Source organism: Rhinatrema bivittatum, chromosome 10 (genome assembly GCF_901001135.1).
Source record: "Rhinatrema bivittatum chromosome 10, aRhiBiv1.1, whole genome shotgun sequence".
NCBI lineage: Eukaryota > Metazoa > Chordata > Amphibia > Gymnophiona > Rhinatrematidae > Rhinatrema > Rhinatrema bivittatum.
The window spans coordinates 110281228-110403123 of record NC_042624.1 but is presented as its reverse complement, the minus strand read 5'-3'; the positions used below and the strand labels follow the sequence as shown (position 1 = coordinate 110403123).

The 121896-nt window shown below is 44.7% G+C and overlaps 2 protein-coding genes across 8 annotated transcripts in view; one reads left to right on the top strand and one right to left on the bottom strand.

Moving 5' to 3' along the window:
* Positions 1–1291: 1291 nt before the first annotated feature.
* On the bottom strand, positions 1292–107782 carry TUT4 (terminal uridylyl transferase 4). 7 transcript variants are annotated; one of them, XM_029618822.1, is made up of 32 exons: positions 107525–107777; positions 105987–106615; positions 104784–104950; positions 103065–103181; positions 102524–102701; positions 100538–100626; positions 99578–99629; positions 90270–90339; positions 88747–88873; positions 82004–82123; positions 75052–75270; positions 74715–74889; positions 71216–71925; positions 69495–69645; positions 68983–69069; positions 67984–68087; positions 65043–65100; positions 64849–64952; positions 63571–63660; positions 62305–62418; positions 56151–56228; positions 55868–56045; positions 54628–54675; positions 54248–54330; positions 43104–43219; positions 41515–41560; positions 35963–36069; positions 22471–22625; positions 22000–22100; positions 18498–19026; positions 4190–4375; positions 1292–3683 (listed from the first exon to the last, which is right to left on the bottom strand). In XM_029618822.1, the coding sequence occupies exons 2-32, from the start codon at positions 106507–106509 to the stop codon at positions 3598–3600; spliced, it is 4968 nt and encodes a 1655-aa protein (XP_029474682.1). In that variant the 5' UTR covers positions 106510–106615; positions 107525–107777; the 3' UTR covers positions 1292–3597. The 7 variants fall into 7 exon arrangements, 6 of the variants coding, with proteins under 6 accessions (XP_029474682.1, XP_029474683.1, XP_029474684.1 ...); XM_029618823.1 differs by having other exon boundaries at positions 68983–69066; XM_029618824.1 differs by lacking the exon at positions 103065–103181.
* Positions 107783–113175: 5393 nt separating this feature from the next.
* Positions 113176–121896, top strand: part of GPX7 (glutathione peroxidase 7) — a 31231-nt gene continuing 22510 nt past the window's right edge. The window contains 1 exon segment of the mRNA XM_029618354.1: positions 113176–113414. Within this exon segment, the coding sequence (XP_029474214.1) occupies positions 113283–113414 (132 nt within the window). The 5' untranslated portion in view covers positions 113176–113282.

Sequence of the window (121896 nt, the reverse complement as noted above, 5' to 3'; positions counted from 1 at the left end):
GCCTGCTGTCTCTTTAAGGTCCCCCCCCCCCCCCCCGCGTGAGGGGCTGCATAGAGAGGAGAGGCAGGCTCTAGGTCAGCCGGTTGCACAGGGCTTAAATTAGGTGTAATAAAAGTACAACATCAGTAGTAAAATGAGAATTCCCTTCTCCCTTCAGGCAAAGAAGCAGGTGCAGCAGGCTGGCTCTCCACATGTGGATACAAAATGGCAATCGAGGCATCTGGAGGGAGGGGGGTGAGGAGTTGCCACAGGAACAGCAAAGTCCTTCTGTGCCTGGCTGCTGCGAGCGGGAGAGAAAACTGCTTTCTGCTACTTCCCCCCATAAGCTGCCGGTCCTTGTACAGGGTACTGATTAATAAAAAGTAAAAACCTTTCCTTTTTCGCTTTTCGTTTCCCCTCCAGACAGCCTAAAGTGACAGGAATTTTACTTCTCTGACAAGAGACCTGAGGTATGAGACTTCTCAGGGGTCTCCACGAGGAAGGGACTGGACCACCCCTTCTTCCCCTGCACCCAGCTCCTCACAGGAACAAGAAATTCAGTGCTGCTACCTGACAGAAACGACCCGCTCTCCCGTTCAGTCAGGGGAATGGCGCATCTCTGCAACTGTTAGGCTGCCCAGAGGAAGAAATGGCATCTCAGGGCAGCAGGGGTCGTGGGGGGAAGAGGTTGGACCACCAACATTCACCCCTAAGGCAGCTGAAATACTGGCTGTAAGAAACAAGTAACACTTACCCCAAAAACAACAGAACATCATAAGACGGAATGTACAAGACAGATCTGTCACTGAAAACAAAGTGCTGCCTGCAAGTCTCCAGGGAAGCTGAACACTGAGGCTTTTTTTTTTCCCTAAACTTTATAACTATGATCCATTCAAGGAAAGAATTAGAGAAAAACAAAGAATAAAGAAATTCTGTAAACTATCCTCTAAATGAACTAGGGAACCGAAGGTGCAACTGCCATCTGCTGGAGTCAGAGAAATACTGAAGGTTTACAGAGGGCGCACCAGTTATGAGGGACCACCCTCTCAGTTTTTGCTCTGATTCCATCTGCTGGAAGGGGGACATAACCCACGGGCTGGACTGATCCTGGTACGTACAGGGAACATGTAATATCCTAGTTAGATGTGCGTTTTGGTTCAGTTATGGGCATGACACACAAAAGGTAGAAAGGTCCAGATTGTTTGTAATAAACAAGATTGACCAATAGTTGCATAGTAGAGAGTAAGCTAAAGGCAAGTAACATCTCCCCCACTGGTGAGAGGAACAAAACAAATTGTAGGCTGAGGCTAAATACCATTTTACATTTGTACAGTTTATCCAACAATAAATGGCAAGCTTCAGATTTTTGTATGGGTGCAGGTAATTCAAAACATATTACACAGGAAGGGCAAATCAAATTCAACTTGTTCTTACAACAGATAAAGCTCACCTCTATGCCAAAGAAACCACATTTAAAAGTAGATTTAGCCCAAGAAACAAATGATACAACAGTGAGCAACTGGTGGCATACTGCTTCCCTGAACCTCAGTGCTGCCCTCTTCTTTATCGCAGGCTCAGCTCCACCACCATGACTGCAACTAACTCAGGCAGAGACTAGACCCACCCCAGAGAAGTAGAACAGTATTTTTTTTTTTTTAAGTCTGGGAGCACTAAACTATACAAATTAGTGAGGTTGTTAGGCTGAAAGGCCATTCTGCAAACTGAACGTTTTGGGTGGGTGTTGAGAATAAAAGAAATATGGTAGACTAAGTGGCTAACAGCATGCAGGCCCAGACTTGAACTTGAAATAAAAGTACAGGCATCCCAAACCCTTCCACAAGTGAGGTGTCCAGCTGGTACCTGGAGCTCGGGTAGTGTGACCTTTTGTTTCTATTACTTCTGGCCAGCCACCTACCATCAGCATAGCACCCAGGCCGCCAAATCGATCAGCACAGTCAGAAATCTCCACCGAGTACCACAGCGGCAGCTCCATGTGCTAGATGAGCTGGAGCTGACCAAGCAGCTGAACTGAGTTTTGCTTTTTCAACTTCCCAGCATGGGCTTGGGCCCACCAGCTTGGTTCAACATCTTTTTATGCTTGGGGGGGGGGGGGGGGCGGCAAAGGGAAAAAAAACCACCCCAACCATAGAAACAGTGATATCCAAAACTGTTTGTAGTCTGTTCTTATACAGAAAATAAATATTTAATATATTCTGAAGGCAGGATTCTTGTCTTTGCAATCTTTACATAAATATCACTGCACTAGACTACCCAATACCAGCTTGCTTTTTTTTTTTGTTTTTTTTAAACATCTCATAATAATAGTATTGAAATTAATCTATGTAAAAGAGACATGACAGGTTTATTCATTTGTTCTGTGCACATAATAAAAGTTCTTTTGTACAAAAGATCCCAGAAACCCATCAAACGAGCTGGATAAAAACTCTCGTCACCATTTCACGTTGGTAGTATCACAGCTCAGGATAAGAATCGGCCTCCGTGTGGTGAGAGCTCCTGGTAAGGCATTGGTATTCCACAGCTTGGGAAGAAATCACTACAGATAAGCTACAGCAGCCAGACAGTAAGAACAATCTACAAACAATGGTGTACAGTGCAGCTTTATTTGAAGAAACTACACTTGTCCCAGGCTTCCGTTTAAAATTTGTCTCTTCCAAAAATGAAGGAGGAAGTGGCTTGCCCTGACCAACAGCACCCCCCTGTGGATAAAGTGGACTTTGCTTTAGTGCATGAAGGAGAGATACTTTGAAAAAGCTAGGAGAGGCTGTAATGTTACTTTCAGGGCTTCACCATTGGAGCAGGAGACAATAATGCAGTATGGTGGGGTGCAACTTTCCTTGTTCTGGCTCACGGGCGCTCTACCACAGCAATCCCCCCCCCCCCCCCCCCAAAAAAAAACCCAGCAAACCGTTCAGCCCCCAAATTGGAAAAAAATCATTTTCTCCTGAGCGCATACAATTCTTTATTTTGAATTGAAACAAGTGGATAGCTTTATCAATCTTCTCTTCTAGTGTCCATGAGGCTGCCTCTTAATGCTGAAAAGTACATGGTTGGGTGGTTTCCTTTTCTGTAATAAAGGCAACTGGACAACATGGAGAACAAGAGCTGCATTCAAATTTCAGTATTTAAAAAAAAACAAAAAAAAAAATCTTCAAATCTTGGTTAAATTTTGTTGGTTTTAAAAAGTTTTTGGCACAGTATAATTCAGTAAAGAATAAAAGTGGCCTTTTTTTTTTTTTTTTAAATCACGTCCCTTTCTAAATCATATTTTTCTTTGTCTTTAGAATATATATAATATATAAAATCTGAAGCGACCAAAGTATGAATACAGCTAATAGAAAATAAAGAACTTAATTTTTAAATTCTCTCTTTACAGTTTATCAAGATAAAACACAAGATTACCCTTAAAAATCGGGTAATAAAATAGATGGTCTGTATCATTTAGAATTATGATACCAATAAAAACTATAGGTCATCTATATACAAATGGTACAGTTTAAAAACAGTCTTAAATAATCTAGTACCTAAACACAGATTAAAATCCAAAACTAAGACCTGATTGAAGGTTTGTTTAGTTTTTTTCCCCCCCTCAAGAAATGTTCACTTCTTTTGCTGAACATAGTTCACATGTGGGTGCGCTTGCGACAGCACTGAGAACCGCTGGTTGTTTTGCATCAGAGGACCAGCTGGAAGAAGAAACGAGTTACAGTTATTGCAGGCATCCGTTGGGAAAGGAAAAAAAAAAAAAGCATCTCTAGAAATATTTACCAAGTGCTATTTCAGAGGTGTAAAAACACCATCGTGTGGTACTGGCTGCTAAGAAGGTTTTATCGTGTGACATCACACAACAAAATCACAAATCACTGAAAATGGTTCCCGTTTAAAAGGTTACATGTAGCCATGTGCATTCATTTTTCACGAATTAGACCATTTCAACAAAATGGTCTAATTCGTCATGGTTCGGGGGGGGGGGGGGGGGGGGGCACCTCATAATCTATTCCTTCCTCATAATCTGGATCCTCCCCTGAAGCTTCCATTCTATTAAAATCATCAGTGAAAGAATAAAAACATTACATTGACTGCAAATGTTCTGCCAGGCCCACATATTAAAGATGTTTTGAAATGGGGGACATAGCACAAAATGACCTACTGCTGCCTTTTAGTAAAGTGATTAAAGCATCAGCAATGGTACCTTGAGGGTAGAAAGCTTTGTTGGCCTGATAGCTGGTATTTCCCTGCTGCATGTAGTTCTGAGGCAAGTTGTAAGGCCACGATGCTGAGAGAAGAGGGAAAGGGGCTGGAGGGTTCAATTTTCCAAACTGATCCCAGGGAATGGAAGAAGGGTTCAGTTTTCCAAACTGTCCTTGAAGTCTCTGATCTATTTTCCAGTTTAAAAAAAAAAAAAAGGGAGAAAGCACAGATAAGCATGTCAGTAAAAGAAATAAGAGTAAATCACAAGATACAACTTAGGAAAACAAAATGCTACCCGCTAGGAATTAAGAGTTTCTGTCGGATAAAGCAAAGTTGCTCACCTGTAACAGGTGCTCTCCGTAGGCGACAGGACAAATCAGCCACACAAGTGGGCGATGCCATCCAATAATGCTGAGATAGATAGCTCTGAGTTCAGAAAGATCAAGCCAATCCTTCTGAGCCTACACACAGCTTCCAACGAGTCTCTTTAGCAAGCTGACCTTCAACTCTAAGGGGAAGAGGGTGGGATTGTATAGCCTGATTAGTCCACAACTTTGCTTTTCCTGTGGACAAGCAGGACAGATTTTAGCCACATAAGTGGTTATTATGCTCTTACTGTTGTGTTCATAATTTCGCATTACTCTGGCAGAATTTGTAAGATGTGTAGCATTTTAAGAAAACATGAGTGATCAGACAAAACATCTTATTTTTAATGTGTTTCAAATAAAACTATTATGCATCACAGAATAGCACAATCATTAAACAAACCATAGCAATAAAGGAAACAAAATGGTCCTGGTCAAAAGTTTGCACACCCTTAGTTCTTAATATCGTGTATTGCCCCCTTTTGTATCAATGACAGCTTGCAGTCTTGTGATAGTTGTGAACGAGGCCCTTTATTTTCTCATGTGGTAAAGCTGCCCATTCCTCTCGGCTAAAAACCTCCAGATCCAGTAAATTATTTGATGGTCCTAGTATGAACTGCATATTTGAGTTCTCCCCAAAGTGGCTCAATGATGCTGAGGTCAGGAGACTGTGATGACCACTCCAGAACCTTCACTTTCTTCTGCTGCAGCCGCTGAAGGGTCGACTTGGCCTTTATATTTCAGATCATCGTCATGTTGGAAAGTCCAAGTGCGCCCTATGTGCAGCTTCCTGAATGATGAATGCAAATTCTCCTCCAATATTTTCTGATAAGATACTTCATTCATTCTTCCATCAATTTTGACTAAATTCCCTCTGCCACTGTAGCTCACACACACCCAAAACAGCAGACACTCAACTCCATGCATCATGGTAGGATGGTGCCCTTCTCTTCATAGCGTTTATGGTTGTGACCATTAAGTTCAGTTTTGGTCTCATTACTCCAAATTATTTTGTTCCAGAAGTTTTGAGGCTTCTCTAGGTGCTGTTTTGCAGATTGTAAGCAGGCTTTTAGTGGCATTGGTGCAGCAATGGCTTTTTTCTGGCAACTCTACCATGTAGCCCATTTTTATTCAAGAATCTCCTTATTATGTATGCTGAGATACACACACTACTGTTTCAGAGAAGCCTATATTTCAGTAGAAGTTGCTTGTGGGTTTTTCTTTGCATCTCAACAAACTTTCCTGGCAGTTATGTCTGAAATCCTTCTTGGTCTATTTGACCATGGCTTGCTTGGTATATTAACAGAAACCATAATTTTCACTTCTTGATCTGAGTTTGAACAATACTAATTGGTATTTTCAAATCTTTGGATATCATTTTATATCCTTTTCCTGATTTATAAAGTTGAACAACTTTTGCTTGCAGATCCTTTGACAGTTTTTTTTGCTTTCCCCATGCTTCCAAACCACCAGTGTCAGTGCAGCCCTGGATGAAATGCACAAGGGTTTCTCAAGAGCTAAAACTATTTATACACAGACACTAATTACAATAAAACAAGGCACAATTGCCATCTCAACTTGTATGTGTCAATTTGAGTGTATATTATCAACCCAAACATTCAAGGGTATGCAAACTTTTGACCAGGACCATTTAATTATTTCCTTTATTGCTATGGTTTGTTTAATGATTGTGCTATTCTGTGATTCATAATAGTTTAATTTGAAACATTAAAAATAAGGGATGTGTTTTGTCTGATCACTCATGTTTTTTTAAAATGCTACATACCTTACAAATTCTGCCAGGCGTTATGTAAACTTATGAGCACAACTGTAGTTAAGAGAAACATGCAACCATAGAGTGCCAGAAGTTGGAGGAAAAAGCTAAAGGAATCAAATAAGTTCTAGCTGCCTATCCAAGACTGCTGTCTTGACGTCAAAAATTTTTTAGGTAGTAAAGAGCAGTAAAAGTACAGAAGGAAGAATATATAGCAGCCTTGCATGTGTCTTATATGGAGGCAGAGCGAAGATAGTCTAACGAAGCTGCTGTAGTCCTGATTTTATGGGTCTTCACTTTACCTTGGAGATTCTGTCTTGATTCATTATTACAGCTGGAGATGCAATCAGAAAAAGAGTTGAAAGAATTATCTTTGTAATTATTTGACTGGGTTGAAAAGTACAAACAATTATGAAGACTTTTTTGTAGGACTTTTTGTTCTTTCTAAATAGAACAAAGCTTTTCTGCAGTCCAATGTATGAAGAGCATGCTCAGCTCTATTGGTGTGAGGTCTTGGAAAACATATTGGCAAGACGATGGATCTATTTAAATACAATACAGAACTTGTAGAAATTTAGGATGGGTTTTCGAAACTACTCATGCTATGGAAAATCTGAGTATAGGAAGAGTATGATACTAAGGCTTGTAACTTGCTTACTCTCTGGACAGATGTAACTGCTATTAGAAATAACTCTCCCTCCCCCCAAAAAAAGTGTTTGAGTTCAGCCATAACAACATTAAGATCCCAAGGGATAGGAGAATCTTTAATCAAAGGTTTAAGATGGTGTAAGGCTTTCATGAATCTGACAACTGTAGATTAATAAGAAATAGGAAAACTCGAAATTTTCATGGTATGCTGCTATAGCACTGAGATGAATCTCAGAGTCTTCAAATCCTGATTTAGAAAGGTTTTGAAGTAACAAAGGAACAGGACTCAAATGGGTCTTGCTGAATAGTAGAGCACTAGATTGGTAAGCTTTTCCATTTGAAGCTAGAAGATCTTCTTGTTGATAAGTGTCTAGATGCTAGGAGAACTTTAGACTATTTCAGAAGACAATCGAAGAGATACTAGTTTGCTTTCAACATCCATGCAGTCAGACACGACAACTAAGGTAAAGATTCCCATTGTTCTGTATAAAGAGGGATGGCAATATGCGTAACCTTACTGGATATTGAACAGCTAAGCACTGCAGATAAGGAACCAAACTTGGCAATGCTAAAACAGGGCTATCAAAATCATTTGAGCCCTCTCTCTTAGCTTCTGAAGTACTTTGATTACAAGCAGAATTGGGGAAAATGAATAGTCAACTGAGAAAGCATCTGTCAGACTGCTCCACTGGTACCCTGGAGCAGTAGGTGGGAACTATGTTTAATGGTCTTGTAAATATAGTGGCTACAGAAAGCTTACATCCTCTTGAACATTTTTCACATTATGTTGTGTCAATGCATCAGACTTTCAAGCATTAAAGAGAGGAGGTTTTTCCACTCAACCCACTACACTCCATACCTTTCAGGTCAAAAATGATTTACAAACATAGAAACGAAGGCAGAAAAAGACCACATGGCCCATCCAGTCTGCCTATCCATCCATCCATTTCATTTATTATAATTCTCATCACCTTCCTTGGATATCCCCTATATTTATCCCATGTTTTCTTGAATTCAGATAAGCCACTGGGAGGCTGTTCCACACATCTACCATCCCTTCTGTAAAGAAATATTTCCTAAGGATTACTCCTTTTCAACCTTATCTCATGACCCCTTGTTCTAGAGCCTCTTTTTCATTGAAAAAGGGTTACCTTCTGTGCATGGAAACCTTTGAGATATTCAAATGCTTATCATATCTCGCCTTTCCTCTAGGAAATACACGTTTAGATCTTTAAGTCTATCCCATATGCTTTAGAAAGAAGACCACTGACCATTTTAGTAGCCACACTCTGGAGCGACTCCATCCTGTTTATATCCTTCTGAAAGTGCAGTCTCCAGAATTGTACACAGTATTCCAAGTTGAGGTTTCACCAGGGACCTAGACAGTGACAATATCACTTCCCTTTTTCTGCTGACCATTCCTCTATGCAGCCAAGCACCTCTCTGGCTTTTACCAATTTATCCACCTGTTTGGCCACCAGACACAATTATCCTCAGATCCCGCTCTTCCTTTGTGTTTAGAAGATTAGGGGACAAAACATACATATTCAAACAAAAATAGAATCCAACAACCAAATAAGTCTCCCCCCTCCCTCAGTAGCTGGTGGAAACACCTTTGGTAGAGCAATTACCGCTATGAGTCTTTTGGATAGATCTCCATCAAATTTGCACACAGATTTGCCAGTTATTCGACCATTCTTCTTTATAAAACTTGCTCTGGCAAGTTCCTTGGGGAGCATTAACTAACAGCAATTCTTCAAGTCATGCAACAGATTTTCAATTGGGTTGAGGATGGAGCTATGACTGGGCCACTCCAGAACATTTACCTTATTGTTCCTTAGCCACTCCAATGTAGCTCTGGCTCATTGTAATGTTGAAAGCTGAACTTCAGTCCCAGTTTCAACTTTGTCAGGGGCAGAAGATTTTCCTCAAGGACTCTTCTGTAGTTTTCTCCATTGATTGTTATTTTTATCCTGACAAATGATTCAGACCCTGCCAATGAGAAACATCCCCATAACAAAATGCTACCACCACCAAGCTACACAGTAAGGATGGTGGTCATGGGCTGACATGCTGTGTTGGGTTTGTGCCAAACATAATGCTTGGCATTCAAGCAAAAAAGTTCAAAAAGCTTTTGGCACATAGCTACAGCATCTCACATGTTCCTTTGCATACATCAACAGGATTCATGGTAGGCTTTCTTGAGTAATGGCTTCCTTCTTGCCACCCTAAAACATAGGCCAATTATGTCTGAGATATCGCTGTCACATGTACTCTCTAACTATTCTTGGCCTGTAGCTCTTTCAAAGCTGCCAATGGCCTCTTGGTTGCCTCCCTAATCAATTTCCTTCCTGCTCAGTCATCCAGTTTAGAGGGATGGCCTGAGCTAGTAAAGGTCATGATGGTACCATGAACCTTCCACTTACAAACTTAAGTTCTCTGGGGATCGGGAAATACATATAAGTAGCTGAAAAGCAGAATATAAATAAATACATAAAAAATAATCATCTTGACCATGCTCCAAGAGATATCCAATGACTTTGCAATTCTTTTATTCTTATCCCCAAATCTTCCTTTCCACAATTTTGTCCTGGAGTTCTTTTAACATCGTTGTGGTGCTCATTGCTTTGAAGTATGGATTCATGGAATAAATGCTGTTTTAATGCATTTTACTTCCAGGCTGCAAGGCAACAAAAGGTGAAGATTTTGAACAGATATGTACACTTTTTTTAGCCACTGAAGATCTATGATCAGAGTGCTCAAGAGTTGGAATAGTTCCTGTGCTAGTGAATCTGATGACCATTTGTGTGGCTGAAACTGGTGACAATCTACCTATCTGATTTTCTCACCTCAGGCGACAGCTTGAAGTAGTAATATTTTGGAAATTGCCCATTTCCTAATCTTGAAGACTTACTGGCAAAGAATGAAAGAGCCTGTCCCTCCTCCTTAGATGATACAAACAGTACTACTTGACTGTCTATCTGGATTAAGACTACCTTATTCTTTAAACCAGGGACCCAATGCCTGCAAGGGAACTAACTTCTGATGCCCGGAAATCTTCTGCAAGACTACTCAGAGGCCACAGAGGGAACCATGAACTTGCCAGTCTTGAAATCAGAGCATTCAAACCAGATGAACAACTTACCTTTCTTTGGCCTTTCTGCTAACCACCAACAAATCCATCAAATAGTTCTCCCCATTTGGGCACAAGCTGGGAGAACACTTCCTGGGCAGACATCCTCCATGATCCAGCCTGTTGCGATTAAGGAAGTCTGCTTGTACATTCTCTACTCCTGCTATAAGAGGCAGAGAGCCCTTTTACATGCTTCTCTGTTCAGACTAACCATAGACCTACCTCTTCTGCCACAGACTGACACCTGATCCAGCCGTAGCATTGGCTATCAAGATCCTAACAGCCTGACAATGAAGAAAGGAAACTAAAAGGAGTGCCTTCCCTATTGCTCTGGTTTCCAACCAACTGATGGACCTCTTGGCTTCATCTGGATTCCAAGTGCATTGAGCCACTATACAGAGAGTGCCCCAGCCCTAGAAACTGGTATTCAACATCTCCATTATTCAAACAGGAGATTTAAGACCAAAGATCCACTCCCACTGTCAGGTTCTTACGTATTAGCTACCAAAGCAAAACTTTCTCTGGCTTACATCAGAGGAAGTCTCATGAAATACACCTGGGACTGAGATCACCACTTCAACAGCAAGTCTCTCTGTAATGGTTTCATGTGCAACTTTGCCCAATGGACTAAATCCAAGGCGGCCACCATGGAACCCAAAACCTGAAGATAAATCCACACCATAGATCTCTGGATCCTCAATAAACCATGCACTTGTTTCTGGAACTTCCAGATGCTTATGTTTGTCAACCGAACCCAGCCTTCCCTGGTGTCGAACTGAACTCCCAGGAACTCCAGGGGTCAAGAGGGAAGCAAGATGCTCGTGTCAAAATTAGAAACCTAGCCCAGATCCTGCATCACTCTAGCTGCTGTTGATTCACTTTCCTAGACCAACTTCGGTCAGATCCACTAATCGTCCAGAGAAGGATGCACCAAAATACTTTCTCTGCGCAAGGCCACTACCACTATCACCACCTTGGAAAAAGATCTTTGAGCCATAGCAAACCCAAAATGGAGAGCCTGAATGTGCACCTCCCCCATTGCTGCAATGCAAAGATATTTGATGCCCTTCTTTTAATCGGGATACACAGATACACCTCTGCTATCTAATGACATTAAGAATTTTCCTTGATATGCTGCTATATAGCCAACTTCAAAGTCTTCATCCTGAAGAATAAACCTTTAGAGCTTTGTTGAGCTCCTTCAGGTCCAGAATCGGGTGAAAGATGACCCTCTTTGTTCGTGTCACTAAGTAAACAGAATACTAACCCTGACTCCATTGAGAGTATGGCACTGGAACCAATGTCCCTATATGCAGCAGCCACAAAATCATCCTCCATATAGCTTCCTCTTATGAACAGATCAACAAGAAGCCAGAAAGCCTCTGAAAAAAGGATGGGAGAACTCCAGAGTGTAGCCATCCCTGACGACGCCTAAATCCCAAGGATCTGAAGTAACGTAGACCTATGTTTGGTAAAAGGCTAACAATCACCCGCCTAGCTATTGTACCAGAGAGTGGCCTCCCCACCTTCATTGGTAGATTCAAGAACTTCTGGACCACCTCCAGACTCCATTATTACCTCCCTTCTTGGAGTTCCAAAAAAAAAAACCCCACAAAAAAAAAACAAAAAACTAGAATATACTCAAGGGTCTAGACTGCTGACCACACATCTTGCTCCTCAGCTTCACGTTTGGAACTCCTAAAACGGATCCAAGCTGAAATTTGTCACATCCTCTTAAGCTTGCCTTTGGGCAATATGGGGACTTTCAATTCCCCCATGCTTTCACCAGCTTTACTAAATCTTCTCCATAAAGAAGATTTCCCTAGAAGGAAATTTTGGTCTACCTTGCCTTGGAATTGCTTATTGAACTTTCTGAGCACGGAGAGAGCTTCCTGCTAAGCACCATTTGACGAAGTAACCCTACTTGTTTGGCTGAAACTTGTCCTGCTTATCCATGGGGAAAATAAATGTAATTTAACAAATTACCAACTGCACTCCCAATAGCTCAGGCCACAGCACCGTAAGCTGCGACATGACAGATTTGTGTTAGGATGATGATTGCCACAGCTATGGTGGATCCTGATGGCAATGAAAAGGCCCTGAGGAGTAGTCTTCCATCCACTCCTCAGAACTGGAGAGGAAACCTGAGATGCTTGGGTTAAATCATCTAGGGCAGATGGAAGAAGGTAATTAAAAAAAAAAAAAAAAAGTGAAAAATGGGAAGAAAACGAAACAAAACTATAGAAATGTTAATCTGATGATGAGTTTTGGTAGGGATACAGAGGAAAAAAAAGTGTCCACAGGTTAGCACCGTTTACACAGATCTACTAAAATATTTAAGCAAAAAAAAAAAAAAGTAAACAAGACTTATTTATAACTCTGGTCTGTTGTACAATGGAGAAATTACTTACCTGATAATTTTGTTTCACTTAGAGTAAAACAGATGGACTCAGGACCAATGGGTTATGCTCCCCTGCCAGCAGATGGAGACCAAGTCTGGTTGCAAAGCTGACATCACAGTACATATAGCCCTGCAGTGACCTCAGCTCTCCAGTATTCTCTTCAAAAGCCACCGTGGACATACTAGTGACAAGTCTTGACTAAAAATATGATTAAAAATCAAAACAGATAACCGTAATTGTACTCAACCAACCGTAAACAGTGAACCTCAGTAAGAATATTGGTACCCCAATCTAGGGACTGGATGAACACTTACACATGATCTCTTAGATTCGAGGCCCATTCCAAGGGAGGGCCATGGCGCAGTTCTTGGGTAGCTAAGGGTGGGATGCTGAGTCCATTTTCTACACTATGGAAAACGAAATTATCAGGTAACTAATTTCTCCATTTCCTAGCGTGAGGCAAGATGGACTCAGGCCCAATGGGATGTACAAAAGTTACTCTCGATCGGGGCAAGGCTGCCTGCGGTCCTGTCAACACTGCCCGAGCAAAGGCTGCGTCCTCTCGGGCCTATATGTCTAGGCAATAAAACCTGGAGAATGTGTGCAAGGAGGACCATGTTGCAGATAACAACAGGAAACAGCAGTCTAACTTCTGCCCATGAGACAGCCTGAGCCCTAGTGGAATGAGCTCTCATCTGGGAAAGTAATGGCTTTTCAGCCTCCACATAAGCCCTCCTGACCACCTCCTTAATCCAGCGAGCTACGGTAGCTCGCAAAGCTTGTTCGCCCTGTTACCTTCCGCTGTGAAGGACAAACAGACGGTCCGTCTTTCGGACCTGTTCTGAGACTTCCAGATACCGCACTAAGTTTCATGACATCCAAAAGACGGAGGAGACAATATTCCTCTGCACCCTTGAATTTATCTAGGCATGGCAATGAAATGGACTAATTCAAATGAAACTCCAAGACTACTTTGGGCACGAAGGATGGGACAGTACGTAGTTGTAACGCCCCTGGAGTCATCTGGAGGAACGGCTCCTGGCTCGACAACACCTGCAGTTCCGAGATGCAATGTGCCAAGCATATAGCCACCAGGAACACAGTCTTCAAGGTCAATAAGCGCAAGGAAAGATTCCGCAGCAGTGAGAATGAAGGATCTGCCAAGAATTCCAGTACTAAATTGAGATTCCACAAGGGAACTAGTAACCGTAAGGGAGGTCGAAGGTGCTTCACTCCCTTCAGAAAACAAGACGAACAAATGATCGTACATCCGAAAGGGGTTAGTGACCTCCAAACGACGCAACAGTGTCCTCCTAACATCTAGACGCCTCAACTCTTTAGCATGAGGAGTATCTGAAAAGGCTGGGAGCTCTACCGACTGATTGACATAAGACAAGACCACCTTTGGTAAAAAGGAAGGTACTGTTCTGAGAGAAACTCCCAAGTCAGAAATCCACAAGGGGGGCTCTCTGCAAGACAGGGCTTGGATCTCAGATATCTGACGGGCCGAGCAGACAGCCACCAAAAATACTGTTTTTAAGGTGAGGTCCTTTAACGTGGCCTTTTTGAGAGGTTCAAAAGGTGGGTCACACAAAACTCTCAGTACCAAATTAAGATTCCACGAAGGACACACTGGTCGGACTGGGGGGTTTAGGCGCTTTACACCCCTAAGAAAATGAACCACATCTGGATGCGAAGCGAGAGACTTGCCATGAACTTTACCTACAAGAGAACCCAAGGCAGCTACTTGAACCTGGAGGGAATTAAAAGACAACCTTTGGCTAAGCCCTTCTACAAAAACGCCAAAATATACACAACCGACGAAAGATGGGGAAGAACACCCTGCTTACGACACCAGGACTCAAACATTTTCCAAACCCTGACATAGGAGAGGGAAGTAGAGGTTTTCCTAGCTTGAAGCAGAGTAGTAATTATGTCCTCCGAATATCCTTTCTTCCTTAATCGCCGCCTCTCAAAAGCCAGGCCGCTAGACAAAAGCGATCTGCCTGGTCGAAAAATATAGGGCCTTGAAGAAGTAAATGTGGTAGATGGCCAAGCCTCAGGGGACCTTCCAACAAGAGACTGATGAGACTGGTGAACCATGGATGGCTGAGCCACTCCGATGCCACCAGAATCACCCTCCCTAAGTGTACCTCTATCTGGCAAAGAATCTTGCTGACTAGAGGCCAAGGAGGGAAGACAAAGAAGCACCGAAGTCAGCCAGGGAGCACCAGTGCATCGACTCCTTCTGCCCCATGCTCTCTTCTGTGACTGAAGAAGCGAGGAGCCTTGGTATTTTGAAGCATAGCCATCAGGTCTAAGTGAGGAAGACCTCACCTGCACGAGATGAGGTCCATCGCTTGGTCGGAGAGCTCCCATTCTCCTGGATCTATCCTTTGCGACTTGGGTAATCCGCTTGTACGTTGTCTGTTCCGGCAATGGGAGATGCTGCTAGTAGAGCAAGATGTTTCTCCGCCCAGTCCATGAGTAGCTCTGTTTCTGCTGCTACTGCTTGACTTTTGGTACCGCCTTGGTGATTGATGTAGGTCACTGTTGTCGCATTGTTGGATAGGACCGACAACTCGGTTGTGTAGGAGAGGACAAAAGTGCCTCAGCGCCAACCGAACAGCCCTGGTCTCCAAGCGATTGATGGACCAACTTGCTTCTTCTGCTGACAATAGGCTCTGGACAGACTAGGACTGACATACTGCTCCCCAGCAACAACTTGTCGATCCTCTCTGGATAATAGCGACCACATATGCCAGTCTCTCAGGTTGGTGGGAGGAATACCTTCCCCTGACTGGTGTCAAACAGAGCTCCCAAAAAATCCATGGTTTGAGAAGGAAGAAGTTTGCTCTTGGCCAGATTGAGGACCCAACCAAGAGATTCGAGAAGACCCAGGACTTTGGACACTGCTTCTTCGCAGAGTTCTCTGGACTTCGCTCGAATAAGCCAGTCGTCCAGGTACAAGTGTACCAGGACTCCTTGTCTTTAAAGGGCTGCCGCTACGACTACCATCATCACCATTCCAATAGGACCCATGGGATTAAAGGATCCAATTCCTCCCTGTGAAAGACGAACTACTTTAGGATTGTCGCCTTCAAGGTGGGACGGCTTTCCCAGTTCCTCAGGTTCAGTCCCTGAAGGAGGAGCCAGGACCAGAGAAGGGTCCGGAGATCCTGCAGCCGCCCCATCCGGAGGAGTAGAACCATCCGCAAGGGAGGAGCTCCGAAGCTTCGCCACGCGAAGGGAGGTTTGAGAGCCCTGGCGCTTAGGCAGCTTCTGGGGGGGGGGGGCCTACAGGGCATCTCAAAAGAGGAGGTTCAGGTAGCTGAGCCTGAGTGGTCAGAAAAGCTTTGTACATCAAAAGCACAAAATCCAGCGAAAATGAGTTAAACTCCGCTCCCTTCCCCCGCCAGGGGATCAGGCTGTGGATCCAAAATGTCACGGTCCTGCTCAGAAGGATCAGTCTGGACTGCCTGGCCCGGGAGATAAATGGGGGGGGGGGGGGGGGGGGGGGGGGGGAGGGGAATATCCCCTCCGCTCACGGCACTGGCCCGTGCTACCAAGGAATCTAAAATGGCCGCTGTTCCTGCGCTAAGCTGGAACAGAGCAGCCAGAGACTCACAAGGAGTAGGACGTTTAGGTGCCGCATGGGTCTTAGCTGCAAACTCTGGTCCTTGATCCGAGCTGCCTTTGTTCCCGCTGCCTCTCCGGGGGTAAAGACCTGCACGGGAGACGCATGAAGCAGACTCCCCGCAGGCAATACAGCGAGTAGGACGTGGCATGGGGGAAGCCTAGAGCGCCAAAAGCCGCATGAAGAAGCCAGCAGCGAAAAATAAAAATATCCTGCTGCAAAGGAACCCCGTCAGTAAGCAAAAAAACAGCCGGATTGCATAAAACTAAAACGAAGGCTGACAAGCTGTTTCTTGCTTGGTTGTTTATTTTTTAAAAACGGACCAGGAGCACAAGAAGTGGGGACAGGGACCGGACCACCTTACCTGTAGGAGCCCCGCGGGGTCACCAACCCCAGCTCCTGAATCCTACCACCAGAGAGGATAGCCCAGCTAGGACCTGCCTATCCTCTGGGATGATTATGGTAGCTTGCTTGATCTTGTTTGCTTCCTAAATCTTATTTTTTTATTTTGAAGAGATTAACTTAACCAGAAAGATCAAAAGCCTGCAGGGATTGCCACCTTCATCTGCTGGAGACAGAGAAATACTGAAGAGATGCAGGTGACGCTCCAAGTTAAGAGGGGCGCTCAAGTTTTTCTCTGTCTCCATCTGTTGGAAGGGAGGCATAACCCACAGTCTGGACTGATCCAGGTACGTACAGGGAACAAGATGCTTAGCTTTCTTGGTTGGTAGTGCTATTGGTGGCAGAAATTGTGTGTCCTATCGGCGCACGCTTAAAAATATATGCGCACAGATTTCGAGCGCCTAAGAGGGACGCGGCAAGGCACATGCAGCCTGTGCGCCTGGTTTTTCCTGTGTTCTGTGCTTAGTAAGTTGTGTGCGTATGTATGGCGTGGCGCGTATGCAGACTCACTGCGTATACTGACACTCTATGAAGGGCAATACGGCATGCAAAAAGACGTGTGCAAGATGGTGCCACCAGAGTTTACCACGCGGTGTGCCGAGTCTAAAGCAGGACTTAGCCCACGGGGGGGGGGGGGGGGGGGGGGGGGGGGGGGGGGCTGCTCAACCCACTCAGAAGCCCATTTCCCCTTACTCCAACGGAGGCCAGAGGAAATCTTACCGAAACCCCTCCAAACGTCTCTAAATCAGGAGGTAATCGTGTTTTTTTTTTTTAAAACTTACCTGGGGTCAACGCTTATCAGCTGAGTACAGAGACTGTCTCCGGCTACGGGAGTAGATGGTTTGGCCATCACCGCCACACTCTGCTTCCTGTAACCGCTGCTTTTTAGCTGCTTCAGCAGCAAAGTCCACGCCGGGAACCGGTTACCAGACCAAGGCACATCTCTGAGGGATCTCGGAAATCGCCTCAGGAATTCTCAACTGGGGGAGGGACCTTTAGGTATCATCACAGGACAGCAGGGCTCAATTTTCCTTCAATTTAGAAAGTAGAATTTCTCCTTTCAAAAAGTGCAACAAACCCTGTAGGGAGAGGTAAGTCCACCATCTGATGGAGACTGAGAATACTGGAGAGCTTAGGTCACTGCAGGGCTATTTGTACTGTGACATCAGCTTTGCAACCTGACACCATCTCCATCTCTGGCAGGGAAGCATAACCCATTGGTCCTGAGTCCTTCTGGCCATATGCTAGGAAATTCAAGGTTTAACACCACAAGAATTCAGCACTGCTCCTATAAGAGACTAAACAGACTGAAATCGTATGCAAATTTTCTACTGTAATTTGAAAAGCCCTGAAAACTTCATTCACCATCTGCACTGAGCGATGTTTGCTAAAAATGCCACATCAAATAATAGTTAAAACAGCAGTACCTCCTGACATGTAACAAACATTAACATTAAACGTGAGTGGAATGACAATCCTTTACAGCAGTAATGTGGGGGCTGTTTTTTGTAAAGTGGTCCCTTTAAAAAATAAAAAACCCAAATAGTTAAAACTGTGTCCACTCCTGCTAAAATATAGCACTATACATCAGCCAAAGGAGAGAAAGCATGCAACGTTCTTATTTCAGTTGTTCAAGTCCATGTGTGCACCAGAGAACTTCTGCTGGTCAAAACAGCAAACAACACACAAAGGATGACCTGGCCCAGAAGTCAACGGAGGAATATGGGGGCATGAGAAACACCACAACTGACTGCCAGGTAATGTCTAAAATCCTATATTCTCAGTTTTGCGAAGATTTGTTTTTTTACATTTTGGGTTTTCTCTCCCAAACCTCTTACTGGCTGAAAACCACATCTTTGTAGCTGTAAGGGGACACTGCTGCTTTAAACTCAAAAGAAGTCTACCCACATCATGAAACTGAAAACCATATGAAGATAAGAGGAGTTACCTGAGTTCCCCACAGTGCCATTACTCAGCAGTGAGGTAGGAGTCATAGGACTGTGCCAGTGGCCCTCGTGAGACGTGCTGGGTATTCCCATGGACCTGGCAGCAGGCTGTGCGAAGATGATACTAGGATCATTCAAGCTCACATTGTTCTGATTATTGGTGGTAGTGGTGGTGATGCTGCTGCTGCCAGGCCGCACAGAAAACGTGACACCTGAAGAGTGAGGGTTACCCGGTGAAGGATGAACAACAGGGCCATGAACAGGCCACGCGCTGTTTGGAAGCTGAATTTGGTGGTGTACTGGAAGTAAACCCAGGCTGTGCAAAGTGGAAAACTGACCAGGGGGAGAATGAGGGTAGTTAAACAAAGGCAGCTGGACCTGATGGGGCGGCTGTGGAGCAGACTGCTGCTGGACATGCTTAGGCTGAGATGTACTTTGTGGTGGCTGAGTCTGGTTTATGGAGGCTGGCTGTGGAGAATTCTGTGGAAACTGTTGAGGCTGTGGAGAATAAGACGTCTGATGTGATTCAGACTGGAGAAAGAAAAAAAAGTATGAAATGTCAAATTAGTTCACATGCTGCGTTATTGTATGAGTTGTGTGTCTTGTTATCTGTAAAACCTTGATCTATAAATTTTAGAGAGCTGCACACATTTATAAAATTCTTATAACCCACAATAGTTCACAGCGGCTTACAAAGCATGCATACATATGTTGTTAAAAATAAATAAATAAATAAAAACAAACTTAACATACAAGGGCAATAGCAAAGAACAAGAGAAGAGCCAAAGCAAAGAGGAGGAAACCTCTACTCACTGAAGGCTAGCTCAGAAAAATACATTTTTAATGCGTTTTTTTTTAAATGCAAACATTAAAAGTACTGTACGAATGGCTTCAGGTAAGTTGATCCATAGGGTCACCAGACACCGCAAAGGACACTTCTTTCAGAAAACAGCCACATCAGGATGAGCCGACAAGGATCCACCATTTACCTGATCCCTGAAATAGGCGAAAGCTGCTACTTGTACCTTCAAGGAATTGAGAAGCAAGCCTTTATTCAAGCCAGACTGCAAAATTCCAAAATGAGCAGAATCCTGACCAAGGAAAGAGAGTACCTCAATCTTTATACCAGGCCTCAAACGTTCTCCAAACCCACACATAGGCCAAGGAAGTGGAGAACTTTCTAGCTCTTAGGAAGGTGGAAATCACTGCTGCAGTGTATCCATGTTTCTTCAAGTGAGCCCTTTCAAGGACCATATCATAATAATAAATAGAGTTCTATCTTCACGAAGAGGAGGTCCCTGCTGCAACAGGTTCCTGTGCGCTGAAGTTGAAGAGTCAAATCCACCAGGAGTCTCTGCAGATTTGCATACCATGGTCTCCTGGGCCAATCTGGGGCAACCAAGAGCACCATCCTTCTGTGGTGTTCGATCCTTTGAATCAGACTACCCAACATGGTCCATGGAGGAAAGGCATACAGCAACTTGCCTTCCGGCCACTCCTGCTCTAGGGCATCGATCTCCAATGACTTCCTCCTGTGGCTGAAGATACATGGAACTTTCGCATGGCGCAAAGTCACCAACAGGTCCAGGAACAAGAGACCCCAGAGATTCCAAATCAGCTGAAACGCATCTGACAACGCCCACTCTCCTGGGTCCAGGCTCTCCTTGCTGAGAAAGTCTGCCCTTACTTTGTCTTTGCCTGCAATGTGCGAGGCTGAGATCATCTGAAGATGCACCTTTGACCATTCCATAAGTCAATCTATTTCCTGCAACACTTGTTGGCTCTTGGTACCTCCCTGCCAACTGATGTAAGCCACAGTCGTTTCAGTGTCTAACATTATCAGACCAATTGATCCTGCAGCCTGTCGCCGAACTATAAACATGCCAACTGGACCACCCCGGCTTCCAGCCGATTGATGTTCCAGAGAGACGCTGAACTCCAGCGCCCATGTGCTGTCAACTCTTGTTAATGAGCTCCCCAACCAAGAAGACTCGCATCCGTGGTCAGTACTAGCCGGTCCAGTGGTATTAGGGAAACTCCCTTTCATAGATCTGCCTGAAGCCACCACTGCAGTTGGGAGGAGACCTCCATTGGCAGGCGGAGGAAATCGAATAGTTCTGAGGCTGCGGATTCCACCAAGACAGCAGGGAGCGCTGAAGAAGACACATGCGCCCCCGCCCACGATACCACTTCCAGGGTTGCTGCCATTAAGCCAAGTACCTGCAGGTAAGACCACACAGTCGGGCACAGAGAGTTCAACAACAGACGGAGGTGAGCTAGCAACTTCTGAATTTGAGCTTGTGGCAGGAACAACTTGCCCAGCTTTGTGTCAAACTGAACCCTGAGGTATTTCAGCGACTGAGTAGGCTGATGACTGCTCTTGGCTGGGTTCACCACCCATCTTTGATAAAAGAAAGAGGTGTCCCTCTATCTCCTTTTCCCAGGGATGAGTCAGCAAACCTTCATTGGGAGACTTAGGAGGTGCTACTACCCGAGCTCGCGTCCCTTCTTGGTTGTCTGGGACAAAAGGACTAAGACATGCTGAAAGGTTGAGTCCTCTGAAAGGTCACCCCTCTACAGGGTTGAAAAATGCCTAGATCCTCAAGCATGACCTCATGTTAAAGGAGCACTGCATCTGCTTCTTATCCTCCGACAAACAAGGAACCAGAGATTCGCCCCACTTACTGGCCAGTTCCTCCAACTTGCTCCCAAATAAAAGTGAGCCTTTAAAGGGCAATTTGGTGAGGTTAGCCTTAGAGGTTGCATCAGCCAACTAATTTCTCAACCAGAACTGATGCCTGTCCGCTACTATAGAAGCCACCTCTCTGGCTGAAGGGTGGACCAAGTCACAGCCCAAATCTAACAAGAAGGCAGTGACTGGTTCCAGAACTGCCCTGGAGCTTACCCAAGAGTCATCACCCTCCTGGGAGAGAAGCAAACAAGAGCAAGCCACCAAGGAACAAGCAGCAATCTGCAAGGTCATTGCCACTGCTTCAAATGCTTGCTTAAGGATAGACAATCTTTCTATTATGAGCATCCTTCAAAGCTGCTCCTCCTTCCACGGGAACAGTGGTCCGCTTGGAGACTGCACACACAAGTGCATCTACCTGTGGAAAAAACATAAGCGCTCTCTTATCACTGGATCCAGAGGGTACAGGCCTTCCAGAACCAGACCCCCTTTGAAATTAGCCTCTGGGGCACCCCACTCAAGATCAATCAATTCTCGAATGGTCTCCATCACGGGGAAGAAACGTTTGCGAACTGCATCAACCATGATCTTATTGTACTCCTGGTTCTCCCAAGCACTGATCATAACATATGACTGCTTTCTGACAGCAGTTAAACAATAGCACTATCAGCCTGGAAAATCTGCTAATTTCCTGTTTTTTTCCTCTCTAATTTTGATTTAGTTTTACAGTATGGGAGGGGATTGCATGCTCCTACGTGTACCGGAACCATCACCAAGAAATAAAAAATAAAACATTTTGAGGGCAGTAAACTCACACATTCTGAACTCTGTCTGCTCCGTGCAGGCCGCTCCAGCTGCTGTGGGACCGGGACAAGCACCGGCTGGGATCCCATCAGGCTTCGTAGGAACTGGGAGGCTGGAAAATTATGAACAGAGTCATTTTCACTTTCAATCAAGCACATCTGGAAGATACATCATTTCAAGAGGCATGGTAACAGCTGGCTCAAGAAGCTGGCAGGGCTGAAATGTTACCTACTCAAGAAGAGATGAGTATTTTACATTATGCAATTTTCTCCTCTTGAAGGTGAACTAATGTCTCCCTTGAAATACCTGTTTTGAATCAAAAGCATACAATTGTACATTCTGGAAACAAAATAATCTTTCTTCCTTTATTCAAGCCAATCGAACAGAAAATAAGACTCTGCATACAATAGAGTGAAATTCTGTTCCTCGCTACATCACTAAAATTAAGAGAAAAAGAACATTTCTTGCCAGGCTGTACTTACTCAGAACATTATTTCTCTGTCGGACTCTGTTCTCTGGACAGTCTCGCCGCACATGGCCAGCATCTCCACAGGTGAAACATCTCTTCTCTCTGGATTCTCTCTCCTCCTCCCTGACATCTTTGTCATCGTCTTTCTCATTTTCTTTCTTCTTGATTCTGCACATAAAGTAATTTAATGCACATTCTAACAAATCTGTTCTGTGATGGTGAATTTCAGTTTTCTGTCTGCTTTGGGGGAAACACAACAAACTAATTAAAAATAAATTCCCAAGAGTGATTCTAGAAGCAACCAAAAGTTTGGCCATTAAAACAAAGGTAAAATGTAAACTTACCTGTAATTTTCTTTCCTTTAGTCCTGCCAAACCACTCCAGACAAGTGGGTTATATCCCCCTGCCAGCAGATTGAGACAGAAAAAAAAGTCCAACGCCGACTTCACTTCCCCTATAGAGGTCTGGTGCAGACATCCGCTCTTCAGTATCCTATGTCAAAATTAAGATAACTAAAGGTAATTGTTGAGGTTTGGTTTCCAAATCACCACCACAACTAAACATGATGCAGCCAAAAAACTTCACTCCTTGGCCATTAACCTAGGAGTAAGATAATCCCTACACCAAGGGCACAATTAGGGCAGCTACCTTCAAAGTGGGCAACATACATGCTGTTAGTTTTCTGATCTTGTTAGATTAAGACCCCTTGATTGCCACGGCTTCCCTGGCTAAGATCTGGACTGCTCTAGCAGGACTAAAGGAAAGGAAATTAAACAGGTAAGTTTAAATTTCACCTTCCTCATTGTCCATGCCAGATCAGTCTCTACGAGTGGAACATACCCAAGCTCCATCCAGACTGGGCAGGAAGAAGCTACAATAGCTCTCAGGACTCCAGCTTCAAAGGTATAGCCTCTCCCAGCCTGCACACCCACACTGACGAGCTTACAGCAGGGATGCAATGGAAGCCATGGTGCTGCCCTGACATTATCCTCTAGGAAGACAGATTCTGAATCTACATACAAGAAATCCTGCACCCTCACTGAGCAGGCTCGCTGGCCCTCTGGACCTGCAAACTCTTGTTGAAGTAAATTAAAGTGCTCATTGCCTCAGTTCCTCCTGAAATCAATGCCTTATTAAACATTTATTTATTTTATTTAAAAAACTTTTATATACCGGCATTAGTATGCAAACATCATGCCGGTTTACATCGTAACTAACAGACTGAAAATACAATTAACAGGGCAGGGTAAATACAAGCGCAGAAAGTATGGAGGAAGAGAGAAAACATCAACTTTGAACCGTGACAGGAAGGCTAGACAAGAGTCTATATACAATTTAAGTACCACTTATAGGATTAAAGGAGAGGTAGAAGATGGAGACAGTTATTCTGGGTAGGCCTGTCGGAAGACAGGCTTTATCAGGACACATCAACAGACCAAAGACCTATCCAAAACTCAAAAGAAACTGGTCACCTAAAACATCTCAAAGGTGACCTACAATGGACGAGAATGGCCATCCCTGCCCTATATCACCCAATTCTGACAGAAGTGAAACACTACCCTCAGAAATATCCTTTCCTTTAAAATTACCAAAGAACACCAAGGAACCTGACTTCAGCAACGAGACTTAGAGACATTAACCTACAAGGCTAGAGAGATGGGGAGGTCAGATCCCTTCAACACTAAAACAGACCTCCTGCAGCTTTGAAACCTGACTCAGTCTCCATCTGCTGACAGGGGAGCATAACCCATTGGTCCTGAGTCCATCTGGCTACACATTAGGAAAGCCAGTTTATGCCCTCTCTAAGAATTGTGGGTTATGCCTTCATCCCAAACTCCTCCAAGGAAGAACAAGATTAAAGAATGAATTCCTACAAACAAAATGTCTCCTCCGTAAAATGAACTTGCAGAGAGTTGTAAACCCTAACACTAAGTTTCCTCACTAAGTGGCCTGATTATCTCAACAGCCAAGGTTGTAAAAAAGAATGAAAAGGATCTTCTAGATAAGAATGCTCTGACTGGGGAAAAAGGTGAAGGAGCACTCGTTTGCACTCTTCAGAACTCAAACAGGAAATGTCCAGACTCCTGGCAGGAACACATGCAAGAGACTGAATGCTGGTCATGGTTCTATCAGGATATCCAAGCCCCCTGCTTCCCCTTTTCCTTTTTCAGCCAAAGGACTTGCTCATCTTGTAGCTTCGTTGGGCTGATCTGAAATCTATTCACGGAAGTGCTCCACCCAACCCTTAGGTAAGGAAAGGCCACTTCCACCAGTCCTTACGCTTCGGGGTCTCAAAGCGTCAGCTCAAAAATCGTGTCTGCGCAATGACCAATTCGGCCATGAGAGCAGTTGTTAGATCCTGCAAAGGAACTCCATCCCAGATGAAATCTGATTCACTTATCTGAGAACTACTAGATTCCCCCTCAGCTTACTGACATCACCTAATGGAGTTACATTCTCTGCAGCCACTTGGGCTGCCTTTTCCAGAGCTAGAGGCCAAGATTTCTGGAATGCTAGATGACTGGCTCTGGTCTTCAGCTTAGATCCTGGACCTGCTGGATCTCCACTAGGAGTCCTGCCCCTGTTTCAGCGGCCCCAATTATAACTCCCCTCCCAGCCTATAAGGCTCACATTTATGGTGCAAAATAACCAAATAGGAGACTCCAAATCTATTCCCTGTAGGAAATAACTGAAAAACCACCTGCTCAGGCTCCTTCTAACTTCCCTGGAGAGAGGGAAAGTAGCCTTATATTGAGTTACTGGATATCACCCTGGGAGGAATGCAAATTGAGTGAGATGCATTTGGGTCTGTGCCCAAGGTACTACATTCACGTCCATTGTTCTGGAGCTTAGGACCTGTAGAATGGACTATGCTCATGGCAGATGTGGAAATGGGAAATCCGGACATTGGAAGTGAAGTTCTTGGAGGAGAAGTCCATTACCTGCTATTAATCAAGTTGACTTAGAAAATAGCCACTGCTATTACTGGCATCAGTAGCGTAGGATATACTTAGTTTTTGGGTACTTGCCAGGTTCTTGTAGCCTGGATTGGCCACCGTTGGAAACAGGATGCTGGGCTTGATGGACCCTTGGTCTGACCCAGTATGGCAATTTCTTATGTTCTTATGAGCCCATGACGTCAAGGCCACTTTCTTCTTTGGAGATGAGAGGCTTTCCCTATATTCCAGAGGCTGGGCAGGACTAATTATTGTTCAAGATAATCAGTCAGCCTAGGAGTTCCACCCTGCATAATCCTGGCTGCAGACAAACAGCTTCACTTCTCTGACTCAGTCCTGAATAATCAGATATCTCAATAAAGAAGGAACAAGATTTCCTCCCTGCATAGGAAGGGCTTCACTACCCTTGACAGACTGGTATCCAGAAGCAAGGTTTGCACATGGGGAGAGCCCAAAACCTGATAGATACAGGATTATGCGTCTGAGAAATATCTAGTAATCAACCCTGGAGATTAAAGTTAATGCCCTGTACATCCATATGGGGAACAACCTAAGAGGTCTGCCATTCTGAATGTGGAACATAATAGGAGAACTTACAGCCTTTTCCTAGAGACCTGAAATATAGTATTATGCCCCTGACCTCTTTTCAAGGGGAGAGATGGAGCCCCAAAACCTGTGTCTAACCAAACCAGTCTAATACCATCACCCCTAATGCCAATTCTGAGGGCAACAGAGCAGTCCACCTGAGCAATGCCCAACCATCCTATACAGAAGACTCCAAGTGTTGCTGTGAAGCAGCATGCCAAGAACACAGCAGCGTACAATAAGGAGGGGCCACAGTCCTGGACCATCTACCCAAGGAAAGAAGAGAGCTGCCTGAACAGACTGATTTTATCTTCTAAACAGTCCCGACTGGTATTGGTATTTGTAAAGGGGGGAAATTTGGGGAGGATCCCTTTTGATAAACACCCCTAGCTGATCTCTGAACTTTGGTCCCTAAATTTCCAGGACTACTCCAAAAAACTGTTACCTCTTATAGATGGTAAAACTGTACAACAGGGCCAATATTTCAATAGCCATTGCTCTATGTAGGAGCACTCAAGAAGCCCATCCCTAAGCACTGTGGCCCCATCTTGAACTAGCCTGGACCAGACTGTATGGGAAATCTGACTGAAGAGGCTCCTAGCATCACTTATGTCCACTGTAAGAGACTCACCAGATATGAATCCATTGGGAGCTGTTGGTCCCCTACATAAGGAGGTTCAAGACCTCCCTGCTATGCACAGTTACCTGCATGGAAGACCACCATGACTACCTCCAAGGGATGTTGGACCCAAGACAGGAGGACTTGAGTCACAAAGCCATTGCACATGGCTGCTTGAGGAGAGAGACTATTAGAAAAAAAGAAAAAAAAATGATCATTGAAGCGAGACAAATTTTTCACTCATGGGAGTTCATAAATGTTGTGCTTCCCTCACTGATTGTGGTCTTAAGACGAGGACAACTCTTCTAGGTGATCTAATACCATATCCTCTTCACTTCCCTGGGAAGAGAATATAGATCCCTTATAGTCTTGGCTACCTTAAGGTTGAAATCATTTCTCACACGGAGGAGATTCAATCGCCAAAAGTTAAATGTCATACATATTACTCTCTCTCATTGCTCATCCAAAAACAGCATGTGGTGCTCCTCTCTCCTGAAGAGCCTCCCTACTGAAGCATTCTCTCCTTCAAAGGAAACAATCTCCCCTCAGACCTGATCAGGTGTGCCAAGTAAAATTCACCACTGCCCTGATGCTCAGGGCAGACCTTGGGCTCTGCTCTCGGCACCTCACAGAAACAACAGATACCAGTGGTGGCTCTTAAACTTGTAGGAATTCCTTTCAGAGAACATGTATAATGCATGCCTCTTCTTCCTACCTAAAAGCATGAGCCCAAGAATGTGGTAAATTAATGGGCAGCATGCCAGGCATGGAAAAGAAAATTGGTTCTTACCTGTTAATTTTCGTTCCTGTAGTACCACGGATCAGTCCAGACTCCTGGGTTTTGCCTCCCCACCAGCAGATGGAGACAGAAGTTTGACTGACTCTGCCCTATATCCTGAGGTGCCACCTACAGTCAGTCAGTATTTATATGTATCAAAGCAGAACTAAATCAAAACAATTTTAACAACCCTATAACTGCAGGGAAGAAAACTGGCAGATAACCCACTCACAGATCTCAAGACAAACAGAACCCGTGAGCATAGACAAAAAAAAGTCTAAGTAATTCTGCAGAATTCATTCCTTTAAAGCAGACGAGCGGACTCGCCAACAAGTACTGTAATGAAAATGGGTGGGGCTCTGGACTGATCCGTGGTACTACCGGAACAAAAATTATCAGGTAAGAACCAATTTTCTTTTCCCTGTACGTACCCGATCAGTCCAGACTCCTGGGATGTACCAGAGCTCTCCTAGTTAGGGTGGGACCCTGAGAGTCCCGCTCGGATCACAGCTGCACTAAAACCCCCAGAGTCTGGGGCTTGGACATCCAACCGATAATGCTTCGTAAAGGTGTGTAATGACTTCCATGTAGCCACCCTACAAATCTCCTGTGGCAACACCTGTTGACATTCCGCCCACGAAGTTGCCTGCGAACGGGTAGAATGTGCTCGCAGTCCAACCGGGAGTGTCTCTTTCAACCAGCAAGCCACTGTAGCCCTGGATGCCTTATGCCCCCAGTTGCGTCCACTGCACAATACAAATAGCTTCCGGATGTTGGATCATCTATTAGTAACCTCCAAATAACGCAAGAGAATGTGAAGCACATCCAGCTTCTTCAGATCTTTCGACTTGGGATCGGAACGATCCAAGACCGGAAAGGACGGGAACTCCACCAACTGATTCAAATGAAAAGAAGATACCACTTTCAGGAGAAAGGATGGAACCGTTTGTAATGAAACTCCCGTATCTGAAATCCTCAAGAAGGGTTCCCTGCAGGACAAAGCTTGAAGCACTGACACTTGACGAACAAAGGAAACAGCCACGAGAAACACAGTCTTTAACGTAAGGTCCTTTAGCGTAGCCCTTTTCATCGGTTCAAAGGGTGCCCCACACAAAGCCTTGAGCACCAGGTTCAAACTCCATGACGGACAAGGGGGCCTGACTGGGGGATGTAAATGCTTAGTGCCTCGGAGAAAACTAGCGATATCCAGATGCGCAGCCAACGGTGATCCACCCACCTTACCGCGGAAACAACCGAGAGCCGCCACTTACACCCGTAACGAACTGCATGAAAGGCCCTTCGCATGTCCCGCCTGAAAGAAGGACAAAATATGTGGGACAGAGGCAGTCACAGGAGTCACCCCTTGATCCAGGCACCACGATTCAAAAATGTAGAGGGCTTCCTAGACCGCAAGAGGGTAGCCACCACTGCGTCTGAGTAACCCTCGCTCTTTAAATGCTGCCTTTCAAAAGCCATACTGCTAGACAAAAGCGATCTGCCTCTTCTAAACAGACGGGCCCTGCCGAAGAAGGTTAAGAGATCTCGCAGCCTGAGAGGTCATTCCACCATGAGGTTGACTAAGTCCACAAACCATGGACACCGTGGCCACTCCAGAGCTACCAAAATCACCTCCGACGGATGGGACTCTATGCGCCGCAGCACTTTGCCGATTAGAGGCCATGGCAGAAACACGTACAGAAGCACATTTTGTGGCCAGGCTAGAACTAGGGTGTCCACTCCTTTCTCGCGGTGATGACTGAAGAAACGAGGAGCCTTGGCATTGGGAAACATCGCCATGAGGTCCATACTGGGTGTGGACCACCTTTTGCAGATCAGATTGAATGCCTCTGGAGAGAGTTCCCACTCCCCGGGATCGAGCTTGTTGCGACTGAGGAAGTCTGCCTGAACACTGTTGACCTGCGTGATGTGAGAGGCCACCAGGCTGACTAAATGTTGTTCTGACCAGAGCATCAACTGCTGTGCTTAGGTCACCACCGGACTCGTCCTGGTTCCCCCTTGCCGGTTGATATAGGCTACTGTGGTTGCATTGTCGGACAAAATTCTGACCGACCTCCCTTGCAGTCTTGACTGCAAGGCTTGCAGAGCTAATCTGACCACTCTTGTCTCCAAACGACTGATCGACCACTGAGATTCCTCCCTCAACCACTGGCCCTGTATAGACTTGTCCTGACACACTGTTCCCCTGCCTGAGAGGCTGGCGTCCGTAGTGACCACTGTCCACTCTGGAACTTCCAAGGACACTCTGCGGCTCAAATGGACCAAGTTGAGCCACCAGTCTAGACTGGAACAAGCAGAATCTGTAAGCGGCAGCGGGAGATGAAATTGCTCTGATACCAGACTCCAACGGGAAAGCAACGCTAACTGCAGAGGCCTCAAATGAGCAAAGGCCCAGGGGACCAACTCGAGGGTGAACTCCATTGATCCAAGGACCCGTAAATAATCCCGGACTTTGGGAGGATGCTTGTCCAATAAGTTCCGAACCTGCTCCTGCAGTTTGGCAATGCATTCCTCCGTCAGAAAAATCTGGCCAAGCTGTGTTATTGAACCGGGCCCCTAGAAATTCCAAGGACTGAGAAGGAATCAGGTGACTCTTGGTAAAGTTCATCACCCATCCGAGCGACTCCAGTAGTTGAACAACTTGATGGATCGCCGCGTGGCATAACACCTCCGACTTCGCCCGAAGCAACCAATCGTCTAGATACGGGAGAACAAAGAAACCTTCCTTTCGAAGTTGCGCCGCTACAATGACCAGTATCTTGGAAAAAGTCCTGGGCGCCGTGGTGAAGCCGAACGGCAGGGCACGAAACTGGAAATGCTGTCCCAGGATGGTGAACCGGAGGAATTTCTGGTGATCTGACCGGATGCTGATGTGCAGGTACGCTTCCATGAAATCTAGAGACGCCAAGAACTCTCCCTTTTGCACCGATGCGATGACCGATCTCAAAGTTTCCATGTGAACCCGTGGTATCCGGAGGCGCTTGTTCACTCTTTTTAAGTCGAGAATGGGCCAGAAGGTTCCCTCTTTCTTGGGCACCAGGAAGTAAATGGAGTAATGGCCCCTGCGCTGCTCCACTAGCAGAACCGATACAATTGCCCCGAGGTCTAGTAGGCACTGTAAGGTGTCCTTTACTACTCGGCACTTCTTGATGTATGAGCATGGGGAGACGAGAAACCGATCTGGAAGGCGCTATGCAAAATCTAACGCGTAACCTTGCTTATCACAGTGAGTACTCACTGATCAGAAGTCAGAGTGGCTCATTCCTCGTAAAATTGAGACAGTCTGCCTCCCACCACTGAAGCAGAGGGAAGGACCGGCCTCACATCATTGGGAAGATTTGAGTCCACCGGAAGACTGTTGAGTGCCTGGTCTGGTGAAGCTCCAGCCTGGAAAGGACTGGGACCAGGACTGTTGTCTTCCCGTTGACTGTCGAAAGGAAGATCCAGAAGACCAGGACGAACGGAACCTCCGATTCCTCCGGAAGCGAGAGCGAGCCGAAGCCGCACCCCTCGACTTTGGCCGATCCTCCGGTAGCCGGTGTATCTTGTTCTCACCCAAGGATTGAATCATATCCTCCAGGTCTTTTCCAAAGAGGAGTTTCCCCTTGAAAGGCAAGGAGCCCAATTGAGCCTTGGAGGACACATCCGCAGACCAATTCCTCAGCCAGAGAAACCTCCGGGCCGAAACCATAGACCTGGCTGAAGTACACAAAAGGTCATAAAGAGCATCTGTACTATAAGCAATCACCGCTTCGAGACGTCGTACTTGCATCACCTCCTGCTGTTAGGGCTGTGCCACTTTGTAGGTGCTGAACCCAGTGCAGGCCTGCTCTCAAGGAAAAACTACTGCACATCGCAGCTCAGACCCCCAGAGCAGACACCTCAAAAATCTTTTTGAGCTGCACCTCCAATTTTCGGTCCTGGAAATCCTTGAGAGTCGTTGCTCCCGTAACAGGGATCGTGGTCTTCTATGTGTCAGCCGAAACGGCTGCATCTACCTTGGGAACTCTGAGCAGGTCCAATGCCTCCTCTGGTAAGGGATACAACTTGTCCATAGCCTTAATGACTTTCAAACCCAGGTCAGGAGTATCCCATTCTCAGAACAAGTCCGTAACAGAGATGAAAAGGGAACGACTTAGTTGGACCACGCAGGCCCAACATGACCGGATCCACTGAACCCATCCGAGAATCTTCTGGAGGGGTCTCAATACCCAGCTTCTCCAGAATGGCTGGGAATTAAGGGACCCAAATCATCTCTGCGAAAAAGGCGGACCATCTTAGGGTCATCTCCTTCCACGACTTGTGGACCTGTGGATCGGAAGGCAGATCCTGGTCATTGTCCGGGTGTTTCTCTTGAGAAGCCCCGCTAGGTTCCGGGGTATCCTGTTCCGAATCCTGGGATGATGAATCTTCCCGTGGACAAGACCATAGCCCTCTCTTTGCTTTGGGATCCAGTGCTGCCTTTGTTGCCCAAGCCTTCTTGTTCCTATGGCTATCTGGGGCACTGGGCTCCTGGACCATATGCCCCCCAGAGCGCTTGCGAGCTGCCCTCCTGGCCTTAAAGGCTTTATGCAGCAATAATACAAATTCAGAGGAAAAAGAATCTGAGGAGTCCGAGGACCCCTCGGGGCCCTCCTCTGCCAGATCCAGAGATTTGATGGGATTAAAACCTCCCCTGGGGACTGCAGGCTGCGGTGAAAGAGGGGGCAATTCCCTCCCCCCTCAGCAATCAGCTCCAGCGCGTAAAACGTGGTCAAAATGGCCTCCATTTCTGCGCTCAGCTGGAATGGGTCTGGCATGCAACTGCCTGGAATGCTCCGATACTGAAGAGCCCCCTCAGGGCCATGAAGCGGCTCTTCCGGCCAACCCTAATGTTCCTTCCCCTCTGGGAAGGCAGCTGGCACACAAACCATCACAGGAAAGCCGCACACGCGTCTTCACACGACCTACAGGATGCGCCATGAGGCATCACAAAACGGCTCCAAGAAATGCTTTTCCTCTTTTTCTTTTTTTTTAAATGTCCCGGGCAGCAGCGGCGGTAAAAAAACGGCAGCAGTGGTGAAAATCAGCGGCCGTGGCAGCAAACAAACGCACTGAACACTGCAACAACTGTCTGACCTGATCCCGAGAGCAAACGGGTCCTGATTGCCCCAGGGTAAGTGAGCTGGGCTCCCTGGTATCACCCCCAACAAAGGAGCACGCTGTAAAGCAGGGTTCTCAACCCTGAACAGCAAAGCCTCGATACCAGGGAGGATGGCCCCCTCAGGACCTGTCAACACCCTGGGAGGCTAATGAGAAAGCACTTGCTTTTTTTTTTTTTTTTTTTTTTAAAACAGGACCTCAATGTTTACTCCATCAAATACAACCAAAAAATCCCTGTCCACATTTTTTTTTTTTTTTTTTTAAACACACTGTAGGATTTTGCACCTCCACCATCTGCTGGAGACAGAGAAATACTAATGGACTGTAGGTGGCACCTCAGGATATAGGGCAGAGTTAATCAAACTTCTGTCTCCATCTGCTGGTGGGGAGGCAAAACCCAGGAGTCTGAACTGATCTGGGTACGTACAGGGAACCTACTTTATGCACACAGCATCTCATCTTCCCTTTCTCTTATCCCCCAGGCTGAATGATACAAAGCAAGTGGGCACTGAACACTGGATACGTCTTATTTGAGTGATAAGTGCAGTAATAGTGAAGGAGTTCTAGCAGCCACATGTGGCAGCCAAGGTAACTGAATCAACCTGTCTACAGCACACCAACTTCTCCCTTCTCCTGCACTTGCACATAAAAGTTACTAGTCCATCAAGATGGGTTTCATGGGTGTCTTTGCCCCCTCTCTCCCTTTGCGTTCAAATTTGGAAGACACACGTGTGGGGCTCTCAGTGCTCCCCTAGTGCTTCTTTTGGCCACACGAGTCCTCTCCATGCCCACACTACCTGCTCTGCGAAGTTGGTGTGCCACACAACATTTTTATAATGTAGCTGTGCCTGGCTGTGAAAAGGCTGGGAAACATTAGAATACAGGGAGTATGTGCTTCAGTAACTCCCAATGCTAGTTCCACCAAGGGAACAAAGTCACTGGGAGCCACTTGTTGCTTGCCTCATCTGTGCACAAACTCAAACCCCAATTAAATTGATTCTAAAGGGAACCTGAGCCTATAACCTTCTTGGGAGCAGCCTGGCTCCTAGCTGCTACACCAGTCTACATGTCTGCACCACCTGCTGGAGACAGAGAAATACTGGCCTTACCAGACTCTATAAGGGAAGTGAAATCAGCTTTGAGCTTTTCTCCCCCTCTGTATACATCTGCTGGCAGGCAGACATAGCACCTACCTTGTCTGGACTGGTTTGGCATGGATGATAATTTTTAAAATGTATTTATATTTTGTCTTTCGTGACAATAAAAACTGTATTGCATTTAGGTACTTATAGGCATTTCCATATCCCCAAAGGTCTTTCAATGTTAACAATTCATCTGTTACAAAGAATGAGATAATGTGGAGGTGAGATATTCAGAAGCCATTCTAAAAGGGCAAAACAGTAATATTTGAAGCGGTATGTGGCTAGAATTTATCCACCTAATTAGAGGGCAGTCCAGGGTAGGCCAGAATTAGCCGCATAACCTATGCAGCTAAGTCTGGTCATGCCGTAGGACTTTCCTAAAGTTAACCAGATATACTTATCCGGCCAACTTTAAGATAGCAGAGTATATTCAGAGGCGCATCACGCTTAAATTAGCCAGATAGGTATATTCAGACTAACTTAACTAGCTACTCTGCAGCTGAATATGGACCCCGAATGGTTTAATTTCTGGGTATAGTTATTAAATATTGTCAGTTTACATTGAAACCTGGAGTGCACTTATGTTTCGGTTATGACGACTACAGACAGCAGCCTGTAAAGCCATGCCAGAAGCTTTGAAGGGTCTCTTGAGTAGAGCTTTGATCTTCCAAGCCTGGTCATCCTTCAGAGCTGTACGCCCTGCCCCTGAGAAAGTAATTTTTCTAGTTACCTCACATACTAGGTCATCTATCCATGGAGTCTTCAGCTTTTCCCTTTCTTCTCCTTAAAGAGGGCAAATTTGTCCATCGCTTTTCCGACTTGCAGTTTTATTGAAGGAGAATCCCATTCAGCCACAATTAATTTTCTGATTGCTTGATGCATGGCAACAGCTTGTGCAGGCTTCTTCATGCCTGCCATTAATAGGATCCCCTTCGACTGTTCTCCTCAGCATGATCCTCTGTGATGCCCAAGGCTCTCAGAGCACTATAATCAGGGAGTGCAACTCCTTCCTTCTAAACAAGCGTATTGCTGTAGCTTCATCCTTTTCTTTAGAAGAGTTCTCACCTTCTTCCATGGTCATTCACAAATCACCCTGTTGTCCCTCCTTGATGAACAGCAATGATTTGCCCAAGTGGGGGATCTTTATTCCTCAAAATCCCAAATCGATGTCCCACTGGGGGCATTTTAATGGCACTGGGTTCACTTGTCCCTGGAAAGGACCAACAGTTGAAAGGGCACCTGCATCAGTGCCCTGCTTTAAGCATAAGGCCTGGAGTAATAAAAGCACGAAGTCATGGGAAAAGGAAACAGAGAAGAAGAACCAGAAGATTACCCCCGAAGGTACAAAAATAGACCTCAGCAGAGACCTCTGTCCCTATCCCGTAACAGTAGTGGTTAAAACAGGAGGCCCCATCTCAACTGCTTTTGCAGAGCCACACAGCTCTAAAATGTCTATCGCTCTTACCGCGGGAGAAAACCCACCTTGACTGGGGCCTGCAATTGTTTGTGGTTCCAACACAGCTGGACCTAAGCCTCTGGCTTCCCCTCCATCCTCAACACGAATGCAGCATTAGCTGCTAGAATTAGAGGCTGCAGGACCAAAGGCTGCCACATTTCCCACACTTGATCGGTTCAGGCATGGCTCTCCCTGCTTCTGTTCTCACCCTCGACCCTCTTCCCTACAAAGACTGGCCAATCCGATCCCCAGCACGACTGCGCTGCTCAGTTTCTTTTCTTTTTTAAACTTTTTTAGTAGGCTATGCTTTAAAGCAGCCTCTAATGCCAGAGGGAGGGAGGAGAAGCAAGGGGAGATATTGAGGCGAAGAAGAGCCAAGCAAAAAAAAACCCAAACAAAAAAAAAAAACCAACACAATAGCAGTCCTCAGTCCAAGGGGTACTGTTGATTTCTCCTGGAAACCCTCTGGTGAAAGGCTACTCCACTAGGAGAGGATCAGATCAATGAACTGTCACCCCAGGAGTTCCAAATTTCTTCTTCGTCAGGCCCTAAACACCAGACTACAAAAACACAGGTATGCAAACCTACCGTCTGCTGGAGACGGAGAATACAGGCAGGCTGAGGTCAGCACGGGACCCAATATAAGGTAACAGCAGCAAGCCATTTGCTCTCTGCCTCCATCTGCTGGTAGGGAGCATAACCCACTTATCTGGACTGGTCTGGCAGGATGATAAGGAAACAATGATTAAATATCCCTGGAAACAAATTTATGTTTTTCGGTTATAACCGATATACCCTTGAAACTAACCTGCTATTGATGATGTCATCAACTGCGTCATGCAGCATGTTCTCTGCTGCATGGGACTTGCCCCTCGCCACTCGGGGCAAATGTACTGGTACCTCTTCCCCTGCCTCCTTTGGAGAAATGAGCAGTAAGTGTGGGTATTTTTTTTTTTTTTTTTTTTTAAATAGCTAATGCTGCTTCTATTCACCCTCTCCATGTCTCTCCAGCTGTAATCAGGACCAAGAGAGCAGAGAAGGAAGTGGGAGAGACAAACATTGTCTTCTAATTGTATTGAAAGCTGCTGCCACCATAACTGCAAAGTAACCACTCCCTCCCCCAGAAAACTGGGATCAGAACGAGCAGCAACAGATCAAAGAGGGACAGAAATCACCACCACCACCACCACCACAGAGAGTGAAACCAGAAAGAGTGAAATCAAACTGCTCTCTTAGCATTTAAACAAAAATCTGGAAGTGAAAGGCAAAGTCCAAGCTTTTCTTTTTAAAGCTGTTCATGCACTAATTTGAAGGCAAAAGCAGTAGGAGGGACCTGCAGAGAAAGCTTTTTTTTTTTAGACCTCATTCTCTATGGGGAACAGAGACAGAGGTATCAAGAGGCAATTCCTTCCACAGCTGCTGCTGTTCCTGATTCTCTGGTCCAGAAGCAGTCAAAGTGAAAACCCACCAGTACTGGAAAGTTATTAAGCAAATGCGAATGGTTGGTAACTGGTTTTTGTGAAATTTGCATGCGACACAATTTTTGCACTTCACACAAGTACAGCTCAAATAGATAAAAACTTTTGAGGATCTAACAAAAGATGTCTGTCTGTCTGTCTAGGGGCTTGAAAAAGTCCAGAAGATTATGCTCTGGAACACAAAGAACCGGTGATTGAAGAAATAAAAAGGGGAAAATATGCTAGTGTGCAAGTACTGCAGGATAACCCTACATACTGTGCAAGGAATAGCCTTCACTTGAATAGAACATCTACAAGCTAAAATGCACCCAAATCTCAAAAAACCTGCAAGCATGCTCTCCATCTACCGCAAAAACATCATTTATTGAAAGCTTAACGAGTGTCACTCAGAGACATCAGTGTTGTTACTCAGGCAGTAAATGTTCTAATCAAAGTCTGGCATCCATTTCTCAACAACACTGATGATAAAAGTAAGAAATGTGAGCCTCTGAGAAAGGAAAATTGGTTCTTACCTGCTAAGTTTTGTTCCTGAAGTACCCACAGGCCAGTCCAGACAAGTGGGTTTTGCATCTCTAGCTACAGATGGAGGCAGAGGACAAAAACTTTGAGGCACTGCTACATAATAGAGAATGCCACCTGCAGTCCCTCAGTATTGACCTGTACCCAAGTCAAACCAGAGTGAAACCAAATTCAACTATCCCCTGTCTCACAGGGCGAACATGAAAGCGTGAAACCTAGGGTTGGAGCCCCTCTGAACTGGAGCCAGACATTGGCTCCAAAGAACCAACCAAACCTGGTCATCCTATAGGCTCTGAAACTATATACACGGAATATCTCATCAGATCTTAATCATAATCAGTATGGTGTTTCGCTCACAATGGGCTGGGACTCTGGACTGATCTGGGGTACTTCAGAAACAAAAATTAGCATGTAAGAACCAAATTTTCCTTTCCTGTTCATACCTCAAATCAGTCCAGACAAATGGGATGTATCAAAGCACCGCTGCACTGGGTGGGCACCAAAAGGCCTCCTCTCAAAACACTCTTGCCAAAACTCGGCTCCCCCAGTACATGAACATCCAGATCGGTAATGCCGGGAGAAAGTGTGCAGTGACAACCACTTGCTGCCCTACAGATCTCCTGTGGTGACACCAACTGACACTCTCTCGCAACCCCTCTGGAATCCTGTGACCCATGCAAATATAAGCCAAAAAAATAGTTTCCTTCAACCAGCTGGGAATCGTGCCCTTCGAAGCTTTGTTTCCCTTCCTTGGTCCCCCAAACAATACAAAAAGATGATCCGACAGCCTAAAGTTGTTGGTGACCTTCAGGTATCACAACAGCACCCAAACGTCCAGCAAATAAAGCTCTCTCCCCCTCTAGAGATTCAGAAAACCAATTCGTAAACGCAGGGAGCTCCATAGTCTGGTTAAGGTGGAAAGAGGAAACAACCTTGTGCAAAAATGAGGATACCTTATGCAACGATATCCCATCATCCGAAATTCTCAGAAATTCGCCTGGGTGAACAAACTGCCATCAGAAACACTGTTTTCAAGGTGAGGTCTTTTAGTTACTCCCGCTGTAATGGTTCAAATGGAGGTCCGCATAGGACCTTGAGCACCAAATTCAAGCTCCATGCCAAACACATTCTGCGAACCAGCGATCGCAAATGCTTGGCCGCCTTGAAAAATCGGACTACATCTGGATTTGATGCCAAAGTTCTCCCTGCAGCTTACCTCTGAGACACCCCAAAGCCACCACATGTACACGCAGGGAATTATATGCCAGACCCTTAGACAAGCTCTTCTGTAAAAAGGCTAAAACGAGGGATACCTACCCTCAACAAGTCTAAGCCTTCCTTCCACACCATGCCTCAAACACCTTCCATTCTCTGATGGAAGAGGACGGTCTCCTGGCCAAAGTAAAATAGTGATTATCATCTCAGAGTACTCTTTCAACCTTTTACGCCTCCTCTCAAAAGCCAATCCGCGAAACAAAAGTTGATCCGCCCAATACGAGAAGATAGGACCTTGCCTCAACTGCCCTGACAGATAAGAGCCTGGAGTCCGTCCACAGTGAGCTGGGTCAGATCTGTGAACCAAGGCCATCATGGCACCACAAGAATCACCCTTCCTGGATGTCTCTCAATGTGCTGCAACACATGGCCTATTAACAGCCACGGAGGAAACACGTGCAGCAGAGTCCCTGCCAGCCACGGAAAAACCAAGGAGTCTATGCCCTCAGCACTTTGGCATTACATTGCGACACCATTAGATCCAGCTGTGAGTTGCCCGAGCGAGCTTGGATGAGGCCAAAAGTCTCCCCTGACAATTCCCATTCTCCTGGATCCAATTGTTGCTGAGATAGTCCGCCTGCACACTGTCCAGTTCAGCCACATGTGATGCTGTGATCCCTTACAGATGCTCTTCTGCCCAAAGAAAAAGCTCTTCGTCCCACCCTGGCAATTGATATAGGCCACCGTCATTGCATTGGCCGAGAATACTCGTACCACTTGACTTTGGACCTGAGGAAGGAAAACCATCAGTGCACTGCATACCATCCTTGTTTCCAAGTGAATGATTGTCCAGGTCGCTTCTATTGGGTGACCACCAGCCCTGGGTCATCCGCCCTTACAGACCACCCCCCAATCAGTAAGGTTGGCCTCCATGGTACCATCCAGTCAGGAGTCTCCAGGTCCACTCCTTTCTCCAAATTGTGACAAGAAAAACACAAGGATAGACTGGACCTGGATTCCTCCTGCTGATACTCCTCCTATAACTGACTCCACCGGGGCAGCAGGTCCCGCTGAAGAGGCCTCAGGTGGGCAGACACCCATGGTACCAAATCTAGTGTAGACGCCATAGAACCCAGAACTGTAAATAATCCCAGGCCTTGTGGAACTGGCAGATGTAAAAACCACAGTACCTGCGACTGAATCTTTTCCACTCTCTCCGGAGGTAGTCCAAAGAATGAGTTGGCACCAGGTGACTCTTGCCCAGGTTTATCACCCAGCTGAGTGACTAACATTTCCATCACCCAGCGTATTACCTGTGAACACTCCTCTTCGGACTTTGACCGAATGAGCCAATCGTTCAAATACGGGTGAACCAGAATCCCCTCCCCCAATTTGCGGTCCTGCACATCCTACAAAGCAGCAAAACCTGCCACCGGAATAGTGATCTTCTTGGTAACAGATTAGACAGTCGCATCTACCTTAGGAAGCCTCAGTAACTCCAAGGTCTCTTCTGTTAGCAGATACAACTTTGCCATCGCTCTTGCTGATCTTCAAGCCAGCCTCTAGAGTATCCCATTCCCGGTTTACCAGCTTCTTAACTTTCTTGGGCAAAGGAAATGCTTTTGGCAGTCCCTGTAGGTCATCCAGTACTGGATCCACCCCCTTTATCCGAATCTTCCTGGGTACTTCCCCCAAAACCTGGGGAATGAGGGGTCCTAATTCCTCTTTCCGGAACAGCTGCACAACCCTAGGGTCATCCCTTGCCATCACCGATACTTCATCCAGGTCAACACCATTCTTTAATGCCCATGGGTCATTAGCTAGGTCACCAGCTGCAAGGTCATTCCCCAGATCATCCGTCTGATCACCTCCAACCACAAATGAGCCATCTAGATCTTGACCAACTGTATCATCGTCCTCTCCATTCTCTCCCTCCCCTGAGGGAGATGCCAAGACAAGGCCCTGAAGGACCCCGAACCTCCAGCTGGGGCCCCCCTTGGACCTTTTTAAAGAACACTGAGGCTTCCCCTCCAGGAGCCCCTTCTCCCCCAGCTCCCTGTCTGGCCAAGTAGGCAATGTGGAGGAGCAGCACAAAATCTGTGGAGAAATCCCCCACCTCCAAATCCCCCTTGCCCCCACCCTTCCTCACCCAGGGGCACTTCCATCAGGGAAGAGGAGGGGGGAAATCCCTGGGCCCTGCAGCAGCCACTGTTTGTCTGCCAAGTGCTTCCCTGGCCGGAGCTGCATCTTCAGCCCCCATGGGAGTAACTAGTGCTGGTCCCGACGAACGAGTGAACTTCGGGCACCCACAGCCTCCGCAAAGGTTCCTTCACCTCCTGAGGCACAATCCCCGCATAGTGCTGCTGATTTAAGCTATTGCCACCACGCACCACAGGCCTTGCATGCTTTCGCGCGCTGCGATGCCATCAGGCCTACCATGTGGCCACCACGTTTCAGGTGCGCCTGAGGAGATCCCCACAATGGCCTCGACGGGCTTCCCCGACTCACTCTGGAACCACCAGCAACTTCAGGCAAGCAGCACAATGCTTTCCCCACACAATAGGAGCCCAGCAGCTACCCTGCTCGCAAAGGCTCGGCCAGCTCCAGCTCTCAATCTCTTTATTCTTTTTTTTAAAGAAGCCACCGACAAAGAAAGGAAAAGTAAAACCAAATACTATCCCTGTTGCTGGCCACCAAAAGGGGAAGAAGCTCTTCGAGAGAAAGAGGGAGCCAAGACACCTGGCTATCATGCCCTTGGGATGATGCAGGCAACACCAGTCCAGGGATCACCAATCCCCTGCTCGCCTGACTCCACCTGAGGGATGATCCACAAAGGCACCTAACACCTCAGGGAGCTCCAGAGGATGAAAGTCTAACTTTTTTTTTTTTTTAAACTACTCTAACCAGACTGCAGATTTGCATCTCTACCATATGCTGGAGACAGAGAAATACTGAGGGACTGCAGGTGGCACTCTCTGTTGTGTAGCAGTGCCTCAAAGTTTTTGTTCTCTGCCTCCAACTGCTGGTAGGGATGCAAAACCCACTTGTCTGGACTGATCTGGGCTACGAACAGGAGAAAGTCTGTAGATAGATACTTAAAAAAAAAAAAAAAAAAAAAAAAAATTAGAAAGATGTTTTGTTTCCTTACATTTCTCATTGAAAATGTGAAGCCAGTGATTTCCATCATGAAGTTCCTGGAAGATGAAAGTACTTATGTACATCAAGTTTTTAACTGTCTAAGGGTTAAAGCAAAAATCCTATTTCACAGCAAAATCACTGAAGGGTGTACAGAATTTGAACCTGCAACTGGTGCCTTGCTGAACTGCTTGCCATTTCAAGAGCTACAAGGAATTCATAGTCAGCCATTGTGCGGCTCATCTAGTTAGCTAGTAATATATAGGCTATCCTATTGGAGTTATCTGGCTAACTCAGCACCTTCCAGTTACGCCCCTAGAACGCCCAACTTACCAGGCCAAATTTTAGCCAAATAATAAGTTATCTGACTAGAATTTAACCAGATAAGTGCCCAAATATTCATTTGGCTGGATAACTTCTGAGTTATCTAGCTAATTGCTTCTGAATATTAACCTCCCATTTATTTTACAAACATATATGCAACAAGTGGCATTCATCCATGGCCAGAAAAATTTCAAGTCCACAGGTGAACTTTGAAGCCAGCAGTTCAACACTGCAGTCCACTGCTCGGGAAACTGAGCCATTTTGAAATTTTCAGCAAATTTTGAAAAGAAGTTTTTATTCCATCACTTTTCCCAAGAATGGGAAAAAAAAAAAACCCAACCCACTCAGAAGCATACCTTGAGGAGTACCACTTAGAAGTCTGCAATAATTTAAAAATAACGAGTACCTGTGAAGTATGACAAGTGGGGAGCAATTTTCAAAACTAGGCAGGTAGTTGTAAAGTCCGTGGGGGTACTTTTTCTTGTGGAATTTGCACCAATTCTGAAAGGAAAACTATGAATACACTATCCCGTTGGAAACTGCCAAGGGAAAATGTACTCAGAGATATGCACCTGCTTTTTCCAAATACCCCATGTGCAGTTTTTGAAAATGCAGAAACTAGGTGGGTGTAGTTGCCTCCCCCGACCTAACCCCGCCTATAAGCCCACCTACTTTTCCTGTGGTTAAAATACAGGCATTGATGTTCTCCTGCCTGTACTTTTACCTAGGAAATGGGTGGGCAATTTGCAGACAATTTACCAGAGTAAATGGCTTTTGAAAACTGTCCTTGTGGTGTACTATTAAAGATACAAATACACCAGTTGAGGCTGCCCTGGGAGGCAAGATTGAAGGTGATAATAGCTGGATGACCGGATGACCTGTATTATTTTATTCTAGCTACCAAATGGGTATCCTGATTAACACATTTGATTAATATAGTCACAAAATATTTAAAAGCAGACGTTTAAATTAGAGCAGTCCAGGGGGTTATTAACAGCATCACAAGCTTGTCAAAAACTTGAAACACTAGAGAAGCATCTAGGAAAACTGTGAAAAATGGTGTTACATTTTTGACATACAAAATTTAGTCAACTGTGTCAATATATCTTCAAGTGTTATATTTTTGACTATTACCCAAAGTTAAGCATAATCTCTAGTTGGAAGATTGCTCTTATACCTCTATACCCTATAGAGTTGTTATCAACACTGCAAACTGGACGATATGGCTCACTCCGACAGTGACCTTTTGTACCCTGCTGACATCAGACACTCCCTCACCTCCTCCTCTTCGGACAGTCCTTCATATAATGGCCAATCTTTCCACAGACACGGCAGCATCTATCGTTGGGTGCCAGTTCTCCATCTGTTAATACTTTTGAGTCAAAAAAGTATTCCTAAATAAGAAATACATATTGTAAAAGTGCAAGTTAATATTTAAGAACTTTAAGGTTTTTCCATTCAAAAGAAGTCCAGGCCTATCTCACAGTTGAATGAGCATCTGGACCACAAAAAGGAGAACATCTTACCTGTTAATTTCCTTTCCTTGAATCCTGCTACACCAGTCCAGATGTGTGGCTTTATCTCCTCCTATCAGCTGATGGAGAAAGAGAACCTAAAACTCTTCAGTGACATCACTGATATAAAGGAGTGGTGCGGAAAAGTCACTTTTGTCAGTATCCTTATGTTAAAGCAATGAAGTAGAGGGGAAAAAAAACCTTACGAAAATAATTTTTCAGCAGAAGAAAACCCCTCAAAACAGTTCCCTCTCAGAACTCTACTGGAAGGAGGGGGAAGGGAAGAATTAGAGAAAATAAGCCTAAACAGGAGAAATAGAAAAAGCTCTGATTCAGTCCCTAGAGGAAGACTGTTTACATCTGAAAAACTCCACACGAATTCATCCAGAACAAGGAGAAATTACTATTTACCTGATAATTTCCTTTCCTCTAAGGAAGGCAAGCCAATCCACACCAGTAGGTTATGCACTCCTACAGCAGATGGACAGGGAATAAAGCTGACGCCGACATATAGCCCTGCCCTGACATCAGCCCACCAATATTCTCTGGAAAAGCCAAACTGTGGACAAACTAATTATACTTGAACATGACTATTAACAATCAATTGTTCATGCTTCCAACCAACTGAGAAACTTAAGCTCAGCAAAAAAAAAAAAAAAAAAAAAGTTAACTGATCTTAGGAGCTGGTTATGATCTACGAACTGGTTACCAGTGACATAACCAGTTCTGCGAACTGAAAAACCGTGGTACCTTCACGTTGTTGGAGCTTGCTAGTAAATCCCAGTACAGATGACCCCAGCACATCACTGAGTTGAAAGGCCTCGTCTGCCAACTCTCACTCTCTTGGATCCAAGACCTACCTGCTGAGCAAGTCTGCCCTTTCATTGTCGTTTTTGGTAATGTGGGAAGCGGGATGTTTCCTAGAGACGTTCTGCCCACATCATGAGCGCATCTACCTCCACAGACACCTGTTGGCTTCTGGTTCTGCCTTGATGATTAGTGTAGGCCACAGTCATGGCACTATCTAACATTATCCTTACTGCTCGTGCTTCCAGGTGCTCAGCAAACTGCAAGCATGCCAGTCGAACTGCACAACCTTCCAACCAATTGATGGTCCACCTCTGCATTCGCCGACCTTCTGTCACCAACTCTTGACAGTGAGCACACCGTTCCCCCCCCCCCCACCCCCCGAAGGCTTGCATCTGTCATGAGTACTAACCAGTCAGTGTTTCCAAGGAAACCCCCTTCCTGAGATGATTGCTTGTAACCACCACTGCAACTGGACGCTCACCTCCAATGGCAAGTGGAATCTTATTGTGTACTCCCTGCAACTGTGGATTCCACTGGGAGAGCAACACGTGAACAGGCCATATGTGCGCCCTCACCCAGGGTAGTACGTCCAATGTGGCTGCCATCAATCCCAGGACCTGCAGGTAAGACCACACCATCAGGCAAATAGTTCCTCTCAGTCCCTGAATTTGAGTAACTAACTTCTGAATGTGACACTCTGGTAGAAACACTCTGCCCTGCTCCATATTGAATCACACGTCGAGATATTCTGCATCTGAGATGGCTGCAAACTGCTCTTAGCCAAGTTTACCACCCAGACTAGTTCCTGAAGCAAGGAGATCACCTTGTGAGATGCCAAGAGACTCTTGTCTGCACTTTTGGCCTGAATCAACCAATCTTCCAGATACGAATGGACCAGAATGCCTTCCTTGTGCAGAGATGCAGCTACCACCACTATGACCTTGGAGAAGGTCTTGTACGCAGTAGCCAGCCTGAAATTGATAATAATGTCCCAGAACAGCGAAGCATAAGAAACGATGTTCCTGGTGAATGGAAATATGTAGATAGGCCTCCATCAGGTTGAGAGACGTGAGAAATTCCTGTTTGTACTGCCATTAAGGAACATAGAGTTTTCATTCTGAAACAAGTCGCACGCAGTCATCGATTGACTCCCTTCAGATCCAGGATGGGCCGAAAGGACCCTCTTCCTTCTTGAGAATGACAAAATAAATGGAATAGCCCCCACATTTTCATGTGATCTGGGAACAGAATTATGGCCTTCAAATCCAACAGCCTCCTTAACATAGTCTCCAGTGCCACTCTTCTATAGAGTTGCATGGAGAGACCATAAATGCATCCAGAGGAAGTCTGAGAAGTTCCAGAACACAGCTGTCCCTTACCATTTCCAGGACCCATTGATCCATCATAATCTGGGCCCTCCTATGATAAAAGCAAGATAGATGCCCGCATATTTCCTGATCTAGTAGGTGAGCCCCCGTACCTTCATTGTGAAAAATAGAGGTGCTCCAGCCCCAGAGCCAACATCCTAATGAGGCTTCTTAGGCTGAACTGACAGATCTTCCGAAGGGATGAGACCTTTGAATAGTTACTCCTCTGTACGGTCGAAATGAACAGGAATCCCTGGAGTGGCCCTTCGTCCCAAAAAGACATGCTGCCACCTTCTTGTACTCTATCAATTGAGGAACCTTGGATTCACCTCAGCTATTTGCCTTCTTCTCCAACTCACTTCTGAATAAAAGAGAACCCTTAAAGGGTAACCTTATGAGATTGGACTTGGAAATAGTATCTGCTGACCAATTTCGCAGTCACAACTGGTGCCTAGTCGCTATCAAGGAAGCCACCCCTCTAGCGGCTATCTGCACCAAGTCACAGCTTGCAACGGCCAAGAATGCTGCTCTAGATAGATGCAATCCAGCCCAAGCCACCAGGCAGCAGTAAGAAGCAATTTGTAAATTCATTGCCATGGCCTCAAAAGCTTGTTTAAGAATAGCCTCAATCCTCCTATCCTGATCATCTTTTAGAGCTGCCCCTCCTTCCACCGGGATGGGGGTTTGCTTGGTAACAGCACATACCAAGGCATCTACCTATGGGAATCGCAACTATGTCCTTGCCTTTGGATCAAAGGGCAAGAAACCCACTAAAGTGCGCACCCTCCCCCTTTAAAACTTGCCTCTAGGGCGTTCCACAGAAAGTCAATTAACTCTTAAATTGGATCTAGGAGGAGAAAGAATCAGGACGCTTTGTGCAAGGTGACCAATATGGGATCTTTCTTTTGTAAGCCTATAGCATCATCCCCGTCCACACCAAGCATCTTCAAGGTCCGAGTCAACAGACTTGGCAACTCATCTTTGTGGGGGGAAAAAAAACCCCAGAGTAGAGTCCAATGTGGTTTCAAATAAAGTAGAATTCCTCCCTTTTCTAGAGGGGAGAAAACCAAACCCCCATTGGAGTCATCTGACGTACCATGATCCACATCCCCCTGAACATCTCCAGGGATAGCATCCCTGGGGCATTTGGCTGCAGTGGCTGACAAGTGGCAAATCCAAGTACATGACCCCTTCTTAGTAGGTTGCTTCACCTCCGTTGGGCAGCCCTGCAGAAAAGCCTGCAAGCCCTGGAAAAATTCCACCCAGGAGAAGGCAGATAGATCCATACTGGGGCCCATAGGCCCAAACCTGGCACTCTCCGACCCCTCTCTCAAGGATGCTTCTGCCATCGATAACAAGGAAGGTGGGGAACTGTCCACTGTGTCACCGGCCCATTCCCCTCTGGAACCACCATAGGCTGACAAGATGTCCCAACGTCAGCAAAATATGTAGTAGCCACATTGCCTTGAGCATCTTAACAGCACTGACACAGGCGAGGAGAGCGCAATGGCTGGATTGCCCTTATATGGCAAGTCTCAAAAATAGCAAGGCACTTAGACTTTGTCTCTGTCACCACGGTTTTCCTGCACACAGATCTAGGTGGCCTCCTGCACTCGCCCCAACAGTACCCGGGTGTACTTGTGCAAATAAATACACGCTTAAATTTAGGCTGCAGCCTTACGCGCACAAATATTCACAGGTGCATACCCGCATCCGGACACCATTGTGCAACAAGCAGGCAGGGGAAAAAAAAACGCCGCCAAGGCCTACCATGCAGCTGACTGAACCAAGCTTGATAAGCAGGACCTAGCTAAAAGCTGCCCAACCTGCCGAGCTGCCTCCACTATACACTAACTCCCCAGAGAAGTGAGAGGGAAAAGGATGTATGAGACGCAAAGGAAAAATGCCAAGGAAAGGAGGATCTGGTAAGAAAAAAAAATATAAGAAGGAGGGGGCCTAAAACTTCCCTACTCTTTTTTTTTTTTTTTTTTTTAACCTGAGTTCAGCCCTTCCTGGCTGATAGCACAGTTGGGTCTCCGGCCGTGGTGGGAGAGGGCAGAAGCCTTCACTGCCGAGCACTCCGTCTTTTTTTTTTTTTTTACGTTTATGCCTGGTCAAACTTCCAGACTTAGGGACCAAACGGGTGTCACCTTGGGAGCTCAAGTGGTGCATCTGAATCTTCTCCTAGTCTTCTCTGTTTTTTGTTTTTTTTTTTTAAACCACAAGCATTCCCTACAAGGGAGATACATATCCACCGTTTGCTGGAGACAGAGAATACTGGCAGGTTGATGTCGAGGCAGGGCTATATGCCAGTGACATCATGAGTCAGCTTTATTACATCTCCATCTGCTGGTAGGAGTGCATAACCCACTGTTGTGGTCTGGTCTGCCTGAATGCAGAGGAAACAAAAAATGCAGCTGCTGACTTTCTGAAAGGGTTCTAGACTGGTCTAGCAAGATTAAAGGAAAGGAAATTATCAGGCAAGATTCAATTTCTCCTTCCTGCTAGACTAGTCCAGATGCAAAGGAAGTACCCAAGCCCATTCTAACTCAGGGGGGGAGAAGACAAGGTTGCCTTGAGAATGACTTCCCCAAATGCTGCATCTCCTATGGCTTGCACATTTAACCTGTAATGTTTAGCAAAAGAATGTAAGGAAAACCAACATCCATCATGCCCGAGTCCTGATAGAATGAGCACAAGGACTCTCTAGAGCCTGTAGGCCTTTCAGCAAATATGCTGAGGATATAGTCTCTTTGATCACCTGGACAATGATTCTGAAGCTGCCTCTCCCTTGCAAGGTCCACAGAACAAAACAGAACAGTCATCAGATATCCGGGGAGAATTTGATGAACATCCAAGAAGCAGAGAGACCATTCCTTACCATGACCTTTTTGGAATGCTGGGAGAAAGACTGTCTGGCTCAAATGAAAGAGAAACACCACCTTCAATTAAAAAATGGCATGCCATCTTTAAGTTATGCTGTTGGAGCTACTATAAGAAAGTTTATCACGTTGCTGCCCCTGAAGAAGGATTTATTCCGAAACTTGGCCATGTTGGAATAAAGAATAAAGAAGCTATATGGACTATTCTAATTGCAGCTATCGGCGACATAAGAATTTAAACAGGATTTCAATATAAAAAAATAAATCTGAAATATTTTTGTGGCACTGCGAATATATATTATAGGGTGGGCCAGTGGTGTGTTTATGATTATACGGTAATTGGTATGCTATTTTAAGGTGCCTGGATGGCACCTTAAAATAGTGAATATATGAAACTACCACCACTCACCTATTAGATATTTGAATATATAAAACAGTTTTTTCCACATTAATAGAAGAGATTGAGGTGGGGGTTTTTTTTCTTATTTTTTGGAACTAGATGAAAAGTGACTGCAGAAAAACACTAAGTAGGGATCTCTGCCAAATAAAGCCTGAAATTCTGAAGTACATCTGGCAGAACATCTGCCGACAGAAAGTCCAACGTTAAGAAGAGATCCCTCAAAGATGCAAGACTAAAAAGATTAAAGGGGAAACCCACCATGGCATTAAGAAACAATAAAAAATCCCATTGGGGAACTAGGACTCTAAAAGGGGAATGAATATGTCGAGACATATCTGAGTGAGAAGCCACAGAGACCCCATGAACTTGACCTCTGCAATTAAGGGCTAACCCCATGACCAAATTCTCCTTCAGGAAGGTTAGAATGGTAAGCGTATGCAAGATTCACTTAATAATTTGCTGACACAAAGAAACATATCAAAAAGGTGATGAATGTGACCATCATATACCAAGCACAGATTGCACATGTCATGTGTCTATTATCTTAGTGCATACTCAGGTATAATCATTGGTCAACGCTTCTGAATTTTTCAAGATTTTTTTTTTTTTTTTTTTTTTTTTTTAAATAAAAAAAAAAAATAGAAAAAATTTTGAGAGCCTTAGTTTTGAATTGTCTTGGTTTAAGAAAGGTCTCCCTTGTGAACCAAAACCGGCTCAGTGTTTAAGTACATCTGCATCAGGGACACAAAATAAACCATTAGAGACAGATTTAAAGACCATTGAAACATCTGAAAAGAGTATCCCTGATACTACACAGCATCCAGGAGGAAATATTCAAGCCGCAAGCACTTATACTGTTTGGTATTAACATTCACAATTGTTGCATACCAGACAGACACTTCTTTCTCTGTAATGGCTTCCGCTAGGGCACACTAGAAAAACCTATTGAGCTTTAACTGCTGCGAAAGCCACAAGAAATCCCTTTTCCCAATCATCTGCATTGATGATGCAATACATGACGACAGACTCATGAGAATCCAGGCAATCAGCTGTAGAGGAATCTGTCAGTTTTTGGTTCTCTTATCTCCATTTGATGGTAGGTGGATATAAATCCACACATCTGGATTGGTCTAGCAGGATCATAAGGAAGGGTCAATTCCATCTCAGTACATTATCTTAATATTTAGCTACATAAAAATCAGTTATTAAGACTCATCTGCTTACAGTTCATTGTATTTGTACTGTATTACCATAAAAGCTGAATTAAAATGACAAATGCACAAGTATTCTAAAAGGTAGATGAGCTCATCAGAAAAGGCAAGGTGCAATATTGCAGTGCCCTGCGCTGAAGTTTTACATTGCACGTTTCTCCTTAATATTGAACACATTACTTACCTGATAATTTTTTCCTTAGCGTAGACAGATAAACTCAGGACCAATGGGTTATGCTCCCCTGCCAGCTGATGGAGACGGAGTCAGGTCACAAAGCTGGCGTCACTGTACATATACCCCTGCAGTGACCTCAGCTTTCCAGTGTACTCTACAAAAGCCCCTGTGGACATACTAGTGAAAGGACTTAATTGAAAATAAGTGTTATATACTTAAGATTAAAACATGATTTAAAAAAAAAAAACGTATAACCGTAGCTGAACTCAACTAACCATAAAACACTGAGCTCCAGTAAGGATACAGGTAACTTATTTCTAGGGACTAGGTGCACACTTATCAGTGATCCCTTGGATTCGAGGCCCATTCCACGGGAGGACCCGTGGTGCAGGTCTTGAGCAGCCGAGGGTAGGATGTTGAGTACATCTGTCTAATCTAAGGAAAATGAAATTATCAGGTAAGTAATTTTTCCAATTCCTAGCGTGCAGCCAGATGGACTCAGGACCAATGGGATATACAAAAGCTACTCCCGATTGGGGCGAGAGGCTGCCCATGGTCCAGTCAACACCGCCCGTGCAAAGGCAGTGTCCTCTTGAGCCTGTACATCCAGCTCATTCCACTAGGGCTCAAGCGGTCTCATGAGCGGAGGTCAGACTAATGTCTCCCGTCGATATCTTGCAGGCAGCGATGAGGTGGTCACTGCACCTTTTATTGGAAAAGACCGTTTGAGCCCTAATGGAATGAGCTCTAATCTGAAAGGGTAATAGCTTTCCAGCCTCCACACAGGCTCCTGTGATCACCTCTTTAATCCAGCGAGTTATGGTAGCCCACAAAGCTGGTTCGCCCTGTTTCCTTCCACCGTGAAGGACAAACAGGTGGGTCTGTCTTTTGGATCGGTTCTGAGACTTCCAGCTACTGCACTAAAAGCCTCTTGACATCCAAATGATAGAGGAGCCAATATTCCTCAGAGTCCTTGAGTTTATCTAGGGATGGCAACAAAATAGACTGATTCAAATGATACTCAAGACTACCTTGGGCAAGAAGGACGGAACAGTAAACAGATGCAACACCCCTGGAGTCATCTGGAGGAAAGGCTCCTGGCATGACAGTGCTTGCAGTTCAGAGATGCGACGAGCCAAGCATATAGCTATCAGAACACCGTTTTTAAAGTCAATAAATGCAAGGAAAGACTGCACAGCAGCCGAAAGAAAGGACCTGCCAAAAATTCCAGTACAAATTAAGATTCCACAAGGGAACAGACAACCGCACGCAAGGCTAAAGGTGCTTCACTCCCTTCAGAAAACGAGCAGAAAGGGACATCCCATTCCCCTCACCGCTTTAACAGGAGAAAGCTGCTACCTGAACCTTCAAAGAGTTAAGGGCCAAACCTTTATTCAAGTTGTCCTGCAAAAATTCCAGAATAAGTGAGATTTTGACCGCCCAAGGGGACCCACCACATTCCTTGCACCAGGCCTCAAATTCTCTCCAGACCTGTACATATAGTAGGGACGCAGAGAACTTCTGAACACGGAGTAAGGTGATAATTACCGCCGCAGAATATCCCCACTTCTTCAGGCAAGACCTCTCAAGGGCCAAACCGTAAGACAGAATCGAATTAGATTCTCGTGAAGGACCAAGTCCCTGCTATAACAGGTCCCTGTGCGGTGGAAGGCGCAGGGGATTCTCTACCAGGAGCCTCCACGTTTCCATACCATGGATGCCTGGGCCAATCTGGAGCTACTAGCAGGATTAGTCCCTTGTGGTGCTCGATTCTGCGAATGACCCTGCCCAGCAGGAGCCATGGAGGGAAGGCATATAGCAACTTGTCTTCCAGCCAGATCTGAACGAGAGTATCGACTCCCAGGGACCACAGATCTCTTCTGCGACTGAAGAATCAAGGAACCTTCACATTTCGAGAAGTTGCCAGCTGGTTTAGGAACAGAAGGCCCCTGCGATCCACAATCAGCTGAAATGCCTCGACCAATACCACCCACTCTCCTGGGTCCAGACTCTCCCTGCTGAGAAAGTCCACTCTTACGTTGTCTTTTCCTGCAGTGTGAGAGGCCGAGATCATCTGCAGGTGATCTTCTGCCCATTCCATCAGCTGGTCTATTTCCTGCAACACCTTCTGGCTCTTGGTTCCTCTCTGGCAATTGACATAGGCTACTGTCATCGCATTGTCAGACATCAAGCGAACCGCTTGATTCCACAGCCTGTGGCTGAACTGCAAGCATGCCAGCTGTACCGCCCGGGCCTCCAGGGGAATGATGTTCCAAGAGAGACTCCAGCATTCCGGCGCCCCTGGGCAGTTTATTCCAGACAGTTAGCCCCCCAACCGTGGAGACTCGCATCTGCCTAGGGTACCAACCAGGCTGGAGAGGGAACTCCCTTTCTCAGATGATCCTCCTGCAACCACCACTGGAGGTGGGAGCAGATTTCCATGGGCAAGTGGAGTTGAACCGCATAATCCTGAGACTGTGGGTTCCAACAAGATAGCAGACAGGGCTGAAGAGGACGTATATGCGCCCTTGCCCACAGCACTACTTTCAGCGTAGCTGCCATCAAACTGAGTACCTGAAGGTAGGACCACACTGTCAGACATATGGTGTTCATCAACTGACACACCTGAGACATCAATCTCTGGATCCAAACTTCTAGTAGGAAAACTCTGTCCTGTCCCATGTCGAACCAGACCTCCCCGATACGCCAATGCATGGGATGGTTGAAGATTGCTCTTGGTCAGGTTCACAAACCAACCAAGCTCCTGCAATAAGGAGATCACCCTGTGTGTCATCAGGCATCTCTCTTCCTGAGACTTGGCTTGAATCAGCCAGTCGTCCAAATACGGGTGCACCAGCATTCCTTTTTTTCACAAGGCTGCCGCTACCACCATAATCTTGGAAAATGTTCTGGGAGTGGTGGCGAGACCAAAGGGCAGTGCCCAAAACTGATATTGGCACCCCAACACCGCAAAGCATAGAAAGTGTTTGTGTTCCAACTGGATGGGAATATGAAGGTAAACCTGTGATGTCAGCTTGCTCCGTCTCCAGCTGTTGGGCAGGAGAAAATAAGCCACTGGTCCTGAATCCATCTGTCTACATGCTAGGAAAAAATACAGTTATACATTTAGGGTCAAAAACCAAAGGGAGATGTAAAGGAAAAGAAAGGAAATTATTCTAAAGCATAAAAGAGCGGGATCTGGGGGTAATTGTATCTGATGATCTTAAAGTGGACAACAGGTGGATAAAGTGATGGTAAAATCCAGAAAGATGCTTGGATGCGTAGGGAAAGGAATGGCCAGCAAAAAAAAAAAAGGGAGGTAATACTGGCCCTGTACAAGTCCCTGTTGAGACCTCACTAGGAATAATACTGTGTACAATTCTTGCAACCGTAACTTCAAAAGGATATAAACAGGATGGAGTTGGTCCAGAGGGTGGCTACTAAAAATGATCAGTGGTCTTTGTCTAAAGCATATAGGTACAGACTTAAAGATCTATATATACATACCCTAGAAGATAGGGGAGAATTGATAGAGGCATTTAAATAATTCCAAGGTTTCCATGCACAAGCAGCAGGCTTTTTTCAAAGGAAAGGAGGCTCTAGAATGAGGGGGGTCATGGGATGAAGTTGAAAGGAGGTAGATTTAGGAGTTAACCTTAGGAAATGTTTCTTCAGAGAGATTATAGTGGATGCATGGAGCAGCCTTCCTGTGGTGGTAATGGGAGAGACAAGGAAAGTATCTGAATTCGAGAAAGCATGGGATAAGCACAGATCTGAAGGAATAGGAGTAAAGCTGAACATTTGGTATGGATAGGCAAACTAGATAGGACATATGGTCTTTTCCTGCCATGTTTCTATATATACACACACACACACATGCATCCGGATTCAATCAAAGCACATTTATAAACAAGTTTATTTCCTAGGATGGAGCCAGAACTCTCAAATGAATTTCCAATTGTACATTTGTAATAAAGATGATAGTAAATATTTTGTACTATACTACTTAGGCTTATATAGAATATTAACTTAATGATCTGGTACAGAAAGGAAGAGAACTTACAACTTCCCTTCCAGGCTGTGGATAGAATGGTGTTCCAAATAGCTTTCTCCCATTGATAAAAGCCTTCATAATGAAATTGGTCACTAGTGAAGAAAGCACAGAACAAATATAAGGGGAGAAAGTCAGAAGTCTTAAGAACTAAAGCCTATGGAAGGGGTGGTCAATTCTGGTCTTCAATAGCCACAAACAGTCCTGGTTTTCAAGATATCCATAATGAATTTGCTTGAGATATATTTGCATACAATGGAAGACAGTGCCTGCAAATCTCTTTCATGTATATTCATTGTGTATATCCTGAAAACCAGACCTGTTTGTGTCTCTTGAAGACTGGAGTTAACCACTCCTGGCCTATCGTAATGCTATATTCATAAAACCCTTACTTCGTCTTGAGACTCCAGCACCAAGATTGTGATTCAAGTCAAAAGGATCTGTGAAATACAAAACAAGATCTCATACTCTTGAAACAAGAAAATGCTACTGCAAACACAAAATTCAGTGCCACGATTAAAGACATGCTCTGTAGGCACTTACAACTCAATGGATTGAGATGAAATATACTATATTTAAAGATGATTACAACACAATGAAAGTTGTCAGGTCTTGATTTTTCCAGAGAAGAGAATGTTAAAACAATCAATGTGGCTGGCACAGTGCTTCTATGGCTAATATTGTTTGCTTATGTGTGAAAGATCTGCTTTGGGACAATGCATGAGAAGGACCCTATGCAGTTTCAAAACCTCATCCACAACAGTATTTTTTTTAATAATTCTTATGGTGGGTCAATCAAAAGGTATCACAAACTTAATGAAACCAGTTTTTTCCAGCATGGCTACTAGACTGCTGTACTACTGACTGAGGTCAAAGCACAGAAAGGTTATGTTGTCAATCACTCAAAGACAGTGTACACTGTGGCCTAGGGGTATTGATATGCAGCCATTAGTGAAAAAAAAAAAAACACAGGACTGCTTCGACGGCCAAGTTCAAAAGCAAAGCATGTTCAAGCAGCAGCATTGTATGAATCATCAGGAAGGCCGCTCACCCATAAAAATGTTGCTAGCAGTAATTTTATTATGGGTTTAACAATTGCGTGGTTTTGAAATATTACTACCCTTAACAAAGCTTGGGTGTAACCGGTCACAGAGCAGCAGTTACTACCCTTAACAGAAACATGGGGTAATCTGCATGGAGTGGCAATTACTGCCATAAGAAACTTGCTGGGCAAACGGCACAGACCATTTGGTCTTTTTCTGCTGTCAATACTATGTTACTATGCAACGTTTTCAAAGGCTGCTTTTGTAGGGTCTGGATCTCAGGCTTATTGCCACTTTCAGATATCTGAAAGGAGAGGGAATGGAAATCTAAGAATTCTCAGAATTAAGTGAAAGATCTGACCTTGACTGTGACTTTCAAACCTGTGTGAAGCTCACTGGAATAGCTCAGCTCTGGCAAGTACGCTACAGAAGAATTAACAGTAATGCTGTAATGAGGCAGCCTCAAAACGAGTTCAAAAACAGGAACACAAATGAAATAACACACAAAAATAGCACAAGGAGGGGAAGTGTCTCCTTTCTTAAATTAATAGGACTCTTTTTCAATCAGTTGTTAGCAGTCTGCCAATACCTTCAATGGCAATACATTTCGAAGTCCATTGTTTTTCAAATGTCGTCAACAGCTTTTTCTGTCGAATGCTGATCACATATTCCTTAAAGTCAAATTCTTCGGTGTAGAATCGTAGTAACCCCAACCACAGTTCACCAACCGATTCCACATTCTTTCCAAACGAGGGCAAGCGCTTCCTCTGCATGCAAGGGAAGACAGTTTCCTCATGAAGAAACCTACTGAACGGCAATGCTGCAAGCACAGCGCAAAAATTTCACATTGTGCAAAACGAGGACACCATTACCAGTTCCTCCACGTTATCAAAGAAAAAGGCATTCCACCCATCAACTATTCTTACTGGAATCTGTTTCCCATCGAATATCTGCAAAATAAATAATACAAAAAAAACCGACAAGTTATTTTTAACCATGTTAAACAGCTATTTATTAGCCAGACAGACTAAGAAAAGTTATGGCTATCCCTGTGAACGAACAATAGTAATTAAACTTTTGCCTGCTGAGAAAAATCTGTCTACATGTTTTCCACCCCAGCTATATGAGACGTTGCCAGAACTGCCAGGTACTGCGCCACACAGTGAATCAAGTCCTGAGCCTTCTGAGAAACCATTCAACTTTTGGCCCCTCCATTGCATTGTCCTAGAGAACTTGCACTGGCCAACCTTGTAACCATGGCAGAAAGGAAAGCAAGGCAAAGCGTACCGCTTTCATCTCTAACCAACTGATAAACCATGATGCCTCCTCCTTCAAATAATCGGCCTTGCACAGTCTGCCCCTGACACACTGCCCCCCCAACCGGACAGGCTGGCGTCAGTGATCACTATCACTCAATCTGGGATTTCCAATTCCATCCCTCTGCAGATTGACCCAACCAAGCCACCATGAAAGACTGGACCTAGACTCCCCCCTGAGGGGGAGAGGAACTTGAAATTCCTCCAATAATGGATTCCAGCGGGAGAGGAGAATTTTCTGAAGGAGGCCACATATGTGCGAACACCCAGGGAACCAGTTCTGACTTATGCGCGAATGCCTAGGGCACTGATGTGGTTCTCATAGGCCCTTAGTCTCAGTGAAACACTTCTGACATGTCACACAAGTCATTACTCCTGTTCTCTTAAGCAGCTTTTATAATTATTTCGAAGTATAACATTGTAACAGGACATTTGTATTGCAGTGTTGTAGTTGTTTGTATAGACAGTCAGACACTATAAACAGATAAAGATAAACTGCAAGGCTGTAGAACATTTTGAATTGAAGAGGTCAGTTTGCATTCCATCTAAGATTATAGAAGCATATCTAGAACTAGAACAAAGAGGAGGCCAACTGGCATCCATCTAAGATTATAGAGAATATTCTTAGAAGAAGCACAAGGCTGCTAATGCTGGCAAATTCCAAGAAAACATTTACATATGAGACTAGGATTAGTTAACTTGGAGAATGAAAGAAAATCATCATACAGCCATTCAGAGTATTTGTTTATAATAGAAAGCCAATCATAGAAGTTTTGACAATTATGTAACCTATTTTAGTGGTTGGAAATATACAACTGAGATTCTATATAATGCTTTGTCATCAGTAAAATCATTTTAGAGGGAATTTATGCTAGAGTCTTGCATGGCACTCTGCCTCTCCATAAGGTATCTTATTTTAATGTCTAAGATTTATATTATTTAATAGCATTTTAATAAACTTTTTTCCACAACTAGGGCTTTAAGCATTCTTATTTTCAATTCTCGTGTATGCACAAATACCCAGGGATCTAGTTCTAGTGTCGATGCCATAAAACTTAGGACCTGCAAATAATCCCAAATTCTGGGCACCTTGAGTCATAACAGGCATCACACCTGACTCTGCAGCTTCACCAACCTCTCCTCTGTGAGGAACACCATGTCAATTCAGGTGTCGATTCTAGTCTTCCCCCCCAGATACTTCGAGATCCAAGATGGCTTCAGATGGCTCTTCACTAGGCTTACCACCCAGCCCAAACCCCTCCACCTCTCCAGGACCCACTGTATTACCATCTGACAGAGGTCCACCATCTTTGCACGAATGAGCCAGTCGTGCAGATATGGGTGTACCAGTACTCTTTCCTTCCAAAGGGATGCAGACATCACCGCCATGACTTTGGCGAATATGCGCAGTGCTGTTGCTAACCCGAAAGGAAGGGTGCAAAACTGTAAATGATCTCCCGGAATCATAAACCTCAGGAACTTCTGGTGCTCCTGCCCGAGTGGAATATGTAGTACACACCTCTGTGAGGTCTAACGACACCAGGAACTCTCCCTTGGGAACTGACCCAATGACCGAACGCGTTTCCATATGAAACCATAGCTCTGAGGACCGCATTCACCATCTTTAAATCCAAAATAGGTCCCTTCCTTTTTTGAGTCTATGAAATAAATGGAATACCGACCTTCCCCCCCCCCCCCCCCCCCCCCGGAAACCGGCCCTATCGCCTCTAACTGCTGCAAGCAGTCCAACGTGTCACAAACCACCACCTGCTTGGCACAGGGAGCACAAGGACAGACAACGTAAGCTTCCCTCACCATACAAGCAAATTCTAATGCGTGGCCATCTTTTATTACTTCTAAGACCCACTGGTCCATTGTGATTCTGGTCCATTTTTCGTAAAAATGGGCTAATAGCCCCCCCCCCCACCCAACAGCCAGCTGTGGCTCATTGAGATGTGGCCTCCCCCCTCCGGTTTATTGACAGGGTTATCTCAGATCAGTTTCCACCCACCTCGAAAGGACTGGGTCCTGCCCGAGCTTTACCTCTGTACTGCCGATATCTCCTATAGTCTCTAAAATGCGAATGGGCCAAAAAGGATTTCTTTCCTTTCAGTTTGTCCTCCGGCAACTTATGTCCTTTGGACTCTCCCAGATGCTTCATCAGCTGCTCTAAATCCTCTGCGAACAACAGTCTGCCCTTGAAAGGGAGGGCCCCTAACAGACTGAGCAAACGTCCGTAGATCAGTTTCTTAACCATAGCAGCTGCCGAGTCAAAACTGCTATCATAATTCTGAACGACATCCTAATCAATCCATACAAAGCATCTGCCACATAGGCTACTGCTGCCTCCAAGCATGCCGCTTGCTTGTGGAGGACAATGAAGATGTCTCCTTTGTCTGCAACTGCTGAACTCAGTGCAAACAAGCGCTATGCAAAAAAATGTATACCCAAGGCAGAAACTTCAAAAATCCTCACGGTCAACTTCCAGCTTTCAGACTTGCACATCTTTCAGTGCAAAAGATTACCATCGGAATGTTGGGTTTTTTGGTCATTGTTGAGAACAAAGCATCAACCTGCAGAATCAAAGAAGCTCGAGTGTATCCCCCGGCAACAGGTACAACCTCACCATTGCCTTTCCAATTTTCAAACTGGTCTCCAAGAGATCCCACTCCCTGACGACCAACTTTACGACTTGTGGAAGGGAAAAGCCTTAGCTGGACCTCTCAAGCCATCCACGATGGGATCTACACCACCCTGATCAGACTCTTCCCGAGTAAGTTTTATGCTTAACTCTTTAAGCACATGTGGAATCAAAGGCCACAACTCTTCCCTGTGAAACATACTGACCACCTTAGGGTCATCCTCCAGATACGGATCTGACAGGTCCTGCCCCCAGAGACCCATCCAGCAGACCAGTCTCATCTTCGGAGTCCTCAGACTCCTCGATGGGGCCACTGTGCTGCCTAGCCAAGCATCCTCTGGATGCCAGCCGATACCTTCTTGCTGGTCACCTTGGGTCATTTAATAGGCCGTGAGCCACTTTGCAGCTGACCCTGGGTATGAGAATGCTTCTCCCCCTGCTGTCTTTCTAGCCAGATTGGCTCTGTGGAGAAGTTAACACAAAATTTGAGGGAAAAGCCTGAGAATCCTCAGAATCCTCCTGCATCAAGGCCACCTCATCTTCAGAGGCTTCCTGCCTCTCCGTGGGACTCTGCATGAGAGAGGAGGGGAATCCCTTGCCTCTCCAGGATCCTTACGTGCTGCTGTGAATACACCCAAGATGGCCACCATTCCCACGCTCACTGGAAAAGGTTCTGCAGCAGCTGATGGTCTTTTAAACACCAAATCTGAGTGTGCACTATTAAACCCAGAAACTGTATGAGCCGAAATAAAGCACACACTATCTGAGCTGCAGCATGTGTGTACCCCTGCACAAGCAGCAGGCCTTACCTCCATCCTTGGCAGGCGTCATGTGCATCCCACACATGCTGCCTCCGCACCGCAGTGATTTCCTCAACACCGGGACCCCTGCTACCACTGGCTCTCACCTGTGTCTGGTGTGAGCACCGATCACTCACAGGGCACACCCGAGTTGAGAATCCCTCTCCAAGCTGCTTGTCAAATTTTTATTTTTTTTTTTAAACTAGAGTACTTTCCTGAATGCTGTAGAGCAGCTGTTGGTTTCCAAGGATTCTCCGGGGGATCGCTGGAACTAGACCACCAGCTAATCGAAACCCGCTCAATAACCAGAGACAACACATACCAAGGGTCACCAGCCTCCTGCTTATTCCCCTCAACCAGGGATCTATCAACCCCCTAGGAGGCTCCTGTTGATCTCTTTATTCCTTTTTTTTTTTTTTCACTCCAGACTGCGGGTTCTACTCCTCTACCATCTGCAGGTTACAGAGAAATACTGAGGGACTGCAGGTGGCACACGGGGTTAAGTAGCAATTTCAGTAAAGCTTTTCTTCTGTCGCCATCTGCTGGCAGGCAGGGAGGCAAAACTTAGGAGTCTAGACTGATCTGGGGTTGGAACAGGAATTCTATGTTCTCAATGTCAATCTTTAGAGAGATAGACTTAGAAATGACCTCGCATTGTCGCATCAAAACCATTTCAGTTTTCTCTACATTTAGCGCATGTTTGTGCAGGATCATCCAGGTGTTAAAGAAACGTTCTCAAAGGTTTCATTCCAGGAACTACCAATAGGTAAGTAAAACTGGATATCGTTTGCATAAATTCAGAAACCTTCGTAGATGCCAGCTAAAAGTTGACACACGTGCCAAATAGATATTAAATAGTAAAAACAGACAGAGCCAACCCCCGCGGCACGCCCAACATCTCCTCATGCCATTCTGAACACTGTCATTCAGCCAAGCTTGTTGTTTTCTTCCGTGAAGATATGAATGGAACCAATTACAAACTTGCCCAGATATACTGAGCTCTTGTAGATGATTATGCAAGACAGAATGGTCTACAGTATTGAAAGCTGTGCTGACATCTATCATCATCAAAATAAAACTCTGACCCTTCTGATTGAATCAGTGAGAGAAATCAAAAGCATCTCCATATTCCCAACTTACTTTGATATAAATCATGGCAATGACAGTTCTTCAGTGGGGGGGGGGGGGGGAGGCTTTTGAAATTTGCTACAATATATGCCAGCGAATTATCAATAGGTTTTACCCACATTAAGTGTGCTTAACACGGGTAAATGGCTTTTGAAAATTGCTACAATAGTGTTACATGCATAACTCCTTTGCTTAAGAGTATTATTAATTTTGAGTAATTTGACAAAGAAAAAAAAAAGCAAGAGGGAAACCTCCTAACAAAATGAAGACGCCAGCACCACTTTCTGTCTGTGCATGCAAGGCAGTGCTGATCTAAATCAATTTAGAGAGCCAATTAGGGAACATGGATTTTATCAAAGTCCATAAAGTACGGCACCTTTTATCTGGAAGTCCATTATCCAGAAACTCCCATTATTAAGAAAAACATCCAGTCGGGCTGTTCTCTTACTCTCCTACCACTGCCTCTCTGCTTCCCCTAATCTGTGAGATACCTTGTGATTCAAAACAGCTGATGTGACGCACAGGAGGGAGAGGAGCCACAGCAGCATGAGGAGCGGAGAGAAAAGCTGTGCTGGGTCAGGGGGGCCAGCTCAGGTTGCAAGGGTGGCCACAGCTTCCATTACCTGGAGAATTCTATATTACCCGGAACGGTCATGGTTCTGATCGTCCCAGATCAAAGATGCCCTAACTTTAATCCCTTGGAGCCCAAAAGGCATTCAAGTAGGCAGTGCAATTCAGAGCACAGGGGGGTGGCGGCGGTGTCAATGTCCCTTTTATAGATGCCACGCTAGATAAAACGATCTTAAACTGAAGGTAATCATACCTCCAAATGCCAAAACGTCAACTGAGAGAAAGAAAAAAGGGGGTACCTAACCCATGGGACATGCAGAGTTTAGACACTAGGTGACAATGACACAGCTGCTGATTCTGCTATATCTTGTTACACATTTTTTTCAATCAAGGACACACACACACACAGGCTAAAATGCCTATAATCTTTCACCTCATATACTTTACTGGGGTTACACACTCTACCTCCTCAGTAAAATTTCGGCTCTTCCAATTTCATTGTGAAATGAAAGACCGTGATGGCTGTCGCTGCATCGTTAACATCAATACCAAACCTTTGCTGAATACGGACCTCTTGCAGGACGGGGATGACGGGCGGCTTTCTCTGCTGCAGAAAATACAGAACCATAAGGATATATGCATAGGAAGATAAACTTCCTCTGGAGGCATCTCCAATATCACAGCGCTGTCAGAAAGAAAGGGAAAACCAAATTAACTGTCTTCACCAGTCAAATTATTCAAAAGAGTCTACTACTGTAAAAGCCAGGTTTACGTGACTAGCCGACACACTGTGCCAGTAGCAGTGGCAGACTTTGCTTTTCATGGCTGCATTTATACTGTGTTCTATCCAACCCCCTATTTTATATCTTCTCCCAGCTTACATAAATCCAGTGACATTCCTCGACCAGGGGCCATGCACCTGGGCTCTTTCTGGATCCCTGTAATCATGAGCCTGAAATCAAGCCACTGGGTGTCGTCATTGCATAGCCCAGGGAGCAGAAGACCTGAGCCAGCTTCCTCCTCTTGGCAATGCACCAGGCCAGTCCTTTGACACTAGGTTTCATTCTTCCAGCCCAAGTTTCTCCCACATAGCATATATCCTGCTTTAATGTTCAGTTTGTTCCTTACACGTATCAAGATGGGGGGAACATGGAGTGGTCCTATTGCTTAAAAGCAGTGAACTCCAAATAAAACACCCCAAACTTACATTTGCAAATCTATAAAAATAGTGCCTGCCTTGAGTTATTCTTATCTTAGAATTCAGGCCTTTTTTGAGCTAGTAAAAAAAAAAAAGGAACAAATGTAACAAATCAACATTTTTCACTCTCATCTACTGAAAAAAATAAATTGTCTACCAACCTGTTCTCTTAAAATTTAGCACACTGACAGATTGAGACTGTGGCCCCATCTGCCACATTTTAAGCAATATAGTCTGTTTGGGTAATAAGCCAAGCAAGTGAAATTTTAGGACTTGACAGGGTGATGTCACTATAATCTTAACTATGGCAGCTCTATTGCACAACCATAATTACATTATTCCTTCTCTTCCATTTCTTTATTCTAACTGCTGGAAGAATTACTAATTATATTTTGCAGTAGACACTGTCCAAGTGACTAAAGCAATGGTCAGAGAACCAGGAGACCTGAATTCAAGTCATAACTGTAACAAACACTTTGTTACCTTTAGTAAAGCACTTTATATCCGTGCGCATCGGGTATCAATATCTTAAGCTCTTGGTGGGAGGTATTTACGGTACAGAGCTGAGTACACTGTCAGTGCTATGCGATTAGGTAGGAGTCTACCTGCAGTGGAAAATGAGGATTCAACATATATTACCTTCGCAAATACTTTCATCGTATATCCCAGATACTTCACTCTTGGGTCAATGGCTGCATACGTGGCAAGCATTCTGGTGTTATGCTGTGCCTGGAAATAAGGTACATTAAAGAAAACAAAATGCGCTTCATTCAGAAACATGTTTTCATTTGGGCAGGAAAGAAGGTTAAGGTTGGAGTGGAGGAGCAGCCTAGTGGTCAGAGCAGAGACTACAAACCAGGGAAACCAGGATTCAAATCTCATGACATTCCTTGGGACATTGGGCAAATCATTTTACCCTCCTTTGCCTCAGGTAAAAAAAACAGACTGGGGACAGTACCTGAATATAATCTACTTTGAAATGCAAAAAAAAAATAAAGTTAAAAAGATTTATATTTCAAACATCAGTCAGCAGTTTCTGACAATTACATGAACTCTGTTCATAACTGTTACAACTTTCTGTTAGAACTATAACTATTCCTATAAGTATATGCCTTATTATTAAGTAGTTGATGTTTTTGACTGGTTTATCGTCATTTCCTTGCTAAGCTTACTGTTCCTATGTATCCTATGTAGCCCCCCTACCTGTTCAATGTAATTTCCACCTGCTGTTACACTGTAAACTGATATGATGTCACTACGAATATCGGTATAGAAAAGTTTATAAATAAATAAATAAATGTATTCCACTTAAACGGCAGAAATAAGGTGCTTTCTCCAGCCAATTAATACATTTAATGCATCATTAAATGGTTTAAAAAAACAAGAAAGACTCTGAAGAGGAACACAGTTTAAAAGAAAACAAAAAGAGTAGGTGTCATGGTTCAATGATTACTGCTTTGACCTGAGCACAATTTCTATTTTAAGACACCATACCTTTGGCTCCGTCGTGGATGTAACAGTGCCAAAACCTCCTCGATGAGCCTGAAGGTTGAGAGGAGTGAGAGAGGGAATCCCGGATAAAGAAATACTCCTATGGTAATGGCTTAAAAAGCTGCCTGAATGAGGTACAAAGGGAAATGTACCCAGATATCCAAAACAGAATTATGCAACTTCTGGTCTGTTAGAGAAAACCTGCTGTATACAAAAAGCTCTACGAAATGCATACAGGAAAAAGGAGGAAAGACCGACATCAGGGAACACACAGCTTCTAAGCTGCAAGCTAGACTAAGCACCACCTCTAACAATGTTTACAGCTAAAAGAAAGCAGAACGCACCTCTTCAAAATTATTTCTTGTCAAGTTTGTCTAGGAATGACCAAGGTCTAGAGTTGAGTTTATGCAGCGAAAAAGTACTCACCAATGTATTGTATAAGCTGATATCTCCTTCTAATCCACTTTCTCGATGTTCAAACTTTACAATAGGCACTTTGGCAGTTGTTATAGGCAGAATATTTCTTAAACCTAACATAAAATGTTTGTATGCAAATATTAGCAGAATGCTAAACAGATACTTATACAGACATGCAAATTAAATGTATGCAGAAAACATACCTGGATGCTTCTTAAGAACTTTTGCCAAGCCTTCAATTATCTCCTTACAATTTAATTTCTAAGGAAAAAGAAATGAACAGTGCATAATATTGGTCGCTCATGCTTTTGCAAACAAAGCACGGTATCAGCATTTTTCATCTTACGAAATGGCTTGCTGAAAGTAAATACAATTGGTTGCAAAAAAGTTTCAGATTAGCAGTTCTGATTCCAAGTAAATTCAATTCACATCAACAAGACTGGCGCTGCTGGGAAAACAGTACAACTGAAATAATAAAATCCAATTAACTTTATAAGTTGTTACAACTTTCAGATATTCATTTCATGTAAATCAGAGATGCTTGCCTGCAACAGGTGTTCTCCGAGAACAGCAGGATGTCAGTCCTCACACATGGCTGACATCATCCAATGGAGCCCAGCAAGGTTAGCTTATGTCCATGTTTCTAGAACTTTGATTGTATCTCATTAGCATGCCCTCGCATGTCATTATACTATGCGTCCATGTGGGGTCCCATTCAAGTCTTCTATTTCAGCATTGAGAGAAACCAAGTCCAAGGGAAGGTGAGCAGGTTTTGTGAGGACCTCACAGAGCATGTTACAAGTAAGCAATTCTGCTTTCAAAGAGGACAAGCAGGATGGCAGTCCTCACACAGGGAGAATCCCTAGCTACAAGCTGCCCCCAGTGGAAAAGAGACAACACAAACTACAAGTTCCAAAAGGCACAACGATATTTTTATTGGCAGCAAGCTTTTTTTGTGTTTTATACTTAACCTATGAGGGCAGACTGAAACAAAAAAAAATAAGAACAAGCCTTATATTGGGTTCTAAACATCAAATTCCAAAGGACAGACCTGCCAAACCTACTGTCACATCAACCATCTCTACCTAAACAGTAGTGAGATATGAATATGTGGCGAGAACTCCATGTTGCAGCTTTGCAGATCTCTGTGGCATTGCTCGCATGTGAGCCACTGACACTGCCATAGCTCAGACAGAGTGAGCCTTGACATGGCCCATCAGATTCAGCCTTGCTTACATAAGAACATGCCTTCCCTCAGCCCTCCTCCACTCCCCAACTTTACCCTCCCCACTTACATCCTCTTCCTTCCCCTCCCACCTCCTCCACGACCCCGTCCCTCTCCCTCAGCCCTCCTCCACTCCCTCTTCTTCTCTCTGGCCCTCCTGACACTTAGATACCACTGCTCCATGGGAGGTCTCGGGGGGGGGGGGTGGTCTCTCTCACGCACGCCTCTCCACCGGGCTCGTTGCTGGCCCGCCCGATGCTCGGTGATGAGGCATGCGCGAGAGAGAGACTCCCGGCAACCTCCCATTTCTGTGTCTGTGCCGCCGCTTCTCCCCACGCGCGAGAGAGACCCCCCCCCCCCCCCCCCCGGAGACCTCCTGTGCTGTCGCCACTGCTCCTCCTCGCCGTTTCCAAGACAGCCGTCCGCTGGGCTCCCCTCTGACCGACGTGCTCTCGCGCATGCGCAGTAGAGCTGCTCTCTACTGCGCATTTGTGGCACGTCGGTCCAAGCCTGTCTGCTCCCCGCAATACACACGCGAATACCTGCAATGCACTGAAAGCATGTACCTTTCCTACCTATTTTATAAACATACACATGTATATTTTACGCGCCAAAAAACACCCACTTTCTTGCATAAAACCCTGATTTATATGGGAAATCGGTATATCTTAAGATATGCATGCGTTAATTGAAATCACCAGTTTACCTAGTCCTTCTCTAGGTCAGAGTCCCTCCTAGTTTTTTCACCCTGAACTCGAACCAGTTCACCCTGACCTCCCAAACAGCAGCAGACAATAAAAGAGTATGCCTATTCCGCTAGATAATTATCAGGTATAAAACCGCATGAATAAGTTGCCTAATATATCCACGTAAATCTCTTACAAAATAGCAACTTGTGCACATTTTCCAGAATGCTCCTAGACTGTTCTTATTTGACGGAGGTAAATGTGCATGTAAAACAAAAAATACATGCATATTTATGTTTATCAAATATGTTTGCAAGTACAAGCTGTTTCAGCGCATATATTCTACTTTTACGCACATAACTTCTTTGAAAATTCACTTCTTAGATTGTAAGCCCTCTGAGGATATGGAAATACCTACAGTACCTGAATGTAATCCGCTTTGAAGTGCCTGAAAAAGCGGAATATAAATCAAATATATGTTATCCTTAATTGATATACATGAAGTATATTTGCATGCACTGCCTCCAGAGTATACAAATATATCTCATGCAGACTTACTAGAAATCCAAAAGAACTGAGGGGGGAGTGAGGATTAGCTAGTGCACCACTGACCGAAGGCGTATGCATTATTGCATTAAAAATGAAGCATTTTTACTACCTACAGTTGGCGTGTATGCACTATTTCTGTGTTCAGTGTATTCCGCCTTGTGCCTTACCCGTAGGAAAAGGCTGAATATCAAATGACTGCAAGTCCACAAACATATATTCCAAAAGTGGCCATGGTAACTGGTAGCGTTCATCCTGCATAAAATTGACAGTTTAACAAAAGTACGCTAGAGAAAATAATACACTAAAATTATACCAGTGGACAACCCTAAGCGAAGGACTACAAGTTGTGCCTCCTTACAAAGGCACTTCACCCTGCTTAACGCAGAGCGCTATTTAACTCTGGGACAGAAATAGTGCTTGATGAGCACCAGGAGAACATCTGCTCCCCCTAGGATTCTCCAGCTCCCGAGGGCTTGAGAGAGACGTGCACTCCCAAGGAAGCTCATGGGCAACTCCGCAGCTGGCCCCAAAATTACAAAGAAAGCAACTTTCTCCTTCTGTGGCACAATATACCTGTGGATAGCATTTCAAGCCAGACAACTTCCTCAGCTCACCAGGCTGATGCTGGACATATAGTACACAAGCGCAGCACTGTTCTCACGAAAAGAGAGACTTAACCCCCACCTCTGCATTTTCATGGCCTTCCAAAGTCATACAGATGTCTAGATCGCTGTCTCGGAATCCAAATCCATTTTTGGACGAGCCGAACAAGCACAGTCTGGCCTTCTCTGAGCAAAGAAAGCACAAAGAAAAAATGTCAGTGTTTCTTTACAACTCAAAGCACACGTGAGTGCGCGTTCTGAATCCTGGTTTTAAATCACATCCTTCCTCGCACCTCTGTTCTCTTAAGCCTAGGAGAAGAACTTTAGTGTAAACCTACTTGTAAGAACATAAGAAAATGCCATACTGGGTCAGCCCAAGGGTCCATCAAGCCCAGCATCCTGTTTCCAACAGTAGCCAATCCAGGCCATAAGAACCTGGCAAGTACCCTATGGGTGCCCTGGACCCAGGACACTTCCCTCCACAGATCTGCCTGCAGTCTGTTGGTATTTGCTCCTGTACAAGAAATACTTAGGCTGTACTAGAAATCTGAAGCCTTTATCTAGTACCAGGAAAAAATGCTAGAAAACAGGCTGTAGCATGCCATTTCAATGACGCTCATGATGAAAAATCAGGGAACTGCTAAAATCAAGAAACTACCTAGGAGTGCAAAAAATGAGTGGGGTCATGATTTAAATTATATAGTAAAAACTGTCAAGGAATCTGAGCACACTGAACCTGTTATAAAGAATAACCACTGAATACTGTTTTTGACCATGGAATATACAGATTATTTCAATTCTATCACAATTTGGGAGAAAGTACTGGTTGACTTTAAAGGCCATTCTTAAACTCAATTATGTGTTCTGACAGCTATTTTGCTCCTCCAGAGAGATCTTGCAGGTTTGCCTGTTCTCCAGTAATGAGCAAAGTCTGAAATGGACTGCACATTTTCATGTTTAACCACAATGAGGATTCCTCCCAACTGCACCAAGACACTTCCCATCCTCCGCTGCCTCCTCTTACCAGAAAGTCCTCAATGAGGGGTAAATGAAACCTCTACATGGGACTGTAATTACTTACCATTAAACTCCTTCTGTATAAATCTTTCCAGATAGACTAGGATTTGTTCCCTGCTTTGCTGCTCTGAGGTATGAGGTGATAATTCTTCTAAGCCAAAAAAAAGAAATAAAAGAGACAGGAACATTTAAAGCGGCAGTAGTAACCAAAAGGTCTTCAAAATATGCAGTCTGCATTTAGAACAAAAATTACCAGAATTCTCCACATTCTTTCCAAGTTTATTTCATTTTAAATGAGACTGTTCTAAAATTCCTAATATGTTTTAAAGATGTTTCTGAATCACAATAGTTCTATTAGAGAAGAAATTCTATAAACTACCTTCAAAGAAAAAAAAAAAAAACCAAAACATAACAGCAGACTCGATTCTGATGGATCAGTAACAGTGCATCGGTTTTACAGACTTCATGTATACACTTTTACTGTTAACCACTCAATTCTCAAAGTTTAAACAGACCTGAACACGGAAACTTTTTTTTTTTTTTTTTTTTAATACACTTCTACTCTCCTGAACTTACCAAAGCATCTCCGACACACTTTATCGAGTGTTTCCCGAAATCTGTTGGTCATTGGTGGTAGTGGTTTTAAATCTATTTTTTTAAAATCCTCAGGACAGTCCGTCTTGGAGTGGCCTTCCCGCTTGCAGATGCTGCATACTATGGTTGGAAGCTACATAAAGAGAGAGGGGGAGAAGTCAAATAAAACCAGTGCCACGAGAAAGAGAAGGACAAACAAGTAAAACGCTTATTTCATCTGGGAATACAAATCTGTCAAAAAAAAACAAAAAACAAACCTGCTCGGCATTCCAGAAAAATTACAACAAAATGCCTAAAATACACATTAGTTATATGTGACAAGTGCTTCAGCCATCTGCCTCTTTTGACTTGGTCTCAGTCTTTACTTTCCACTTTCTTTTCATCACAGTAAATGAAATTTACCTCAAACGCATAAACTGTTGAGCACTTCCATTACAAAGACAGACCTTAAACTGGAGATTCGTACAGAACTTCAGTGTGCTCACTGTGATAACATCTGGCCCACAGAGAGGATAAAATGGTTTAATGGAAGGCTTTTTACAGCCCCTAAACCTTTTTTTTTTTTTTTTTTTTTTATTAAACATGCCCTGCTGTTGTCGAGCAGTAGCTGGAAATCAGAAAGATCTGTACAACAAAACAGCTCTCAAAATGGTCACCAACGCTCTACAGACATGCAATAATCATGTGATGATGCGGTAAATTCCAAGTAAGAACAGAGGTGCTCCTGATATTCTCATCATTTGAAAAGCCACACTGGAAGGTACCCATGCTGCTAGATCATCAAGTCTTGCCATCCACAAAGCACAGCAACATTCCTTACCCCAAACTTTACATCTCCTGAATTTCTGAAAATTCACCAATGATGAAACAAGTTAAATTTAACTAAAAAATAAAAGAAAAAGGAATTTTGTTGGCAATCTGTTGATTTTGCTGCAGAGTAGAAGTGCATCAATTAGTTTCCAAGGTGGATTTTTTTTAGGGGCTGGAAACAAGCGAAGATACAAAATGTCTGGGATAAAATACTGGCGACTTGGAGGATAAGAGGCATTTATTGCTTAAAAAGGCTGAAATTTTGAAACTGGTTGACTGCTGCTATACGCTTAAACAGGAAATATTCTGCAAAACTGAGAAATACCGTAGTGTTAGAGTCCTCTCCTGCTTCTGGTGACAGTAATGATTGCTTTTGTCTGTCTGGATATAAAGCTACTTGTGCACAATGATTTCATAAAAAGGTAGACAATTACCAACAATGCCTCAGAGGACAATAGGTGGTGTGCCTGAAATGAAGGCTAGTACAACAGACCAAAACAGCATAATGGTTAACACCAGGACAAAATAAAGATCCACTTTAGAATCTATGCAGGATATGATTAATTTGTTTTCTATTATGATCCTTTAGTACTGAAAAGGTTCATTTCCCAGGCTGATGATTAAACAGTGGTGACGAGGCGGCCTGTCAAAGGCTCCTCAGCACCCATCTCCTTCCCGCCGTGCTTCAAATGCCAGGTGGAGGAGTAGGAGTCGGGAACCAGATGCTGGTCTGCCATGAGGCTGCAATGCCTCACACTTTCCGAGGGTCAGAGGAATCACAGTAGGCCAGATGCCTACCAAGTTGCACACAGTAAGAGGGAACATACGAGTACACCCCCAGCACATGCACTGCTTTCATTGAAATTCAAAAGTTTACAAAAGCAATAGCCTACCTTTCCAGATGTTAAAATAAACAAATCAAACACATAATGTATTTCTTCAGAAGAGAAACTCTCTTCATCTTTAAGGTCTTCAGCTTCTCCTGTGGCTTTGTGATGGTGCGAGGTAGCCGACATGCCCTTCTGAGAACACACGGTTCCTAAACTGGGGCCATCATCAGCAGATTCATTAGCAGCTTTTGGGTCATGGGAGCTAGGCTGATTACAGCTGTGACTTGGCTTTTCCTCCGAGCCTGAAGACTCTACATTCTCCCCCATCTGGTGGGCGTTTTGCCCCACTTCACAGCATTCATGAGAAGAAAGCGGTATTATTTCCAGTCCATCTACATTAGCAGTGGAATCCCCTGCATCCAGGTTATTAATTTCCAAACCGCCTATCTGCTTATCAGTCCATTGGCTGGATGTGCATTCCAGTCCATTGCATTCAGCTCGCTCACACATACTTGTCCCACATTCGCTCTCTGCGGTCTCTTTCCCAAGAGCGCTCTCTAGTTCAGAGGTCTCACTTTCATCAGATTTTGCAGGCTTCTTGCTGATCATCTTTGCTTTCTCTTTTCTCCGAATATCTGGTTTAGATTTATTTCCACTTTTCGTTTGAGGGCATGCAAAATATTTATATGCTGTCTTGAACCTTTCCAGAATGTATTCAAATACCATCTGGCTGTTGAGGCACCGTGCAACATTCCGCTTTAGTGCAAAAGGGTCTATAAAAAGGTAACAAAATAAGAAGTTATTATTATTTTTTTAATATAATTTAATTTTTTATTAGCAGGTATTATCCACAACATTCACATTGCGAGTATCATAGCAAAATAGAATACAAAACTGAGATCCAAACAACGGACCCCCTTCCATAAGACCACCAAGAGATTAAAATCAGGAAACAACTGATACCTACTCACAAACCCCTGTTTTATGTTTAACTTCTCCCTCCAACCTCATTACCTACCCTTAATCCTCCCACTCACAACATATGCATTATAGATATAATTATAAAACAAATTGCAATATATGTGTCTCTACCAACCCACATCCCACCCTCCCAATCCTCTTCCCCCCTTGCTTAACCCCAACCATATAACATTACCCTTCCAAACTATCCAGCCTATCATTCTTCATGGCTGTGAGTTTTCCCGTATAGTACACACTCTTGAAATAGATGGCACCATTTGCCTGTGCCACCAATAAGCAATCTCACACTGTGTAGCCGTGACAATTCGTATCATCAGTCGCTGAGTCCATTCAGTCCCCCCACCCCTGCTGGGACATTCAATAGACACTGGGAACAGAGATCCTAGCTATAACATGCATGGTAGCCATGCCCGCATCCCAAAGGTTTACCCACCGCGAGACACTCCCACTAAAGATGGGAAAAAGTACCCACAGCAGCACAACCCTTCAGCATTTGTCGCTTATAGACGAGAATATTTTGCCCAACCTAAGGGGGGGGGGGGCGTCGAATACTGACAGTACAGCATCTTCTTTTATGATGGTGGACACTGAACTCCTACCAATAGCCATAAAGCAACGATCTCATTCACCCTCCTTCCAAGCCAGCTGAAAGGCCATCTTCCTGTTAAATTCCGCATTTAACAATGCACAAGTTCATGAAATAGGCCTTTTAAGACTTCCCGTCTGTTCTCAAAAATTAATGAAGTTTTCCCCTTTTTTTTTTTTTTTTTTAGTTTCAAGCCAAACTTGTCCTTGGGGAAAAAGAGTGAACCAATTGATTATCTAAGAATTGGTCACTTGACCTTAAAGAACGACTCTGCTGTAACATGTGAAAAGGAATCACAACCCGACCATCACATACCCCTGCTCCAGTCTGGTTATCCCCTTTCCCTCCGCCCCCATCCCAGGGCAAAAACATTTGTCATGCAGAAAAGATGTGCGGTGAAAAATCCGTCTGTCACCCACCAACCGTGATTTCCACTTTTCCCCCCCCCCCCCACTGCCAAAATTAGTCAGAGAAGGGAAAAAGGGCCCCTCTTGCCACACCCTTCCCTCCAATGGCCGATCTCCCGCTCCTACTTGGGCAATAGCCACCCATGGTTTATGGTCAACAGTTATGTGGCAATGTAACAAAGCACTCAACTGGGCAGCTGCAAAGTACCACAACAAGTCTGGGATGCTAAGCCCCCCCCAGCTTCCCCTGAAAAAGAACTGTGCCGGACACCCTAGGTGGCCTACGTTTCCCAAATGAATCTAAATCTGCACTGCCACATTCTAACAATCCATCTGATTATTATTATTAAACTAAATTTCCAAAAGCATTCCAGTTTTGTTTTGTTTTTTATTACTAACGCCTGGAAGCGTTTTAAACAAATCAGATTAATTTGATACATTTTAATACTTACAGTGTTAAAAAAAATGATTTCAGTCATGCAACCTGTGAGTAAATTATGCATAAAGTGTTTCCCACTTTAAAAAAAAAAGATAAAAAGAAAGAGGACAAAATGAATAGGAAGATAAGAAGAATATCTTTGTTGGTTAAAATTAATTGGAATTTAGTTTATTTTTTGACTACTTGTTTCATCTGTTTATTGTAGAAGTCTTTAAAAAAAAAAACAAACAAACCCCAAAAGAATTCAAAAATCATTAATATTTCTTACCCAAATTGTGCAGTGAAACCTGAATCATAACACCAGTGAGCAGTGCCGGTGGAAGGATGTCCAGCCGCCCTAGGTGGTGCTGTCATCACACGATCTCTCTCATCATATACACGACAAATGACCCCAGCTCCTCCATGAAATACATACCCCAAAAAAACCCAAAATGGAACACACCTTCCAGCTCCATGCCTCACCCGCAACCACTTCTCATCTCGTCCGACCTTTCAAAACTGCTGCCCTTACCAGCCACTCTGCCACCCCGCCCACTTCCGGCATCCTACCCCTGCTCATGAGCAGGGAGATTGTAGAAGTCTGCCATGGAGTCTTGCATAACCCATAAACGCATTTGCCCCCTTTCTTCAAAGAGATCTTTCTCTCTCTGTTACTGCCGGTTACATATCATCTAATCAGAATAGAAGTTAAATGGTTCTTGCTGAACTCAGTAACCCACAAGCAGCACCATCTTCCTCCGCTTGGGCCATCAGGGACTTAGGATAGTATGGAAGTACGAAATAAGGAAGGAACACTCATAGCACCCAGGAGGGACCCAGTGATCATGCAAGAATGGCATCTAGCATCTGGTTTAAAAGTGCAATTGTGCCTGGCTCTCAGCCAGAGGACTGTCGCTACAATGGCTGGGCGGAGAAGAAATAAAACAAAAACAGGAGAAGAAAAAAAAAAAAAGAAGATTTGGAATACTGCAAATGAAGTCTTATGGCTCTGATCAAGCTGGACACACAAAGGAGCAGGAGGAAACTGCTAGGGCTCAAAGCAAATGCAATCGTTCTAATGGGTGAGCATCACTCAAGCAGCTTTTTAGTTTTCTATTAAATGTACAGTACTTCTTCCATTCCTATTAAGAATAAAGTCTTTGCCCCCACCTTCAATGGCTATTCGCCTTTTAGGCCAGTTTTTGCTTTCTCTCGTTAAGAGCTCTTGTACCCGTATGCTGATGACGTAGTCCTCCAAAGCAAACTCCAGGGTGTAGAACTTTAACAGTTCCAGCCACAACTGGCCAAGAGATACCTGGTGTGGCTTTTCAAACACTAGAGGAGACTGTTGGGCAGGGGAAAAAAAAAAAAAGACAGAAGTTGAAATAAGAGAATGATTCTTCTAGTCTTTCAGACACCAACAGTGACGGCGAGCGGCAGTATAATTTCGTCTATAGCCGCTTTCAACACTTGTTCATGTGGCCAAGGATATGCTGAACCGACTCACTTTGCCATGTCTCTCCTTGACTGAATTATTCTGGCTATCGATCTCTGAGCTGGCTGCCCTCCTGGCTCCACTTTCCTGCTGCTCCGTTTTAGCTTTGCCTTCCACGCCGCCTGAATTTTTTGACTGTCCAGATGGTTTATACTCCCACTGTAAGAATGTCTCATCTTCTACACCCTTCAAATGGAGATCATCTATCCTCTTTAAATCAAAGCCTTCCGCCTGAAAAGGCAAAAAGACAACAGGGTTTATTATAAACCAGCAACATCTTTTTGCGACAAGTTCTTTTCAGCTTGAGGAGCAGATGTCTAGCTCGGGAAGTAAACCCAAATTTCCTGCCTAGTAACATGCAGTAATACCACTGAAGCATCCTTTCATCCCTGCAAACTAGGAACCTTGTGTATCATTAGTGGATAAATGCGTAGTACAGCCAGTCCTGGTTAAGGTGACAAGCATGATGGTACAGGATTGCAATAATATTGATCCCTCCTTAAAAGTAATGGATAGATGTTACACTGCTCAACATGTGCTTTGAAGTCATTCGATTTTACCTGCTTTTAAACTCTGCAGAAAAATATACCTGCAAGACAGTGAGAAAATACACTGCAGTCTCCCAAATATAAGGAGCATTGCAGAATTCAGCACAATGGGAACATTCCTAATTTTAATTTTTAAATCTGGTAAGATCTTTGTTTATTTAAAAACATGTTTAACCATCTGCCTGTGATGCATACCACACAATGCGCAAGATAATACATAATAGAAACTAAGGGTATTCATCATCTGTCTGATATAACAATAAAATGCTTAAGAACAGACTGCATTTCTAATGATCACTGTATAACAATAACCAGCCCTTCAAATACTTGTGCAATTAAATATATAATCACAGAACAATAAAACAAATGACAGTAAGTCAAACTGAGTAATATATGTTTTAAAAACAGTTGGCCTCTGTGCATACAATTCTCTAACCATTCCATGTGAGGTCCATTGTATTCTAATCACCAATATCTCGCTTGGCAGGTCACTTCTGCACATGATCACCGGGCTTAATGGAAAAAAGTGTGAATGCAAAAGGAAAAATTGGCTCTTACCTGCTAATTTTCGGTCCTGTAGTACCAGAGATCAGTCCAGACTCCTGGGTTTTGCCTCCCTGCCAGCAGATGGAGACAGAGAAAGTTTCACCGACACTGCTACTTAACCCAGTGTGCCACCTGCAGTCCCTCAGTATTGATCTGTACCCAAGCCAAGATGATGAGCACTGTAAGCAGCTTCAACAACCCAAACTCCCTCAAACGAACAGGAGGATGGTGATGCTTAAAATTAAAGTCCACAAACAGGACAGAAAACCCCAGACAACTCCACATTATATACAAACCTTCAGAAGGAGCGGCTGACTCTCCTACACCAAAATAGGTGGGTGTCTGGACTGATCTGTGGTACTACAGGAACGAAAATCAGCAGGTAAGAACCAATTTTCCTTTCAAGTACGTTCCCAGTTCAGTCCAGACTCCTGAGATGTACCTAAACATCCCTAGACAGAGTGAGACCAGGAAAGTCCCGCTACCAGAACACACTCACTAAATCTCTCAGAAGTCAGAGCTCCGACATCCAAACGATAGGGTCTTGAGAAAGTATGCAGTGACTTCCAAGTCACCGCCCTGCAAACCTCCAGTGAAGAAACCTGCTGAGCCTCAGCCCAAGAAGAACCTGAGCCCATATCAAATGAGTTCTCAAACCTTCAGGCACTAATCGCCTCTTAGAGATACATGTGGGACCAATCGCTTGCTTGAGGCCAGTGTGCGATCGAAGCTTTAGAAGCTTGACACCCTTTCTTTGGACCGCTCCACAGAACAAAAAGTTGATCTGTCTTACGGACCCATTAGTAACCTTCAGATACCTCAATAGAGCCCTCCTTACATCCAGAAGCCTAAGCTCCTTTGGCATGAGGCGCAGAAGAATCCACATCTAGAAAGGCCAGAAGTTCCACAGTGTGGTTAACATGGCACGCCAAAACCTCCTTAGGTAAAAAAAGGAGGGCACCATGAGTATCGAGACTCCCAATTCCAAAATCTGTAAAAAAAAAAAAAAAAAGAGGATCCAGACACAAAGCCTGGTGCTCCGAAATCCAAATAGCAACCAAGAAAACCACCTTAAGAATCAAATCCTCTAAGGTTGCCCCTTTCAGTGGTTCAAACAGTGCTTCACACAAACCTTTAAGCACCAGATTCAGATTCCAAGACAGACAGCTCTTCCTCATTGGAGGCCGCAAATTCTTTGCTCCCCCCACCCCCGGAGAAAACGCTTGACATCTGGATGCTCCGATGGAGAATAACCCTGTATCTTTCCAAGCAGACTGCTCAGGGCTGCTACCTGCACTCTAAGACAGTTAAAGACCAGATCCTTGAACAAACCCTCCCTGAAGAAAAGTCAAAATATGTGACACAGAAGCCTGAAGAGACTGTATCCCTTTATAGCCACGCATTGGGAATCAAACACTTTCCAAACTCAGACACTCTCCAAAGTGGAAGTTCGCCTGGCCTGCAACAACAGCAGTGCTAATAACTGCTTCAGGATAACTTCTCTTCCTCAGCTGTCTCCTCACAAAAGTCAGGCCGCTAGATAAAAGGGAGCCGCCTGGACCCTGATGAAGGTTTGACAGATGGCCAAACCTCAGTGGGCCATCTACAGCCATGTTGACTAGATTAGCGAACCTTGGTCAGCGGGGCCATGTTTCTCTATCCTCCATATCAACTTGTCTTTCCTTCATGGCTTTTGGTAGGCATACAGCAGAATGCCTCAAGGCCAGGGTGTCTATGCCCTCTGCCCCATGTATCCTTCGGTGACTGTAAAACTGCAGAGCGTTGGCATTCTGTCTGGTCTTCATTAGATCCATATGAGAAGAGCCCCATCTGTTGCAAATAAGACACACTGCCATCTCAGACAGCTCCCAATCTATGGGGTCTATTGTCTTCAGACTTAGAAAATAAGCTTGTACGTTTTCTCTCTCAGCAATGTGAGATACCACTAGTCGCGCCAACTGTTGCTATGCCCAAAGACTCCTGGGCCTCTCCAGCCACCACTCGACTCCTGGTTCCCACTATGTGTTGATATATGCCACTGCCATAGCATTGTCTGACAGAATCCTTACTGGATGACTGTGTAACTGTAGTAAAAAGGCAAGCAAAGCAAACCGTATTACTCTGGTCTCTAACCGATTGATAGACCAAGAAGCCTCTTTCTTCGATCACAGCCCTGCGCTGATTGATTCAGGCATACCACCCCCAAGCCAGAGAGGCTGCCATCGGTGGGGACTACTACCCAGTCTGGGACTTTCAACTCCACGCCACTTTCCAAATTGGCCCAAAGGAGCCACCATGAAAGAATGCTCCTGCCTTCCCTCTTGAGCAGAAGGGGGAAGATGAAACTCCTCAGACAATGGATTCCATCAGAATAGAAGGGACATCTGAAGAGGCCGCATATTGACAAACACCCAAGGCACTAACTCGAAGGTTGATGCCATAGAACCTAGGACATGTAAATAGTCCCACATCCTGGGCACAGAAAGCTCCAACGGGTGACGCACCTGACCTTGCAATTTCAAAATCTTCACCTCCATGAGGAATTCTCTCCCTTACATCGTACAGAAATCGAGCCCCCAGATAATCCAGGGTCTGGGAAGGAACGAGATGGCTAGTCACAAAATTCACCACCCAGACTAAAGACTGCAACCGCTGCAGCACCTTCTGCACCTCCTGCCAACAGAAGTTCTCTAACTTTGCTCGAATGAGTCAGTCATCCAGGTATGGATGCATCAGCACCCCTTCTTCTCCCAAGGCCACCGCTGCTACCACTATCACCTTGGTGAACGTATGTGGGACCGTCGCCAAAATGAACGGAAGGGCTCAAAACTGAAAATGCTCCCCTAGGATCATGAACCTCCCTGATGGTGATATGCATAAGAACATAAGAAAATGCCATACTGGGTCAGACCAAGGGTCCATCAAGCCCAGCATCCTGTTTCCAACAGTGGCCAATCCAGGCCATAAGAACCTGGCAAGTACCCAAAACTAAGTCTATTCCATGTTACCGTTGCTAGTAATAGCGGTGGTTATTATCTAAGTCAACTTAATAGCAGGTAATTGACTTCTCCAAGAACTTATCCAATCCTTTTTTAAACACAGCTATACTAACTGCACTAACCACATCCTCTGGCAACAAATTCCAGAGTTTAATTGTGCGTGGAGTAAAAAAGAACTTTCTCCGATTAGTTTTAAATGTGCCCCATGCTAACTTCATGGAGTGCCCCCTAGGTCTCTGTCAGATCTAGAGACACCAAGAACTCTTCTTTGCGTATGGCCACGATGACCGATCTCAGGGTGTCCATGTGAAATCAAAGTAATTTGAGAACCGCATTTATCTTTTTCAAATCCAAAATTGGACGAAGCAACCCCTCTTTTCTTTGGTACCACGAAATAGATGGAGTAACTTCCCTTTCGCAGTTCCTCCTTTGGAACAGATACTATAGCTCTCATGTACCTTAAACAATCCACGGTGTGCCAAACGGAGCTCAAGGGGAGAGGATGTAAGCATCTCGAATAGGACAAGCAAATTCTAATGTGTAGCCATCTTTTACCACATTTAAAACCCACTGATCTGCGGAAAGTTTGGCCTACTCCTCAAAAAAGAGCTAGATGCCCTGCAACAGCCAGAACTGAAGAGTGGACTGGCCTCGCTTCATTACGGAGACTTCGCTCATCCTGCATTTGCCCCAGGATTGTCTTGAGATAGTCTCCTTCCACCTCAAAAGGACTGACCCCCAACTGAGGATCCCCAGAACCTCTTGCCTGCTGAAATCTTTTTTGATCTTGAAACCTGGCATAAGCAGAAACAAATCTCCTGCCCTTTGGTTTGTCCTCCGGCAGCTTATGCACCTTGGACTCTCCAAGAGATTTCATAATCTGCTCCAGGTCTTCTCCAAACAACAGCTTTCCTTAGAAAGGAAGAGCTCCCAGTTGCAACTTGGACCATACATCCGCAGATCAGTTAAGCAACCACAACAACCTACAAGCAGCAACTGCCAACATCATGATCCTCAAGGATGTCCTAATCAGATCCTAGAAGGCATCCATCCTATATGCCACAGTGGCCTCCGGACGTTCCACCTTCTGTGCCGCTACTCCCCGAGGTAGCCTGAGTTTCCTGTAATTCCTGGACCAAATGCAGACAAGCTCTCTGCATCAGACTGCTACAACAGCAGTTTATGATTAGGGCCTATACTTCAAAAATGCGCTTGAGGTGAAGCTCAAGCTATGATCCTGCACATCTCTCAAGGCAGCAGAACCCTCCAGCGGAATGGTGGTCTTCTTTGTGGTAACTGAAACCAAGGCATCAAACTTAGGGAGGGCTATAAACTCCAGTAAAGGGTATAGCTTCGCCATAGCCCTGCCAACTCTTAATCCAGCCTTTGGAGTGTCCCACTCCTGAAGAACCAGCTTCTTCAATGACTTGTGGAAAGGACATGCTTTGGCTGGACCATGCAAGCCGTCCAAAACAGTATTCACTCCCCCTACGTCAGAGTCCAACTGTGAAAGCTTGATTCCCAGCTCTTGCACTACCTGCGGAATTAAGGACCAAAGCTCCTCTCTGCAGAAAAGCCGTACCACCATAGGATCATCACCTTCAGCTTTGGTAACCTCTTCATGATCCCCATTCCATTGCATCCATATCTGTCCCATCATCCGCATCTGGTACAGCCACCACATCCGAGGACCATACTGGCACCGCTTCAGGATCCCCGGAGTCATCTGTGTCCCCTAGTGCATCGGCAGATGACGAAAAAAGGCCCAAAGCCTTTCGATTGCCATCCCTATGGACCTTTTTGGGAGGATCCGGACTTGCTGCCGTGGATCGTGACCTGGACTTCCCCACTGACCTGGAGTTCCAAACTACTGCGACCCTTTTGGCCAAATATACTTTGTGCATCAGGAATATAAAGCCCACAGAAAAAAGCAAGGACTCAGAGTCCCGATCCAGACAGAAGTCCTCAACATCATCAGAATCCTGGATCCAGGGGATAATCCACGAACTCAGCATCTTCCTGGGCTCCCACAGTGCCAGGAACAGCAGAAGAAAGTGTTGGAGGAGATCTCTCTCCCCCCACTCCCAGATATAACTGCTGACTTGGTCAAAAAGACCGCCATTCCCATGCTAAAAAAAATCACCACCCACTGCCGACTTAGGAGCCCTGGAAGCTGTGGATGACTTGGATCTGCCGGGAGTGCTCCTGAAGTGCCTTCATCACCTGCAACACAAGCCAAACAGAGGCCCTCTCTGATAAACCTGGCCCACGATCCCTCACAAGCGCAGCAAGAATGCCCTCAACCATCACACGTGGAGTAAAGCAGTGCACCTAAAACTGGAGTCAAGTGCCCCCAGGTCAAGCCTTACAGACGGCGTTCTGCACACCAGAACGCCTCAGCCACCAATGATTCATAGCATTGCCCCCCACCCCCCCTTTTTTTATTTTTTAACTTTAGTAAAACTAAGAGCCAGTGCCTGCCCAAAATAGAAGATGTCCACCCCACGGAATGCCCGGACGGTTTTACAGAAGGGTCACCAACTCCCTGCTCATCTGCCTCAAACTAGTGGGGGGATGGCCCCACCTTGATCTCAACACCCTGGAAGGATGAAGATAATGTCCTTCAAAAATTTTTATTTTTTTTTAAATTTGTCTCTCAGACTACAGGTTTTGCATCATCTACCACCTACTGGAGTCAGAGAAATTCTAAGGGTCTGCAGGTGGCACACTGGATCATGTAGTGTCGGTGAAACTGTGTCGCCATCTGCTGGCAGGGATGCAAAACCCAGGAGTCTGGACTGGTCTGGGTACATACTGGAACTGCTAATTCTACAATTTTCGGGGCTCTTTACATTTTTTTTTCCAACTCACCCAGGTATCCGGGTATGCCGGAAGAATCGGTGGTTTTCTTTGTTGAAGGAAAAACATGACCATTAAGGCAAAGGAATACGAAGGAATTCCCCCCTCTGCCTGGCAATCTACATGGCACAACTGGAAAAAAAAAAAAGAAAAAAAAGGTTTACTTTTCAGAGAACACAAACACTGTCTTGACATGATTTTTGGTGCAATAGGACCTCACTTTTATTCTAAGCCTAGTTCACCTCTCTACACCCTGGAATTTCAAGCCCAGTGGGAACCTGCCCCAAGATCACTTACAGGCAGGTACGGCAAGCTCTGAGCCTTACCTGTAGGCACCAGGGGTCTGTTGATTCGTTTTCACCCCGCCATCATTATGACAGTCCTCAGCAGGTAGCCATCTCTGGAACCCAAGGGCAGCACCACTGTGAAATGACCCAAACGCCCCTCCCTCTCACCACCACCCATTCCAGGGGCTGTAATTCCCGCGATGGCCAATCTTGAAATGAAATCGTTATCTTACTGACATTAAGAGATCTGATAGCCATGGTCCTGAGAAACACCGGAATCTTCATTGGCTGCAAAGCCTTTTCTTGGACTACAAAGATTCCAATACTACTCAACAATTTTATCACCCCAGCAGTTAAAACCATAACCAATTTAAAAAACAGAATTCTGCCAACTTGAAACTTCACAACTCCTGGAAATTATCTTCAAATCTCAGCAGGAGAATCCAGACACAATAAAAGCCACCACCTACTCTCTCCAAATGAATTGCCACGGTCCATCAACAAAAGCAGGCAGGGCTGGCAGGGGCAAGCACTGCGGAGGATAATTTTATTACCCATAGAGCTAGTTCCCAAGATGACAACTTAAAAGCAGAAAGATCGTGCTATGCAGAATAGTACGGGGGTCACTTCAGGTTGTATCTCTCAGATAAAACTCACTATTTCTGCTTGCCTCTAAATGTTACTGACAGGTGTAAAGAAAAATGTATCTCACAGGGCAGTGCGGCAAAGCCCGTTATCATAAGTAAGCCAGACCAGACATAATTTCTGCTGCACAAGTACTATGAAATGGCCTTCGGCAACAATAGCAGAAAAAATATTGCTTCTTTCAGAGGTAAAAGGAGACTTGGGTTTTTCTGAGATCAAACTGCTCATTGTTTTCTCTTAATTGGCTGTACTAATGACCAGGTACAAAGAAAATGCTTAAAATAAACATGAGCTTTCCTGGCTAACAAGACACACATTTGTAGGCTGACCAGAAAACAGGTGCCTTGCTGTGTGCTCACGACTCGGCCCCTTTATCAGGATGACATTTCATGGCATCAAACGGCTCACCTCATGTACACACTACACCAACGCCATTCTACCTGTCCTACTGCCCTCTCAGAGCTCAACCCAGGACCAAACATTGAATCCCTGCTTCAAATGAGTCTGAGAGAATTAGGAGGATCTCCAGGGGGTCTAGAATCTGACGACACCCATCACCACTCTTCTCGTTATGATCGTATTTTCTAGGATGCAGAAATCTATACTAAACAGATATACCATAATTTTATACAGGCTCAGTACGTCCACCGACGTCAACAGTGCTGCATCGTTTGCCATCGCTGTGACCGGCGTTTCTGCAGCAGGATTTCCGGTAACGGCCAGCACTGTAAATGCTTCATTGATTATATAAAGACAATGTCTTTTCTGGATACTTGTTCAAAGAGGGAAGTGCCAGGGAAGTTCAAAAAAAGCAAGACAAAGTTCCTGGATGGAATAAATGACAACTTTACGGAGAAATTGGTTCAGGAACCAATGAGAGAGAAGCTATTTTAGATCTAATTCTCAGTGGAGCACAGGACTTGGTGAGAGAGGTAACAGTGGTGGGGCCGCTTGGCAATAGTGATTATAACATAGATCAAACTTGAATTAATGACTGGAAGGAGGACAATAAATACATCTACGGCTCTAGCACTAAACTTTCGAAAGGGAAACTTTGATAAAATGAAAAAAATAGAAAAAAAAAATGAAAGATGCAGCTACTAAGGTTAAGAGTGAACAACAGGCGTGGCCATTGTTAAAAAATACCATCTTAGAAGCACAGTCCAGATGCATTCCACACATCAATAAAAGTGGAAGGAAGGCCAAACGATTGCCAGTATGGTTAAAAGGTGAAGCAAAAAAAGGCTACTTTAGCAAGAGCTATTTTTAAAATTAAATGTAAAACATTGATAAGACAGACTAAGAGAATTTGAAAAGAAGTTGACCACAGAGGCAAAAACTCATAATAAAAAAAAATACTTTTTTTTAAATATATAAGAACATAAAAAGTTGCCACACTGGGTCAGACCAAGGGTCCATCAAGCCCAGCATCCTGTTTCCAATAGTGGCCAATCCAAGCAACAAGTACCTGGCAAGTACCCAAACACTAAGTAGATCCCATGCTAGTAATGCCAGTAATAGCAGTGGCTACTCAGAGGAGTAGCCACTGCTATTACTGGTATTAGTAGCATGCAGTTAATGGACTTCTCTAGGAACTTATCCAAACCTTTTTTAAACCCAGCAACACTAACTGCCGTAACCACATCCTCTGGCAACAAATTCCAGAGTTTAATTGTGCATTGAGTGAAAAAGAATTTTCTCCCATTTTAAATGTGCTACTTGCTAACTTCATGGAGTGGCCTATAATCCTTGTATTATCCAAAAGAGCAAATAACCAATTCACTTGTAACCATTCAAGTCCTTTCATGATTTTGTAAACCTCTATCATATCCCCCCTCAGCTGTCTCTTCTCCAAGCTGAACAGCCCTAACTTCTTTAGCCTTTTCTCTTAGGGGAGCCGTTCCAGCCCCTTTATCATTTTGGTTGCCCTTCTCTGTACCTTCCCCAGTGCAACTATATCTTTTTTGAAATGCAGCAAATAGAATTGCACAGCAGTCAATGAGGACGACTTACCCACCATCCACAGGAGTAGTAAAGTTACGTGGTACGAGATCCCTGCACGCACTTATGCGCTTAACCGACTTCATGGTGCAGTCCAGGGCCGCCCTTGCCCCGCTTTCACAAAACCTGTTTTTTTATGCACGGCTCTTTTAAAATCTGCACAGCTGGTGCACATCTGAGTCACACACGTATCTGACAATTTTGCAACGCACAGGCCTTTGAAAAGCGATCAGATTGTAAGCCCAAAATAAAGACATCCAGCTTAATGCCTTTGAACCCATCACAATCACAGAGATACAAAATGTATTAAAAAGAATGAAACCGTCATCACACCCATTTGATCAAATCCCTACCAAAATGCTTCTTCTTATCCCGGACACAATAGCAAAAACCCTAGCAGATATTATAAACTGCTCCTTATCACATGGCATCTACCCAGATGACCTAAAAACTGCCTCAATCAAGCCACTGCTAAAAAAACCAAATCTAAATGCATGTGATCCCAACAACTTCCGCCCTATTTCCAACCTACCATTTATAGCTAAAATCATGGAAAAACTGGTAAACACCCAACTATCCAACTACCTAGAGGACCACAGTATTCTGTCCCCAAACCAATATGGTTTTCGCAAAGCCGCAAGCACCGAAACGCTACTAATTTCACTCATGGACTACCTACTCTCTGGTATTGATAAAGGCCAAGCATATTTTCTAATCCTCCTTGACTTCTCGGCGGCCTTTGACACCGTCAACCACGCCCTTCTTCTAAAACAGCTGGCAAACATTGGTTTAACAGGTGCCACACTAAACTGGTTCAAAACATTTCTAGAAAACAGAGGATACAGAGTCAAAATTCATAATAAAGAATCCCAATACCACCCTTCTAATAGAGGAGTGCCGCAAGGATCATCACTTTCACCCACCCTTTTCAATGTCTACCTGCTACCACTCTGCCAACTACTAACAAAATTACGCCTGAAACATTTCCTTTTTGCAGACGACGTACAGATCGTAATCCCTATAAAAGAATCAATCTCAAAAACAATGGAATACTGGGACAGTTGCCTATTAGAAATTAAACTTCTCCTCAACAGTCTAAACCTTGTACTCAATGCTTCGAAAACAGAATTCCTGCTCATATCACCGGAAAACAATAACACACTTCCTAAACCACCCACACTCCTTCAAACAACCCACGTAAGAGACTTAGGAGCCATCCTAGACAATCGTCTCAACCTCAAAACATTCATTAACCAAACTACCAAAGATTGCTTCTACAAATTACATATCCTGAAAAGAATAAAACCGCTGTTTCACACTCAGGACTTCAGAACAATCTTGCAAGCAATAATCTTTTCCAAACTAGATTATTGCAACTCATTACTATTAGGCCTCCCAGCTTCTTACACCAAACCTTTACAAATGGTTCAGAACTCTGCAGCCAGAGTCCTTACAAATTCCAGGAAAATTGACCACATTTCACCTATTCTCAAAAACCTCCATTGGCTTCCGATCCACTATAGAATCATGTACAAAACCATTAACATCATATACAAAACTATCAACCAACACACGCAACTTGACCTACAAATACCACTTAAAAAATTCACCTCCGCCAGGCCTATCAGGGAACACTACAAAGAGTCACTCCAAATTCCAAAGGCCAAAACCTACCAACATAAATCCTTGAGTCTCAGAGCCTTCTCATCAGCAGGTCCAGCTCTCTGGAACTCGATCCCACCTGATTTGAGACAAGAGCCATGCTCTTTAACATTTAGGAAAAGACTAAAAACTTGGCTTTTCAAAAAAGCATTTCCAAGCCTTGAATAAAACCTCCTCTCACTAGCACGAACTCGTATGCAATAATGGAATGTAAACACGAATCAACCAACCTCAAACCCTCTCTCACTAATTCCTGCTGAATATTTATCATACTATTACCATTCACAACTGTCATATTTATTCATTTGATTACCTATGTACCGTTTCATAGTCTTATTTTTTCACTTGCTATTCTAATGTATCAATAGGCTGAAATGTAAATATTGTGCTGTTCAATTTCTCCCCTTCCATCCCAAGTTTATTTTCCTTGTTTTTTTGTAACTTTCCCTCTCCCTTTTTCTGATTCACTGTATTTAAAGTTCAAGGTTCTTATTGAAAATATTGTTTTTTACGTTACGTTATGCTTTACACTCCTTGTTATTTGTAAACCGGGTTGATGTGATGCCTATCATGAAACTCGGTATAACAAAAACAATAAATAAATAAATAAAATAAATAAATATTGTACTCAAATGCAGTTCACCTTGAGCTGCCACTGAAAAGACACTAGTTAAATTTTTGAAAAAATCCCACTCATTTTTTGTTATCCTGCCACAACAAAGTTCCTAAAAACAGAGTTTGTTGCTGTCACTCCAATTTACTAACCCTATCAGTCAGTGACCCCTTTAAATATAGGAAATGTCCAGACTACAATTATAAAATCAAACACGGGATTTTTTAAATACAAAAATACCACTGTTTTTTTACATTAAACTTTTTCTTAGACATTGATGATACAGTTCAGGAAGATATACACAAACAATGGTAATAATTCAAGTTAACACTCGTAGACTTGAGACACAAGCAAGGGAAGAATGAGTGTAGATATGAAATACATTAAGATACAGCAAGGGGCGCGCATTTCACTCTATCCTCTTTTTCCCTGCCAGCATGGAGCCAAGCTTTCAGTGGTCACGAGGTCATAAACCAGACACTGCTGTGCACTAAATTCAGGAACTCTTCCAAAATGAAACGATGGTATAATGTGCAGCATAAATGACAGGTATGGCAACTTTTTTCCCCCATCGTGTGACATATCATTCTGCTCCAGTACAACAAGACATCTTACAGTCTATCAAGCTTCTTCTTGAAAGGAGGCAAGAACTGAGAAATATTATTCAAAATGGTTTCCAGTCCATTTCAGCTTCCAAACAGCAGCAAGCTTATTCATTCTGGCCCAGACCAATTTGGCTGCATATACCAAAACAGAATTGAGCCCCTATAACTCCTTCAAAACAGGGTCTTCGGCCAAATGATTTATTTTTGGTCACCTGTTTTTTTTTTAGGGGAGTCACCTGCTCGGCCCTCAATAACGGAGCAAACCACTTACCAAAATCTGCAGGTATCTTTCAGTTCACTAGCCTTACTTTAAAAAAAGAACTTTATTTGCAGGATGTCACAGGAGATGTTCTGTTCTCAAGGCTGCATCACCTGACCCACAATAGGACTATTTGAAAAGCACTTCATTTTTGAATAGGATTGTTTGCATCTAGCCCATAAAGAACATATATAATTTAATAAAAAAAAAAAAGTTTTCTACAATTTAAACCTAACTACAGGATCAAGCAAGAACCTAAGTCAAACCATAGCCATACTGGTCTTAGAGACTGTAATCCTTTTACTGCAGGGGTGGCCATCTCCAGAGGCATGCAAATTTATTACTTGTTTATTCATTGTGGATGTCCTGAAATCCCGGCCTGTTTATGGCTTTCAAAGACTAGAGTTGGCCACCCCTGTTTTACTATATCAACATAAGAAAAACCCAAGATCCTGCAGTATGAGCTTTTGCAACCACACAGTTCATTACTTCATCCGAATACAGAATTTATGTGGTCTCGTGTCTTATTTTACAAACCTAAGAATAATTCAAAGATAACACAATTCAAAGACAACTCACACAGTTGGTCCAAAGAAAAAGTATCATGATATGAATTAGGCTTGCATTAACGGCTAATTTAAATGAACCTCACATTAAGAAAAAAAAAAAAACAAACAACTTACCCGAGCCCAATAACGGAAAGCCAGCACTAGGGGCACAAGAACAGGCTCCAGCTTGCCAACTGCAGACAGCAAATCAGTAGTAAGGCATGCTACGTCATTTCCAGCACTCACTTTGCACGTTAAGCCACTGCCAATGAGGGGGGACAAAAGAGTTTGAGAGTATAAACACAGTCCAAAGCAGTGGCACTAATTCAATTATTCAGTAAGTTAGTCTTCTGCCAACTTTTCAAAGAGAAGACGGCTTATAGGATGCACGCATGGGTGTGTCCCATCTTTAATGTGAAATCCCTACCAAAATCTCAGCCTGTGTCAAGGGGATCCTAACAGGGGTAATTTTTTTTTTTGCACAGGTTTCAGAACGTCGGCTCCATTAGCTCTGCGTGAAACTTGTCTTGCTTACCCATTGCTCTTATTCCTATGTCTCCTCTCTTTTCTGTCCCATCTCTTACATTTTTACAGTTTGTTAGGATAAAAGGAATGTGCAACTTTCATGATGGCTACATCCTCCATTCTTCAGCTGTTCATGCTAAATTTATACTAGTCTTGGTGTGATGCTTGCTTAGGATTCTGATATGAATCTCACCCCTGTTTACTGATTTAAGTAAAAGGTTTTAAAAAAAACACTTTATACTTTAATAACTACTCAGTAAAAAAAGGCATTTTTCTAATTGCCAATTAAATTACCCCCAGATTGTTCGCTGGTGCTGTTACATAACAGGCAGCTGGAACAAGTTAAAATACCCATTTCACTTATTTTCAGGCAAACACTAAGCGGCAGCAGACAATCTCTTTTCTATTTAGGAACAACAATAACACTGCTGCTTCTATTTTATTAAATCTGTGCAGGCCATGTTATTCCATTCAACTTGCATGAGTGCAAATGGCTGACAGGCTCTTGCCATCTTCAAAGTGTAAAATTGTATCCCAGACCAGAGCAGAAGTGCCTCCAGATTCTGAGTTCAGAATCCCAGACAGAGGATCATTTCTGCAAATCTTTGCCTTTTTAACAAGTCAGGTATAAGATGACGACAATCATTTCCAGCCAGGCAAATTCTATAAGCCTTCTCAGTTTCTTCTCCATGAGCACATTCCCATTATCTAGACTTCATCTAACCTTTCATTCTGGCTTTCCTTTTCTTTGTGTGATCTCAGTCCATTCTGAAAGCTATCTGCCCTCGTTCCAAAGGACAAATCACCTCATCTCACAGGCACTGACACCCAGGATATTAAAAAAAAAAAAAGTTCAAGATTTGCTATTTCTTCTGACTATAGTGAGCAAGAAAACAGCCTACCTTCTGCCTGACAATGAACAAAAAGATCTTCTGCAGAGAAAAAATTAAACTTGTTTTTCTAGGCAGCATGTAAACTGATGTCCCATCTCCTTGCGACGTGCTCTCACTGGAATGTCCCCAGGTGTACTGCTCATAGAAGCATGCTGACAATAACTGAGCCCTGGACACTGAAAACCTGGCACATCCCTATGGAAAAACGATCCTCCTGCCATTCTTTGTCACAACACCAACCTTTTAATATCTTTGCAAAAGACAACAGGAACTTTGGCATGGAAGTCTGACTCCACATCTGAATAAAGAGCTGCACAAGAGAGAGAAGGGGAAAGAAAGTCACATTGTAATCATGCTCATCAATCAAATGACACAATGCACACATATGGCTTATGGTTTGAATTTTTTTTTCTGGGGATGTATTTATTTATACATTTTTAAACAGATGTATATTACAGGAACTCTACTTTTTCCAGAAATAATTTATAATTGAAATCAGTGTTAACGCTCATCTGAATAGTTCAGTTTCTTGGGTAAACTACTTTAGCTTATCCACAATTAAAAATTTCTACTAATGTATGGGGTAAATAAGTTGACAATTAAACTATGAAATCAGCTGCCATGGATTCAAGGGTTTTAGGTCTGTTGGGCGCTGCTGACGCTGAAGTTACCGTCAGAGACGGAATGCTGGGCTAGATGGAACACTGGTGCAACCCAGCTTGGCCATTACCTCCAATCATACACATTCCAGCCATCTTTCATCTTGTAACTCACTCCTGATTGGTCTCTAGGATAATGCTATCCCAGAATTCAGCGGCTTGGATCCTTACTGGGCATCTCTCGCAGAGATCATATTTCTCCCAGCTTATATTCCATTATACATAATAATGTACAATGACAATTCTACGTGGTTAAGTGCCCAACCAAACAGAAATTTACTCTCAATGCACAAAAAACAACTACAAGTACCCACAATTAGAATTGCCAGACTAGCTATCACAAGATGATGTGCTTTTTCTGTCGCTGGCCCTCAAATCTGGAATGCAATCCCTGATAATCTGAGACAGATTACCAACAGTTTTAAAAGAGTTTGAAAACCTCTCTTTTCAGGAGTGCGTTTGACGCCATTACCAATTCTTAAATTCCCCTCCCCACGGCTCTCAAACTTCCACTATGATATCTCCATTATTTTCTAGCATAGTTTTTTTATGTTCTTGGTTTGTTCCTAATCAAAACCTGTTTTATTTTCATTTTAGTGCTTTTAGTTTATGTTAATATTTTATTATGTATGTAACTCAACTATGTAAACCGCTTTGACCACCTTTGGGTGTAACAGCGGTATATAAATAATTTTAAACATAAATACATCTGGCAATACAATTAGTTGGGGCTTCATATTTATGCTTAACAGTTCATACCAACATCACATTTTCTTTTCATTCGGTGGAGTTTTAACAGCAGTAAAATGTAACTATTTCCATTTTTTTTTTTTTAACTGCCTTTCCATCAAATGCTCAAGATGATGTACAAAAACAAAATCTTAAAAACAAAATACATAGCAAGTCATATAACTATTAGTAATATACCACATAAAAACCATAACCATAAAAAAAACAAACACAAAACACAACCTAAAACCCTAATAAGACTAAATAAATCCGTATTCCAATAAAAACCATAAGAATTCTCTTAAGCAAAGATCATAGTATCTAATTAAATACTAAGTCATATTCGATCTATCTCTCTTATATGTCTCTCTATAGTATTGCATACATCTCGAGGCACATTAGAAATAAGTAGTAGCAGTAATATTACAGGTAGCATATAAATGGCACAAAAAAGTAAACATTTGTGACCAACTGAATCAAAAGTGCTGCCAAGTCTTCATAGGAACATCTGATTCACATACACTTAATTACATCTCTGCACTATATTAATGTGATAAAAGCTGGTTTTACAGCAGCACACAGAGAGCTCCTTGCTCAGAGTCAGGAAGTCAGTGTGTATCTGAACAAGGCCCTCTGCATGAATATAACATGCACCAGCATGGTAAAATATAGGGATCTAGTGGAGACCACAAACAGATTTGGTCACCAGTTTCCGTCAGCAATTGTCCTCCCAAGTTGAAGAAGCTGTCTCTGCTGCCCTATCTAGAGGGGCTTGGTGTAAGGAGTCCAGTGAAATCTTTGTTCCCTAACAGCCCTCAATATCCTGAATGGACACCTCAGTGGATAGAGCACCTGAAGCTCTTTGACCAAAGATGAAGAAAATTATAGTAAAATTAGTCCTTACCTGCTAATGTTTGTTCCTGTAGTACCACGGATCAGTCCAGACCCCTGGGTTTTGCCTCCCCTCCAGCAGATGGAGACAGAGAAGTATTAACAGACTCCGTCTTATACTCCTGAGGTGCCACCTAGAGTCTGAGTATTACACTGTACTCAAGCAGAAAGATTAAAGCATAGCTTCCACATAAACAACCTCCAACGAATGAAACCATGCCCAAACTCTTTTCCCTGAAAAGGGGAGCATTCGGTAAACTTGCAGAAATATGACCAATTACCGGCCAAGCGGGCTCTCCGTTTTCCCATGGGCGGGACTGGATTGATCAGTGGTACAACAGGAACGAAAATTAGAAGGTAAGAACCAATTTTCCTTTCCCTGTACGTACCTGGATCAGTCCAGACTCCTGAGATGTACCAAAGCTTCCTTAACCAGGGTGGGACTGAGAGTCCTGCTTGGCGTACACTGGCCCTGAAGGAACTGGTCTCAAGGGCCCGGACATCTAGACAATAATGCCTGGCAAAAGTGTGTGTAGATTTCCAGGTAGCCGCCCCATAAATTCTCTGCGGTGACACCTGTTGACATTCCGCCCACGAGGCCGCTTGCGATAGAGTAGAATGAGCTTTAAGACCAACCGGAATCGGACGGCCCTGAACAAGGTAAGCCGAAACAATAGCTTCCTTTAGCCAGCGTGCGATAGTTGCCCTTGAAGCTTTATGACCCCTCCTGGGTCCACTCCACAGAAGAACAGATGATCTGAAAGACGGAAACCGTTCGTGACCTCCAAGCAACGCAACAACGCCCTCTTTACGTCCAACTTCCTTAAATCCCTAGTCTCTGGAGTAGAAGAATCCAGACCCAAGAAAGAAGGGAGCTCCACTGTGATTCAAATGAAAGGAGGACACCACTTTTGGGAGAAAAGAGGGAACTGTTCTTAAGGAGACTCCTGCTTCAGAAATCTGTAAGAAGGACTCCCTGCAAGTTAAGGCCTGAAGCTCAGAAACACGCCTTGCTGAGGAGAAAGCCACAAGAAAAACAACCTTCAATGTCAGATTCTCAGGGTTGCTCGTTTCAATGGCTCAAAAGGAGTAGTACAAAGGGTGCTGAGAACCAGATTGAGCTTCCACGAAGGAAAGGGGTTCCGGACAGGATGACGCAAATGCTTAGCCCCTCTCAGAAAACGAGCCACATCCGGATGAGATGCTAGTGCAACCCCCTGCACCTTTCCACGAAAATAACCAAGAGCTGCCTCCTGAACTCGTAGGGAATTAAACGCCAGCCCTTGGCTAACCCAGCCTGTGAAAAATCCAGAACATCCGGAATTGAAGTCCTGTACGGCTGCACTTCGTGGTCTAGACATGAAGACACTCCCCAAACTCTAACATACGCCATGGAGGTAGAAGTTTTACAGGAATGTAAGAGCGTGACGATAACCGCATTCGAGTAACCCTTACTCCTTAATCGCTGCCTTTCAAAAGCCATGCCGCTAGACAAAAGTGATCTCTCTCCAAAACAAACAGGGCCTTGGTTGCAGGAGATTCGGAGACAGCCGAAATCTCAGCAGACTGTCCACTGCTAGATTCAGAAAGTTGGCAAACCACGGACACCGTGGCCACTCTGGAGCCACAAATATCACCTTGCCCGGATGAGCTTCGATGTGGCGCAGAACATTTCCAACCAACGGCCATGGTGGAAAGACGTATAACAGAACGTCCTTTGGCAGGGAAGGACTAGAGCAGTGGTTCTCAACCCTGTCCTGGGGACCCCCCCAGCCAGTTGGGTTTTCAGGATATCCACAATGAATATGCATGAGAAAATTTGCATACACTGCCCCCATAACATGCAAATTTTCTCTCATGCATATTCATTGTGGATATCCTGAAAACCCGACTGGCTGGGGGGGTCCCCAGGACAGGGTTGAGAACCACTGGACTAGAGCATCTACCCCCTCTGCTCCTGGTTCCCGTCGCTGAATGAAAAATTGAGGAGCCGAGACAGGAAGTGATGTCAGCCCAGCAGATGGCCACTTAAAACTGAACTTCCTCTGACAACAGACAAAATCTCCTCACATCCAGCACACCAGCGGTCAAATTTCTCTCAACCTGCTCCAAGTATCTGACATAAACGCAGCAGATGTTGACTTGGTGAAAACCTGTTGATTTTAAGAAGTACTCGTATCATAAATTAGCCGTGGAAGGTGAGTCCCCGGGAGCTGACATGGCGGCAACATCCGATATGGGTGACGACTCAGAAGGACCGCTTTCGGATGAAAGTGAGCTGCCAACAAGGGCAGAAATGAAAATCTGGTTCGCCGATTTAAAAAAAAGATATATCGACTAATACCACTGACATTATGACCTCGATCGAGGAACTAAAAAGGGACATAGCAGAAAATAGCCGCCGCATATTTGAGGTGGAAACTCAGGCGGAAACTAATAGCGAGGACATCAAAGTGAATCGTGAAAACTTGAATCTCCTGCAATTAGAGTTCGAGCGCCTTCATGAAAAGGTTGAAGACCTTGAAAATCGATCTAAGCGGCATAATCTAAAATTCAGAGGCATACCGGAGCTGCCCGAACACAAAGACTGCATCTCAGTAGTAGCTCAGATCAGCGCCATGTTATTAGAAGGCGCAGCTACACAGACATCGGCACCAGACCTGGCGGTAAAAATAGCTCGCGCACATAGAGTATTGGGCCCACAATTCAATAACAAGCCGAAAGATATAATAGCTTGCTACCATGAATTTGCAGTTAAGGATAAAATCGCAGCGACTGCAAGGCAACAAACAACCTGGAAATGGCAATGGCATGACATCATGATTTTCACTGATCTTTCACAGACTACTATCAAGAGAAGGCGGGACTTCAAACCTATAACTGATCTCCTGTGAAAAGACAACATACGGTACAGATGGTTGTTCCCCTTTGGAATTAGTTTCTCCATGAAGGGGGAAAGCCATCGCCTTAAATCACCAGCAGAGGCCTCAAGTTCTTAAAGAGGTGGGGGATACTCCGAAATTGCAGAGATACCAGCCATAGAGAAGATCCTCCTCGGTGGCAAAGGGTGAATAGAGGCAACAAGCAGTTGCGGCGTAATCCTGATCCCACTTAAAACCATAATGGCGTTTCTTTATGATGTATAGGATCCGCTATAGCACTGATTGCTAAAATCAGGTTTTGGTATTATCTGAAGTGGATAACTAATATATTGTCAATGTTCTATGCCAATAAAAATTTATAAATGTAAAAAAAAAAAAAATTGAGGAGCCTTGGCATAACGGAACGTTGCCATGAAATCCATGGAAGGCATGGTCCAGCGTGTGCACAGAAGACGAAAGGCCTCTTTGGAGAGTTCCCACTCCCCTGGGTCTAACTGGTGGCAGCTGAGAAAATCGGCTTGCACACTGTCCAACCCGGCAATGTGAGAGGCCGCAATCTTGTAGAGGTGTTGCTCTGCCCGATTAGAAGCTGAGCTTCTGCGCCACCGGACGACTCCTGGTTCCCCCTGACGATTGATGTAAGCCACCGTTGTCGCTTTGTCGGAGAGTACCCTCACTGAGCGTCCCTCTACTAAAGGAAGGAGGGCCTGCAGCGCCAACCGAACAGCTTTGGTTTCCAACAGATTGATCGACCAGAAGGATTCTGTTCTTGTCCATTGGCCTTGCTCTGCCGTTCCTTAACAAACCGCTCCCCACCCGGAGAGACTGGCATCAGTCGTTACCACTATCCAAGAGGGAATTTCCAAATCCACCCCCCACCGTAAATTGTCTGGACACAGACACCAAAGAAGACTGGACCGTGCCTAATCCGTCATTAGGAGGAGAAGATGAAACTGTTCGGAGAGTGTATTCCACCGAGAGAACAAGGCTGACTGAAGAGGGACACATATGCGCAGAGGCCTAAGGCACCAGTTCGAGAGTGGAAGCCATCGAACCAAGGACCTGCAAATAATCCCAGACCCTGGGATGAGGCATGGATCACAAGGACTCCACCTGAGTGAGAAGCTTGGACAATCTTTCCTCTGTAAGAAAAACCTTTCCCAGGATAGTGTTGAACTGAGCACCCAAACACTCCAAGGACTGGGAGGAAACCAGGTGACTTGTCGGGGTTGACCACCCAACCCAACGAACTCAACATCTGTAGCACCCTCTGCACCGCTGTTCTGCAAAGGTGTTCTGACTTCGCTCGAATCAGCCTATCGTCCAGGTAGGAGTGTACCAGAATCCCCTCCTTTTGCTGGACCGCTGCCACAACCACCATCACCTTGGTGAAGACTCTGGGCGCCGTCGCTAGACCGAACGGTAGAGCGCAAAATTGAAAATGATGCCCCAGGATCACAAACGCAAATATTTCTGATGATCCGGGTGTACAGGAATGCGCAAGTAAGCTTCTGTCAGATCCAGAGACGCTAGAAATTCCCCTTTGCGTACAGACGCTATCACAGAGCGAAGAGTTTCCATCCGAAAACGAGGTACTTTTAGAGTCCGATTGACACTCTAAGTCTAGGATGGGATGGAAGGTGCCCTCCTTCATGGGCACCACGAAATAGATGGGAGTAGCAACCTTGCCTGAGCTCTCCTGCGGGTACCGGAACTATGGCGCCTAGGTCCTGTAACCGCCGCAGAGTGTCTTGTACCGCCCGGCATTTTTGGTGGTACCCACAAGGGGAAACCATGTACCGCTCGTGGATCGGCCAAGCAAAATCTAACACGTAACCGTGTTCTACTATACTGAGGACCCACTGATCTGAGGTTAAGTTTGTCCACTCTTCTAGAAAAAGGGATAACCTCCCCCCTATTCTTGGGAAGGAAGAGTGGACTGGCCTCACTTCATTGCGCTGACTTGGGACCCCCCCATGAGATTGTGGGGCTCCATCTCTGGCAGGCCAGCACCCTCGAAAGGACTGATTCCAAGAAGATTGGTGGCCAGGACCCTGTCGAAAGGATGAACTGGCGGACCGTGAAGAGCGAAACCGGCGATTTCCCCGAAATCTTGCCCGTTGAGTAAAGGATCCTCTCGTCCTGGGTCTATCCTCCGGCAACCTATGGACTTTATTCTCCCCTAATTTTATCATGTCCTTCAATTGTTGCCCGAACAGCAACTTACCCTTGAAGGGTAAGGAACCCAGTTGAGCCTTAGTTGAAACATCCGCCGCCCAGTGTCTAAGCCAGAGGAGCCTGCGGGCTGACACGGCCAAGACCATAGTCCTGCCAGACGTCCGTAACAGATCATAAAGCGCGTCAGCACTGTAAGCTACCGCTGCCTCCAGGCGCCCTGCTTGCACCAGCTCACTTGCAGAAAGAGATGCCGTGGCTTGCAAATCCTGCACCCAGCGGAGACTGGCTCGTAGCACGAAACTGCTGCACATAGCGGCTCGGACCCCTAGGACTGAAACCTCAAAAATCTTTTTAAGTTGCAATTCCAATTTGTGATCCTGCAAATCCTTCAGGGAAGTGGTGGTTTTCTAGGTCACTGCCGAGACCATGGCGTCCACCTTAGGGACCTTAAGGAGGTCCAGGCGCTTCTTCCGGAAGCGGGTATAACTTGTCCATAGCCCGACTTACCTTTAAGACAAGGTCCGGAGTGTCCCACTCCTTAAACAAAAGATCCATAACTGACCTATGAAACAGAAAAGATCAAGCTGGACCCTTGAGCCCCACCATCACCGGATCCATAGTCCTAAACCGTGAATCCTCTGGAGGAACCTCTATGCCCAGCTCCTCCAAAACGGCCGGGATAAGCGGACCTAGTTCATCCTTTCGGAACAGTCGGACCACCTTGGGATCATCGCCTTCTACGAGAGGCGAGCCTACTTGTTTGGCCGGCTGGAGCTGGAGATCCTGATCCGCATCCGGTCCCTTACCAGGGGCTTGCAGAGGAGACTCCCCTTCATCCGCCCCCTCCGCATCCGAACTGTCCCCCGGACAGGAAAGGGACCGGAGAGGGCGTTTGGCTTTGGAGGCTTCCATGCCACCGTGTGCCTTGGGATGCTTGTGGAGTGCTGAGGGCTCTTTCCCCGTCCCCACAGACGCCGGGACCTCATGGGGTATCTTAGTACCCTGGCTCTTTGCTGCTTTCCGTGCTTTGAAGGCTTTTTGCATTAACAAAACAAACTCTGAGTAGAACGAGGAAGACAACTCATCCGAGTCTTTCCCCTGTTCCTCGTCAGAGGAAGAGATCTGAGCTGCCTGCAAGTCGCCCTCCCCAGGGGTAGCAGGACACGGCGAAAGAGGTGGCAGGGAGCTCCCCTCCCCCAGGGCAGCCTTCTCCTGCTCTCCGAATGTTTGCAGCAAGGCTTCAGTACCTGCGCTGAGGAGAAAAGGGTCCTGAGAATGCTGCAGCAATTCTGCCCTTCCAGGGTCCCTGCGTGCTCTAGAGCTGCTGCGCTGCAATTTCGCCAGAATCGGTTTCCCCCGAAGAGCCTTCACCGCCAGACAAGCACCTGGTACAAATTCCGGCACGCAGAGCAGGCCGCACTACGAGGCATGACCCCAGAGTTAAATTAGGATCGGGCCCGAGAAATGAACCAGTGTGGCGAAGCCAAACCCCCGGGAGCTCGTAGGTACTGAAATGGACAGGGAAAACAGCGCCAGAAGGAAGGGGAGCCCGAAAGAGACCGCCGGGCCGGCTGAAAAAACTAAATAAATCACCTCGGCATTGATCTTTTTCTTATGTGCAGACCTTCAGAGGGTGAGTGAACCAGGCCCCCCGGTATCACCCTCAGCTGCAGGCAGGTACAAGGTTCTCAACCCTCTGCCCCAGAGCCTCAGCTACCATGGGGGATGGTCCCACCAGGACCTAGCAACCCCCCTGGGAGGCTTAAAGATAGATATCTATCTCTCTATCTATATATAAATATATATATATAGATAGAGAGATAGATATCTATCTCTATATATATATATATATATATATCTATATATCTATATATATATATCTATATTTTTTTATTTTTTTTTTTTTAAATCCTTGTCCTTTTAGCCTTCTGTTATATTTTTAAGATTCCCTAAGGAACAAATACCAACCAACTAAAAACCTAACACTAAACCCAGACTAAAGGTTTTGCACCTCCACCATCTGCTGGAGACAGAGAAATACTGACAGACTAAGTGGCACTTCAGGGTATAGGGCAGAGTCCGTTAAAACTTCTGTCTCCATCTGCTGGAGGGGAGGCAAAACCCAGGAGTCTGGACTGATCCGGGTACGTACAGGGAACCTAAAATGGAAAAGAAAAAATAGAACACACACAATGTAAAAACAACTCACCACTGTTTTTTAAAACCTCAAGCACCTGTATCAGAACACTTGGCTGGCTCATCTAAAAAGCAATCAGAAGAAAAGGACACCTTTAGGATCCAAAGTACACAAATAAATTTCTCAATATTACATTTTTGATTTATATGCCACCTCCTCCAGAAAGGATCCAGAGAAGCTTACAACCAAAGCTATCAATACGACAGAATATAGCAAAACACAAAAAAAAAGGTGACCCCCCCCCCCCCCCCTCAGAATATCCACAATGCATATGCATGAGATAAATAGGTATTCCCTGGAAACCTATAACATGCAAATTTCTCTCATGCATACTTATTGTGGATACCCTGAAAACCCAACTGGTTGTGGAGTCGTCAAGATAGTTTGGGAAATCCTATAGTAAAATTACAAATGAAGCAAAATCTATTCCTGCCCCATCCCTCTTAAAAGGGACAGAGACAACTAAACCCACATTCCTGCCTCACCAATCTCCCTCAAATTGCTTCCTAACCCTCCAGGTCACTCCCAAAGGAACTCTCAAAGGGCAACCCGCTTTGGTTGTGCCTTTGGGGGAAGAATACTATTCCCAGAGTCTTAAAGGCTATGATGAATGCAAATAATGCAAATTATCCGCAGCAAAATATTTCCCCACCCCTAGACTACTTATCAGGTGATCCAGCTAGCCCCTTACTAGTCAAGGGCTAGAAGGGAAGTCTCTGCAGCTCCTTTCCAGGTGCTCTGCACATTAGAGGCATGCCCGGCTCTCATAGAGCCCTGGACAGAAGAGACAAACATGGGTCTCCTGTACCATTAGCATGTGTCAAGGGGTTAGCTTTTACGGACTTTTTAGTTTACCTTCAGTGGGCCCCAGATATCCAAATATGGGCTGAGCCATTGCTCCATATAATATTAAATGTAAATAACAAAACCAGGAACAAACAAAAGATATAGGTAATCTGCCAGTCCACATACCTTAGAAGGATACTTTATATCAATATTGATGTCACTAGTTTTAAAGGCAAATCTAGTCAGACAGGAACCATACATTCTTAATGAACAATCTGGGGGGAAAAAAAAAAAAATATATATATATATATATATATATATATATATATATATATATCAACCAGCACTTACATGCAGTCCAGTAATAAAATGCATTTGTATATTTTAAAGCAAGGAATTGTTTTTAACCAAAAAGTTATCTATTGCTCCATATCTGGGTTTGTTTGGGTTTTTTTTTAAACAGATAATACTTGGATTTGTTCTATTAAATATGACATCTCTACACTTTTATGTCTTACTATCTTACTTTTTTTTTTTAAATAGATTACATTCATTAAATTATGTTTATATCATTCAATCACATTACCATTTGTTATCCAAAGTAATGTTCAAACAGTTAATAAAAAAACAAACATGACATAACAGTATAAAGCTACAAGCATAAAAACCACAGTCTGGACTGATCTGGATAGGTACAGGGAAACAGCAGCTGATCTATAAACCCCAAACTTTCCTGAGTAACAATGGTCATAACTAAGCTTGCTTAACCATTCTAGCACCAAAAAGCTTTCCTTAGGAGAGGGGGGAACTCTAAGGACTTCTTAAAACCTGGAAAATCTTACAGAGGCGCACTTCCCCAAGTCAAGTGTTCGACAAGTGAAATTAATCTCCTTCCTAGTCCCAGCCCGCTGGGATATTCAGGAGAGCTTCCAGTGGAGGCCAGCAGTAGGACTGGGATGGTAAACCCTTAATTGATCTATTAAATAAGATCGTGCCAGTCCATCTATCATTTTGGTGATGAGAGAGATTTTAAACTGGATCCTGAAGGAAATCAGAAGCCAAGTGAGGAAAAGAAAGGAATGTACATGAAGGCATACTTTCATTCACTACTGGCATGAACAGAGGTTTCACAGGTATACTTTTGTGATAAGAGGTATTGGGATTATATGCATTTCTATGGTCTGTTTTTCTTTTTCTAACTTTTCCTTTTTTCTATGGGTTTTAGTATAATATAAGGGGACATGGTGTAATTAGCATGCTTGATGTTATATATGATATTGAGGTCCAGCAATTATAATGCAATAACTGAATAAATGTACATTTGGATTCAAAAAAATTGGTCCAGCAATTTAATAAGTGAATAAATGAAGATACGACTGAAGTGTTGACTGTTCTATATTATGATTTAGGATATTTATGAACAAAGGGTTCAACAAATACTACAAAATGTTTGACCTCTCAAGAACAGTTTGAGAACATTTTCTGTACCGTTCTTTGTATGCCGATAGCACCATACTAACATTTATTATGTACCACCACAGATTTAATATACATGACTGATGACAGTTCAGTGGATTTCCATCTCTGGCAGATCAAAGGCTTATTCATTGAGTGCATTGCGCACACGATGCAGGCATCTATTGTACTCTATATTTTTGTGATTTCCTGAAGTATTTTATTTATTATTTTTATATACCAACATTCGATCTGAGATATCAGATCGGTTTACATTCAGGTACTGTAGATATTTCCCTATCCCCAGAGAGCTTACAATCTAAGTTTGTACCTGAGGCAATGGAGGGTAAAGTGACTTGCCCAAGGTCACAAGGAGCGACAGCGGGACTCGAACCCTGGTCTCCTGGTTCGTAGCCCACTGCTCTAACCACTAGGCTATTCCTCCTTCCTGTAATTATAGTTTGACTCTATACAGCACAGGAGACAAAACAGAAGATTTCAATCTAATGGGGTATGAACACATAGAAAGGAAATGAATGGAGGTCCTGGGTGCAAGAATGATCATTGCCAAAGACTCGGTGTCTTGGGTCAATCACAGTCTCCATGTCGGTCTCAGTCTCAAGCACACATATCACTATATTCCTAAACCATGACTTAACTGACAGGGGATGAAGCACGCTTCCTACGACAACGGAAGAATAAAAAGACCAATAATACCTGCTAAGTGCAGCTGAACAATCTTTTCCATCTCACTGACAATTTCTTGCCGCACTCTGAAGTCATCTTCTGAGATGCCCTGTTCGTTTGCTGCTTCCATCAGTACAGACTGCAGAGCAGCAACCTGCGCAGGAGTAGGAGGTGGAAGGGCGCGCAATTCATCTTCTTCCCGTTTTTCCTACATAATGTTTGAAAGCAAAAAAGGTAAAAAATATTTCACTTTGTATCCATCTAGTAGATGGATCCATTTCGGGGAAAAAGACTACGTATTATATAAACACATACACCTCTACTAACATTGTCATCTTTAATCACCAAATGCAAAACAAAGAAAAGGAAACATATGTTGTGAGATGAAATACACATTTACAAACCCACAAGCAAAAAGAAATCAGAACAGCACGGAGTCGTTACAATCAAATGATAAAACCTTTATCCACAAAAGACTGTTCTTTTATCGCACTTAACACCATAACGTACAACTAGATGCTCCGCAAGACCAATTCTCTTCTCCTTTTTTCCCCACATCGAAGACACTTACCATGATATTTCTCTTGTGGCGCTTTTCTTTTATATGCTTGTGGGCACCCTGAATATTTTCAATATGAACCAAGCAGAGTTTGCATAGATACTGGCAGTTGGTGTATTCTGGAGAGCGCTGGAAAAGCCAACAACGTTAAAAATCAAGAGAGATGTTTGGCTTAACTAAAACAAACTCATGTATGTGTACAAATCTCACACTGTAGCAAAAAAGGTCAAAGGTTCATTTGCAGCTACTGAGAAACCTGTTAGCAAACATTTCCCCAGTGACTGTGTGCCAGACTGGCAACCCGGCTGTGCGGATACCACTGCCTTCACAAGAACGTGCACAACAGGTATCCAACTCGTTTATGCTTTGTGGACCTGTTTCACTGAATAAATCCAGATTGCCCACACTGGACCTTGTGAAGGCTATATAGTACCACTACACACAAAGGGCCAAGGCCAGATCTCTGGAACAGCAATCGCATGACTTGAATCGGTGAACAGATCTAGCAGGGCAGCTATTCTTGTGCAGGCAATAAATGCTGGCTCTAGCAACTATTTCCCCCTATTTTTTTTTGTTTTAAGAAACTGAAAAATATGGGCTCAGTTAAGACTGCATCATTCACCTCTACTTATAACAATTATAAGATTTTTAGTTATGTAAAGCACCCACGCACCTAAGTATTTCATAATAATGCACCACTTCAAATGGATGGCCAAGAAGCCTCCTTGAGGGAGGATGGTTTCATGACACCCCCCCCCCCCCCCCCCCCCCCCCAAGGATCACTTCTACAACATCCAGTCATGCTGCCACACGGAGCCCCGGGAAGACCAATTCCATGGTGCACCTGAAGTTTAATAGCCCCGAAAGGTGCCAGATTTTCTGCATGTACCTCTACCACCAGGCCAAAGAGTCAGCCCAAGCGTGCAAACTCTCTCACCAGCGTATATGGAAAAATCTTCAAAATCACCGCATAGCTACAAAATCTGCAATACAAACCTTGCAGCTAATTTTCAATTTCTGAAGAATGCCTACAGGGTCAGTGGGCTAAGAATACCTATGGACTTTGCACTTGCAAAAATCTGCAGGAAAATCATGCTTGTAGATTTGATGAGCTGTTTTGTATTTTGATGTTGCATTGTTTTGTTATGATTGTATTGCTGTTTTTGTTTATAACTATGTACATCACTTTGAAAGATTTCACTGTGAAAGCTGGAAAGCAATTCATAACTTTTCTATAAATAAATCGAATCTATGCACGCTGTTTCCATAATCTGCCCTCGGGAATTCCTCCACCCAGTCCAACTAAAAGCAGGCCAATACAGACTTTTCAGCCTGGCTGACAGAAGCAATTTTCAGCCTTGCCTACCTATCTTTGTAAATGGCTCTGAAAACTGATCTCTAAGAACTCAGAACTTTGCTTTCAATCAGTGTTACTTAATGGCTTTAAATGAATCATGCTTCTGCTGATAACCACCTACTTTTTATCCTAACATGATCCACTATAAGCAAGTATTTTTGGATTAGCATAATATTAATAGATCTATAGACATCCTCTATGTAAACACAAGACTCAGCCAATAGATTCTTGCATTTAAGTGACAGGAATTACACTAATGAGCATGCCGTTACATTACTTATGGCGTACAATTTCCCCCCCCCCCCCAAAACTACACACGGCAATCTACGGAGTTTTCACTTTTTTCTTGCGTGTACTTGGGCAAGCTTGATTACCTTTTCTAGTCTGAAAATGTAATCTCTTTCCAGTCGCTCTTCAGCCTGTTTTAAGCCCAGCTGTTGTTCTGCTATTGAAGTAGCTTCATCAATCTTGCACTCATGTTCTAAATTATCAGTGTCTGAATTAGGTATGCTGCTATTTGAGACTGAGTTCTTCATTTTAGCTGCAGAAAAAAAAAAAAAAAAAAGATTGTAATTTATTTTTTTTTGTATTATTATGCAGGTAAGTAAGAGCACAACAAAACATGTAGAAGGGAGACTGGGAAGCAGGGGCTGAGATTGCAAAATGTAGACAGTCTCGTTTAGTGAAGATTTGTACATTACAACAACAACAACAAAAAAAAACTTCCTCTTTCTAAAGGTCATTTTGGTTGTGCGATTTTTTACACTTACAGTGCTTTCTGTATTCAGATGATGTCTATGGCAACTGCAACAGGAATCTGGTAAGATTAGATGGGCCTTAAAGACCTTATCTGCTGTCATTTTCCATATAGTGGATTCCTACTCCCCAGTTTCTGTTTTGTGCTGTACCCTAGACAGTCCCACTCAGGCCGATGCAATATCAGCACGCGGCAAATAGATGCTCATGATGGAGCACCCGCTCTCCTAACGCGCACCGATCGACCTCTCCGGGGTGCCCGATGCAACATGCAAACGGATTGCCATGGTAAAAAGGAGGCGCTAGGGGGAAACTGTGTGCCCTAGTGTCTCCCTCAGCAGAGGGCACCCAGGAGAGGTGGCTGTCAGTGGGTTAGGAAAACTGACAATTTTACGAGCAGTATTTTCTGCTTTTCTGTCAACTTTAGGGGTTCCTCAAAACATAACGCCTGCTCTGGGGTAGGCGTTCATTTCTGAGGGCTAAAATGTGTGCAACAGGCACACATTGCTTTTCAGCCAGGCCTTCCCCTAAGAGCCATATCTTTGATACAACTTCCTGAACCCATACAGACTGTTATACACAACAGGAACACAACTGGATCTTGAAACTATTCACAAATGGGTTTTCCTAAGCTGGATTCCAATTCTATGTTAATTGCAAATTCTGATTTGAATGTAAGCTGTTCTAATGCCTCTTAATTTAAATGTATTGTAATATGCCTTGAGATCATCTTTGGGGAAAAAAAAGAATATCAAGTGATCATAAATTAAACAATAAATAGGAATATTCAGTGAACATGCTGCAGTATAATCCAACCTTACCCAAATCTTCAGCTTTGTCTTCTGTTGCGCTATCATCTGTAACACTCATTGTTTTCAACTTCTGAGTTCCTGAGGCACATTCAGATGAGGAGATGCCTTGTGGGAATTCCTTACTACCATCATCTTTTGTATCTTGTCTGCTGGGGAAGCTTTCTACAACCTTCTGTTTTCCTGCAGTTGATGTCATGTTTTCGGTGGCAGCCGGTGAACTCAACAGCTTCTTTCCTCTTTCATGACTTTGATGGTCTGATCCCGAGCCATTAGATCCAGTTATACAATTAGGGGTGTTCACTGTACATGATTTTATTTCTCCTGGTTTATCTGAAAATCCATCATTTTGTTTGTTTGTGTTGCTACTAATCCTATTTGGAGAACTGCTCCCAGTGTCTTTAACAAATTTCTCAGATTTGTGTTTGCTTTTCTGATTACTTAAAACTCTGACACCTTTGCCATCACCATGGCCAGCACGGGCAGACTTCTTTAATTCATGATTCCCATTTTTCAAGCTTTTTGACTCTTCCATTATTATAACAATCTACCTTTTCTACCACTTTGAGATTACTTAAAAAGCAGTTCTTGAATGACCCAAATTACTTTAGTTCTATTGTTGAGGCAAGGGAGCCAGTTACCTGGAGAAGAAAACAGTACAAGTTATCACTACTTATTTATTCTCATTATTCTCACATCAGGAAAAAAAAAAAAGCTACAGGAGCTGTTTAAAAAGCAAGTACAAATTATGAAGAGGAATATTTCAAGCCACTCCTCATATAGCAGGTTTGTACTACTTCAGCTTTTACTTCTAACCTGACTAGGTCAATCCCTGAAATTTATGACCTAGAGAGACAGCTTAGGGTTTATTTCCTGTTCAAATGTGGCTAATTAAGCTCATGAAAAAACTATAATACTCAAACTGCTACACAACAGAAATCTAAAATTATAGTCCGATTGATAAATAAACGCCCGAAAACCTCCTAAAAAAATATTCACAACAAAATCATTTAGTGAAGTTAGTTTTATATCAGCCTTTAGCGTTAAAAAAAAACTAGAGAGAGACGAACACATATCTTATTAACATGCCCTACAAAAAACAAACTATAAAATATATTCTAAATAAGCGTCCTCAACCTTTACTACCTGGTGAATCACATTAGCAACGAGGCAAATCTTCCAGTATCATCATCTTCAATCCTAACACTGAAGTGCCCATTCCAATTCCGCCCCGCTTTAAAAAAAAAAAAAAAAAAACAAACTGAAAACAAGGGGCCAGTAACGTGCAAGTGTCAGCCTGAGGGCCCTGAAGAGCTGCATGGGGCTTTTGTGCTGAAACCCTGCTCTTCCAAGTGGATCAAAACAAATGGCATACTAGTAAATAAATACTGCCGTCACCGGAGGCCCAGAATACGAACACCAGCGTCAAGCGGCAGCGGCATGCGCATCTTCTGAAAAGAACAATCACAACATGCACTCCTGGCGTCGCCGCCGGAGGCGGGGGGCAAGGGCCTTCCCCCCACTGCTTTGCCACCCTAGCCAGAACGCACCTTGCTACATTCCAGCGGGGGCTCGCTGGCCGCTGCTGCCGCCTTCTCCTCCAGCCACCGGCAACGGCCGCTGCAGGCGCGAGGCGGGGGCGGCGGCGGCGGCAGCTACGGTAATGGCTGCCGTGGGCCCCAATATCTCCTCCTCGGCTACGCCGGTGCTGGGAGGGAGGGGGGGGCAGGGGGTTAAGAAAAGGGAAGGAAAGGGGAGGGGGAGACTGAACGCGGGGACGCACGCAGCACGTAACCGGCACGCTGAGGTCACGTCTCCTTCTTCCCCCTGCCGCAGAGTAACGCGCCGCTGTGGGCCCGCCCCCTCCACGCACGTTCCTTAGTGGGCGGGACTTCTGTAAACAAAAAAGCACAAAGGAAGTATTTCTTGAGTTCGTTTTGGTGATGGCTCTCCTATCTAAAAGAATGATATGATTATACTATCGATGAATAACTTTATGAAATGTCCAAACCCCTGCCCCCCTCCTCGCCGCCCTTACCCAGAACTTTTTCAGTGTAAACAACCCTACTTGTATATAATATTTGTACATAATTCTATCGCCTATATATAATCTTGTTCCCATGCTTATAATCATATTACTTCGCTTATATTTCCCTTGTACAGTAATTCCCATCATGTTTCCCCCCCCTTACCACCCCCCAGTTCTCTTATCAGTTTCATTGTAAAGCCTTGTTGGCCAGTTTTATGTTACATGGAAACTGATGTGATGTTTGCTAAACGAATGTCGGTATACAAAAATTTTAAATAAATAAATAAATGCCAAAAAGAAAAACCCTGTGGTCACACCATACAGTATTAGTTATCAGTATGATTATTTTTTAAATTATATTTTTAGTGGCTTTTTAAAATGTTTAATATCCAATTTTTTATCCTACATTTTCAGTATTTAAATTTTTTTGGATCAATTACCGATCATTTAGCCCCTCTTCTTATTGCTTATCAGCTGGACTCTTTAAACAGCACTGCTAATGGACACAGCACGAATACACGCTTCCTGCTCTTGAGCCTTCTCGTTTTTTACATCTGCTGTCGGGATAAAATTACCACCCATACAAGATGTGCTCTTACTAACCCTCCTTCATTTGTCAAGCTTCCTCAAGCCTAGTTCTTCCGGGATGTCGTCTTTGTTCCTGCTTCTCCTTCTAGGTCCCATGATAATTGATTCTGTAATCTTACCCTTACTGTAAGCGAATGACTCCTTTTGTAAAAGGTTTGCAGTTTAAATGGGTACCTGAGGCACAGGGAAATGTAAACAGTATATGTCAGCAGAAAAAGATCTACGTAGTCCATCCAGGCTGCCCAGCAATTTTTTCTTATTTTTGAAGGGCGTAATTAGCCCTCCGTGCAGGTTACCCTCATGCCTTTTGTTACAGGTAAATCACTGACCATTTAGTCCTATCCTTTGTTTCTTATCTTTTAACTAGTTACCAGTCTATAATAGGACATTGCCCCTATCCCATGACTTTTTCATTTCCTGAAGAGTCTCTCACGGTGTCCTCAGAATGGACTTCACTGATTGCAGTTCTCTGAGTTCTGTTGCTTCATTAGTTTATTTTGTGTTTAGCAGACTTGAATACTTCCCTCTGATGAATAACAAAATTCCCTAGGATGTGATCTGTCTAAAGGGGAAGAAACTTTCAATTTGGATACAAAAATCTCACAGATAGTTAGTTACAGCTATTTGCCACCTTGGCTGTGGCATGGGGTAACCTGCATGGAGCGGTAGTTAACCAAATGGAGAAAAGTCATTAGTGGAGTAGCATAGGAATCAGTACTGTGACCTGTGCTGCTTAGCTTATTAATAAATGATCTGGAAAAAGGAACATAGATACATAGTAATGACTGCAGAAGAGGACCAAATAGTCCATCCATTCTGCCCAGCAAGCTTATCGTGGTATCTGCCGCACTGTTCAGGTCATCCGCATGTTTCTCTTAAGGATAGAAACTGCCGCTCCATGCAGTTATTCCCAAGATTTAAGTAAACCCATATACTGCTAGCAACATTTTTACTGGGTGATGAGCCTTCTTGAAAAAATCAGTGCTGCTTGACATGCTTTGCTTATGGACTTGGCCTTAGAAGCAGTCCTATGCTTTTTCCCTTATGTCTGCATATCAGTACCCCAGATCGTAATAGTCAGGGCCCGAGTTGATTGTTGTCTGAATCCAATTTCTCTTCCAGCCCCCACCACCATCAAAGCAGAAAGATTATCGTCAGATAATTTTAAAATCGTCCAAAATCGTTAGAGTGCACGATACAATACAAATGCCCCCGATTTATCGTCAGGGGCATTTGTATTGTATCGTTAAATAGGGCGCGGGAAAACCGGCACACCAAAACAACCCTAAAACCCACCCCGACCCTTTAAAACAAATCCCCCACCCTCCCGAACCCCCCCAAAATGTTTTAAATTACCTGGGGTCCAGTGGGGGGGGGGGGGGTCCAGGCGCGATCTCCCGCTCTCTGGCCACGGCTGCGTTAAGAGAAATGGCGCCGGTGGCCCTTTGCCCTTATCATGTGACAGGGCAAAGGTAGCGCTGGCGCCATTTTGGTTCCTGGCTCCCGACGTCACGCATGCAGGAGATCGCTCCCGGACCCCCGCTGGACCCCCAGGGACTTTTGGCCAGCTTGGGGGGGGCCTCCTGACCCCCACAAGACTTGCCAAAAGTCCAGCCCCAGGAGCGACCTGCACGCGGGCCGTATTGCCAATATTCAAAATGGCGCCGGCGCTACCTTTGCCCTCACTATGTCATACGGGCGACGGTCGCTGACCCTAGCACCTCCTTGCTAGCATGACCCCCTAATTTGCATATCGCAGGGAGCCACGCCATGCACTAAGAAAGCGGGCACTGAAGTAAGCTCCCGCTTTCAGCAAAATTAATTGCATCGAGGCCTTGAAGCGCACACTGAAACCGCTCCTCCTTCAAAATCAAATCTATACTGCCACATTCTAACTAGGGCTAAACCCCCCCCTTGTGGACTAGGCGATCATCACTCACAAGCTGCTTCTGGGGGAGGGCCTATGCAGGAATGCTATCTCCACCTAAGGGCTAGGAACTAGGGCAGTGATGGCTAACCTATGACACGCGTGTCAGAGGTGACACGCCGAGCCGTTTTGGCTGACACGCGCAGCGTTTCGAGGACTATAAGGAATTTATTTTTTTTTTATCGGCTGCGCCGAGCCTTTTCTTTTTCAGCTGCGCCGAGCCTTTAAATGTGTTTTTTAGTTTCCCCCTACCCTCCACCAATGCCCCCGGGCGCAGGGAGGCTCATGCGTCGCAGCGATGAGGCTCAAGACAACGCGCTGATGCTCCTCCTTCCTGCCTGTGCGGCCCCGGAAGTAAACGTTGCCGGAGCCGCGTGGGCAGGAAGGAGGAAGCGAATCAGCGCGTGCAGAAGAGGAGGAGCCGCCGCGGGTCGCTGCGAATCCCAAGTCGCAGCGGCCCAAGAAGAGGAAGAGGCCCGGTAGCAGGGCTGCCGCGGCCCGAGAAGATCAGGGCCGCTGCAGAGCCCATCCTGCGGCGACCCGCGAAGAGGAGGCCCAGAGGTGAGAGAGGCTGAGGGCCCGTAGAGTGCGTGTATGAGGTGAGTTGAGAGAGAGGACCTGAATGCAGAGACAGCATGTGAGAGCCTGTGTGTGTGTGTGTGTGTGTGTGTGTGTGTGTGTGTGTGTGTGTGAGTGAGAGAGAGAGAGAGAGAGAGCATGTGCCAGTGAGAGCCTGTGTATATGAATGATTGTATGAGAGAGCATGTGCCAGTGAGAGCCTGTGTGTATGAATGATTGTATGAGAGAGAGCATGTGCCAGTGAGAGCCTGTGTGTATGAATGATTGTATGAGAGAGAGCATGTGCCAGTGAGAGCCTGTGTGTATGAATGATTGTATGAGAGAGAGCATGTGCCAGTGAGAGCCTGTGTGTATGAATGATTGTATGAGAGAGAGCATGTGCCAGTGAGAGCCTGTGTGTATGAATGATTGTATGAGAGAGAGCATGTGCCAGTGAGAGCCTGTGTATATGAATGATTGTATGAGAGAGCATGTGCCAGTGAGAGCCTGTGTGTATGAATGATTGTATGAGAGAGAGCATGTGTCAGTGAGAACCTGTGTGTATGAATGATTGTATGAGAGAGAGCATGTGCCAGTGAGAGCCTGTGTATATGAATGATTGTATGAGAGAGAGCATGTGCCAGTGAGAGCCTGTGTGTGTGAGAAAGAGAAATGCATGTGAGAATGAGAACCTGACTGTGTGTTTGAGGGAAGAAGATGGAGAAAAAAGAAACAGAAAAAAAAGACAATATAAAAGGAATTGGCAAAAAAATAAGAAAGGGAAGGTGAAAAAAAAGCCTGTGACCAACCAATTAGAAAACTAAGATCAGACAGCAAAGGCAAAAAAAAAAAAAAATGTACTTTTTAGTGATTGGCACATGTACTCTTTGGGAATGTGCAAGAATAGCACTTTCTCAACGGATCTCACAATGTACGAGATCAGCATGGAGAAAGTGGAAGCCCACGGGGCCTGCACAGAGGAGGCAGCAGAATGGACTTCAGTGTCAGTAGCAGCAATCGGCACCTCCGCAATAGCCACGCGGCATCAGTGACAGTGGCAGCAGAGGAATGAGAGAGGTTCTGAGGTTGCTGGCAAAAGAGAGGGGGGGTCTACCTTTAGTGTGTGAATGTGTATGAATGGGACTCTGCCTGGGGGTGTATGTGTGTGAATGCATGGGTGCCTGCCTGGGGGTCTGTGTGTGTGAGAATGAATGTGTGCATGCCTGGGAGATGGGGAGGGAGTGTTGTGAACATGAATGGGAGCCAATAAAAGAAACCGACTGACAGATGAAGTTTGTAACGCTTGCTTGGACTTGAAGTGTACGAAATACCAACCTTCAATTGAAGATTTAGCCAATGAAATTCAGCAACAAAAAAGTCACTAAGCAGGTAAGGTAAAGAATTATTTGTTTTTGCTTTATTAATAAATACAGTATATATATTAAAATTATAACTTTGTTGATTAGAGCTACAAATATCACAAAATTATGGATTTTTCTAGAAGTGACACACCACCCGAGTTATGCTCGGTTTTTTTATGAATTTTGACACACTGAGCTCAAAAGGTTGGCCATCACTGAACTAGGGCCACACTTCCAGGAAGCTAAAACACTGCCACCAACACTCTTGTCAGCATTGGCGTTTGGTACACACTGATTATGTATGGCATGTCCATGTTTTAGTATCATGTACGTATCTTTATTTATTATATCATAGTTCATTTAGCTACTTTGTCTTATGGATGTAAACTGCTGAGCAGCCGTCTAATAAATAAATAAGAAAACTAGTTGCAACCTGAAAAAAGGGGAAGAAGAAAAAGAGTGCAGTTGGGTGGGGGGGGAGAGAGAAGGAGTGGGAAGAAAACGTAAGCTGTAACAGAAAAAAAGGAACGTAAAAAAAAAAGGAACCCTGTTAAACCCACTGCACAAAGAGAAATTAAAAAAAAAAAGCCCTCTCCTGGGAGAAAAGCAGAAATTCCCTACTCTTAGTAATTAGGGAAAGACCCCCGGGCTTCTACTGATCTTCAAACCCCAGCAAAATCCCATTAAAGCAAAAGAGCTAAATTACCTTGCCAAGGCCTGGAGATGCAGGCACGGCAGGGCCCGAGGCATGCCGGGAAAGCAGACCATCTCTCTTCCCTCCCCCTCCCCTCAGTTTGGGATGCTGCAGGCTCCGATTCCCTAAACTATTCCTCCTGAGCTTAGCCATGCTGATCGCAGCCTTAACCCTCCTCTGCCTGGGATTCTCCAGATCTGAACAGAAAGCCAAAGATTTTTATACTTTTAAAGTAGTAAACATCAGGGGCAAGCTAATCTCGCTGGAAAAATACCGAGGCTCGGTAAGTTTGAATGGATTGAATGAAGCTGCAAGATTCCCGCTGGCCTGGGGCCTGTTACTAACCACCAAGCTCTGGATGCAGATCTTTGCATGAAATCTTTTCTTTCTCTGCCTTCGCGGGTCTGAGCACTGGAATATGTCTCTTTTCAAAACGTTTGTTTTTCGGGGGAATCTTTGAAATAAAGCTCTGCACACTCTGTTGTCTGAGTTCCTTTCTTTAAAGTCTCGGATAGACGCGGATTCCTGTATACGTGGCAGGTTTCTTCTTCCTCTCCTAACGGTGTGCAAGTTTGCCTGCTACACAGCTTCTCTTTCCCCCAATAAACCTGTACCAGGAAAGGACTGAGCTGGCTTTACATGCATGCAGAGAATTTCACAAGTGACTTTTTCTGAATTCAGTTTAGGACCCAGCAAAAAAATTGTTTACAAAAAAGTGCAATAAAAAAAAGTTAACTGTACAATCCGTTTGCAAGATAATACAACTTGTTACATAGCACTCACAAGTATATATCAAAACTGGTGTGTGTAGATTTTCCAAGAGTTTCTCTGAGTTAATGCAAATATCAGGGGGGATCTGGATGCGGAAGGGGGGGGGACGTATATGCCTTTACAAATCTTAAATGAAATTTGAATTTTCCTGTTCAATGTATATTGTTTGAAGCAGTGGTTTAAATTAGTTGTAGATTCGTGAAGTTTGCTTAGGTTCTCCAGCTTCTGGCATACCCGTGATCGATATGTCCAGTACCCGACTCAACTCTCCAGCCAATCTGCAAAGATGAGGGCGCCCCCTGGTGGTCTATTTTTTTTTCACCAGGTGGGCAGCCTGCCTTACGACTGGCAGCTGTTTGTCATCGATTGGAGAGAACTCGCCGGTGGTCGCCTCTTGCAGCTGCTGGTCTTCTATCAGGATCTTTGTAGGCCTGGAGCATTCTGGGCATGACCAGAGGACTGGTTAACAGGGACTTCCTGGGTGAACCCGCGCTGGGTTTGGAGGCGTTAGAAGGACAGTTCGTGAGACACCAGCTGGTCGCCGCCCCGGCGACCTACTAGAGGCGCCGATCGGCACTGTGGAGCACCTTTTTGACTGGGCTCTTAGAAAAATGGCAACTGCTGTGCTTGAGAGGGCTTTGCAGGCCAGGGCCTAGGTTGCCAGAGGGTGGGCCTTCTCAGGCTCAGTCTTCCCAGGTGTGGGAAATGCCCCTAGGTGTCTGCTGTACCGTTTCTCGGAAGAACCTCTACCTGCTGGTGGCCCACATAGTGGAACGCCTCGCCCTCGCCTCCTCTCCCGACATGCCTTGGCAGGAACTGTTGGGACCCGGGGGGGGGGGGGGGTCCCTGCTGGGAGTCTTTCTAGTCAGGATTGGCTCCCAGGTACATCAGGGACCATGGTTGGAGGCAGGTGCACGGAGCCGTGGTCACTGGCAGGTTTTCGGCCAGGTTCACCAGGGCAGACCCCTCTTGTCCTTTTTTGTGGACAGGAGGAGGACCTTCCTCACCTGGGACTGAAATTTCCCAGGTTAACCCCATTCCTATCCTTTTTAAAGGGTTTATTTTTGGCTTCGTTTCATTTCTCCCCCCCCCCCCCCCTGTGTGTGAGAGACGACCTGGTCAGCTTTCTCCTGTCCATGGCCAAGGAGGCCATCTGGCGTTGCAGGTGCGAGAGCTGGCTGGGGTCAGTTTCCTAGAACGTGGGGGCCTTTTCAGAGCCATGAATTTCTGTGCGGTGTCCGTCTGCTGGGTGGAGGAATTCTCCCCCCGGAGGGTGGTGGACAGGCTGCTCCTAAGTACATAAAACTTTCTCTATGCTTTATTCTTTTTGGCTTAAGGTGGACGTTTTGAATGCTTATTGGGCAACGGGCAGATCCCGAAAGCGACCTGTATGGGAGAGGTAAGACGTTCCACCCCCACCAGACCGTGAGCCATGGGGGTCTCGCCTTGGGCAAGCAAGGGTGGTCCCTGTGCCAGGGATACGGCTCCCCTCCCACCCTAGTGGCAAGAAATCAGGACTTCATTTTTCCATAGACATCCACCTTTCCTTGCACCATGGCGACTACCAAGCCACCTGGAGGCAGAGAAGTAAAATACACCGCAGAAAAGGAGCAGCTTATGTTTTATGTTCTTTATTTTCTCATTTTAAAGCCATGCACACTAGGAGCTTGGCCTAGTTTCTACCCAGGCTTGGTGGCCTAGGAGTTACTTTTCTTAGTTTCTGGTGCCTCCCTCAAAGGGACACCAGAGAAGTGTTTTTTTGGGTTTGGTTTTATTTTTTGTGATTACGTCAAAAGGGAAGGTGCCCCCTCCAACCCCTGGCCTAGGTTTGACATAGGAACAATATCTCCGGTACCCGACTCCACTTTCCATCCAACCTGCAAACGTCAGGAAATCCCCTAGGCGTAGGCTGGGCCAGCCCAGATTGCACAAAAATAGATTTTTCCAAAGCCCGGGATTTGGTTCAATCCGTTCAGTAAGTGAGCTCTCCTGATCCGTGATAGCAGGGATGGGACAATCTGCCAGAGGATTAAAAAGCGGTGGGAAGGGTGAGGAAAGCACAGAATTTACAGCTTGTTGCATTGTTTGGGGAGGTAAAACATCTTTCAGCTTATAAAGGGACTGACCTTGTCTCACTCTTTGGAAGTTACTTTTTTTCCCTACATTGTTTTGAGGTTTGGAGAAGTGCATTAATGAGGATTTTTTTTGACCAGGCTGTTTCCTGCTATTCCTTTGGGTATCCAGCTCAGTCAGAACCAGGCTGGCATCCTGGGAGCCACAAGCCTTTGTTGTCAGCTTCCTGGGGGTTGATCTCCTGCTTTTATATTCCTCCGCGTCTTGTAGAGAAGCTCCTGCACCAAGGGCCTCCTTCCTGAAACCTTGATGACGGCTCCCTCCTCTCGGTGGCTGTGAGGGCTGCTTCTGCAGCAGTCCCCAGCCAACCCAGGGAGTGGAAGGCTCGACTTGGGGGTTGAACCAATGACCCACTGCCTCCGGACCAGCCCTAAAATACTGAGGTTTATTGAAGCTGTTTATAAGATGAACGCTGTTGCTACCTAAAAGCCAACCAAGGCATACGCATCAGGATAATGAAAGCAGCAGTATGGGTGGAAACAAAGTGTTCAGAAAATCCAGTCTTCAGTTAAAAATAATCATTTAAAGGAGCATTTCCTGTTCAAGTATGCCTTTTATCAAACAAGGCAGCTTTAAAAATTATTATTGGATTGTTGGATACTGGCCAATAATAACTTACAAATAGCTGCCAATTGATTTTTAAAGATGCTGGTGCACAACATCTGAGCGATCTGCAGGAAGTAGACATGCAAGGTCTTCAGTCGCGGCTGGCCTTGACTGTGACTGAGAGCTGGCTGGGCCTTGCAGAGCTTTTATCTGCCAAGTACCGATCTCATGAAAATCTAATTATTTTTGCCTTTATTCCCATTTTCTCCCCTTGGCAGTCTTTGCTGCCGTGCTCTTCACCCCACCTCAGATGGCATGCCTGGTTGCCTCAGGATATCCTTGCTGGCCTCCCCTGAAGCACAACCTCAGCACTGTACATTAGCCCGGAGGGTCTATAATGCCATTCATCTTCCCTCCCTGGGTCTGAGGGCACCATTTCCATGGTGCGCCATGCCCAGTTGGCCCCAATGGACAGGAGAACCAACCTCCAAATCATTTTAAAACCAATATTGTCAGGTGGCAGTGCAGCCCAGGAAGAGGCGTGTTCACAGTTTGAGCAGCGCAGCAGTACTGCTGCTTTAAAGCCTTCCCCCGCTGTAGCTTGCCTGTTCGTCACATGGCATTTCCTGCGGATTTTTTTGCCATGTACTGGCATGCGGCTGCTTCGCAGTGAACAGAATAAAGGAGCTCGGCGGGGCACATGGCTATCGAGCGACACGGAGAGGAAACTCACGGCGCTCCTCCTGCCCTCGATTTGCTCTTGGACTGTGTCGTCTTCCCTGTGGAAGGAGCACGGTGCGGTTTCTTGCCTTGGTTGGGTTTTGGAAGGGAGGCAGGAAGGCTTCACGGAAAGTGCATGGGGCTGCTGTGCCGCGAGGCTGGAGGCCCTTTGCCAGATGGCTGCGTGTAGAATAAGAAGGTAGCGCCCTTGTTCGTGGTCCCTGGAGTGAGGCTGGTGGAAAGGAGGGGTCATGGACGAGGATGCTTCCAGTGTCTGGGCCAGCACCAGTCGATATTAGATGGCAGGCACATTATTTGATTTTGAGAAGGAAAGTCAAGGCTTGGCTGTTTCCATGCCCTAACTAGTTATGTTTTTATTAAAAGTTTAATAATGATTGTGCTGTTTTTATTGTATTTTATATTGATTTTTTTTTTTTGTAAACCGCCTTGGTCAGCTGGCTGTTTGTGTGATATAGAAGGCTTGAGAAATAAGTACGTAAATACCTGGGACGCTGTGTCGCCGTCATAAAATAAGTCTGTTCTGTTAAAAATAAGAAAGAAAGAAAAGTGAAAGTTCTGTCCTGACGTAGCTGAACTCGTCCACCATGTTTGCAGTGCCTCAGCAAGGAAAAGGCCTATCCTGCTCATAGGCTGTACTGGTCAACTTAGACAATTGGGTGCCTAATTGAAGAGTGATTTGAAATTACAAAATGTACAAAGTACCTTTTCATGTAGCAGATTGGACTCTGGTCCAATGAGATCTTAGAAATTAAACAGCTTCAAGCCTAGTTAATACCATACTGGCCCTCTTAGGAGACAATGTTGAATATAAAACAGTAACAATATTCGATTGGTTTAACTGGTCTATTCTTTATATCATTTTAACTAGCCATATTCCACATCAAAAAGCTATGAATATATATCGTTTGTGTTGCCACTTGGAGGTTTTCTGGAATACATATTGTTTTGGGCGGTGTTTGTGATTGATAACGAATATAAAACAGTCCCATTGTATTCAGGTCGGTACCATCCAGTCAATGCCACCAGGAGCCATTGGACCCAGAGCCATCCTCAGTGGCAGTGTTTGGCTGAGTAGAAAGGGCTCTGCTGGGCCGTCTTAGTGCCAAATATTTAGGCTACAAAAAAAAAAAAAATAAATATCAGCACCAGTGCAGGAGATACAGTGCCCCCACCCCCACGCTCTTCAATATCTTCTGTTGCCCAGTCAAGCTGAATCGACCAAGGCCCAGCAACCACCTAGGAATCGGCCATGTCCACCCACAAAGTCCTACTGACCGCATCCTTCAGCAGACCCACCAGAACCTCTCTGAAGCTGTCCCTTAAGGTCCTAGGAGTTTTCCTAGTTGGCTCCGTAGCTTTGTCCGCTTCCTGTTTTCCTAGCTCCACACAGACACGCCGGTATCCACCACCTTCCCAAGTGCACCCTTCTCCAATGAGTATCCAATAGAAACATTTGTTGACCATTTCTCCACACGTTTCTTATTGCCTCAGTCTAACAGTTCCACCCGTGGCCTTCCTCCGCTTACTGACGTGCCTAAAGAAAGTCTCGTCTCCTTGCCTGATCTCATTAGCTGTCACCTTCCTTTCTTTCCCTGCCTCGTTCTGCTTTACCACATATTCTTTCTTTTTGCTGACCTTTGCGCTTTTCGCTCTTACGTTTTCCACCCTCTCTTTGGAAAACCATAGCGGTTGCTTTTGCCTCTTGTTTTTGACTTTCCTGACACGAAGGTTTGTTCAGCTCACTGTTTCGCTCCCCTCACCTCTGCCCATCACTTTCTTAATGCGCTTCCCCATTTTACCAAACCTGTTATGTTTTCAATGCAGGACTTGGAGCTTTGTCCGAATCCTAGTTGCCTGGGCCGTCATAGCAAGCCGTACCATCTTGATAATTCCCGGTGCTCGGATGGGCAGACACCGGAGACACTTTTTCCCTTCGTAAATACCAGGTCTAGTATTGCCCCTTTCCCCGATGGGTACCATTGCTATTTTTTGTTTTCTAGAAGAGCCCCGGAAGGGAGTCCGGGATCTCCCTGCTTCTGAGTCCAGCGACAGAATACTCCAATCCACATCCAGCATGTTAAAATCTCCCAGACACGCCCTCCCCTCCCCACCACCACCACCATAGGGCGATCAACCGCCCGGCTTAGGACTGGACAGTCCGGTTTTCCGGCCTGCTGTACGGTGTCTGGGTGTAAGGGTAAGCAGGCACCGTAAAACCCAGCCAGGCAAGGCCAGGACCAGTCAGTGGTGGCAGCGCTCCAATCACCTGCCTGTTTCCAGAGTTCGGTTTGACTTCTCCTCCTCTGCCTCTCCCACAGCTGTCCTGGGAGAGGAAGAGGAGAGTCAAACCCAAGCCCGACAGGCAGGCAGAATCTACCCAGGAAAAAAATCAAACTTGATTTGAAAGGGAAAAGAGGGGGTAGGGGGTGGCTGCTGCCCCCTCCCCCAGTGTCCGGTCCTGCTTCATGGAAAAGTTGGCAAACCTACACCACCACTACCCTCCTTCGTTTCCATCTTCTGGATGTGTCCAATTCCACCCTAAGCTGAAAGTCCGTAGCTTACACTGGTGCAGACAGAAGCGACATCCAAACGCTCCCTGCATTTCAGTCACTGTGATATTATTATTTACACTGAGAGCTGCTCTTCCCCCTTTTCCATGACCCCCATCCTTCCTGTAAGGCCGTATCCCGGTCATGGGAGCCCCTGACTGCATCGTGATGTGAAGCGTGTAATCAAATCTTAGTAAATAAATACATTGAATCCTGCCTTCATGGCAGCAACAATATCCAGAGCTGCCTGTGCCATAAGGGCTTGCAGAATTCTGTGTCTGCATTTGTGCTCTTAGCCTTCCAGCCGTTTCTCCTCTGCGTGTCTAAACTCTCTATAGCATCGTATCCACTCCCCCCCCCCCCCCCCCCCCCCCCCATCTAACCTTTTGCTCGAGTAATTATTTATTTAGCTCCTGCCTTTTTTCCATCGGTAGCTGAAAGTGAGTTGACATTCCTGTACTGTAGGCATTTCCCTGTCCCCAGAGGGCTCACGAGCTAAGTCTCTGTCCCTGAAGCAGTGGAGGCTGAAATGACTTGGCCAAGATCGCAAGGGGCATCTGTGATCTTTGAACCCTGGCTTCCCCCGGTTCTCAGCCACTCAGTCCAGAGAGCTTCTCGCTTTTGTGATTGCCCCCCCTCCCCCCAGTCTTCATTTGTTCGTTGGGGGTGACCTCCCAGATCAGTCGGCCTCCACTCGCCGTCCACCTCCTCTAGAATAAACTGCCTGTCGACGTGGCCTCAGGCCCCCCACTCTTATCGAAACCACCTTCGCTGAGCCAGGTGCTGAGCCACGTAGTGAAGCCTTTCCGCTCTCTCTCTCAGCACCTCTGAAAATGCCGCGGTCTTTGCCAGTTGCCTAAATTCTGCACTGACTTTATTTCTAGCCACGTCACTGGTCCCCAGATACGCTGTGACATCAACCTCAGAAACCCTTATTTCTGCTCTGATCGGTTTAAGGAACCGGTTTCTCTTTCTGCTTTCCGAGAAGCCCACTAGGCATGTGACACACGTTCGTTTATTTATTTTAAAAAAAATGTGTGTTCTGCTGGTCCACAAATCTCGGCGGATAACAACAAACATACGTAATCGGAGACGATAAGACACAAGTGACTGTCACGGGTACAAGCCGTAAACAATGGTAAACACAAAAATACAGTTGCTGGTTGTCAGGGACAGGCCGAGCCAGTCCTGCTTTTTACCTCTTTGTACCTAAGGACCTGTAGTTCCTGTTTTGTGCAAGAAAAGCAGCACCAGGACTGATTCGGCCTATTACGTTGTGGCAGGGAGACATCTCTCTGGCAGCCACCCCGTGGATGTGACGGGATTTCAGAAAGTATTACATAGGGAACGATTTCTGTAACCCACAAATTAGGAAGCTGAGGGGTAGTTATGGAAACTCCTTCCTTGCAAAGTGAACGGGAGGCCTGTGATCCTCATCTACTAGCTAATAATTTATGCATTCTTATTCCCTGTGTTAAAGGAACACTGGCAGAGATGCACTGACAGCCCTGGTGCATGCAGCAGGAAAGAGATGCAAATTGATCCAACGCACAGGCAGGCACACTTACACCCCCTGTCAGAATCCTCGTGTCCCCTCTGAGGTGACCTGAAAATACTGTTAACATTATTCGTTCCTCTCTCGTAGCAGAACCTGCAGAGACATGTAATTGGTAATCCGTGGCTGAGAACCAGAGAAGCCAGGATTCAGCTCTCACTGGCGCTCCTTGTGACCTTGGGCAAATCACTTCACCCTCCACTGCGTCTTTTCTCCATCGACAAGCAGGGCTGAATTGGCCATGGCACATGGGGTGATGTCATCCGACAGCCTTGGATAACCTTAACTTTTCTGTGCTAATTCAGTTAGCTACAGAGCCCAGCAGAGACACAGAGTGGACAGAGAAAATCAAAGCGCAATTTTTAAACTAGGCAAATATATAAATTATATATATTTTAGCAAAACAAGAGTCCCAATACTCAAAAATCCAGAGAATTTTTTTATTGTTTTAGCCTGGTAGTTCCTTCTTG

What these genes read in the sequence shown, in the direction of transcription:
- TUT4 (XM_029618822.1), bottom strand. Translation starts at nt 106,509, where the DNA reads ATGGAAGAGTCAAAAAGCTTGAAAAATGGGAATCATGAATTAAAGAAG. An exon ending in TGGCACTGTGGGGAACTCAG is followed by an intron (nt 4,376 to 18,497) that starts GTAACTCCTCTT and finishes ACTGGAAAATAG; the next exon opens with ATCAGAGACTTCAAGGACAG. An exon ending in CAAAGCTTTCTACCCTCAAG is followed by an intron (nt 3,684 to 4,189) that starts GTACCATTGCTG and finishes TTCTTCTTCCAG; the next exon opens with CTGGTCCTCTGATGCAAAAC.